This window comes from Chelonia mydas, chromosome 5 (assembly GCF_015237465.2).
Source record: "Chelonia mydas isolate rCheMyd1 chromosome 5, rCheMyd1.pri.v2, whole genome shotgun sequence".
In the NCBI taxonomy this organism is placed as follows: Eukaryota; Metazoa; Chordata; order Testudines; family Cheloniidae; genus Chelonia; species Chelonia mydas.
Window position 1 is genome coordinate 86,188,407 of NC_051245.2, and position 126,405 is coordinate 86,314,811.

Here is a 126,405-nt window from a genome sequence, read left to right on the forward strand (position 1 = left end):
ACGAGGGAGTTGGGGCTACGTAAGACGATCCAGTTGTAAGTTTTGTTTTTCCTTTGGGAAAAGGCAAAGAAGGTAGCCCAGGCCTTGCGTTCTCTGCAGGGGCTCAGAGAGTAGGAAGGGACAGCACCTCAGGGAGGAGGGGTTGTGCCCAGCTTTAGGCTGCGTGGAGCCCAGTTTAAGGATGGGTGGAAGATTTTGTTTTTGTGTTTGCTTTTCTGGAACTCTGTGTTAATAAAAACCAGACCACAAGATGGATTGTTATCGGATTACAAAGACTGTGTGGAGTTTGTGTAAGGAGCCCTGAAGAAGGGGAAAACAGAGGCAGGGCACTGTGGAGACACCTCTGGCCACCAAAGAGTGCTTATTTGGCAGCTATTGTGTTACACTGCAATTCTTTTTTATTTTTTAAGCCATTTTAAGCGACAGATTTATTTCAAAGTACCACAAAGGGCAAGAAGCATGCATGGAAAAATAACTATTTTCAGCTATATTGTGTCTTTGTTTTCAAAATTTTAATTTTAAAACCACAATTTTAAAACATTTTTTTTTGAAAATAGAGATATATTTGAAAGTCTCTCTTTTTAGAAAGAGGGTCACTTAATGATGAGGTAGGAGGCAGAAGATAGCTGCACCTCCCGATCAACAAAGCGTGGCCCTTACTCTCAGCTGTGTGCTGCAGGAATCACACAGGAAGCTTTCTTCACTTTGGGCCCAATTCTAAAAGGTGCTGAGTATCCTCAACCCTCACCAAGCGCACTTCTGACACCCTTGCTTACACTGAGTAGTACCTTACGCTGAAGGTAGGCTCATTAAAACTAGTATTATTCAAGGAATAAGAGCAGCAGAATAAAGCCCCTATATCTGAGTCATCCCACTGCAGTCAAATCATGTATGTAAGTGTTTGTAGGATCAGGCTCATAAATTAGGATGTGGCTATGGCTTTGCCAGCAATTTTAAATGAGCTCATAAACCTGCCAGTTCAACTCTCCCATGATATCACCATAATCTTTTAAGGTAGACATGCCATTACACATAATGGACCAAACTCATCAGGGACTGCAGTTAGACTGGAAGATCTAGTACTGTTTTAATAAAAGATCTGATAGTGAACTGACTCCTTCTACCAGTTGTTATAAGAATTATTGCCTGAAGGGAATTAGAAAATATACAATGTGTATAGTGAGTGTCCCTGCCTAAACCCACAGCAGCAAGGCATGGAGAGCAAACAGAAAATGCTGTTGAAGACAAGGGAAGATAATAAGCAAATGTGCCCTGGAAAATTGCTATTTGAGAGAGTTGTTTTATTGCTTATTGTTCTGATCTTCTGAGTCAGCTGAAAGTACTAAACATGCCTATGCTTTCTATACTACATCTTAAAATGTTAATACCATTACAGCTGAGCTGCACCTGTGTTGAATGCCTACCAAATATGCTTACATTTATTCTCAATGTAGATAGGGCCTTAGGGACTGGAGGCAGAGTCTGTGTTGCATTTCTAGTTCACTCTCTCTGGCAGTCTGTGAGACCCTGAGTATTTTTACTTTTAGGACAGGAAGCCAAGCCCATCTTGGTCAACTATCTGTTTGCCTGGACCACTGCTATGTAGGGGTTTCTTCTATGGTAGACTGGGGTCGCTGCTTGCACGGTCTATTGTGGAAAATTTAATTATATACTTTCCAACCAGTGGAGCAAACGAGTTCTCCAAAAACTGAACAGCAATGTGCAAGACACTAGGCCAACACCTAAAGCATCAATATACAAGTCTCTGGAAAGCACAACTCAAAACCAACCATGCTACATTGCTTCAGATCCCTGCTCAGAACTATCACACTAGCTGACTACCTCAGCATACTAAAATATACAAACTTTAGGCAGGCTTTATCAAATACAAAATCATTAATCATAAACTAGAGTGGAAACAGGGAGACACAAAACAGACTTCAAACCCAGAGAAGTTGCAGTGCAGTGCAACCAGTCTGATAGAGAGGAGACTGAGATGGAGGGACATTCTACTCCAATGTCCAAAATACAATAGAGTGCAAAAAAGATATTTCTTCAAAACACTAAAAATGATTAAAGGTTTTTATGTAAAAGCAATGAGAGAAAACTGTGTCTAAACCTAGGAGAATGGACAGAGACAGCAGAGATGGCATCACGGTACATAGCAGCCTGTCTCTGCATTGAGAATGGACAGAAATGACAAACGGAGACAGGAAAAAATATCACACTTACACTGTGAAGCTTTATCCTGGGCAAAGTATACCTTCCTCTGACAGCTACCTGAGGAATGTCTCTTCCTTATGCTTTGGCAACAATTGTATAGGTTCTCATGCCAATAAAATATTATTAAATGGAATTGAATTGCTTACTCTTAATGTATTGTAATAGGTACATTACAATTAAAAATAAATCTAAAATATCCTATTCCAACAAAGTCCATTTTATGTAGAAACAGATGTTCTTTTCATAATAGCAAGTTCCTTCCCCTATATTGCTGTGTGATAAACTGTGTGCCAGTTGGCTGACACCTTCCGCCCCCAGAGATAGCTGAATCTCAGCAGTATAGTATGTGTAGTCTGTGACGCTATTTGAAATTCTTTGGTATGTAAGGTGCTATATAAACGTAAAACATTATCGAGGGCACTCTAAGAAGAAAGAAGAAAGTGGTTTTGTATGTGAGTGTGGATGTATCAGAGGTTATTATGAATTCTTTCTTTGAATTGTAGTAGCACCCTATTCATTGACCAGGACCCTAGTGTGCTAGGTACCGTAAAAATACAGAATGAGAAAGCAGTCCCTATCCCAAAAAGGTTACATGGGTATGTCAGCAGTATATGAATGTGTAAAATGCAGGGCCAGACCTAGACTAAATGGTGCCCCAGGCGAGAAGTGTCTTCGGCGCCCCCCTCCATTTGAATAATTTACAGCACCTTGAGCCCAGCCTCCCTCAAGCCCAGCACCCACGCGGTTGCCTGGGTTGCCTGGGTTGCCTGCCCCTAAATCCGGCCCTGGTAAAATGTGTGTGTTGCATGCTGGGCATGAATGGGTGTGCATATGGGACAGTATAGACAGACTGAATAGGTGTGGGGGGATATGTGTATGAAGTTATAAAGTGGTGCTGGAACAATCTGTATAGCGGCAGGGGTGCTGAGAGCCATTGAACCCATATATGATGGAAACCACTTCAAGCCAACTCCAGCACCTATAAAGACATGAGAGATATGTGAAGTTATATTTTATATAGGGAAGGGCGTATCTGAGGTGTATGCAGGCACGTATGGGGGTGGGAGGAATGGATGTATGGGTGTACATGGGGATGGTGTAAGCAATGGTGTAAGGAAAGGGTGTATTTAAGTGTGTACTGGGATGTGTATATGTATAAGCGATAGAGTGATCATACGTTCTGTTTTGGCTGGGACAGTCCCTTTTTTAAGCCCTGTCCTGGCCATCCTGACTTTTTTGGCAAATGTGGGCATTTGTCCGGTTTGCTTTTGCCAACTTCATCAGTTGGCAAGAGCAAACGGGACAAATGCCCACTTTTGTCAAAAAGTGGGATGCAGAGGAATGAGCAGAAGGGTGAGCAGAGATGCCAGCCCCGCCTGGGAGCTGGGGGGAGGTAGGACTTGAGCGAACAGCAACGCCAGCCCGAGCCTTTGGGAAATATGGTCACCCCAATAAGGGAGCATAAGATGGTCCATAGTGGTCTGTATGGGAATATACGAAAGTGAAGGAACTTTTTATTATGTGCGTATGGTGCTTGGCACAATGGCTTTGGAGCCTCTGGGCAGCCCAATAACAGAAATAATACAGAACAACACGTAGGGGGGTGTGTGTGTGGTGGGGGAATGTATGTGTAGAAGGTTGAAGCAGCACACAGCAGGGTCTGTCGGTGCAGAAGGCTGGTGCATGGAGCCACATCAAGGGGCGTATGGACGCGGTGGATGCAGGCACGTGGGAAAGTCACACAGCCCTTTACCCCTGGCATATCCATAATGATCATTTACCACTATGACGTCACTTTACCCGACGCGAACTGGTCGCGATGACGTCACATCCCTCCCACCCAATCAGACGTGCAGGGGGGGCGCGAAGCCCCCGCTGCGGGGAGGCGGACGAGAAGCGCCAGCAGCCGCCGTTGCTGGCTCGGGGTCCCCGCCCCCCCCTCAGGCAGCCCGAGCCCCGGCCCGGGCGAGCGGCTCCGCGCGGCGGGGATGAGCCCGGCTGCCTCGCACCCCTCGTAACGGCGCCGCCGCCATGAAGCGGAAGAACTGGTCCGGGGCCCGGCGACACTCGGCCCCGGCGCCGCCGGCCGTGAAGAAAACTCGGGGCGCGGCGGCTGCAGCCGCGGGGGTGGAAGAGGAGCCGCCCCCGTCCGGGCCGGAGAGCTGCATGCAAATCACCGGTGAGCGGGGGCGCCGGGGGCGGGAGGCAGCCAGCGCCCGGGTTGCCTTGCCCGGGCAGGCACCGTTGACGCCGTGTGTGCGGTGGGCAGCGGGAGCGGCAGTCGGGGGGGAAGCAGCAGCTGCAGGGTCTGTGTGGCGGGATTTGCGGAACTTGCTCCTCCTCCTGCCCCACTGGAGGGAAGGCACCAGCCAGCTCTCCCCTCTCACCAGGCTTCCAAATAATGGGTGAGAGCAAAACCCTTCTGCCTGCGTCCACCTGCCTCTCGCAGCAGCCTCCGCCGGGCTTCGCGGTGCACGTTACAAGTTGCTGTCAAACTTTATGGGAGCCGCCACGTCGTGTGACAACTTCCATGGGTTTTGTTTTAAACGCTAGCCCCAGAGCGGGCGGCGGGGCTTGGCTGGTGGTACACGGGTCTCCCCGAAAGCGCAGAGAAAATATGTAGGTCTCCCGCGGTCTGATAATGCCTCTACAGAGTGTCTGCCGTTTAAAAATCATTAGCAGAATGCGTTAAACATGCTTAGGAGTGGCCTACTCATCCTGTCTTGCCGTACTGACTTCAGTTTTGGGCTCAACAGAGAGTCAGGTGTAAAATATTCTGCGTGAAATTCCTGGTTTTGCTTTTCCGAGTCCTAAATGAAAGGAGTGTCTGCAATAAAAGGAAACTTTCTCTTTCATCTCCTGCCTCTTGCTGCTGCTTTTCTTCTTCCCCTCCCTCCTCTCTTTTTTTCTCAGGGCAGCCTGCAGTACAGGGAAACAATGCTTTGTTGTCTTTTGCCCACTTACTTAATAAATGCTTGTCTGACTGGCTGTTGTTGATACAATAATTGTTTTACACAGATTTCAATTTTAGAAGTTTTTACCATAGCAGACAAAAGCATCCCTAATTTCGCATTCTTATTCGCATCACACAAGTCCAGAAAGGCCTACTCTTAAAGGGTGGCACTAGAAAACAGCTGTCTTGCACTGTTTTACAGTACTGATGGAAAAGAAGAATGGAAATATAGTTCAATCTGTCAAACCTCTTAATCTTCTGTGTGAACATATGATGTGGTCTGTGATCTACGGCAGGTCAGACTAGATCAGTGGTTCTCAGACTTTTTGAATTGGCGACTCCTTCAGACAGCAAGCCTCTGAGTGCGACCCTCCCCTTATAAATTAAAAACACTTTATATATATTTAATGCTATTTTAAATGCTAAATTTATAACCAAATTGTTTAAAATAAATCTAACATTTCTCACCACTTTTAAATTAAGACTAAAACACATTTTTATCAAATTATTTTGAGCAGAAAAGTTTTTTTTTTTTAATAGTTACTATTTAATACTGGGAGCCGGCACGAAGAAACTTTGTCAGTATCACTTTTCACAGCAGACTTAGTGCCCCACTACCACCCTTACTTCTGAGCTGCTGCTAGCCTCAGCACTGCCTGTAGAGCTGAGAGGCTGTGAAAAATGATATTAACAAACATACAAATATCACTTTCCACAGCAGACTTACTAGTGCTCTGTGTTCCCTCTAAGGCAGTGGTGGGCAACCTGTGGACCGCACGCTGCCCGTCAGGGTAATCCGGTGGCGGGCCACGAGACTGTGTTTACATTGACGGTCCGCAAGCACGGCCGCCCTGCAGCTCCCAGTGGCTGCGGTTTGCCATTCCCGGCCAATGGAAGCTGTGGGAAGTGGCACGAGCCACAGGGAGTTGCTGGCCGCCGTGTCCCGCAGCTCCCATTGGTCGGGAACAGCGAACCACGGCCACTGCGAGGTGTGGGCAGCCGTGCCTGCGGACAGTCAGTGTAAACACTGTCTCGTGGCCCACCAGCGGATTACCATGATGGGCCGCTTGCAGCCCACAGGTTGCCCACCACTGCTCTAAGGTGTGCACCTGTGTGGCCACACAAGAAAGCATCAAGAGCCACGCACCTAATTAGTGGAGCGGGGCAGGCATGCAGCCACAGGTAGGCCTGGATCCTGGAGAGGATGTGTAAGGGGGGTAGGGGAATAGAGGGAGGGTGGAGACAGTGTGGGGTGGGAAGCTTAGGGCATTCAGTGCTAGGGCAAGGAGAGATGCCTCTCCCCACTGCCGCCTGCTCATTCTTTCTGCAGTAGAACCGCGCCAGTTTGGCTGGGTTATACAGAAGGGTAACAGGATTTGGTGCCTGGACATGTTCAGTATCTCTAGATGAATAGGAAAAGATTCAATATTGTCCTATTCAGTTACTGACAGAGCCTGATCTGATTCCCTAGCAGAAAGTATTATAATATAATCTTGCAAATTAGAAAACAGGCTTTTACAATTCACATGCTAAATGGCAGTTATCTACGTAGTTCTTGTAACAGAAAATGATACAAGGCCCTGTATTACTTTTTAGCAAAAAGTAATAGATTAGTTAGAATGAATACATAGCAAGGTCAACTTGAGATGCAGCTTCAGCAACCCTTTAGTAGAAAGGTACAGAAAGCTGCTTAAGTATGACCAGCAATTTAGGTTTTTTGTTTGTATTGGTGGTGCACATCCGCACATTATCTCGTTATTGGTGCTGGACATAACAAAATTCATTCTGCACATGGATGAAAAAAATTAGAGGGAACATTTCTATTGCCCCATTGCCACCCTTACTTCTGGGCTGCTGCTGGTGCTGCCTTCAGAGCTGAGTAGCCGGAGAGCAGTAGCTGCTGGCCAGACTCCCAGCTCTGAAGGCAGCATCACTGCCAGCAGCAGCACAGAACTGCAGAAGTAAGGGTGGCAATGCCATGTCATGCCACTCCTACTTCTGCCTAAAGTTTGACCTTTGTGTTGAGGGGAGGGGGGAAGGCAAACTTTAGGGTGGCTACAGCCCTCGCAAGCCCCCCCTAGAGCTGCCCCACCTGGGTGTCTAACTGTTAAATTATAATTTTTGTTTTTGCTGATCCCAGTGCTCTGATTGGTTTGCAGTTTAATGCAGCTCTTCAGCTGCTGAACAATCAAGCCCTCTAATGTTGTCTTGGTCCCACTTTTTCATCTCAAGCCAACAAAGCTGCTTGCATGATACTACAATCTCCAGAGTCCAATTTCCTTAAAGTGATGAAAATACAAATATATATTTTGTTTAGGATCAATAATTGCTACATTATGTTTACAATACTTTTTGAAATAAATACACTACATTGCAATGGAAAGGTGTGTATAATTTTCTGTAACGCTAGATTTAAATTATATATTTTATAGTAGTTGCTCTCTGTTTCTTGCAAGTACGCATGACCCCCGTGTAATAATCTTGCCACCCCGTGAGAGGTTGCATTGTAATTGCCAGTTTGAGAACTCCTGGACTACAAGATCTGGTGGTCCCTTCTGGCCTTAAACTCTATAACTCTGTACGTTTTAAAAATTGATATTTGGTCTTTGGAAAAGAATTAAAATCATTTTTTTTTCATAAAACAGTCTAGTTCTTTGTCTGCCCTTAATTTCATGCTCTCTGCCTTACCAAAGAAAATTATGGATAAACCCCAAGCTCCACTCCCCTGGGCAGCTCTGCACAAACTGCTCAACTTGCACAGAGCCTCAGTGACTTCAGCTGTGCTTCGTTTTGGCAAAGGAATCTGCCTCTGTGGAGCAGCATGCGGGGTTTGGGTTGCTCTTTTCTAGTTTAAAGGGATGGTTGAACTCTAGTTAGTTTAAATTTTTTTTACTACAATTGGGTATTGTAGCTGCCCTTGAGTCTCCTTGCCAACTTTTGAGAATGATATGATTTACTTAAAAACAAACACAAAACCCTTTCCTCTTCCTGTATGAAAGACCCATGCAAATAGGAAACTCTGTCTATAGAAGAGAGTGAAACTGAGAATACACAAAGTAAACAAACCGGAAAAAAAAGTTTTTCTGTTACAGTGATCTAGGTGGTACTCATAACAATAGCTGGTTTAAAAAAAATAGACTGAAGTGTTGTTGTTTTTTCAATTAGTTAATGACTTCTTTTAAATTAAAGCAAAACTGGAAATGACATGTCAAGGTTCACACAATTTTATCATGGAAAAACATATAACATTTTGTGAACAGGGTGTGGTGGACTGAGTATACAAACTCGCTGTGCCAGACTCCCATTTTAAAACAAACCAAATAAATGGTGTTGTAAAGGAAAATAATCCAAAATAGTCCAATCTAAAATAAAAATATTGTTAGGTCTTGTCTATGCAAGGAAATTTACTGATACAAATACACCTCTGTAGTTACACTGGTATAACTCCCTGTGTGCACACTTGTATTCCAGAATACTAGTGCCTTTTTCCCCAGGGTTTTTTATATTGCCTCCAAAGTGACATAAATTGAATTGGAAAATGCACTTTAATTCTGGAATAATAATGTCCACACATGGAGTTTTAGCATAATAGTTCTGCTGGTAAATTCCCAATGTAGACAAGTGTTAGCAACTAGACCAGAGGTGGGCAAACTACAGCCTGGGGGACCTGCCCAGGAGCTGCCCGGCCCCTGAGCTCCTGGCCTGGGAGGCTTGACCCCGGCCCCTCCCCCGCTGTCCTCCCCTCCCCCGCAGCCTCACCTTGCCACGCCGCTGGCGCAGTGCTTGGGGTGGCGAGCTCCTGGGGCAGCGCAGCTGCAGAACCTGGCCTGACGCGGTGCTCTGTGCTGCTCTGTGCGTGGCTGGCTCCAGCCGGGCAGCGTGATTGTAGCGCCACCAGCCATCGTTGCTCCAGGCAGCGAGGTAAGGGGGCATGGAGCAGGGGGGTTGAATAGAGGGCAGGGGAGTTCGGGGGTGGGGGTGTGGATAGGGGTCGGGGCGGTCAGAGGGCGGGGAACGGGGGGGGTTGAATGGGGGCAGGGGTCCCGGTGGGGAGCAGTCAGGAAGGAGGGGGGGTTGGATGGGGCAGTCAGGGGCAGGGGTTCTGGGGGCAGTCAGGGAGAAGGGGTGGTTGGATTGGGCAGGGGTCCTGGGGGGGGAGGGAAGTCAGGAAGGAGAGGAGGGGTTGGATGGGACAGTCAGGGGCAGGGGGTCCGGGGGCGGTCAGGGAGGGGTGGATGAGGCAGGCGTCCTGAGGGGGCCATCAGGGGGCGAGAAGCAGGGGGGGTTGGATAGGGGGCAGGGGCAGGGCCACGCCTGGCTGTTTGGGGAGCCTCCCCTAACAGGCCCTCCATACAATTTTGGAAACCCAGTGTGGCCCTCAGGCCAAAAAGTTTGCCAGCCCCTGAACTAGACAACTAGTATTCCTACCATTTCACAGGGCATCTCAATGCACAACCTTAGTTCATCTAACTAAAGACATAGAAGATGTAAAGCCCCAATCCTGCAAATACACACACTGGTAAATGGGACTCTGTCCAGTCTAACAAATATGCTCTAAAGCATCTGTTTGCAAAATCAGTGCCAAAATACTTGTGAACATTGCATGTTGCCTTCTCCTTCTCTCGTAATGCAACAGCTCTAAACAAACCTAAATATTTTTAAATACTTGTAATCTGTGGGTGTAACAAATCATGGTGGTCTGATGTCACATACATGGATTACAAATTCTGTTGTGCATTATATTTGAGTGTTTAACACTACAATCTATAAACATTATAGTACTTCAGTTATTACTAATAGCTCTTTGTCAGAACAAGCTTCAGTAAGTATTCTTTTAAAAATTGTTTCTCATACACAGTTTTGCTTTTTTCCTTAACTCTCTCCATTGCAATCCTAACACTTTTTGAGATGTTTTACTCTGGTGGTGTGAAAAAAGACACTGGCTGGGAAAACACTGTAGATTTTCCCATATTCCTGTGAATGCGTGGTAGGTACATACCACATTCCAGGAATAACATCAAGGATGTAGGAAAATGATTGACTAAAGAATACAATTCCTTGAAGTTTCTGTTGTGCTGTATTACAGTGGATTTAAAATTACATCATTTTTTTCTTCAAGTAATGCATGACACTCAGATAATATGAATTTTATTTGCCAAAACTGAACAAACTCACCTCCACTTATTAGATGTAATCTCCCATGTCTTTCAAAATGATAGCTATATACAATGCAAATAAATTGTAGAGATTTTATTTAAGATGGGTAGGCAGTTTTTTATTTCCTATCTTTGGTATGTATGTTCTGTACATTTCTCTAACTATGCCTGAGAAATAAGATTCTAAAGCATGTTGTGTTGCGTTGTAACTTTCCAACAAAATTATTTAGACAAGTTTGGTTACAATTTGCAGGAGATAATGCTGCCCGCTTCTTGTTTTATAATATCACCTGAAAGTGAGAACAGGCATTCGCATGGCACTATTGTAGCCAGTGTTGCAAGATATTTACACGCCAGATGCGCTAAGGATTCATATGTCCCTTCATGCTTCAACCAACCACCATTCCAGAGGACATGCGTCCATACTGAAGATGGGTTCTGCTCGATAATGATCCAGAGCAGAACGGATTGATGCATATTCATTTTCATCATCTGAGTCAGATGCCACCAGCAGAAGGTTGATTTTCTTTTTTGGTAGTTCGGGTTCTGTAATTTCTGCATCTGAGGTATTGCTCTTTTAAGACTTTTGAAAGCATGCTCCACACCTCTTCCCTCTCAGATTTTGGAAGGCACTTCAGATTCTTAAACCTTGCGTCGAGTGCTTTAGAAATCTCACATTGGTATCTTCTTTGCGTTTTGTCAAATCTGATGTGAATGTGTTTTTAAAAGAACATGTTTTAATCCGACACTGCTATAACATGAAATATATGGCAGAATGTGGGTAAAACAGCACAGGAGACATACAATTCTCCCTCAAGGAGTTCAATCACAAATTTTATTAACACATTATTTTTTAACCAGTGTCATCAGCATGGAAGCATATCCTCTGGAATGGTGACTGAAGCATGAAGGTGCATACAAATGTTTAGCATATCTGGCATGTAAATACCTTGCAACGCCGGCTACAAAAGTGCCATGCGAACGCCTGTTCTCACGTTCAGGTGACATTGTAAATAAGAAGCAGGCAGCAGTATCTCCCGTAAATATAAAAAAACTTGTTTGTCTTAGTGATTGGCTGAACAAGAAGTAGGCCTGAGTGGACTTGTAGGCTCTAAAGTTTTACATAGTTTTGTTTTTGAGTGCAGTTATGTAACAAAAAAAAATCTACATTTGTAAATTACACTTTCATGATAAAAAGATTGCGCTATAGTACTTGTATGAGGTGAATTGAAAAGTACTATTTCTTTTGTTTATCATTTTTACAGTGCCAATGTTTGTAATAAAAATAGTATAAAGTGAACACTGTACACTTTGTATTCTGGGTTGTAATAGAAATTGATATACAGTATCTGAAAATGTAGAAAAACATCCAAAAGTATTTAATAAATTTCAGTTGGTATTCTATTGTTTAGCAGTGTGATTAATCACGATTAATTTTTTTTAATTGCAGTTAATTTTTTTTAGTTAATCACTTGAGTTAACTGCGATTAATCAACAGCCCTACTTTGGAGTCCTTTTATTTAGGATGGGTGTCAATTTTGTTTACATTGAGAAATTTATTTCTACAGAGACGTCGAAAATGGCCCACCTTGATTATCATACGCATTGTGAAGACAGTGGTCACTTTGGATGGGCTATTACCAGCAAGAGAGTGAGTTTGTTTGTGGGAGGGCGGAGGGTGAGAAAACCTGGATTTGTGCTGGAAATGGCCCAACTTGATGATCACTTTAGATAGGCTGTTACCAGCAGGAGAGTGGGGTGGGAGGAGGTATTGTTTCATGGTGTCTGTGTATATAATGTCTTCTGCGATTTCCACAGTATGCATCCGATGAAGTGAGCTGTAGCTCACGAAAGCTCATGCTCAAATAAATTGGTTAGTCTCTAAGGTGCCACAAGTCCTCCTTTTCTTTCTACAGAGAAGTGCTGTAGAGTCTGCAATATACTCATGCTTTAATTCTGACTCTTTTTACTTAGGCTGTCACTTGGAATTTTCATGAAATATTCTGTTGGCTTAATATATGCATTGATAATTTGTATTTAAACAACATAATTCACAATTCTGTCTTAATATTGTTGCATTACGAAGAAAACACAATTTTCTGGAATGATAGGAACATTTTTTTACTGAGACTTGTGTTTTTACTTGTGTTTTTACTGAGACTTGTGTTGTAAACATTTTTCAGTGACAGGTTTCAGAGTAACAGCCGTGTTAGTCTGTATTCGCAAAATGAAAAGGAGTACTTGTGGCACCTTAGAGACTAACCAATTTATTTGAGCATAAGCTTTCGTGAGCTACAGCTCACTTCATCGGATGCATCGACTAACCAATTTATTTGAACATAAGCTTTCGTGAGCTACAGATCACTTCATCGGATGCATCCAATGAAGTGAGCTGTAGCTCACGAAAGCTTATGCTCAAATAAATTGGTTAGTCTCTAAGGTGCCACAAGTACTCCTTTTCATTTTTCAGTGAGTTTTTATTATAAATCTCTCTCATTACAGGAGAAGTATGTAATCATTTATCAGCATGACCTCATTTTCTTTTGACTCTTTCAAAATCTTCCTTGATTTGAGAAAGTGGTTAAGGCTTTTTTGTCTAATCCAGTGCTGAAAGTGTGGGAACTCTGTTCTCTCAGATTTACATGTGTGTTACATGGGAGCAGCAGAGAACAGGGACTATATATTATTTTAGGGAAGGTAGGGCCATGATTGTGGAACAGATCTCATTAGTCTGGGGAAAAATCCCTATTTATTTTCAAACAATGTGTTTAACTTTATATTTAATTTTAACCTGTGTCCTCATACTCTTGTTCAGAAAGTATGCTGATACTTGGTTTCTGTCATGGTCACCAGTTTTATCATCCCTTGGCTTTGATTTCTGCAGTGATTAGTGAGTTCTTTATAATGTAAGATGATTGATTGAAAAACTTCAGTTTTATTTATATTAGTTTGGCATCACAGAGTGCTATACCTGTACATTACCTATTGCATCTTTTTGAGAACTGCTAGGTTTAGAAAGAATTGTTTGGATTCTCAGAACCCTAACTTTTAATAAATATTGGTACATAACTCAGATCTGTAAAACACTTACTATTAGTGCAGCAAATTACTCTCAGACTTCGTTCTTTATTATTTGGCGTATGCCGTCCAGTCAAGCCAACCCACACCATTCTTATCAACAATGTTCAAGGCATGAAGACCTCTAGGATAATACTAATCTTTATAATTCAGCATGAGCAAGACCATTTCAGATTTAAATAATTTAAGATTTGTTAAAGTCTGTAATATCTTTTTATATAAATACAGTCTCTTATGCATTTATATTCCGAGGGACTTGTTAGCTGCCTTACCATCAAGTTCAAGAACTTTCATTTTGTCAAAAGAACAAGTGTATCTTCACTCTTCAGACACCAGAATAATCTCTCTGGTAAGAACAGGCATGTTTACTTGCTGTCCAATATTAAAGTGCTGCTGTGTATTAGCTGCCTGTTGAATTCAAAGTTCTGTCTATAAAGACTTGCAGATCTCTAAAGACATCAGGATTGTTGTGGGTGATGAAAAGGAGAATATTTTTAGGAAGTGCTATTCGTTCCTTTTCCAGAGTCAAGTAAATAAGATCATGAAGAGGAAGCTGCTGGTATCCTGCTGATACCCTGCATAGATATTTTCACAGCTCATTGCCTGCTTGTAGAGACAAGAAATCAACCAGCCCTAGTCTTGCATCCCTCTGACACAGGATTAGCAAGCTCCCCTTAGCTTCTGCCAGTGTAAAATTAAGCTTTGTTTTTCATCACAATAACTTTCTTTTTGTTGAAATAATGCATATGAAAAATAGTTTTCAAATTTGTTGTAAATAAAACAAAATGCCTGGCTTTTAACTTTTTTAAGATGCACGACTTTTTTATTTAAATAAGTGCAAGAAAACATGTCCTTCTCCTGCAATCAGGACCCTTACAGAGCCCCACTGACTTAATTTCAGTTGTAGTAATTTCATAGTGTGCATAATAGTGCTGTTTAAAAATGTAACAGGTTAATACTTGCTTACTGTAAAACAGAGCCAGAAATGCTTTTGAGGAAACCTGAATAAAATAGCTCTGAGTAGTTTCTCATCCTGCTGACACTGTCATTGGGGCCAAAATACTCAACATTGTAGTGAGATAGCAGTCTGAGTAGGCAAAAGTAAATAACCTAATTCTGTTCTGAAATTATTTCATTTTATATTCCTTTCTTAAATTTTCCAGTAGGGAAAATGAACAATATGAAGTTTATTTGCAGTTTTATTGCAGAGCAGTTGTTGTGAGTACTGACAGCTTCTCTGGGTGATGGCATTTAATTCACTCAGGTTTTATTTTGAGGCTGATGTGTAAATTAAGAATATCAAGCTTGTATTTCTTAATGTATTCTGCTGTTCTGAATATAGCAACAATTAAAATGATCCAAAGATAGCACTAAATAATAAAGGGGTAACCGCCATTTAATAGTCCATGCATATTGTTCACCCATAATCTGAATCCCATTTCATATTAAACCATTATTCGGTTTAATATGAAACAATGTTAAATGGGATTCAGGTTTTGGGTGAACAATATACACAGACAAACTGCTGTTTCTACTTTATTTTGCACTACTATTAGATTTTAATTATTTGAAAAAAAAAATCTGTGTTTTAAACAAATCATTGAGTCCTTTTTCTTGAATGGACATAAAGGGGGGAAAAAGCTAAGACAGCCAAATACTCTATTTTTATAGGTTGTCAGAAGCTGCTTACACTGTGTTCAGTAAGAAAAACAGCATTTGTAACGCCAATATTAGAGATTTTCCAGTCAGTCTGTCTTTTAGAATTGTTTGTGGTATGATCACAAAGTTTAGAATTAACATATTATGAGTTAATTTAGGCTTAGCACTCTAAGTGACTGCATTTAAATAAGGTAAAACTTTTTTTCCCCCCTTTAATGTACAATGAAGGCCTAGTCTACGCTTAACTTTTGCTGGCATAGCTTTGTCCGTCAAGGTGTGACTTATTTTTCCCTCATCCCTGACGGACATAGCTATGCGAGCAACTATCCTAGACGCAGTTATACCAGTAAAAAGTTGTATAGCTTATTTAATTCAGGGAACTAGTAGAACAAGTTTATACCTGCAAAAGCACTCTTTTATTGGTATAAATTGTATCTTCCCCAAAATGGACATTTAGCATAACTTAGGGAAGATGTAAGCACTTTAAAAGAATAATGTGATCAACATTTGATAGTGGATTTATTTTCTAGGCTAACGTAAGGGTTTGTTTCATAAGAACATAAGAACGGCCATAATGGGTCAAACCAAAGGTCCATCTAGCCCAGTATCCTGTCTTCTGACAGTGATCAATGCCAGGTTCCCCAGAGGCAATGAACAGAACAGGTAATCATCAAGTGATCCATCCGCTGTTGCCCATTTCCAGCTTCTGGCAAACAGAGGCTAGGGACACCATCCCTGCCCAATGGATATTAGCCATTGATCCTCTGTGAATTTATTTAGTTCTTTTTTTGACCCTTGGTATAGTCTTGGCCTTCACAACATCCTCTGACAAGGAGTTCCACAGGTTGACTGTGCGTTGTGTGGAAAAAATACTTCCTTTTGTTTGTTTTAAACCTGCTGCCTATTAATTTCATTTGGTAGTTTCATTTCATTAGTTCTTGTGTTCCAAAATGAAAGACCCACATTTTCAAACAGATGCCTAAAGTTAGGCTCATTAGTTCATATTTATATACCTAAACAAGTGATTTGATTTTCAGAAATGCCAAATAACGTATTTAGGGTGGGATTTTCAAAGAGGCTTAAGAGAGTTAGGCAACTAATGCTCACTGACTTTCTGCAGGACCTGGACACCTAACTCCCTATAGGCTCCCTTTAAAAACTTATCCTTATTTGCTAAATCCAGACTCCAAGAACCTAATTTAAAACACCTGTTCTTTGGAAAATTTTGGCTGGAAGCTTTTATTTTGCTTGAGGAAATCCTACATTATTTCTTTTTTGCTGGTTGTTAGCGTGGTTGGTTGGTTGGCTGTTTTTTTAGGTTTTATTTTTTTAAATAAATTGTCTTTATGCATCAATAAATTGAACTGATATTCATCTAGAAACAAATCTATGAGAGAACAAATGGACATAAGAGAACGGAGGCTGTTTCAGTCTAATTAATACATTTTTGGCTGCATTGCCAACTAAGCTTTGCAAACTAATTGAGTGAATCATTATGTTGTACTAGTCAAGAATTCTAACAATGTCTGTGGATTATCATCATGAATGAGACAACTAAATCCTTTGGATTTTGTAGTTTTAAAATAAGTTCTAAAGCTGAGTAAAACAGATACTCTGCAAAGTTTTAGTGCAATTCTAAAATATCTTTTTAAGCATTGATTAATACCCGTGATATTAGTATGCAAACATATGGGTCTGAGCACTGCAAAAAATCTTGGCTGAGTGAAACAAGTCCTGAAAAAAATCTGTGATTTTGCTGCAAATCAGTCATGAAGCAAAAGTATTAAACTGCATTACCCACAGGATCGACGCGATAGTCTAGACGCGATAAATCGACCGCCCAGCGTTCTCCCATTGACTCTGGTACTCCACCGGAGTGAGAGGTGCAGGTGGAGTCGACAGGGGAGCATCAGTTCTCGACTCACCGCAGTGAAGAGACTGCGGTGAGTAGATCTGAGTATGTCGACTTCAGCTATGTTATTCATGTAGCTCAAGTTGCGTAATTTAGATTGATCCCTTCCCCCTCCTGTAGCCCAGGCCTAAACATTTGGCCTGCGTATGCAAGAGTGGCAAAACTTGTATTGTGCATCATATCTTCATATTCTTTCTGCTAAAGTGTACGCACTTTTTGGGTGACATTTTCAAAAGAGACATAATCACATCGAGCTTTTGTAAATCCTGTTAGGTGCCTATTGCATCTTTAGGCACCTAACTATATTTTTTAATCTGGCACATGGGCTCCTAAATTATATGGATATCTTTGAACATTTTAACTCTTCTGGCTTGAAGATATCAAAAAAATGACTTGTCATTTATATATGGCTAGTGTTTAAAAATGCATATGCTATTCTGCTGTTCTGGAATAGTGCTTTTCACATTTGTGCATTTCACAGTTTCATTTGAGGATCAAAAATACTGGGGCTAACTTTGTACTCTCTGGTCAAATGTTGGCTTATACATTCCTTTAGTGCAGTTTCACAACACAACTAAAGATTTTAATGAGGCTACAGTAAATGAAGATTTTTAGCTCAAGATGCCCCTTCTCCCAATTCCAACATGGCTCTTCCCTTTCACGTTTCCTTCCACTCTTCTGGGAGTGTAGTTTAGGCCTGCCACTCGCAGAAAAAGTTAGGAACTGGAGCAACTCCTTCTCTCTATCATGGGGAACGGGAAGGTTAGCTATGGTTCTTTTTGTAACCTGTCAATGCTGCTCCTTCAGGTGGCCACTGAAGAGCAACCATGAGGAACAAGGCCCACCCTCAAACCAAGGAATTGGTGGGGGGGAGGGGGGTTCCGTTTCTTTTTGGACTCTTATTGCTGTTTTGAGCGGAGCGAAAATGGCTTATGAATAGTTTAATGTCTTTAACAATAGCCGCACCTTCCTTGTGTTTGCAAGGCCCTGGGCTTAGGGACTTTGAGCGCGCCGCTTGCAGGGGACACCAGAGGGGCCACAACACTCTGAGAGGTGCGCTGCAGGCAGATGCCCAGCTGGCAGCGCGGTGGGTTGATTAAGGGGCTATAGTCACACCGTAAATGTGGGGGGACAGGCCCTCGTTTAAAAATAACACTCAAGGAGCGGGCTGCTGTCCTGCGCTGGGAAGGGGACAGCGCTCCCCGGGGCACAAGCGCAGTCCCTTTAAAATACCAGTAGCCCGTGTGCCGCAGGCGCTTTGCGAGGCGGGGCGGTCTCTCCTCCAGCCACAGCCCGCGGGGTGGGCCTTCCCCTCGTGAGTTGTTTTCTCCCTACGCCGGAGAGGAGAGGAGCGGCGCCCCCGGGGCCCGGCTGCGCCGCCTGCCGGCTAATGCTGCTGCGATGGGAGGACTCGCTGGCGAGCTCTGTGCTCACAGCCTGCGGGGGCAGCGATTGCCGAGGCTTGCGCGCCGCGCTCGGGTTTTCTCCCCGGCTGGGGCTGGGATTTGTCTTGTGGGCGCATCAGGCTCGTTCGGGCCCGAGGACGCTTCTGTTTGAATGTCCGTAAGGCAGCTTCCGGAGCTGGAAAGTCTTTCTCGAGGAAGGGGACAGATGCGGGCCGAGCCCGCCAGCCGCTGGCGACCCACCTCTGGCCGTGGTGCCCGCTGAAGGAGCGCGGGAGGCGGCTGGCCGGCGGGGCCCAGAGCAGACACCCCGGGGCTCACGCTGCATTTGGATGCGCCTTGAGGCGAGGCTGCCCTTTAATCTTTAAAACTCTGCAGGGAGTGGCGCTTTCGTTTCCTTAGCGCTGTCAGACTCCAGTGACAAACGCAGCGGGCTGTTTGCGGGCTCGGTAACATTGTGGGGGCTGGCCCCCTTTTCAGTGTTTGTAAGTGATGAGCGTCAGAAAGGAATCGCGCCCCTCTGTGGAGTTCATCAAAGGTGAGCAACTTAAAATGCCAGTTTAAGTGATTTTTTTCGTCATTGGTTTGTTAAAGAAACAAGTTTTCGAAACTCGTTTTGCAATCGTGCATGTGATCAAGGGGCAGGAACTTGTACTGCACCGCTTTTGTCGCGTTCGCTTCTTTGAAACAAAACGCGTTTTCTTTTGTTGGAACTATGATGAATTAACGTAAAGTGGATTTGGGAGGCAGTAGACAGCAGCTGTCTGTAACTTCCTGGCCTTTTTCAACCTGTTGATATTTTACTTAAGTTAGTTAAAAGTTAATATAAGTAAATCACTGATTGCGTAACAAATGCATGTGCATTGTCAAACAAAGAACTCTCAGGAAGAATCCAAACTTGAGACCTTCTTTTTCTATAGTCGGTTATCAAATTTTACTGTGCTTCACTTTCCTCTTTTGGTAACGTTTACACTCTCCTCCCACCTTCACCCGCACACCCCTAATAGCCTCAAAATATCTTGTTTTATATTTCTATAGTAAGAAGTGTCCAGGTCATTTTTTGTGTGTGTGGCTGGTTGGTTGGTTGGTTGTTTTCTGATTTAAAAGAGCCAGATGTGCTCCTCTCTGAATTATAGTAGTCAACAGACGTGTGTGTATATAGACACACACAAAGTCTCCCAAATCAGCTATGGGAGGGCAGTCTGGTTATCCTCTGAACAACTTGTTTGCCAAAGGAAAACCACAGTGAGCTTTTGACTAAATTACAAGTAAGTTTTAAACTATTTGGTAACCAAAACCTAGCCTTTGAACTTAATCATTGTCTTCCTTGTTGTCTAGTGCCTGAAAAATAATGTCCTCTAATCTGGAAACCCTGAAAGGAAAATTTGGTACTAAATTGTGACCATTTAAAGTTATTACATTTAAGAGCAACATTTCAAGTTTTCTGTGGAAATTTGTAATGTTAAGGGTAGTATTAGTTTAAAATCTCTTGCATTTCAGGTCGCCTTTATTTTGCAATTCTCTGCCAAAAACCAAAGAGTGGTGTTGCAAATACACATTATTTCTGCATAGATGATGAACTTGTATACGAGAAGTAAGTACAGTCCTTATTCTTGTATTCTACAGAACGTTGCCGTAAATTGGTAAGAAAAGCACTAATAAGCAAGTGATGTAATTCTTATTCTGTTTTTATTAGCGGTAGTTAAAACTTCTATACAGATTACAGAAGTTTATGTATGGAGTTTATTCTCAAAACTAGTGTACTAGTCCCAGCTAATTTCACTTGCAATGGGACTTTATACGTGAGAGGGCCTGGTGGCTCCCCACCAATTTCTGTCTTGAAAAATTTCAGAAACTTTTTGTTTCTTACTTATACCTTATTCCTACTGGAAGATATCGGAATACTTTACAACAAGATAAAAACAATTTAGAAGCATTAACTGAAATATTTAGCCAGAAGGAATGTTTCTAGTTGCCGAAATACCAGGGGTAAAATATCTAAACTTCCTAGAATAATAGATGGGTCAAAACCTGGCAGTTGCTGACTCAGCACTTCATGACCTGAGCATAATAGCTATATTAATAGCTACAGTGAACTGCATCGGTCTTTCAGATAAGACCTTGACATTTTTTTATTATTTATTTTTATGATACTCTGCATGGATATTAAAGATCCCTTAGTACTTTTGAAAAAAAATAAGAGTATCTTTAGTTAAAAATTTCTATGCTCACCTCACCCAGGTTGTGATGTTTTGTTCGTTTTCTGTATTTCAGTGGGGCTCTGTATACACAGTGGTAGAATGTTGTGAGGATTAATGAGTAAATATATAAATAATGTGAATCTGATAGCTTTTAAACATAGTGCCAGCAGAAGATTTTGGAATTAATTAATTAACCTTGTTTTTGAATGGTGACAGGTTTCAGAGTGGTAGCCGTGTTAGTCTGTATCAGCAAAAAGAATGAGGAGTACTTGTGGCACCTTAGAGACTAACTTATAAATTTGTTAGTCCCTAAGGTGCCACAAGTACTCCTCGTTCTTCTTCTTTTTGAAGGCATGTTTTTGCACTGTCGTTAAAATCAAGAGTTCCTAATGTGATGCCAAAAAAGTTATCTTACTGTGAGCTTTCAAAAGTTTGCTCACTTCATCATTTCATTGACCTTTTAGGAGGTCTTGTGTGGAGAAGAAAGTAGAATAAATTTAAAAAATAAAGTTTTAAAAGCTGATGAAATACTAAAGAACTATACTTACGGTATGTAGGATGGCAATTTCAAGAAGTTGTACCGAATTTAATGTGTGCGTTAATTATTAGTTTTTATGTGGTGCATATGGATTTCTTTAAAATTATTTCTACAAAACATGTACAAGCAAAATGTTTTCTTTCTTTCCCTCCCCACAAGCTTCTACGCAGATTTTGGACCTCTCAATCTGGCAATGGTTTACAGATATTGTTGCAAGCTAAATAAGAAATTAAAGGTAAAAACTGTTTTGTACCAAATAGACATAAAATATTGGAATTGGCCCATTTGTAAAAATGGTGAGGTGAAAAAATGTTCCTTGTTTGAGAAATATCTTCAAATTGATATGTGGATTGCCATTCAGGCTTGTGTTTTGGATGTGTACACACTAAACTGTATGTAGTATATATTTGTGTTCTCAGATTTGGCCAGATTATATTTTTGGGCGGGTGTGTGGGGTGGAGGGAAAAGACAGAGAGTGAGGGATGTAAGAGGAGGAGAACTATTTGCCTTTAGGACATAGTAGTTGTACAGTAATTATTGTGAAACTGCAACTTCTAAGTATTGGTACTGTTAGAAACAACTAGAAGAACTCTTAGTGGGCAAAGGTCTCTTTCAGTAGAAGGCCCCCTCCTCTGGAATTCAGTCTCCTTGGAAATCTGCCAAGGTCTAGTGAGTTTCAGGGCTCAATGAGAGACATATTTATTTGATTTGACTTCTGTTTGATTTGTTTTAATTTGATTTTTTAAATTTTTTGGTCTTCACAACATTTCTATAGGGAGCCACATTTGCTTTTTAAAAATATATTCAGGGCTCACTCCTGCAAGGTGACTGAGCACCCTTACTCCTGCAGTTGAGGTAGGGTGACCAGATAGCAAGTGTGAAAAATCAGGACAGGAGTAGGGGGTAATAGGTTCATATATAAGACAAAGCCCTGAATATTGGGCCTGTCGCTATAAAATCAGGACATCTGGTCACCCTAAGTTGAGGTAACTTGCTATGTCTGAGGAGGCGCTCTGTACCTTTCAGAATTGGGCTCTTGGTAGATGTTATGTTTTATAGTATCTCTATAAATCGAAATAATGAAGTTTTACATTTTCTACATCAATTCAAGTTATCCAGTGCAAGTTTGTCAACCTCTAACATAGGTTGGAGTACAAAACGTGTTAGGCAAATAAAAATCTTACTAAAATTCATATGCTCTTTGCTTGTTCAAAAGCCCATTAGTCAGATTTTGAAACCTACACTGAACTGTGAAAACTGGAAGTATGCAATACAATATGTCTTTAACGGAAAATCTTGGCATTTTGTGAATGTTCCTTGCTGTCTAGCACTGGTGTCAAGCTGTCTGCTTCAGATTCATTGTGCCAAATACGCTACAATGGGTAGTTTCGCTTAGCCGTGAGAATTTGCCCTGATTTTGCTTGAAAATTATTCCACAGAAGTTTCTGTATTGTGATTTATTTTTAAATGGGTTGGTTTGTGAGAGCAGTATACTTGAATGCTAGATGTTTTAAAGGGATGTTCAGTGCAGAACTCATTCTACACTGATCATAGTGATATCTGAGTGACTTGTTTGACTTTTAAGCATTGTGGTATTTTTGGCTAACAGAATGGGCTGTTAAGAGAAATCGTTCATTTGTAGTGCACATTTAAAATATATTGCCATCACTTCATTAGTAAGGTTGTAATTTTCTATTGAAAATCCAGTTCCGTCTCCCCTCAAACAAGGTATATCATGGAGCTGGATGGTGGTTTATCAAAATTTGAGGTGATTCAAACACAAGTGGTTTCTGATTTAGACTTTAAAAATACGGATGTAATTCATATTTTGAAAATTATTCTAAGGTTTCTGATCAAGCTATATCACAGAAATAGCTTGCAGTAAAAATTTAGACTATTTTGAAAATTTTACCCAAAATCTTGTCAAGGACCCTTGGCTATCTACCTTTTGAAACTGGGACTGGGGTGCTTATGAAAATTTTATCTCTAGTGTATAGGACTATGATTGGTAAGTGAAAAATGTTGGAGTAATTTCATATAGCTATTTTGAAATCTCATACGGGTCCTAGTAGAGGTTTAAAAACATTGCTAAAGTTCTGATACTCTATAGAACCCTCCCTTTCAGTGCATAGCTTCAAAATATGAATTTGTAATGGGAGTTACTGTGTTTATGGCTACTTTTTCTAACTTTATGGGGGAAATCCCAGAATTCCTACCTCACTCGTTGTCATCACTGGTGTTGCCTCTTGCCTGCCCATATCCTCCAGTAACAGCCACCCAGAGCTGCTGTTTCAGTTTTTGTTTCTAGTGGTGTTCATTTTTTCCTTCATTCACTTTCAGGGATGGGTAGAGGCTGCAGTATAATCTTAATCTCCTAAAATTTCTTTCCTATACCCATTCTAGACTTCATGGCATTTATCAGCAGTGCCACCAGTAGAAACTGACAGCATTCTCCATCAGTATGTGAGCCAATACAGTTACCCTTTTCTATGCCCCCAATGTCCATAAACTTTCCTTGGAGTGAAAGTTTTGCTGAAGGGGAGGGAGGAATGTCTCCTCCAGCCAGGCAGTTTAAGAAATACTGGGAACATATTTGTGTAAACGGGAAAAGAGAGAGGAGCAGTGCCTGCCTCTGAGTCATGGGCAATAGCAGCAGTAGGCCGGTCTTAGCAGGTCTGATAGACTTAAATTTTGCCAAAATACTCGGATGCAGGGAAGCTTCAGACTGCTGGTCATAAATCATCTTATAGCCCTTGTTCCATTGAGTTGGAGAATCCAGTCTACATTATTCAACGTCTGTTATACTTACTGATTGTAATAGAGCACATACTTCTAACTTCCTAATAAGATTCACAGTATTGCCAACTCCACAAGCTCTAAAACCATTAGACAGACAAAAATATTCATATGACTAGTTTAAAAAAGCAAGATTTTTTTTTTTAAACTTGCATTGGATTTATGATTTGTTTTCAGATATTTGAAATAGTGGATGGAATTGTCCCTATTTGTGTTTGCATATTTCAGATGGGAATTCCTAATGTGTAATAAATACAAATTGGGAGACCTTCTTTTCTTTTTGGCTAATAGGTGGGGCTAATCCCTTCCCAAAGTATTGTCCTAGGCTCCCTGCAGCTCCCACTGTCCAGTGGGCACTACCCTGCCTCATGCTGTGCATTCTCTGGACTCCCTCCTCCCTTCAGGATATCAGGATTGCTAATTCCAAGTGTTCAAAAATCATGGGTCTGTTCCCCCCCTCCACCCCCCAAATGATGAGCTTTTAATGAGTAAATTTGGGGTAGTTTGTCCTTGTTTCCTGGCTTTGAGCCTTTAGGGTTCACGTGTTCAAGGTTTTCTCCATCACCTAGAAACTTTTTTTTTTTTAAATGAAAAGCTGAGTGTCTAATGTAATTTTTAGACTAAAGGAGCTTTAAGAGAACCCTCTGAAATATCCCAAGACTTGCAATTAAAATAGTGAGAATTAGCAACTCGGAGATACTGCCCCTGCCCAGCTCCCTGTCCTTCCCTCTGTCCCCATGTATTGCCCACACACAATTTCCCTCCATATAGGATTTTGATGGTGGGAGACAGAAAGGAGGAGAGAGTGCAACTGGGCTAGAGTCTACGCCCGACAGGCTGGAGAGAAGGGGATGTGGGGACACATACTCCTTGAATCCTTTCTCCCTCTGCCCATTGCTCACCATTGCTACTCTAACTGTTGGTGGGTAGGAGCTACATGTTGGTCCCGATCCAGCTCCCTTTTTCTTTGCCTGTCCTCATGGACTGCTGCACCTGTGCTCTGCACGGACAGCAAAAGCAGAGAGGAGTAAAGACTCTGAAGAAGGTAGCAGTCTGTTGGGATCCTGGAGATGGGCGGGTGGAGCCCGCCCACTACTAAAGGACCGCCCTCAGCCTAAGGGGAAGATCCACAAGGTCCGGGATCTCAGTTAAATATGGGGGACAACTAAAGATATAACAGGGACAGGAGTGAGGTTACAGGGCTAAATGAAGGGAACCCGATAGGGACACCAAGCAGAGAACCCTGGACAGCACCCGCTATTCTTCGAAGGTGACAAGGGAGCCAGCGGATGCCGCCCAGAGGAACTCTGCCGGGATGTGTGAGACCAGGGAGGAGTGGAAGTCAGCCCCACAGTCACAGAGCACCCCCTCATCTACCATCCTCTTCCTGGTGGTGTAAATGGCTACTTTGGCTAGTGCCAGGAGGTGGTTGATGAAGAGATCTCATGACTTAGTGGGGCCACAGATAGTGTGTGCAAAGATGAACAAGTGTGGGGAGAAGTGTAGCCAGAACCACAGCAGGAGGTTCTGGAGGAGCCGGAATAGGGGCTGCAACTGAAGAAGGCAGCAGTTAGAGCAGCAGCCTCTGCTGGTGGCAGCTGGGACTTCAACCTATTGCCTGCAGCTTAGGCTCTCAGCAGCTGTCTCTGGTGGATGCAGCCAGAATTTCAGCATGAGTTTCAGCTCATGTAGAAATTGTGAGCTGCCAGGAACTTGTGAAAAGGCAATGTTAATGCTGAAAAATGAGACTAATGGGACTAATGAGAATGAACTGGCAGCACGGGATTCAAATACCATATTAGAAGAGAGGAGGAGATTGGGCAAGTGTGCAGGGGCAGGAGTTAAAGTTGGTTGTGGAAACATAAGTTTGAATTTTTGGAGTTTTTGAAAAATATTTACTTGTATGTCTGTTTTAAAATATTACAACTTTCTAATTTTTCAATATAACATTTAATATCAGTGTTGAAATAGTTAAAATAACTGAAGAAAATACCACCAAAAAGAACACAGTAGCTTTTCCCTTCATTATAAAATTACTATTTTTCATAATGAAAATTATTAGGGCTGTCGATTAATTGCAGTTAACTCACGTGATTAACTTAAAAAATTAATCACAATTAAAAAAATTAATAACAGTTTTAATTGCACTGTTAATAGAATACCAATTGAAATTTATTAAATATTTTTAGATGTTTTCTACACTTTCAAATATTTTGATTTCAATTACAACACGGAACACAAAGTGTACAGAGCTCATTTATATTATTTTTATTACAAATATTTGCACTGTGAAAATGATAAACAAAATAAATAGTATTTTTCAGTTCACCTCATACAAGTACCATAATGCAATCTCTTTATCGTGAAAGTGCAATTTACAAATGTAGATTTTTTTTTTTTTATGTAACTGCACTCAAAAACAAAACAATGTAAAGCTTTAGAGCCTACAAGTCCACTCAGTCCTACTTCATGTTCAGCCAATTGCTAAGACAAACAAGTTTATTTACATTTATGGGAGATAATGCTGCCTGCTTCTTATTTACAATGTCACCTGAAAGTGAGAACAGGCATTCACATGGCGCTTTTGTAGCCACAGTTGCAAGGTATTTACGTGCCAGATATGCTAAACATTCATATGCCCCTTCATGCTTCAGTCACCATTCCAGAGGACATGCTTTCATGCTGATGACACTTGTTTAAAAAAAAAATGCATTAATAAAATTTGTGACTGAACTCCTTGAGGGAGAATTGTATGTCTCCTGTTCTGTTTTATCCACATTCTGCCATATATTTCATGTTATAGTAGTCTCATGTAATGACCCAGCACATGCTCATTTTAAGAACACTTTCACTGCAGATTTGACAAAACGCAAAGAAGGTACCAATGTGAGATTTCTGAAGATCGCTCCAGCACTCGATCCAAGGTTTAAGAAGTGCCTTCCAAAATCTGAGAGGGATGAGGTGTGGAGCATGCTTTCAGAAGTCTTAAAAGAGCAATACTCAGATGCAGAAACTACAGAACCCAAACCACCAAAAAAGAAAATCAACCATCTGCTGGTGGCATCTGACTCAGATGATGAAAATTAACATCTGTCAATCCACTCCGCCTTGGATCGTTATCAAGCAAAACCCACCTTCAGCATGGATTCATGTTCTCTGGGGTTGAAGCATGAAGAGACATATGAATCTTTAGCTCATCTGGCACGTAAATATCTTGCAGCACTGGTTACAACGGTGCCATGTGAATGCCTGTTCTCACTTTAAGGTGACATTGTAAACAAGAAGTGGGGAGCATTATCTCCTGCAAATGTAAACAAACTTGTTTGTCTGAGTGACTGGCTGAACAAGAAGTAGGACTGAGTGGACTTGTAGGCTCTAAAGTTCTACCTTGTTTTATTTTTTAATGCAGTTATTTTTTTGTACATAATTCTACATTTGTAAGGTCCGCTTTCATGACCGATTGCGTTACAGTACTTGTATGAGGTAAATTTAAAAATAATATTTCTTTTGTTTTTATAGCACAAATATTTGTAATCAAAAATAAATATAAAGTGAGAATTGTACACTTTGTGTCCTGTGTTGTAATTGAAATTAATATATTTGAAAATGTAGAAAACATCTAAAAATATTTAAATAAATGGTATTCTGTTGTGGTTTAACAATGCGATTAATCGCTTGACAGCCCTAAAAATTATATTTGAAATTTTGTAAAAATGTTCACTCTGCCACTCTCATTTAGAATGGCTTAACATGGTGCAGTGTAACTAGGTTTTCAACAGACTTGATGCTTTGTTATCAATCAGTACACTAAAACCCTGATCCTGCCTGGATGCTGAGCACTTCTCAGGATTGAAAATGGAAAAACACATTTGATCATATCTTAACCAGAAAGGCATTGGAATTAATTTTGGAAACCTTATTTCCAATGAGGCCAATTTCTGTGTGTAGTTGGCTGTTCTGCTGCAGTGATTTCAAACTTATTTTTATCAGGCTATGCAGATTTATGTTCAAAGTGCCAAATTATAACCCTGTTGTTCATTTCTTGATGCAGTCATTTACATTGATAAGGAAGAAAATAATTCATTATACTGGCTTTGATCAGAAAAAACAAGCAAATGCTGCATTCCTCATAGGCTCTTACGCAGTAAGTATTTAACCTTTTACCATAAATTGAATTGCTACGTTTTGTTTTTTATCATTTTCCCATATGCAGTCCTTAAAATACGAAGAATGATACTTCCCCCCCTTATTTTAAAAAGTGGTGCTGGAGAGGGCTAAGAGTTTGACTTCCTGGTGTTGCTCTTGACATTTTTCTTTACTATATAGAGATTACCCAAACTTTTTTTTTCCCAACAAAGTGATCGATGTGACAGGAAAGGCCCCTAAGAGATTTTTATTCCTTTGCTGCACAAAAATCTTCTGGGTGGGTGTTTCTAAAATCCCTTAGCTGATATAGGTGCACAAATCCTATAAATTCTTTTAAAGTTGCTTAGGTTTTTTTGGAAAATGCACCTTCTGTCTTTTATTGCCAATATTTAATTTTTTTTAAAGAAAATTGGCTAATTCTTGATACTTTATCGTATTTCATCCTTTTTGTAAAGCCCAAATACCACCAAATGTTTTATTTCTGAGTTTATATGTTGGGAAATATATCTTCTCCAGCCTATCCCTTTCCTGACACAGGCCAGGGATGGAACTTAGGGGAAGGAAGAAAAAGCCGTATGTGGTGTGCTCAGAACGGATATAATATCCAGGGGTGTAGAGGGGAATGTAGATAGAGTGCCTGAAGATGCACTGAGTCAGGTGCTTGGCGATGTAGGGAAAAACCTAATAACCGATTGTGTTCATATTGCTCAATCTCTCTGAAAGACTAAGTTTGAAGCAGTAACCTCAGAAATGTGTAGTGAAGGTCTAAAATGCAGAATGTTTGAAATGTAAAGATGCAACAGACTGTAGATTGTTAACATTGTGGTATTTGACTTGCGTTGCAGCTTGACTGCACTTGACTTTTTTTCATTTCTCTTTGAGCATTGACTAAAAATAAAGAATGGAGTGAAGGACCTGTGCTCTTCATCTTACTGGTGACTTGAGAGGGGGTTTAGAGTCCATACAGCCCTGAGTCATTGCCCTTTAAGAACTCTGGAGGGCTATAAAGCTCCTGCGTTTCTGAGTGTTTCCCTGCTGCTGGTTTGTGTTATGGAGTAGGTCTGTTTCCAGCTCCCCACGGTCTTCCTGTTGCCTGTTCTGCTGTACTTTTATAATGTCAAAATCTTCATTTATATGTGACAATTTCTTTCAACTGAAACCTCCAAGTGTTTAGAAATGTTACGTTCTCATTGCAGCATTCTGAAACTGAATGGAAATATGCAACATATTTTGCTTCAGCTTAATTGTTTGGAGTCAAGATACTAAAGCAACTGATTGGTCACAGTTTTTAAGCAAGAAAAAAAAACAATACTTAGAAGTAATTTGTAGGCCAAATTACTCCGTAGGCCAAAAAGTAAATGTGGACTGCTTTTATTATAGAATGTTCCTTTTCTTCTTTTATTATTTTTTGTCCTGTGTGTAGTACCATGGCATCAGCATAGCCATGGTCATCCTATGCAGAACCCAAAATGCAGAAATAATAAATAATCAGTGGCAGAGTAATCCATGATTTTAATAACTTGTCGTAAACTACCTTTTTAAAATTAACTTTTAACAGTCCTGCTCCTGATCATCCATTCAGTTTTCCTGCCATAGCACCCTACACTGGAGCACACAGTTGGAGGGGACTGTTTGTATAAACCTGCATAAATACATAGGGCCATATTTTCTCCTCCCACTTGGATACTGGTGGGCAGGACACTGATTACTCCTGATGGAATTCTTCACCAAAAACTTAAAAATTCTGCACACAATATTTTAAAATTCTACATATTTTATTTGTCAGAGTAGCACAATATAATCACACCAGTTCAATTATTTTGGTAATTTATTTCAAAATACCTGCCAACAAGTATGTCTGTAACAATATGGACAACAAAAAAGATTCAGGAAATGTTTTTTGACAAATAGATTACTTAGTAGGCATATTAATATATAACTTTGAGTAATAATTCATTTAAACTACAATACAGACACACATTTCCTGCATCCCTCAGAAACAGTACAAAGGCTTAGGGGAATCAGTGGTAATGGAGGAGCTGAGCAAGAGGGAAGCAATTGCTGGGAAGGAGCCTGGTAGTGAACCTGGAGGGTTATTGGATGTGGGTGGGAGAAGTATGGAACAGTTTTTTTGGGGGGTGGAAGGGATTGTTAGGGAGTTGGGGAGCCTCCCACGTGCAGACCCTGTCTGACCCCTAGTGTCTCCCATTCAGTCCGGCACATCTCCCCGCATCCCCATGTGGCCCTACATCCCCCCCAGCCACCCGCATCCCCACTCCCAGCATCCCCCTGTGCCCCACTCTGTCCCCACCCCCCCACCCCATGCCTTCTCACCTGGCCCCGCAGGCAGGGTGCTGTGAGGAACCCAGCCTCTCCTCCCTATTGGCTGCTGACTGCTGGCTGCCCTCTGTTCTGGTGCCACAGCAGCGCATGGTGGGCGAAAGGCATAATTGCAGTGCCTCTCAGGCAGAATGTATTTTCTGCAGAGAAAAATAATCTGTGGGGGACGTGAATTCTGTTCATGCGCAGTGGCGCAGAATTCCCCTACGAGTAACAGATAAAGAGAATACTGCCTCTGGGGATATCTCCTTACCCACTAACCCCATAGAAGATCTTCCATGGAGAGCTAGATTTGTGGACTGAGAGAGGGTTATGTGAAGATCATCCACACATTGCAGAACTGTACCCCCAAAGGCAGACCTGTCATTAAACTACCCAGACATTCATACGTGGAATCCCCCACAGGTCTTTCCATTGTCTGTAGTGGGAACTGAATCATGCTTTAAGAGAAAAATGGCTTAGAAACTGCTCCAGTATGTATGATACATATATATTCAGAGAGACTTATTTAATTTGTAAAATATTTTGTGCTGCTTTTATTTCATTAGGGAAATATATGTATTTAAACATGTATTTATTTGAATTAAACCTATATGAGTTTAAGAAACTAGGCCCCAGTGCTTAGAATAATGTAAGTTCTTGCCTCTGGTAGTCAATAGTATATTCAGTTATTGGGCAAAATTCTCTAAAGCTCAGTACAGGGAAGTGTAAATGGAATGAATGAAAAATTTAAGTTTGTATGTATATTTAAGCTTTCCAGCCCATTGGCCTATCACTTTCACTGTTATGTTGAAGATCTGGGTTTAGTTTCTTGCTTCCTAGGCTGTCAAGATTGTGAGTCCTTCATGACATTTTGACTTCTGTCAATTGAGTGGTATTAGATGCCTGAAGGGATCTCATTTCTACAACCCGCTTCTGTTCCAGTTCTGGAAACATATTGGCCACACTGCAGATTGGGGAAGGGAGGAGTTTGGGTGGGACGCAGGTGAAATTAGATAGGGGAGGAAGTCATCAGAGGTGCAACAGTGAAATGAATAGCGCTGTGTTTTTACTCTATGGGATGGAGAAGAATACAAACCAAAATGTGTTAAATTGTTACACCAATTTGCTGTTAAATAAGTCTGTTCTAAAATACAGAAATTAAAAAGGGTTTTTTTATTCTTCATGAGAAAGATGAAGGTTCTTATCATTTCACACTTCTTGCCAGTTCAAAAGAATAGAATTGAATTAACTGCAGCTCGAAAGATTCTCTTCTGCCCAACATGAGTTGGTCCACTAAAAAATATTACCTCACCCACCTTATCACTATCAAATAGAATAGTCCCTTGTAACTAGGATTTTAAAACTGTTGTAGCTCTTAATTTGGAGGGTTACGGGGAACATTTTGGGGCCCATTTTAAGACTTACTTTTAGGGGAATGATCACACTTAAATGTGTTAATTTTAAGTAATCTCTTTTTAAGATAAGCCATATCGCTGTATATGTGCTAAATAAAAATTGTTTATCACACCAAGACTTTCCTGTTTTAGGGAACGGTACTGACGTTGAATTTTTGCTCTTTTTTTTTTTTAACACTCAGCTGTGTAAAACGTGAGGTAGCTCCCCAAGTTTATAATGCAATAAATGTAAAATAATTAGTACTCCTCAGAGCCTGTCGTCTAGGAACAATCAATAGTAAGCATTCAAGTGATACATCAGTACTATTAACTTGAAAGCCTCTTGCTTTGAAACCTGTTTGTCCTTAACGTTGCAACGATCAATAATTTGTTGCATCGTGTAATCCTTGTAACGTCCACTTAAGCAAATCAAGGCATACCATAGCAACATTTGTCATTGAAGTGAGGTGAGCTATACCGTTCCTGACTTTCTAAAGTAATTATGAAAGTCCTAGTTAACTATTGTGAGGCTGAGAGACTGAGGTCAATGATTTGGTGTATGAGCAAAGGCTGTTCCAACTCTTTTCTTCACCATTATGTTTTTTTAATATTTTACCCCCCCCATCCCTTTTCATTTAACAACTTTTTTCCCCTCTAGTTTCCGAATGGGCCATCCAGCCTAAACACTTCTTTTTATATCTACTGCTTTCTTCCAGGTGTGCCTCATGTGCCAGCCAGGCCTAACTCAAGCAGCCAGAGCTCTTCAATGTAACATGATCTTCAAGATAAAAAGCAAAGTTTCTTTTTTTAAACAAACTCCTTTAAGATCCCAAATCTATAACAAAATGTAAGTGTATTTCTATCACTGCATTTACTCTGTTGGTGATTTGGAATCTTAATCCCTTTCATTTCTGGTCCTACCCTGCACTTTCTGTAATGTCACAGTCTGTTAAATTGTCATTGAAGTGATCAGAATACACCAGCAGGGATACAAGCTTCTGACCATGTGAGATTGGGATGTATCTCACATGATCAGCAGCACAGAACATGTATCTTACTCAAACACAAAGGCTGGGGGCTAAAAGTATTTGGTTTAATTATTTAAAAACAAAGCCAACTTTGTGTCATCCTTAAGGCAGAACTGTCTTTATCTGGAAGCAATCTACATTATTTAGGCCTTACTGTTCTACCAAACAGAGATTCCTTGAGATGATCTATAATGTCTCTAAAATGGCTTCTTTTGATCCTCACCAGAACTTAAGTGTGGATGGAGAAAGCCGCCTCCTTCCATCTTTATTGTGTCTGTACTCAGATAAACCAAATTTAACCTCCTCCCTAATTCCTATCTCCCTTTGCTGCATTAACTTAGTAACAGTGTTTCTTTTCTCAGGCTTGGCACTAATTATGTACTTGGAGGGCAACCCTCCATGGGTACCGCCCCAAGAACTGCTGTAATTCAGGTCACCTTCTCCAGGACTCATCTCTGTACTTTGTCTATTTTCTCATCTTCTTTCTTCAGGGTAAGCAGTGTTTCCTTCACCAATTCTGATCCATGGTGCTATTCTGTTTTTGCTATCTCAATTTGAAAATGCCACACCTAGGAAAAACAGTATTTTGGAGAGAAGGAGGGAGCTGTCGAAGCAATAGCCCTTCTGTTTGTGATACTCAGTGCTCAGCTCCTCATTTAGTGTTTGCACAGTGATTAATCTTTGACTAAGGCTATATGGGGTGTATGTGGAAAGGAATTGACAGCAGTATATTTTTGGAGGGAGGAAGTATAAGACTTCATTACTTATCCTTCATTTAAGCGAAACCTGCCTTGAGTCTTGTCTTTCTCCTTCAGAATTCGCCCTTTACAACATTTCCCTATTCTGACTTATTTTAAAAGGTTGTAGAAAAACTGTTACCATAACTAGCATTCACAGGTTTCAGAGTAGCAGCCGTGTTAGTCTGTATTCGCAAAAAGAAAAGGAGTACTTGTGGCACCTTAGAGACTAACCAATTTATTTGAGCATAAGCTTTCATGAGCTACAGCTCACTTCATTGGATGCATAAAGTGGAAAATACAGTGAGGAGATTTATATACACACAGACCATGAAAAAATGGGTGTTTATCATACACGTTGTAAGGAGAGTGATCACTTAAGATGAGCTATTACCAGCAGGAGAGTGGGGTGCGGGGAGAGAAAACCTTTTGAAGTGATAATCAAGGTGGGCCATTTCCAGGAGTTAACAAGAACGTCTGAGGAACAGGTTGCGGGGGGAGGAATAAACAAGGGGAAATAGTTTTACTTTGTATAATGACTCAACCACTCCCAGTCTCTATTCAAGCCTAAGTCAATTGTATCCAATTTGCAAATTAATTCCAATTCAGCAGTCTCTCATTGGAGTCTGTTTTTGAAGTTTTTTTTGTTGAAGAATAGTCACTTTTAGGTCAGAAATCGAGTGACCAGAGAGATTGAAGCGTTCTCCGACTGGTTTATGAATGTTATAATTCTTGACATCTGATTTGTGTCCCTTTATTCTTTTACGTAGAGACTGTCCAGTTTGACCAATGTACATGGCAGAGGGGCATTGCTGGCACATGATGGCATATATCACATTGGTAGATGTGCAGGTGAACGAGCCTCTGATAGTGTGGCTGATGTGATTAGGCCCTATGATGGTGTCCCCTGAATAGATATGTGGGCACAGTTGGCAACGGGCTTTGTTGCAAGGATAGGTTCCTGGGTTGAAATTGTGGAAAAGCAGCATCACTTGCCCCATAACCTCAGCAGTGCAGAATACAATGCCATCTACAGCCTCAGAAACAACTCTGACATCATAATCAAAAAGGCTGACAAAGGAGGTGCTGTTGCCATCATGAATAGGTCGGAATATGAACAAGAGGCTGCTCAGCAGCTCTCCAACACCACTTTCTACAAGCCATTACCCTCTGATCCCACTGCGGGTTACCAAAAGAAACTACAGCATTTGCTCAAGAAACTCCCTGAAAAAGCACAAGAACAAATCCGCACAGACACACCCCTGGCACCCTGACCTGGGGTATTCTGTCTGCTACCCAAGATCCATAAACCTGGAAATCCTGGGCACCCCATCATCTCAGGCTTTGGCACCCTGACAGCAGGATTGTCAGGCTATGTAGACTCCCTCCTCAGACCCTACGCTACCAGCACTCCCAGCTGTCTTCGAGACACCACTGACTTCCTGAGGAAACTACAGTTCATCGGTGATCTTCCTGAAAACACCATCCTGGCCACTATGGATATAGAAGCTCTCTACACCAACATTCCACACAAAGATGGACTACAAGCCGTCAGGAACACTATCCCTGATAATGTCACGGCAAACCTGGTGGCTGAACTTTGTGACTTTGTCCTCACCCATAACTATTTCACATTTGGGGACAATGTATACCTTCAAATCAGCGGCACTGCTATGAGTACCCGCATGGCCCCACAGTATGCCAACATTTTTATGGCTGATTTAGAACAACGCTTCCTCAGCTCTCGTCCCCTAATGCCCCTACTCTACTTGCGCTACGTTGATGACATCATCATCATCTGGACCCATGGAAAAGAAGCCCTGGAGGAATTCCACCATGATTTCAACAATTTCCATCCCACCAGCAACCTCAGCCTGGACCAGTCCACACAAGAGATCCACTTCCTGGACACTACAGTGCTAATAAGCGATGGTCACATAAACCCCACCCTATACCGGAAACCTACTGACCACTATTCCTACCTACATGCCTCCAGCTTTCACCCAGACCACACCACACGATCCATTGTCTACAGCCAAGCTCTACGATACAACCGCATTTGCTCCAACCCCTCAGACAGAGACAAACACCTACATGATCTCTATCAAGCATTCTTACAACTACAATACCCACCTGCTGAAGTGAAGAAACAGATTGGCAGAGCCAGAAGAGTACCCAGAAGTCACCTACTACAGGACAGGCCCAACAAAGAAAATAACAGAATGCCACTAGCCATCACCTTCAGCCCCCAACTAAAACCTCTCCAACGCATCATCAAGGATCTACAACCTATCCTGAAGGACGACCCATCACTCTTACAAATCTTGGGAGACAGGCCAGTCCTTGTCTACAGACAGCCCCCCAACCTGAAGCAAATACTCACCAGCAAGTACACACCACACAACAGAACTACTAACCCAGGAACCTATCCTTGCAACAAAGCCCGTTGCCAACTGTGCCCACATATCTATTCAGGGGACACCATCATAGGGCCTAATCACATCAGCCACACTATCAGAGGCTCGTTCACCTGCACATCTACCAATGTGATATATGCCATCATGTGCCAGCAATGCCCCTCTGCCATGTACATTGGTCAAACTGGACAGTCTCTACGTAAAAGAATAAAGGGACACAAATCAGATGTCAAGAATTATAACATTCATAAACCAGTCGGAGAACGCTTCAATCTCTCTGGTCACTCGATTTCTGACCTAAAGGTGACTATTCTTCAACAAAAAAACTTCAAAAACAGACTCCAATGAGAGACTGCTGAATTGGAATTAATTTGCAAATTGGATACAGTTGACTTAGGCTTGAATAGAGACTGGGAGTGGTTGAGTCATTATACAAAGTAAAACTATTTCCCCTTGTTTATTCCTCCCCCCCAAACCCGTTCCTCAGACGTTCTTGTTAACTCCTGGAAATGGCCCACCTTGATTATCACTTCAAAAGGTTTTCTCTCCCCGCACCCCACTCTCCTGCTGGTAATAGCTCATCTTAAGTGATCACTCTCCCTACAATGTGTATGATAAACACCCATTTTTTCATGGTCTGTGTGTATATAAATCTCCTCACTGTATTTTCCACTTTATGCATCCAATGAAGTGAGCTGTAGCTCATGAAAGCTTATGCTCAAATAAATTGGTTAGCATTCACAGTAACAGTTTAATCTCACTTCTCTCTCTACCAGGCTTTTCCAGTAGCCTTGAAGTTTACTCCTTCTTGTACTTACCTGATTTCCCCTTCTTCCTTGGTAGAAGTAAGGTTGCGCGGGATGTGCTTGTACTTAAGACAGTGCTCCCTTCTAGTGTGTCCTCACTAGACTCTGCAGCTAATGGCTTTCTTGGGCTATCTTCCCTCCTCACTTGCAAGGCTTTTTATGGTTCTTCCTTTTTCGTGATTAACTCTGAGTTTTTCAGAGGTGGGAGGTTTCTCTCCTCGTGAGCTGGTTTTGATCTACTTTAATTGTTTATAAAAACAAATAACCATTTGTCTTTCATTGGCCATCTGTGTGTTTCATGACAACACAACAAATTTAACTCTGACCTTTAGGTTAATTTGTTGTATTTTTATCTTGATTCTGCTATTTAAATATTTTCTTGTAAGATATATGATTAGGTGGGAAATATCAGTTAATCTATCAGCTGTTGAGAATCTTTCTTTTTTTGTAAAGTATTTATATATTCTTGAGAAACCGCAATCATCCATGTAATAGAACTGTTCAGTATTAATTTATGGTGAAATGTATGCATCTGTGTGGACTTGCATTTGAGGCTGATCTATGTGCTATATACGTACTGTAGATTCTATGTTTGTTCAGAAGGGGGTTGTGATGTGTTTGTTTGCAGTTTACAGCTGTTAGAATTATTATTTTGGGTAAGTGTTAAAGCAGTTGTGTCATGACATAATAAATCTTATGCTTCCCATAAGCATATTTCATTATTTTCTTGGTTTTAAGTGCTTGAGTTTTGTAAATGATGTGATTAACTTGCTATGTTAAGTAGATTTTAAAATTAAGGATTTTTTGTTGGGGGGGAGAGTGGAGGTGGAGTTTGAATGTTCAGAGTACTTTATGAGCGCTGTCTTATTTCAAATGCTATAGAAGTGTTTTGTATCACTAGAATACGGAGTTGGTTTGTTGCAATTTAACTGTTTTGAGTTAGATTTAAATAGGCTAATCTTCTGTAAAAGGCAAAGTAGCAATGTAAAATTTGTATGGTGACACTACAGAATGAGGTAAAATTCTTCTTTGATAACCCTGTGTAGTACTAAAGTTTGGGATGCCTCCTTCAGATGGAATTTCCTTTCCCTTGCTGTTATTAACTGTTTGTCCCATCTCTCTTAATGTATTTAATAATTGCACCGTGGTTTGAACAATCTCTTGTTAAAATTCTAGGTTATCACCAAGTTCTAGTAAAAGAACAATTCTTTCCTTCATCCCATGGTATATATTGCTACACATAAAGGTCACTTTCTAAATTTTCCTACAGAGCTCATCCTTCTTGACAGGAGAGAGGATATGCAGACTAGGCTATCCCTCCTCTGTTGTGTAATCCAACTGATGTCGATAGGATTATGTTCAAGGGTAGGGATTTGCATGAGCTGTGTTTGTAGGTATCTGTAGAAAAGTACACTTATTTGGAAAAAAATCTTCTCTTCTCAATTCTTAACGAACTTGCACCCCGTATGCCTTAACTAGAAACAGATGCTATAATTGTAAAGGTAATTAGCTAGGGTGATAGTATGTTCCCATTGCTAATTACAAGCATATTATTTATGTACTGTGAGATCAGGATTTTTTTTTATGTATATAAAGCCAACAGGGGAATTTTAGATTATCTAGAACAGTAGTAGTGTTTTATATATGTTGATCCATGGATGAAACTGCAATGGATTATTATGGTTGACTGAAAAATGCCTGTTCTGTGTTAATAACTTAACTGACAGTTACTTACCATATTTTTTAAATAAACCTTTTAAACTGTGCTTTTGTATAACAGTAACCCCCAGTCTTTTGGAGTGAAACTTTTTCTGCATATGCACACTCACATTTAAAATAAATATAAAATATATGTATTGTACAGATATTGTATTAAAGGTGTTAGATAATGGGATTTTCCTTCTTTTAAAAACAAGTTTTTATTGAGCAGCTAGCTGTCATGTGAGTGAAAGACTGTTTCCTGGAAAATGAATAGATTGATAATGAGAACAGTTTTAAGAAAAACTGGACATGTGCAATTTTTGTAGATTGTTTCCCATTTCATTTTTGGTATGATCTTGTATTTTACCAGCGAGATCTATTTGGATAGATCACTTGATATATTTGCTTGATTATTTGCAGCCTGTTCTCTTCTTAATACCATCTTCTATTTGTTGCATTAGTGAAATTAAAAATTTCACAAAAAGGTTGTGTGTGTATGCAAGGTGGGGGGGCTTGCACCTGAAATACTAGAAAATACCCAGGGATTTTACTAGAAAAAGCTTACATTATGTATCCTAATAAACCAATTTCAACTTCAGGGTGTTTATCCCCGAAAGGCAAACCCTCTTCTTTGTTCCTCTCTTCTTTTTTTTTTTTTTTTTGGCCTAAGACCTAGTTCTTTGTCCCCTAAATTTGCAAAACATGTTAGGAACTCTGTCTTCATCCTATACTATTCACGACTCCAACACTTTAATCCTTTTTTTAATCTTGTACTCTGAAATCTCAGATGTACTTCTAATCTTACAATGTGTCTCTTAGGGCAGGTCTACACTCCGGGGTTAAATCGACCTAAGTTATGCAACTCCAGCTACGTGAATAACTTAGCTGGAGTCGACATAGCTTAGATTGACTTATTGCAGTGTCTACTCCACGCTGGGTTGATGGGAGAAACTCTCCTGTCGACTTACCTTATGCTTCTCGTTCCGGTGGAGTACCGGAGTCAAGAGGAGAGCAATCTGTGGTTGATTTAGCGGGTCTTCACTAGACTTGCTAAATGATCCCCGGTGAATCAATCGCTGCAGCATCGATCCATGGGAAGTGTAGAAATGCCCTTAGTTACCTTTTCTGCCCTTACAGTCACACTTCTCTAGCTCCTTCACCTCTTCCTTGAAGCAAGTACTTGTCTTCTGTCTCCTGAAGAAATCTTCTCTCAGCTCCCACTTGCCTCCAACTGTTGCCCATCTCCCTCTTCCCCTTTGCCTTCAAACTCCTGAAGCAAGTGGTCTTTTCCCATTCACTAATTCTCTTTTCCAGTTCTTTCTTCAGTCCCCTGCACTCTGCTTACCACTTCATTCCAATGAACCTGCTCTCATTAAACTCTCAAATGACCTTTTCTTGATCAAGTCTCCTGGTCACTTGCTCAAGTTCTAAAATTTCTCGGCCATCTTTAGATCTGTTGATCAATCTCCTCCACAAGTTCTACACCCTGGTTTCTGCAAATCCCATGTTTCTTTAGATCATATCTTCAAACTCTTCTTCAGTGTTCCCTGGGAACACTGGGATGCAGCTTCACCTCTCTCTCTTCCCCTCCCCCCCCCCCATCTTGTTATCAGTATACTTCAGTGTCCTCCTCTGCTTCCTCTACACTGTGCTTACTCCAATAGATTCAGTCAACCGCTCTGTGCCAGTGATTCACAAACCTATTTTGCTACTCGCACCTTTCATCCTCTAGTCTTACATGTTTGCTTGTGTGGCCAAGATTTTCTCTTGAATGTTCTCTTGCCAACTTGAGTTTATCTTCCGTAAACCCTTCCTCTTCCCCTTCCTTTGTCACTGTTTACGGACCATCCTACCTGTACTCCAAGCTCACAATAAGTTCAGCATCATCTTTGTCTATACTCTCCTTTCTCTCCCAGCTAGTCATCATCAAATCTCATTGCTGCTTGCTCGACAATATTTCTATAATTTGACCATTAGTTAATATCTGCATTGGCAAGGCACCTCTCTTCACTGTGACTACTATAACCTCCTCCACTATGCAACTGCAAGATTTTTTTTTTTTTTTAAACATGTATAGCATCTCTTTGTAGCCTTCCATCTATGGTCCAAATTTCTTGGTCAAGGTATAGTCAATGTCCAGACTCCAGGTAAAATAAGAATAAAAAATGATGATAAGTAAATAAAAATTTTGGGATCCATTCAAAAACGTCTGGCTGTCCAGATTTGGCACATGGTCCACTATTGACTACTTTGGTGTAGAGGCTGAGCCTCTCCATTTCCTCTAAAGCACCCCATAACATCACACCTACTCACCATATCCTGTACCCAAGTTCTATGCAAGCCACTTTTTACTGATGGGTCCATGTATCTCCTTCATCAACACTTGTCTTTGCAACTTCTTATGTGTCATCTCTTACATGTAGAGCAGTGGTCGTCAACCTTTGTACGCACAAGATCACTTTTTGAATTTAAGTGCAACCCAGGATCTACCCTGCCCCTTCCCTGAGGCCCCGCCCCGCTCACTCCATCCCCCATCCCTCCGTTGCTCGCTCTCTCCCATCCTCACTCACTTTCACCGGGCTAGGGCAGAGGCTGGGGTTCGGGAGGGGGTGCAGGCTCAGGGCTGGGGCCGAGGGGTTCGGAGTGTGGGTGAGAGGAGGCTCTGGGCTGAGCCTGGGGCAGGGGTTGGGATGAAGGAGGGGGTGTAGGCTCTGGGAGGGAGTTTGGGTGCAGGAGTATTGGGGTGCAGGAGGGGGTTCGGATTTCTGGCTCCGGGAGGGGGTTCAGAGCTGGGGTTGGGGTGTTGGAGGGGATTTGGGGTGCAGGATGGGGGTAGGGGGTGCTGGCTCTGGAAGGGGGCTTAAGGCTGGGCAGGGGGTTGGGGTGCAGGAGGGGATATGGGGTGTGTGCTCACGCTGGGCACCACTTACCTCGGGCGGTTTCCAGTCACCAGCACAGCAGGACTAAGGCAGGCTCCCTGCCTGCCCTGGCCCAACGCCGCTCCCAGAAGCAGCTAGCATGCCCCTGCATCCTCTGGGGGGTGCACTTGGCTCTGCATGCTGCTCCTGCCTGTAAGTACCACCCTGACAGCTCCCATTGGCCACAGTTCCCCGTTCCCGGCCAATTGGAGCTGCGGGGTCGGTGCTTGCAAGCAGGAGCATCGTGCGTGGAGACCTGTGTCCTCGTCCCCCCAGCGCTGCAGGGATGTGCTGGCTGCTTCCGGGACTGGCGTGGGACCAGGGCAGTCAGGGAGCCTGCCTTAGCCCTGCTGCGCTGCCGGACTTTTAGCGGCTGGAGATCACGATCAACTGGTAGAGGCTCCAGGATCCACCAGTCGATCGCAGTCTACGGGTTGGTGACCAGTGATCTAGAACATTCTCCCTCCTGAAGTTCATCAAGATCATTCCCTGTCTGCACAAGTTCTGAAAAACTCAGCTATTCTGTGAAGCTTCCTTCTACAGTTACTTTTGCTCCACACAGATTTGCTCTTTAGGTCTTGTCTACCCTGGAAAATGACATCCTGTTACTGTGTACATGTGTGCAAATATTTATTAGGCATGTCAGCCGTAAGTGTAGTTAGGACTGCTGTGCTGAAAGTCATATTTACTGACATAATTTTAAAAACAACTATCCTTGTCTGTATGCTGAGCATTAAGATTGTGTGTTAACAATTTGTGTGTTTAAAATCGTGTTATAACCATTTTACTGCTCAGATCAGGTCTCCATTTAAAACTTTTGCCAGTATAACAATGTTGTTTAAGGGTGTGAGTTTTGTTGTTTTAAATAACACTTCTATACTGGCAAAAAAGTGCTTTTGGTAGTATAGTTTATTTCATTTGGGCAAATGTACTCTTTTGCCAGTATAAACTGCATCCACGCAAGGAGGATAGATGGTATAAGCTGTATTTCTACTTTTTTAGTGTAGATTATGCACTAGTACAGGCCCTTACTGTTTGCTTGCACCTCTAGTTGCTATTCCTGTTCTGTGGGGAAGGGAATCTTGTTTTCCTAGTACAGCTGATGGATTGTGGAGTGCTTTGTGCAGCTTTTGGCACTATGTTAAAGGTTGAGAATAACTAGTGCTGCTGGATGTGTCGTGTCCGTTTTATCAAAACAGGCTTGATTATTCTTGGAATACAGCCTATACATCCAAACCGTGTAATAGATAATTGTGGTGTTAAACTACACCGTCCTGGGAATGCTAATTGGATGGACATCTGAGGAATAGTCCTTGAACAATATTTTGTACTTAATTTTAGTCTCTTTGTCCCTGGATGTTTGTTTGAGTAAAAGAAGGCAATTTTTTGAAGGGATTCAGAGTATTTAAATGACCAAAAGTAAGCTAAAATTCAAACCTGTTTAAAAAATAGTTTTATTTTTGTTTCATCCTGCTACTAGCAATGTTAAATATTTTCCTGTTTGTTCTCCTTGCAAGAGGAAAACCAGTAAAAGTCAACACTTTATTTTATGTTGTTTTATGTTATGTCATTTTATGTTGGTTTTGAAAATGTTTCCAGCTTTATTACCAACATGGTTCCCCTCAACCATGATTTTGTTAAACTTCAGATCTGGCTTTACAGCTGTATAACTGTAATTACAAGGCAATGCCAGCTTTTTTTTTTTTTTTTTTTTTTTTTAAAGAAAATATGCCTAGAAAAAGTCTTAAATGGTGAGGGAAAATTTTAAGTAGATACTTTTTTACTTTATTTCTGTCTAAAAACAAACAAAAAATATACTTTTGGGCAGATATTTTGGGAAAAGTGGCTGTTAGCACAAGAAATGTGAATTGTTTGTCTAATTTGAATGATCTTAAAGTACTTAGTTTAATGTTTGTTTTTTAATTTGCACTATTGACAAAGAGATTTAGGAAGTAATTTAAAATGTTAAAACATCTCTTAACAATTTAAACATTTTAAGATTTATACTTCAGTAAAGTACAGTGTTCTTATATAAAGATTTTCTTTATATTTAATAACATCATCCATATGAAACAATAGTTCTAATAAGAGATGGCAAATGTCCCTCACAAGGACTACTGTAAACTCTCTGGCCCCATCTTATAGTTGGAAACTGACCCACTCCTGTCAACAATCAGTGCCCTTTAACCAGTGTTGAAAATGGTGTAACAGCTAGTATATAGACAGGGCAAAATTGTTTTCAGCACAGTCGCAGAAAGGATGACTGATTGAAAAAACAATTTATAGTACTGGTTCAAGAGAAACCATTGATGAGAGTGGCTGGCAGCTATGGATCAATCTCCTGGTGCAGACAGCTTTTTAGACATAATCTGTAATGAACTGGGGTCTTGTGAAGTTGGCATCCTTTCCTGATTTCTTTTAACAGTAAAATGTTTTCAGTACTTAGTACTAGATATATTTTGCCCTCATTATGTTTTTGGGGTTTCTTATCTTCTATTAAATTGTAGGCTGCTTTTTTTTTTTTTTTTTTTTTTTTGGTGACATCTGTATTTAATTAGTGGACACTGCTTAACCTAGTGTTTGTTCAGGTTGTGCATTGAAGGCGATGCAAGATTTGGAATACTGTGATCTCCTACAGCTCCAACATTAGAAGGATCAACATTCTCCTTTATTACTGTATAGCAGCTTTGCAGATGGGCAGCTTTATTGCTTTGCTGGTGCCGTAGAGGTTTTGTGTTCTCTTACATTTCTTTTAAATTTTAATCACTTTAAAGTTTGTACAAAATTGTCCATGAAGAATATGTTAGAGAATTACAGCAAAAATATTGTATATTTCGTACAATAGTGTCACAAAAGCACTTTCGCTGGGATCTGAAACTCTACACAAATCCTGATGTCTATACATTGGATGCTATGATTCATAATCTAACATTAATATTGGCCAGTATGTTATATAGTATATGCTTTGCTTCTGTCTACCACATAATTGTTTGCTTATATTCTTTTGTTCTTGATGCCATGCTTATAGGAAAAAGACATTATCAAGCATATGGTATTTTTTATGGTATTTAGTTTAATATTTTACAATAAACATTGAACATTATTAATGGGTAGCTTAAAGTTACCATTAAAAATTATTTTCTTTCCTTCTTCCAAAAATAGATAGTATACTTAAGAGAATCACCCGAAGATGTGTACAGGCTCTTATTGGCTGGAAACGTATCTTATCTTCCTTTCAGGTAATTATAAAAATGTTAGAATTCTGTGTGTCATGATCTCTGAATGGTGTTCAGAGGCACTGAGTTGGGGACCTTTGCCGATGACTGTTGCACATCTCAACACATTTGGCAGTCTCTGGTGAAAACGAGGTCAGATAGTGGAGTGATATTGCAGGTCAGTACTGAGGTGTGCTGGCAAACCTACAGTATATGAGGAAGCTTACATAACTATTTACTTTCATTAGCTTTTTTCCCCTTTGAATTCACACTAAAAAGGGAGATAGGAACAGTTAATGATAATGAATTCTAAATTAATACCATTAATCGCCCAGTCTGAATTCTCTTAACCTCATACTAAAATATCTATTTATATAAATATTTTGTGGTGACCGCAATAATTTTGACCTATCTTTTCTGTCACTTGCTGAACACACTCCCCAAAAATAGATGCTTGATTATTTAGTACTTCTTTGTGTAAAATGAAATTTTTACCAATGAGGAAACATCTAAAAATAAAAAGGTTGCTTCCTAATTGCTTCACCTCTGAGGGGATATAATTTTAGGTATCCCAGACTACGGACTTCTTATTGCCATTCTGTTTTTATCCAGTAGATAAACAAGTTTGATAGTTCCTGATCATGAACAATTTTGTAAAGTTCTCCCAAGAACTAAAACAATAAGGCTTTCAAAAGTTAGATAAAACTATCTAACAATCAAACAGGCTTTCATAAAATGCAGGAAGTTAAAGGGAGAACCAAAAAACTCCAGTTTACTATCTTGATGTTTAGATTTATAGTGTGATCCGTTCACTCCTGACTCTAAAAGCAAGTGAGCATTTCTTATCAGAGCAACTGTCTCATGTTTTTCTCCCTTTTTTGGGAGCAGCAAGGTTTTCTGTAATGTCTTGGTTTTCTGGTATGCTCCCTTTCCCTTATCAACAGTAGTAGAGCTTTGGGAGCTGTTTTTGCCTGTTTTCAGAGTTCCTTTAAATGGCAGTAATAGGACTCTTCTTGAGGAGTAGCTCTCTACCAAGCTTTTATCTCTCTCCTCCCCACTCTTTTTAACTGTGATTTTTACCCTCCCAGCAGATCATGCATCCATTTCTGGGAGTAACTTTTTAGAGTGCATAGAGTAAATTCAGTGTGTTTATGAAAGTTGTTAGATAGACTTGGTGACATTGCATAGTGACATTATTTATCCATAAAATATGGAACAATGCAAGGTTCTCCAAGCTATGTCAATGTGCTCTGGGATTGAGAGGCGTTCAGCCTTCATATCTATTGAATCCTCCATGCCTCAGAGGCTGTCAAGAAGAGTGGTGATGTCAGTTGTGATTAGTATTGCAGAGAAACTTGTAGAAGAGGCCACCTAATCCCCTATCTTTTTTTTTTTTTGGTCTCGTCCTCTAGTCACCTAAGATAGGTTTTACTATAGTTACTTAGTGCTACAGATACATATGGTGACTTAAAGCCCTCTAGAAAGACCAGGCCCTTTGTCTGAGGTGCTTGCAATCTAAATTGGATGACAGTGGAACAATAACAGACTGTGCTGGGGATGAGCGCATAGAAAAGAAGCTATTGCAGTAGACAAATGGTAATGTATTATTTTTCAAGGGAAGGTGATCATGTTTGTTTTTAGAATTTATTTTAATACGTTTTTTTTAATCTCTCTATTTTAATACCTTATTTAGAACATCTAAAAAGTGTTTAGTGATGGGAAAACGAGTTAATTCACACCACTGACTTTTATTGTTTGTTTATATTGCAGTAGTACCTAGAGGCCTTAATTGTGGTCCCATGGTGCTACGTACACACATGTGTATGCCCCAAAGAGCTTATAACCTAAGATGCAAAGGGATTTGGAGGAGTGTGAGGTTGTTTATTGTGCAAGAGGGGACTTTCCACAAGGGTAAAGGTGGTATGACGATAAGCATAACATAAGGGGGAATGAGAGGAGCTGAGTTCTGGCAGCAGCATAGCTGTGTATAGCCTTTGGAATGAAGAGTGAAATCCAGGCCCCATTAAAGTAAATGACAAAACTCCCACTGAGCTCTGTGGGACCAGGATTTTGCCCATGGTGTTCAAGCCTGATGCAACTAGAAGGAGGAGGCCACTGAAGAGAATTGTGAGATGAGATGGTGCTTTAGGGTCCTGTTCTTTTTAGATTGTCCATACTGACTATTCATTAGCCAGTGAGAGAGGAATTACCTGTTACAATCGGATAATAGTTACTTGTGGTCTTTCCTAATAGAGGAATTTATATTAAAGTCTTAGAGAAATTCTCTGTATCCTATTGTCAGTTTCCTGAATGAGTTCCTTTTCTTTCTATTACTTCCCTTTCCCCTTCTTCCCCCCTTCACACTAACTCATTAGAGGAGCGGGGAGTGCAGAGAGAGTAAATGCAGCCAGATCTCTGAAATTCTCACTTTTGTCATTTTTAGTCAGAACATTATAACAAAGTGTCTCTTTTACACATTTAAAAAAACCCTAAACCAGACACTACTTCACTCTAATGCCTCAAACAGCACAGCTGCTGGTGAGAGTAGTAGGTAATAAATCTGTAGCAACAATGAGGGATAGACATGACCATAGAGAGTGGTAAGGTGAAGACAGACTTTAAATCAGTGACACTCCAAATATGAAATCCCATAGTGCAACATGAAGTGGACAATTTAAAGTGCTTCTTTCCATGTGCTGGCAGAAATGGAGGAGAGAGGGGAGGAAGTGTTGCTTGCCACTATAAATTGCCATTGACAATACCATTACTGGCTTTCTCAAATATTTGAAACCCAACAGTTATTCCACTAAAATACATAATCCTGAAATTCAGAGACTTTTTTAAAAAATATAATAGGAAATAGGGTTTTCCTACTTTAGATCAGTTCTAAGTTCATGGTTTCATCAGTTTCATTGAGTCATTTCTTTGTCAATAACTGACATAGTACCAAGAACATTCTATTCCTACCTCAAGATGATTTAAGAAGAATGGCAGGGAAAAGAGCTATAATGAAAATCAGACTGTTATTTTTAAGCATAGTCCAGCTAAATATTTTGAAGCTGTAAGTTTAGGAAAATTCACTTTAAATATTACTATAGCTATTTCTTTAATCTTTGTTTAGAAAAATTAAACTGCCATATATATTTAATACTTAAATAGGGAATGTTGGTGTTAGAAGTAATTTGAGTCTTATCCATCCACATATGCAGTGTTTTTATCAGATTCCAAAAATCTCACAGTACACAAGGAATCGCAGTATACAAACTATTTTCTAAAAAATATTTATTTTGAAACAAGATAAACATCTTTCAGGAAGTGGTGTTGTCCAAATTCACTAAACTGCCAAAGTCTTTTATTCCCAACAAAAACTGAAAGTGGCAGTTCTGTTGAAAAAAGGTGGCTGAAATAAACTTAATGTTGGATCGTCTAAGTGTTTTAACATAAGATACCAGTAAGGCAATCAAAAATAAATTAAAACTTAAATTAATAAACTTCAAGATTGGAAAACAGTAGAGTATTTTAAAATAACTAATAATCAAATCTTTTTACTGCTGGCTCTTGAGAAATAACATTTTAATTCATTTAGTTTTGGATCTGCATGAGGGAACTCAGGCAGTTTTGCTTATGAAACTAGAAATGCTGTCAGCTGTCAAAACTGATTTCACATGTTTGTGTGTTACAGGGATGCTTCATTTGGTACTTGCAATTTTCATCTAACATTGCTTGACTGCTTTCATGCAATAAATAAGGTAAGTAAAATTATAATTTTTAGTGATACGTTTGTCAGCTAATTATAATACAACCAAGATTAGCTCATGAAACTAAGGGCCTAATTATTCGACCTTCACCACAGCAATGTGTCTGATTCTGCCTAGTCTATACAACTTGTATAGTAATTGAGATCCTGTGACTGCTATCTGGGGAATCCAATGAACATGTATAGGTGCGGTCTGGCACCCTAATATAGAGCAAGTTCTTCCCTTGATGGGAGTTATCTAGAGAAAATCTTAGCAGGAGCCATGGAGTCAGATGGGCAAAACTGTTCAGGCCAGTCAGTTTACCTCTAACATCCTGATATTAATGTGGAAATTGGTAAGTTGTTGGACCAAACAGCCCTCCATTACTGGTCTTCCAAACAGTCAGCATGGTAAATATTATAAAGGGGTTGTGTGTAACTTAATGATGACTGTAGGAGGGAGCCTGCATAACTCCGTGGCCTTATTGTTTCAACATTTGTTTCTGAACTTGAAAGACAAAATACCTGAATCAGACAACTGATTGCCAGGCCCCTTCATTCCTTCTGCACCACTGATTTAGTCATCCAAGGGTTTATTGCCACTCTGAGTTTATCTACACTTGGGGGAGAGGGGCAGGCAGAAGTAGTAGTTGTGGCAGCGATCCTCAGAAACCTGGTCAGCTGACTCAGGCGTGCTATAGGGTTAAAAATAGCGGTATAGATATTCCCTCTCGGTTTCTGAAACCTGTCACAGGGATTTGATTTAGAGCCCAAGATGCAGCCCCAGCAGGAATGTCTGCACTGCTATTTTTAGTTCATAGAGCAAGCCTGGTAAACCTGAATTAGTTGACTGGGGTTCTGAGACTTGTTGCCATGAATGATTCTGTGGCCTGGTTCTCATTTTATTTTTAAGTGAAATCAGAAAAGAGTGGGCTTGCTTATTTATCGTTAATTGTATTGAAGTATATGTAACATGGACACAGGAATGGAGGGGTTTGCTTTGGACCAAGACTGAATGCTAAATATTTTCCACAACTCCAGCATTTTCACAAATGTTAAAATGTTTATGAATTCTGTTGAGTTCAGTCCAATTAGTGGAGTTAATATAATGAGGAAATGTTACTTGGGCACAGTGGTGAAAAACAGATCATCGAATCATAGGACTGGAAGGGACTGCGAGAATCCACTGTAAGGGGTATGCAGAAATTTAAAATGGTGATGCATTTTGTGTTTTGATGAAGGTTCTTTTTGTTAAAAGTTATATTGTGGATTTTAGGCTTTGCGATATGGCTTCCTGGATTTCAGTGCTTTTGATGTAGATGAATATGAGCATTATGAGGTAAGTGTGTGGCCTGGGGATAAACACTGAACTGTGACCTAGAAAACCTGGGGTCTGTTCCTGTCCTGCTGGTTTACCTGGGGCAAGTTATTTCCCCTCTCTGTGCCTCAGTTTCCCCATCTTTAAAATAGGAATAATGATATTGACGTTCTTTGAGATGCTAAAGTGTGTTGAGATCTACTGATGACATATAAGCACTAGATGGTGGTAATGTTACTCTTACTATAAATACGAAGATGGTTTTTTTGTGATATGCACTATTGGTTTTGTCACTGTCAGTTCCGTTTCTGCTTTTAAAACCGCTATTACCATACATTTTATTTAAGGATCTAAGAGAGCAAGATAGGTCATTTAAGTTTAAACACGGTGGAGTTAGAAGTCTGCATTTGTGACTGTAAGCTCAAGAGATGAAAGAGCATAGGAAGTAAAGTGGAGTTGAGGTATCTGGAAAGATGTAGTTAGTTAAAGATACTTATTTTTCCACATCTGATTTTTATCCATTGTAGGATGATGATAAACTTCAGTTCCAATGGCACTTCTCAGAGGCAGGATCTGCTCTTGGAAAAGTTAATGAGCAACTTGACAAATTCTAGCTAATCAGTAGGACCAGTTGGCATTCATTTAAAAGAAACTTAAGTGGGAAGTAATAGATGACAAAAGTGCAGACTTGAAAAAAAAAGTAATAATTGATCTTGGGAATTTCAAACCCATGAAATTCACCTGAATTTATGGGAAATTCCTTGTGTGTAACTGTACAGCTAAACAGTCTACAACACTTGGATAAATATACTCTCTTAAAGGCAAAGAAGCATGGCATTGTTAGGGGCTTATTCCTTCACCCGCTCACTTCCCTGGTCCTTCGGGTATTGTTGTTCTCTGTTCATGCAAGAAATCCAAAGGTGCAAACAGTTCAATGTTTATTGGGGTGAACTTCCAGCAAGCAATGATTCCAGTTTCCTTCCTTAGTGTCCCCCTTCCCAGCTCTGACACCACAGAACCTTACCTGTGTCCCTGTTCCCATTCCCCTCCCTTAGCAAAACATGATTCCTATTTTCCCAGCCCCATTCCCCCCTCTTTCTTCCTGATTGACTGCTGACTATATAGTAAAACTTGACTTCTGCTATACCTTAACCAATCACTTTACTGAAATTTAACTAACCAATCCTAACATATTGTAACATGATTATTTAACCAATTATATCCCACCACCTTAATTAGTTTACACCCAGCAAAATTAATTTACAGCAGACAGAAACAATCACAGAACCAGACAGATTATACAAACAATAGGGAAATGGGGACTACAGTGATAGACCAACAAAGAAATGAGGATTTCACATCCTAGCTATTGATAAGTGAGTTCTTGCCAGACAGGATGCTATTAAACTTTGGCCTGGGCTACACTGGGGGGGGCGTTGAACTAATATATGCAACTTAGTAGTAGAAGTCTCTTAGTTCAACTTACCTGGCCGTCTTCACGGTGGCAAGTCGAGCGCGGCGGCTCCCCCGTCGACTCCGCTTACTCCTCCTGCCAAGGTGGAGTACAGGCGTTGATTCGGGGATCGATTTTATCGCGTCTAGACGAGACGCAATGAATCGATCCCCGATAGATCGATCACTACCCGCCGATCAGGCAGATAGTGAAGACATACCCTAAGTTTCCTTTTCCGTCTTCTAGGCACTTCCCTTTCTCTGGAGGTGATAGGCATTATCAGGACAGGATTGTATTCCTAACAGCCCAATAGCACCTTATTTCAATGTGACTAGTTTGGAATGTGAGGATGTGACCGTTTGCTTCCCAGCTTATGGCTGCCTCTGCTGCTTAGCCAAAGGCCTTAGTCTAAGAACAGGGCCTCAGACTGTCACAGTAAGAGCAGGCCCTTACACCAGCAGACAGTGATTTTGATTCTTTTATACCTCTATAACTAGCTAAGTGATAAGAATACACCTAAATTCTTAGAGTATAGGCCTTTACAGACAGGCCTGAATATCTATATTCTAACAGGTATCTATACAGAAAACTCAGGACTTCTTGGAGTTGCATGAAGTAGTTACTAATAAAGTAGATAAAGGTGAAATGGGACAATTTACAAAAGCTTTAAAAAAAAAAATCCAAGTATGGCTCTATTTGTGGGGAGACTTAATTGCATCACTTGAAGTTTGTTTTAGAAAGAAAAATACTGGAGGAGTTGAGAGCATTTGGCATTTTATTGGTGACGCAAAGGGCAGACTGGAAATGTGCTTACACTGACAGGGCTTGTGTTTTGGCTTTGTACTTTTGAAGCAAATATAGAAGGGGTGGACAAACTTTTTGGCCCGAGGGCCACATCTGGGTATGGAAAATGTATGGCGGGCCATGAATGCTCACAAAATTGGGGTTGGGGTGCAGGAGGGAGTGAGGGCTCTGGGGTGGGGCCAGAAATGAAGGGTTCAGAGTGTGGGAGGGCGCTCAGGGCAGGGGTGTGTGTGTGTGTGGGAGGTGAGGGCTCCAGCTGGGAGCGCAGGCTCTGGGGTGTGGCTGGGGCTGGGGTGCAGGAGGGTGCTCTGGGCTGGGATCTAGGGATTTGGAGGGTGGGAAATGGATTAGGGCTCGGGGTTGGGGCATGGAGGGGCTCAGGATCGGGGCTGCGCTTACCTCATGCAGCTGCCGGAAGCAGTGGCATGTCCGCCCTCCGGGTCCTACGTGGGGGCGCGGCCAGGCGGCTCTGCGCACTGCCCCGTCAACAGGTGCTGCCCCTGCAGCTCCCATTGCAGGGGCAGCGCTTGGGGCGGGGGCACTGCGCGGAGGCCCCTGTCTGCCCCTAAACATAGGAGCTGGAGAGGGGGTATGCTGCTGCTTCCATGACCACAGCAGGCATGTGTGGAGCAGCCACCAACCCTGCTCCCCGGCTGGAACGCGGGAGCGGGGCAAGCTCCAGACCCCATTCCCCAGTGGGAACTCGAGGGCTGGATTAAATCAGCTGGCCAGCTGGATGTGGCCTGCACGCCGTAGTTTGCCCTGAAATATAGGGATAATGGTAAATCATGCAGTTTGCCCTGAAATTATCCCTGAAATATAGAGATAATGGTAAATCATGCATTTTCTCTTGACAGAAAGCAGAAAATGGGGATTTTAACTGGATAATACCAAACAAATTCGTTGCCTTCAGTGGACCTCATTCAAGAAGTAAAACTGAAAACGGTATGCTTTGGGGACACAAACCCCTATGCTACTACTGTGTATTTGATCGATTGTTATGAGTAACAGCAACTTTATCATTTTTAAAAAGTTGTTCCTCCGATGGTATGTTTTTCTTAGTTTTTTGGGGGGTAGGGTGGGGGAACGCTTGGCGATGATAAAGCCCAAGACTTTCGTTAGCTGTATTTGAATTAGACTGTTTCAAAATTAACTGACTGAAAATGGAATTTTTCTATTGGACATAACTTTAAAATAAGGTATTTTACATGTTTGTTTGTTTTTTTCATTTGGATGTGCAATTTTCATGACTAGTTCCTTTGTTTCTGCCTGCAGGTTATCCCCACCATGCTCCTGAGGCCTATTTCCCCTATTTCAGAAGACACAAGGTTACTACCATAATACGTCTTAACAAAAAAATGTATGATGCCAAACGATTTTCAGATGCTGGTTTTGAGCATTATGACCTCTTCTTTGCTGATGGAAGCATACCTAGTGATACTATAGTCAAAACATTCCTAAATATTTGTGAAAATGCTGAAGGTGTTATAGCAGTTCATTGCAAAGGTATGTTACATGCACAGTTCATATTACAAGGTGGAGATGAGAGTAGATAGCAAAGCCTATAATTAGTTAAGTTTACCTGACACTTTGCATCATAAGCCCTTATTTCCAATTGATTATAAGTTAGCCAAACTGTAACCATTTTGGCTGATATTTTCCATGCTTGTTCTCTGCTTCAGGTGATTTTTTTTGTTTATTTGTTTTGGCAAATCTTTTCAGCTGCTTATGAGATTTGCAAGCCTATTTTTCCCTAGTGTCAATGTTAACACTTCTTTTTCCAATCATCTCCGTGCTTTTCAGCAGAAACTATAAATTTGGTACAGTGTTAGTCCTAAGTGCCATGGAGATAGCTGCTTTTATTTTCTTTAGTAACTAGCCAAATCTGGCTAAATTATAAGCCTTTTAAAATAATTATTTGAACAGATTTAATAAAGCTTTTTAGAGGTTTGCTGACAAAATACCTGAACATTCTCTAGCTCTACAGAGCTCCTACATAACTGCACTGAGCATGTCCCCAAGCCCTATTCAGCCTTCCACAAGGTAGACATAGATGCCCAGATGAGACACAAGCACAGCAGAAATCCCTCCTGCCTTCTTTGTCCACGGAAAGGTGTGCTGGTCTGGGAGCCAGGAGGAGACCTTCTGTTGACTGGAGGTGATAATTTTGTGTATGTCACACAGTGTTCATTATTGAGCAAGGCTTACATCCAACCTTACATTAGGAGCACATTCAAAGCACACATATCTAGGCTTGGAAGACTGAAATTTGTGTTGATAAATGTTGGTTAACATTGATTTTGCTATACTCACTCAAACCATTGAAAAAATATTTCCATCAATGATGATAGAAATTTACAGATGGGCAAAGGAAGAAAAATGCTGCTTGAGAGCTTTAGAATTTGATTTAAGGATATTGACGATGTTTTGACATGATATTAACAATTGATGTTCTGGCAGTTATAAAGCTTTAACTTTTTGAATCTCAATATCTACTGTCATTGAATAATTGTCTGACCTCCTCCCCTATGACTTTGCACAACTGTAAACATTTAAATTGATAAAAATTGAAAAAAATGATTAAGCATTGATTTCATCCATCAAAATTACGAAAAATAAAAATCTAATTCCTTCAAGCCTGTTTATATCAGTGCTGCATGATTTGCCTTGTCTGTCTATTCGCTTTTAGGTAGAGTTGAAGATATTGCTGTTGATCAGTAAATTCCTAAATAGTTTGAGACTTGATCACCAAACAGTCTCTCACCCCAGGCAGCAGTTGTGATCAGTCCAGGCACTTAAGCTGGAGCCAGTTTCTCTTCCTTCACACACTTCTCTCTCCTCTTCCCTGGCAAGTTAAATTGGGAGAGGACTGTTGACAGGGACTTGGATTTGTTTATCCTTAGGGCATACTGCAAAGCCTGTCTTTTTTCCCCCCATAGATCTTGATAAGGGGATGCGTTGGTAGTTATCTTACTTTAAGGCAATTTTTGAGTTCATATTCTTAGTTGAGCATTTAATATTATGTTCATATGCAAATTTTATTTGTATATTAAAGTATTTTATGATGCATAGTGCTATAGACAACTGTCTTTATAATTTGTTCCTGTACATAAAAAGCAGCTGACTTTGAAAGGCTTGATTTCAAAAGCATATTTGTGATTTACTGGAAAGTCACTTTCTAAACCTAAAATTGTAATACTTTTATTCAAACAATAAGTTACATTACAAATATTGGGCATAATTTTTGAAAACACTGCTCCCTATGTAAGTTTGGCCAGCGATAGATTTAGTAAGATGGGCAATTAAATATTTGTCAATCATAGAAGCAGCAATACAAGTGATTTAGTTTTAGTTCTTAAGATTTTAGTTAAAACTAAACTCTATGTAAAAATATGTGTATAAAAAGAATCTTGTATCTTACACAGCTGGTCTTGGCCGAACTGGTACACTTATAGCCTGTTATATTATGAAGCATTACAGGATGACAGCTGCTGAAACCATTGCCTGGATTAGAATAAATAGACCCGGCTCAGTAATTGGACCACAGCAGCACTTCCTTGTAGAGTAAGTAGACTGTTACTGTGTTAGAATCAATAATTTGGAAAACTAATTAAAAACTGTATTTTAATAGAAAAATTAGAAATTAGTTCCTTTAAAAACAAAGCAAGCAACACTGCTAATTTCTGGAAAGTTATAACATGGTTATCTTTTCCACTCCATAATAGGAAACAGACAGAACTTTGGACAGAAGGAGATATTTTCCGTGCAAAGTTAAAAGGAAATCGCAAAATTGCTGTTACAAAAATCCTCACAGGAGTAGATGATATTTCAATTAATGATGCAAAAAACCGGAGAGCCAACAGAAAAGACACTGAACTGGTAAACGTCCTAATGTTCTGCTGTTGTAAATGTTTTAACTGCTGTTGAGGACCGCTTAGGACATGGACAAAGCTATGAGTACAATAAAGCTCAAGATGTCAGATTCTTTTTGTATGTTTTGCTATGTTCCTTTTCATACTAAAAGATTTGAGGACAAAAAGGTATGGACAGCAAGTGTGAAAGGTGGAAGTGCATGCTGCAGTTGAAATAAGAGCATATTGTTATATTTTAGACTTTTTCATTCACTAGGTAAATATTAGAACAGACATAAATCAAGGTTTTGACGTTCGCAAGCAGAAGTATCCTTGTTCTATTTCAAATATGCCTTTTTTTTTTTTTTTTTTTAGTGTTGAAATGCCTTTTCCTACCATGACAACTGACTTCTAGAACACTGTCTGATACCTTTGTTTAGCCACTGGCATCCAGTGTAAAAGGAGATGTGGTGGTCTTTAAAAGCCAAGTATAGGAAAAGAGAGAGATGTGAATTCCAAGAAAGAATAGAAACCAAGATAATGCTATATCTAAACAGCACACTTGAAAATACTTCCAATATTTCAAAGTCAGGTGGTATATTGATTGAATAGCTCATGAGTTAATGCTTTGCACGTTTAAATGCAGTAACTATGAGTTAGGGAAGATATAATTGTATTTATACAAGTAAATGTGCTTTAATTTACATCTGCAGATTTTGTTCTTGAAGAAGTTTGTGTGCATTATAATTTTTAAAATAAAACTGCGATATTAATGGGTAAAACTTAAAATCCTTGTCTTATAATTTGTTTACTTATCCAGTACAGTGATGAAGATGATGCAAACTGTGTAACACAAGGTGATAAGCTTCGTGCCCTGAAAAGTAAAAGGCAGGCAAAGGCTGCAACCACAGTTCCACTAACGTAAGTCAACTTTTTGTGTGTATAAATACCAAAAGAGAGAGGGGGAAGTGTGTTCCATTTTGCCCATTCTGAAGGTTCATTGGAAAGGCTATGCTCACATTGATTAAAGGAAGTATGAATTCACTAATTCACTGTAGGTTTAGTGACTGGTTGGTTGTTTTTTGTTTTGTTTTGATTTTTTGGCTAAACAATGGTATTCAACTTTTCTCGTTCTCTTATCCGTTTCCTCTGTCACCAGAATGACCCACTGCCAGTATATGCTACATGTGTCTACTAGCCTTGTTGTGTATCTGCATGTTCTTGACAGCACAGTCTGTTAGAACACAAACACTTCCTTGAACTCAGTATCATGGTATTTAAAAAAATTAGAGGTCATTCTCTATAAGGTGTAGTGTTCAACTGACTCAATTTGTGTAGTTAATTTATTAAAATAAGTATAAAATAAATATTAGAAGATTAAACTATTTCTCTTTTAAATGTTTTTTACTTTTAACTTCTATTGATTTCATCTTTCTGGGGGAAGATTCTTCCCTAGATGCTGCTAGTTTTATAAGAACTGCTGGTATTTTCCTGTGGGCAGTTCTGCCTAGCCAAGGAGTAGTCAAACTTCAAGAGAACTCTCACTGGATAAATTCAAAAGGGAATGTGTGTACCTATGATGATCCCAAGACACTGATTACAGGAAGAGGGCATTGCCCACAGGCTACTTATTAGTTGTCTCTGGTAGACAATGCAACATCAGCTGCAAAGGAAGTGACATATCTACCTTTGACCTTAGCATCTGTTGCTGACAGTTGCAGGATAGATAGTTCTCCTGGTGCCTTCACATCTAGTAAGAGAGAAATACAAGAGCCTCTGCAGCAGCAGGGGAACTCTCTGCTCCTTTATCAAAACTAGAGAGACAATGGCCAGGACTGTTACTATCTACTTCATCATTACTGGTACATTTCACAGCCACCATGCCTCCTGAGCCCAAAAGTAAAGGAAACTTAGTCTCTACCCTGGTTGTCTTTGCACCTATGAGCTACATTCTGAGACCCATAGCCAGCTGCTTTTTTTTTTTTTTTTGACTTAGCCGTCCTCTCTTCTGTTTCATATCACCGTGCTGTGGCTGGACTGACAGAAAAATGGTATGAGTTCTACAGAAGACAAACAACATTGTGATCCTTTCTGAATCAGGAAAGCAGGGAGCCAAATAGCAGTAAAAAATATACGCTAATCTAACAGTAAAGGAATACATCTTTAAAACACCCAAACTTGTCTGTCTTATCCATATCCTAAGTGTATTTTCCATTACATTACCATAGGCAGCTAATTCTGTATATCAAATATTGCTTCGCTGCCTAGATACAATGGTGTTAAGTACCTTTTATAAATGCATAAAAATATAAATATTTTAACTTAAGTGTAAATAAAGGATTTTATACAACAAAAATACATCTTTAGCTAACCATAGAATATGTTGTGAATAAAGAAGAAAATACAAACTACAAAATCTTGCAAAATTAGGTCTAGAGCCAGAGTCACCTGACATAGTTAACTTAAACACAGCCTGTGCCTACCTCCGTCACACTCCAGTTGCAAGAAGACCACTTTTCTAAAGTCAAATAACATAATAAATAAGCATTATCCCTCTCTCACATAACAAACTGCATCTGCAGAATCACTATTGGAATGAGTATGCATTGTATGATACCGAACATAACCATCATATTGATTCATTAAATGTTTTTTTTCTTTGCTGGTTTATAGGCTTTCTATCAAAATAAGCTTGTATAAAGAAATTTTTCATAACATACTAGGTTGCCTTTCCATAAGCTTAACGTAAATGAGCTAAAGCTAATAGTATCCTTATGTACTGTACTTTGTGGTTAGAAAGAAAAAAATTATCTTAAATCCTTTATTCTGGGGAGTTTGACTTCCCCCTTCCCAATACCCTACATCACGTGTGGTGGCAGTACATAGTGAAATAATTTGCATCAAGAAGCTAAGTGATAATATGTAATCAATTTTGTTACTCCCAAAATAACAATACTACAAAAATATTATCTTGATGTCCTAATCAAGTAGGGTGTCCTTCCCAGGTTGAATAGCTATTAGACTTTTTTTAAGTTCAGATTCTCCTACACCTAATTAAGCCTCCTCATTTGAACAGCAAGGTTATTAATAGGAAGAAAGCAGAATGAGATTTGTATTTCCTTAGTGTAAGACTATCTCAGAGAACAAAACACTTTGTTTACAAAAAGGTAGAATGCGGGGGAGGGGTTAAAAGCTAGGGCTATTATTTTCTTATTAAGGCACAAGGGATTTGTGTGTAATGCTCATTAGAGTTTATCAGTGTTACTTGCATAAATCCTCTGTGCCTTGATGAATGGATCCTGTGTATGTGTGGTATAGTTAGAAATATGTTGTACCTGAGGTAATGACCTACTGAATAGTAGTTGTAATTTTGAATGTAGAAAAGCAATTGACCCTCACCTTCTGGATATTTTGTATAATTCTGTTTGTTTGCTCTTTTAGTAGATGGTTATGGCTTTGATATTACAACAACATACAGCTGTGAAGCAGAAGTAGTGAATCCAGTGGCTCACCGAGACTGTTTAGTTTGACCAGCCTGCATTGCTAATATGGTTGAAGAGAGGGCAACAAGTGTTTATTGCTGTATTAAGCTATTTCAGAATTTGTTTCTCTTTAAGATAGTGTAGTAGACTTTCCTTGGAATTGAAAGCCGATGTGGGGTTATTTCCGGTTCTCAGAAAACCTAGTTTAAGTTGGTCCCAAGTAACACATGGATAAAACTTTCTACATGAAATGGTTGCATGACTGTTGTAACAGTAGAAAAGGAGAAAATGCTTGGCCCAGTTTAAAGGATCATTTGCTTTTTTAAAAACTTGTAACTGGCTAAAATGCACCAATAGCATTCCCGTTTGAATTTTTGTTCATCTTTTCCTCCCCCTCCCAACCCTTTCTAGATGGCTCCTTGCTATGCTGGTCTCTACACTGTGTAGCATTGTCATCTGGTGGATTGTTTGTGGCTCCCTTCTTCCCAGCCTGCTATTCAGTCTAGATGGTTTAAGAACATAGTAACCTCAGGACCCCCTGAGAAAGAGCCACTGTGTAAGTGTCCCATTCCATTTCTCTACAATAGTTCACTTTTTCTGTCCAATATATTTCATAACTGCATGCTTTCTTATTGGCTTTGTTGCAAGGGAAAATTTCATTGTTCTATCTTTTTCTAAGAAAAGATTCCTTGAGTGATTTAAAATAAAGTAATTGTGTGGCTGGCTTGCAATATCTCTTTGAAAGATGCAGAGCAATTACAAGCAGGACAGTTCATAGTTCTGAAGTTTTCTTCTCTGCATGCTACTCCAAATATTCTGAAATATAATTTTAAAAACAAATTACATTGTTTAAAGTGTGCTTTTTGTCCTTTGCCTATCGCATATGCATCTGGAGAGGTTTAGCTTCCATTTTAGTTTGGATTTCTGGAACTGGCTATGAAATTGCTTAGTTTCCCCACAGATGAGTTTGCCCGTGTTAACTGCTTTAATACCTGGAGTTGGGATTTTCAATTTCTGGCAATAGATCTAGTTTTGCTAATGGACTACTTTGTGCGTACAACAGGAAACATAGTAAAACAGGACAAAAATCTTTTCTAAAATCTGTCTGCCGTGGGTGTAGGCCTGCAGTATTTACTCCAGTCATGCATAATTACAAATTTAGCCCTCTTGTATGATTGAAAAATTCATATTTTATTGAATAGAATTTTGTGAAGATAGTCTGTCCTCTCTGTCACTCGGATTGCAGTAGCCTTTTAGGTTTCTGCATGTTCATGCCTTGATGTTCCTTTGACTACCTTTTCTGTTAAAATGATCATACTGATGAATAGCTCTTGCCAAAGAAACCTAGTTTTCTTCTTCGAGTGATTGCTCATGTGTATTCCACAGTAGGTGTGCATGCTCGCCACATGCACCAGTGCCGGAAGTTTTTCCCCAGCAGTACCCGTAGGGGAGCACCCCTAGCGACCCCTGGAGTGGCGCCTCCATGGCACAGTATAAAGGGTGCTGCGTGCTCCCCCCACCCTCAGTTCCTTCTTGACGCCAGTGAAGGTGCATCAGAACTGCTCTGCTCCAGGTTGTCTGCAGCTTTCCTCTAGAACTTTTGTTCGTTCATTGTAGTAGTACCTGTAGTTGAAGTAGTTAGATTAGTTTAGTTTAGTTTAGTTTGTGCCCCGGGCTTTAAGCTGTGCAGCACTTGTAGGCAGCCGATGCTAGTGAGTGATGTGCACGCGGACTGTTTATGCTGTCTGGGGGAAACCCATCTCAACGATCATTGGAAGATTTGCAGGTCTTTCAAGCCTCGGACCAAGAAAGAAAGGGACATTTGGCTCTGGGCTATTCTGATGGAGTCGGCGTTGACTCCAACTCCAGTGCACTGCTCCGAGTCAGCACCGGGTACCGCGGTGTCGGTGTGCGGCGATCCCTCGGTGCCATCTACCAGTCGGCACCAATCCCTGTCTGCAGGGCACGCCAAGAAGGCTAAGAAGAGGCTTCTCCGCCGCGGCACTGGAGCAAGACCCGGGTAGAGGCTAGACACATGTTGGGCAATCCTCGGTCTCCATCAGCCTCCAGGCCTCCAACTCAGGTCGAGCGGAGTAGCCTGGCCCATTCGGAGCAGGCTTCCCCAGATGTCCGGATGCCCTCCATGCCGGAGGCCCTGCAAGCAGCCCAGGATGTTATGTCCCTGCCGGTACCAGGGGCACTGCCACCGTTGGCTCCCCGGTCCAGAGGCAAGCCACTGCTTGGATCTCTGCAGTCGCCCCCGGCTCAGTACTGTTCGCGGTCAAGGGAATGTTCCCAATGCCATTCGCTGATCAACGACGCTCCTGCGCGTAGTCCACGCTGGTCACCGTCAACCCCTACCAGGTTGTTTGGCTGTGTTCCGACTGACAGGGGCTCCAGGCACCACTCCGCCTCGAGGAGCGGGCCCATCGAGACCAAGACAGACAGCACCGAAGGCCCTCGTCTCTGAGCGGCTACCATAGCCAGTTGCAACATGGGCGCCTACGTTTTTCCGTTCGTCATCTCGCTCCAGGACCCCGCCATGGCACCGCTCCTGCAGTCCTGGGCATCGATCGTCAGCGCCTCACCGTCGCGGATCCACCTCTCAGAGCCGATCACAGAGCAACTGCTACCGACAGTACCGTTCCTCCTCTTCGGAATCACAGTCTGAAGGTCGGCACCGTTCCCGACACCACCGCTCCTCCTGGTCCAGGAATAGCGGTAGGTCATACACCAGCCCGGCCTCCCTTCGTAATCGTTGATCGATAGGACAGGCCAGTAAGGCTGAACAGCCTGCTGTGGAACCAGGCTCCGTGGCCGGCACTGTGGTACCAATGGGCACCGTGGCCCGCGACGCAGCCCCCATTGGGGGCTTGCTTCGTGACCGGAGCCTCGGAACATCCATTTGCCTCCCTTTCCCGGCCTCCCTGGAAGGAGTTGGTGGGACATGCATCTTTGGTGCTGTGCCCGGAGGGCGACCAGGTGGTGGGTCCTCTGGTACCGGTGGGCATGCAAAGTGTCGCGCCTGCCTCCTCACCCTTCCCTGATGAGGCGATTATGGGTCCTTCTCCCTCTGTCCCGCAGGGAGACTCTAAAGCCCACCAGGAACTATTGAAAGGGTGGCATCAAACCTCAACCTTCAGGCCAAGGAGGTGGAGGAACCTTCGGACTCCCTCTTCAACATCCTATCAGCCTCGGTTCCAGGCAGGGTGGCCCTCACACTCCATGAAGGGGTGGCAAAGATTTTGAACGCCTTGTGGCAAACGCCGGCCTCCCTGCCCCCATCTCTAATAGGGCTGAGTGGAAGTACTTTGTGCCCGCCAAGGGACATGAATACCTGTACACCCACCCTGCTCCCAACTCCCTGGTGGTAGAGTTGATCAGCCACAGGGAGAGGCAGGGTCAACCAGCACCCGCTCTGAAAAATAAAGACTCAAGGAGGCTGGACTTGTTTGGGAGAAAGGTTTATTGGTCCTCGAGTTTCCAGTTAAGGGTGGCGAACCACTAGGCTCTCCTGGGTCGGTATGAATTCAATTTGTGGGGCGCTCTACCCAAATTCAAGGACTTCCTCCAGGAGCATGACAGGAAGGAGTTCAAAGCTCAGGTGGAGGAGGGTACAGCGGCCGCCAGGGCAACCCTGCAGGCAGCATCGGATGCTGTGGATACAGCTGTGAGGTCCACGGCCTTCACGGTGTCCATGAGGAGGGCGTCATGGCTCCTGCTGTCTGGGCTGTCCAGTGAGGTGCAGAACTCCTTGCAGGATCTCCCGTTTAATGGCAAGGCCCTGTTTGCGGAACAGACGGACGTGAAACTGCACAACCTGAAAGATTCCCGCGCTATGCTTAAAGACACTTGGCCTATATGTTCCGGCTTTGGCTAGGCCTAAGTTTAAGCCCCAGCAGGCTCCCAGCCAGGCCACTCACTCTAAATACAAGCCTCCTTATAAAAAATCACAGGACTATAAGAAATGCCCACAGAAGCAGTCCCAATCTGCCCCCCAGCCTGGGTCCTCCAAGGGCAAATAGGCGGGAAAACGGCAGTTTTGACTGGACGCCCGGGGGCGACCTGCCCGTTCATGCCAGGGATCCACCAGCAGTAAAGCTTCCCTTCTCCAACCGGTTGTATGCTTTTCTCCTGGAGTGGTAGCGGCTGACTTCGGACCGTTGGGTCCTCAACAGTCTCCCCGGGCTACACCCTTCAGTTTACCTCTACCCCGCCCAACCACCCTCCGCCCCTGTTCCTTCTGCGGGACCCTTTTCACAAGGCCCTGCTAGAGCAGGAGGTGGGGCAGCTCCTTGGCTTAGGAGCGGTGGAAGGGGTGCCAGCGGAGTTCAAACACAAGGGGTACTACTCCTGGTATTTCCTTATCCCAAAGGCCAAAGAGGGGCTCAGGCCCATCCTGTACCTGTGAGGCTTGAACCAGTACATGGTAAAGCTCAAATTTCTCATGGTCTCTCTAGCCTCCATCATCCCCTCCCTGGATCCCAGGGACTGGTATGCCGCCCTCCAGGACGCATACTTCCATATTCATATATTCAAGGGGCACAGGCGCTTCCTCCATTTCATGGCTGGGCAGGAGCACTACCAATTTACAGTCCTCCCATTTGGCCTGTCCACTGCTCCCAGGATATTCACAAAGTGCATGTCTGTTGCGACGGCCTACCTCGGACGTCGTGGGGTTCAGATCTTCCCCTATCTAGATGACTGGCTGGTCAAGGGCAGCTCCCAGTCACAGGTGTGAGATCACGTGTTGCTCCTACTGTCCACATGTGCCACCCCGAGCTAGTACAGCTCATAGAGTTTATTGGGGCAGTCCTGGACGCAACATTAGCCAGGGCCTCCCTTCCACTGGACAGATTTGAGTCTCTGAAAGGGCTCATCGACACAGTCACCAGGTTGCCCGTGACGACAACCAGAGCGTGTCTCCAGCTCCTAGGTCACGTTGGCGTGCACATATGTGGTTCACCACTCCAGACTCAGGATGAGGCCCCTCCAGCTCTGGTTGGCCTTGGTGTTCTCCCAGGCCAAAGACAGAATGGACAAGGGCCTCACGGTGCCCGAGCCGGTGCTCACCTCCGTACAATGGTGGCCCTCCCGGGGGACATGCTCCATGTGGTCCTGTTCAGGGGCAGGCCCCTGTCGGTGGAGATGTGTCCAATGCATTGGACCTGGGGTGGGGAGCCCATGTGGGGGATGTTCAGACCCAAGGTCTGTGGTCCGCGCAGGACCTTGCCCTGCATATAAACGTCAAGGAGCTCAGGGTGGTCCAGCTGCCATGCGTAGCCTTCCGCTCGTACCTGGAGGGCAGAGTAGTCAGGGTTCTCATGGACAACACGGCCTTGATGTTTTACATCAACAGGCAAGGTGAGGCCCACTCTTCTGCCCGGAATCCCTCAGGCTGTGGGACTTCTGTATAGCTCACGACATTTGCCTACCACCTACCTGGCACCCAGAACTTGCGGGCGGATTGCCTGAGCCAAGACTTCTCTCCGCATGAGTGGTCTCTACACCCAGAGGTGGTGCATGGACTTTTCCAAGAGTGGGGAACTCCCCAGGTGGACCTGTTCGTGACTCGGCAGATCCACAGGGGCCCCGGTTCTACTCCTGGGCGGGGCTGGGAGTGGGCGCTGTCTCCGATGCCTTCCTCCTATCCTGGTCAGGCCAGCTTCTCTATGCCTTCCCCCCGATCCTACTGATCGGCAAGGTCCTGGAAAAGGTAAAGATGGACAGGGCCCAGGTCTTCCTGATTGCCCCAGCGTGGCCCAGGCAACATTGGTACGGAACCCCCATGAGCCTGGCGGTTGCCCCGCTGTGGCCGTTGCTGTCCCGCCCCGACCTGCTCTCCCAGGACCAGGGCCGCCTTCTCCACCCCAACCTAGCGGCACTCCACCTCACGGCGTCGCTGCTCAATGGTTAGGCTGGGAGCAAAGGATGTGCTCGGAAGGGGTTTACCATGTCGTCTTGGAAAGCAGGTGACCCTCCAGGCATTGAGCCTACTTGGCAAAGTGGTCTCGGTTTTCCCGATGGGTGGCTGAGCAGGGCGTTTCCCCTGTGGCTGCCCCGATCCAGCTCATTTTGGACTACCTTCTTCACCTTAGAGCCCAGGGCCTGGCACCCTCATCCGTCAGGGTGCACTTGGCGGCCATATCGGTCTTCCACCCACTAGTGCAGGGGCACGTGGTATTCTCCCATGCTATGACTGGCCGATTCCTTAAGGGATTGGATCATCTCTTCCCGTATGTTAGGTCCCCAGTCCCGCAGTGGGACCTGAACTTGGTGCTGGCCCGGTTGATGGGTCCCCCCTTTGAGCCGTTAGCTACATGCTCCTGGTCGCACCTCTTGTGGAAGGTAGCCTTCCTGGTGGCAATCACGTCTGCTAGACGGGTCTCGGAATTCATGGCCCTGATCTCGGAGCCCCTTTATACGATGTTCCATAAAGATAAGGTCCAGCTCTGTCCACATCTTTCATTCCTCCCAAAGGTGGTCTCTGCCTACCACGTGGGTCAGGACATTTTTCCTGCCAGTCCTCTGCCCCAAGCCTCATGCATCCAGAGAGGAGCGCTGACCCAACACGCTGGATGTGGAATGGGCTCTGGCCTTTTACCTGGAATGGACTAAGCCGTTCAGGAAGTCTTTGCAGCTGTTCATAGCCCAGCCAAAAACATGAGGGGTTGGCCGATCTCCACTCAATGGCTCTCCAACTGGAGCACCTCATGCATCCGTACCTGTTATGACCTGGCAGGAATCCCTCCGCCGTTGATTGTGAGGGCACACTCGACTAGGGCACAAGCCTCGTCGGCTGCCTTTTTAGTCCATATCCCCCATTCAGGACATTTGCAGGGCTGACACGTGGTCTTCAGTTCACACGTTCACCTCACATTATGCAGTCGTCTACCAGACCACTGAAGATGTCGGGTTTGGCGGGGCTGTGCTCTGTCCCGACAATTTGTGAACTCCTACCCACCTCCAACAGATATAGCTTGGAATCACCTATTGTGGAATACACATGAGCAATCACTTGAAGAAGAAAAGACAGTTACTGTTTCCGTAACTGGTGTTCTTCGAGATGTGTTGTTCATGTCTATTCCACATCCTGCCCTCCTTCCCCTCTGTCGGAGTTGTCTGGCAAGAAGGAACTGAGGGTGGGGGGAGCGCCATGGAGGCACCACTCTAGGGGTCGCTCGGGGCACTCCCCTACGGGTACTGCTAGGTGAAAAACTTCATGCACCGGTACACGTGGCGAGCACGCACACCTGTTGTGGAATAGATGTAACACATCTCGAAGAACACCAGTTATGGAAAAGGTAACTGTCTTTTCACTTTGAATTTATGATCTTTTTTGGTGTTTTTTTCCCTACCCCTAAAAAGACCCCCAACACCTCAACTTTTTGGATAAAGTAAGAGAAATTTGCCTGATAAATACACTGCACATTCCTCTCCCTTTGTGTAAGTCTTGTCACTGTGGAGTTTGCTTGTGTAGAGAACTCTGACCCAGCAAGAATAATTACTCTGGTAGCACACTAAAAACTTTAGTTGCTGATGGAAAAAGTGGGTCCAAAATGTAATATCCTAGAGTGGTAAGCATAGTTTAAAACAATCTTCTATGCTTTCATGTTTAAACATGAAAGCTAAGCCTTTCAGGCTGCTGCTACTTTGGCCTCACCACAGCACCCAAAAAAGTAAGAATCTGCTCTAAAGTTAAGGAAGAAAAATACCCAAGCAATAATCAGAGTCCTTGGAGTGCTGTCAATTCTTGATCAGGTGGCACACCCCTATAGCTGGAAACCCTACCATCAAAAAAGAAAGACTTATCTTTTATTAAGGAAGAAAATTCAGACTAAAAATGTCCATCCACTAAATGAAGAAAATGGTGCCATCCTACTGTTAAAAATGCAATTGTCGTATTAATCTTAACTAGCTAAGATCTTTAGTAGTCTACAAAGAAGACTTAGGCAGAGAATAGGCACCCATTTAGTCACCTAAATAAATACCTGATTTTCAAAGGTTCTGAATTGAGATTAGTAGGAGCTGCTTGGGTCTCTCAGTACTTCTGAAAACCAAGTCTTTTACTTAGGCATCTAAGTATAGATTTAAAAATTGGACTGTAGGCACCCATTCTTTTAAAACCTTGGTCTTCATTTTCCTATAGCATATAAGAAATCTCTACAAACTCTAGACAGTCCAGAGGAGAGATGCTCCAGTATGTCTCTTCCCAGTGAAGCTTGAAATTAAAATGTTTTCTTACCTTTGCTGATTTCCTGTCTTCATTTCATGTACATAAGAACAGCCATACTGGGTCAGACCAAAAGTCCCTCTAGCCCAGTATCCTGTCTTCCAACAGTGGCCAGTGCTAGATGCTTCAGAGGGAATGAACAGAACAGGTAAATCAAGTGATCTATCCCCTGTTGCCTATTCCCACATTAGCTTACTAGCATTTTAGGGGATTTTTGGAGTATTGACATACTAGTTGATTTAAAAAAAAGTGTGAAGTTTGGACCTACCAGCCTTGCTGTTGTCCCATTTATGTCCAGTTTAACAATTCTTGGCTTGTTAAGATGCTGTGTTCTCGCCGGAACATAAGTAGTGTCTTTTGAATAATGAAGGTACTTCTGTTTAATATAGGGTGCCTTTTGAAAACCTGAGGTTTTGAGCAATGGAACAACAAAGTGAAGGTTCCATTACAGATTAATTATAAATGGAGACTCCTTGCACTACAGTACAACTGCTGCTCAAATACAGTGTCCACAGGTCTAGAAGGATGTTGATAAATTGGTGATGGTTCAGAGAAGAGTCTTGAGAATGATTAAAGGTTTGGAACACATGTCTTGTAGTGATAAGCTTAAGGAGCTCAATCTATTTAGCTTATCAAGAGAAGGTTAAGGGATGGTTTGTTCACACTATTTAAGTACCTTTTTGGGGAACAGAAATTTGATAATAGGGGCACTCTTCAATATAGCAGACAAAAGTGTAACAAGAACCAGTGGTTGGAAGAGTTAAAGCTAGACAAATTCAGACTAGAAATAAGATGCAAACTTTTAAGTGAGAATAATTAACCATTGGACCAACTTACCCAGGGTTGTGGTGGATTCTCCAACACTGGCAATTTTCAGATCAAGATTGGATGTTTTTCTAAAAGATACGCTCTAGTTCAACCAGAGCTATTGGACTTGAAGCAGGAGCTGATACTGAGATGTCCTGTGTTATATAGGAGGTCAGACTAGATGTTCAGAAAGGTCCCTTCTGGCCTTAAAAATCTATGAATTTGTGAAATAATGGATGTATATGTAACTGAAAGAATTGTACATTTTCCTATAGTTAAGCCTTAGACCTAGAAGCAGGATTAAGTTTCTTATGGAGAGTCATCCTAACTTCATAGTGTCATTGAAGAGCATATGTCCTTCAGATAAAATTCATAACCAACAAATGACCAAAATTGCTAACATATTTGCTTTAATGCTTTTTCATATTTGCAGATCTGTATTAACTGCACAAAACATAAAGTAGGTGTTAAGGTTACACAGTTAAATATAAAAGCTAGGGAAAGCAAAAATTAAGATTCCTATAGTAATGTTAATTTGGCCACATTATGCATATTTAGTAATATGTTACATTTAGGTTCCTATCAAATTCACAGCCATGAAAAATGCTTTACGGATTGTGAAATCTGGTCTTCCATGTGCTTTTACCCTATAATACACAAATTTCATGGGGGAGACTAGCGTTTCTCAAATTGAGGATCCTGGGAGTTGGCGGGGAGCGGGGTGTCGCAAGGTTATTTTAGGGGGTTGTGGTATTACCACCCTTACTTCTGCACTGCCTTCAGAGCTGGGTGGCCGGGGAGCGGCGGCTGTTGACTGAGGGCCCAGCTCTCCAGGCAGCAGCACAGACATTAGGGTGACAGTACCATACCATGCCATCCTTACTTCTGCGCTGTTGCTGGAGGCAGGTCTGCCTTCAGAGCTGGGCTCCCGGCCAGCAGCCACCGCTCTTCATCTTCCCAGCACTGCTGCCCGCAGTAGCAGTGCAGAAGTAAGGGCAGCAATACCACAACCTCCCCTACAATAACCTTGCAACCTCCCTGCAACTCTTTTTTTGGGTCAAGATCCCTACAATTACAGCATGGTGAAATTTCAGATTTAAATAGCTGAAATCATGAAATTTACAATTTTAAAAATCCTATGATTATGAAACTAGCCAAAATGGACAATGAATTTGGTAGGGCCCTAGTTATATTCCTGCTTTCCTAGCTAAATGTGTACCTGAATTTCTGTATGTTTTACATTGTCCAGACCATAAAATATAAAGAACGTTCAATGTGGCAGAGTTAACATTCAATGTGGGAACATTTACTTAGCTTCCTTAACTTAACCTTGGTGTTGCATTAGCCAACTAGTTTTTCTACTTATAGACTGACAATGCTGGAGATGTTCCAATTTTATTTATACATGGGATGGGGAGATTGCTTTTATGCTGCTTTAATGTTAATATTTAAGCCCTGCTAAGAGTAAAACAAGTTTCTCTCACTATTTCCTTTGTCGACACAAGCAAGAATAAATCCTGTTGTAACATGACTTGGCCACAGAAACATTTAAGAATGATTATTTTTGTGGGGTAGGCAGGGTCTATTGTTCCAGTTAAGCTTTGAAGTGATTAGTTTGGTGGAGAGGGAATGCCAGCATTCTTTGCTGTTAGTATTGTTTGCTTGGAGACAACTTTCTTGCCGAACTGAATTACTTTGTGTATGGTTATGAGTTGTCATTGTGAATGTTTGCTTTGATATTAATAGAGTAGTCAGTGTTAATTTCATTCCTCTCCTTTGTATGGTTCTGTGGGTAAAGTGGCTGCATTCAACTTGGTGTGGTCTCCAGGCACCTGTCTTATTTCTAAATAAAAGTTCGGAGATAAAATATCTGCCCTGGAAATTTTTTTTAAAAAACTGTATGTCAGTGCTAAGATGTTGCTAACTGACCAGCATTTCTGGTGCCAGCACAAGGGTCAGTCCCTGAGGCAGTGTATAGATTGTGTGGCTTTTGCTTTCCATTGCACCCAAAGATCCAGAAAAGAGAGGCTGCTGAAGCATCCATCATCTGCTATCAATGGAGAAGGCTATGAGGCAAATATTCCTGCATCTGCAGAGGAACCATTCTGAGCATGGAACCTCAGCGAGATCTGGCGGTGGCTCCAAAGTAGGGGCAGACTAGATCTTTGACCTAACAACCCCCAAGAACGCAATGAAGGGTAACTGGAGCTGGATGCTTCTCCGTTTTTGACACTTAAGAGTTTTTCGTTTTCACTATGACATTTCCTTTCGGTCCTATTTACAGAAGTCTTGCAGAGAGGGTTCTGGGGGCAAGTGTACAAAGATTAAGGGAGAAAGCCTGATGCTAATGGACATAGGATGGACGGTATTTCAATTGATGTTTCATGAAGAGGAAGTTACCTCGAGTACATGAGCTTGAAATGAAAGAAAACCAATATCCTATTTTAGAGGAGAAAGTAGTGCTGGTTCCTTGATTAATACCTTTTTTCTGGACTGAGGCAAGATATTTCTGTATGTACTTCCTCCATTATTTTTTTAATATCCAGGGTGCTCATGAACACTAAATGCTCAAAGATTGAGCAACAGTAGTACCCATGATTTGTACTCATCAGTTCTGCTACTCAGGTCAGTAAGACATCCAGTTCTTCTTCTTATTTCTGAATGAGGAACTGAAATAGGATCAGATTCTGTATCTGGATCATTACACAAAACCTCGATAGTCCATAGAGATTCAAGGCTGGCCATGCTGTCCTCAGGGCACCTTACCTCTTTCTGTAGTTCCTTGTTAGTATGGCTACTGTAGAACTGAGCTGATAAGACTGCTTCTTGTAGCAACTGCCTCTGAACATGGAGTTGCTTTGCTCAGTTCAGAGTTGATGCATCTCCAACAACACTGTGGGATAGTTCTCTTCCTTTGTCCCTTCCCAGGCACGAATCCCCAAAATGTGATACATGTTTTCATAGTTACAAATTCACGATGCGCAGGGAGTCAGCCTGATAGGCAGCTGGCCTAGTGGTCCAGCAATGGTTCCATCATTCTTTCTGGCCTGATCATTCTAGAGGGGGCCCTGGCTGAGTCATCTGTAGAGGGCCTCAATCCCTCTTGAGGGCATCTTCCACTCCCCTTAAGGTTCTGTCACAGCACAGGTACAGGGGAGTGCGGTGGAAGGACCCAAGGCCTTAGAGGGGCATTACAATATCTGGACCACTCGCTGGTTTATCCCAAGTTATACTCCCACTGACTTGCTTCCTACTAAGCTGTGGCTCCTCTGGGGCATGGTCACAAGCTCAGGGGTATCTGTTTGTCCCACTGACAGAGTAATGTTCCATTCTTCACAGACTGTTGTGGGTTTCTAGCTCCCAAAGCGGGAGGAGAGAGAATCAGGATCCCTGTTCCCAGATTAGCTTTAGGAATGCTGCAACTGCTGCTCTCACAGCTCTAGGCATCAGTCTGACTTTTGGTGCAACCTGGTGGACTTTCACCTTGCCCCTGGGCCACCAGGGTCCTTCTAAACTATCCCTCCAACTGGAGCACGCCCTGTAGCTGCTGAGGGGTGAGGCCTACCTCGCCCAGTACTGCTCTGTGCCTTGCACTGGTTTTAATGTGGGGTTTGTTAAACACCATCACATCATAATAGAACAAATAGAAGGCATAATATACATAGGGGAAGCTCATTAATAATGTTTCAGTGAACAAACAGCAGTGGACTCGTTTTACCTCTTATTTACCTCTTCAGTATAGGAATTTTGCCAGAGTAGTTATGCATACAAAAAATACATATTTGATCCTTCAGTTGCAGAATGTGGTGTTTCCCTTCAAATTAGTTAAGCAGAAAACTGACTGCTTTGGGCTTATCCACACTAAAATTAATGTATTTGTTATAATCCTCAACCCCTTGTGTGCCCATTGTGGTAGGGAATGTCTTTCAAACTGTTTGTGAAACAGCCAGCACAGTGGGTCCAAAATCCCAAAATGGGCCTCAGGGCGCAATCATAGCTTATTAATATATCTGTCATGGGAGGGACCCTGCTTCAGTACAGTTTTCCTCTGGTATGGTGAAAGCATGATTCTTTCTTGCATGTTAGACTTCACATGAATGAGAAAAAGTAGAATGATTAATTATCACTTGTATAATGGCTGTAAAACGTGTATCTGTTTTATGGGTTCTTATGGTTTGTTTAGTTACTGTTTAGGGTTTGATAGTATAGTTCAGGAAAGTGTAGAGAAGAAGAGAACTGCTTACCTAAATCACAGCAGGGGAAAGTGAGGAATGAGGGTTTAATTGTGTGCCTACCACTAGCAAAGTAGTGAGCAATTCATAATTTTTGAAAATCTGTAACTAGAAATTCTTTGAGTGATGGTCCCTATGTATATTCCACTTGAGGTGCACAAGCATTCCATGCTCTGGAGATTGGAAGACTTTTTTGATAGCAGTGATTTTTTTTTATTGCAGTGATAGCAGGGCCTGCATCTACGCCCCCATCCCCTGGTGCTCTGAACCAAGGGCATAAGGGGTGAGGTGGGCCAACTGCCCTCCATTTTCTTTCTACCGCCCATGGTCTGAGATTGAACCCCTACAGCAGGGGTGAGCAAACTTTTTGACCCAAGGGCCACATCGGGGTTGCAAAACTGTATTGAGTGCCAGGTAGAGAAGGCCTCCCCAAACAGCCTGGCCCCCGCCCCCTATCTGGCCCCTCCCACTTCCTGCCCCCTGACTGCCCCCCTTAGAACCGCCAACACATCCAGCCCCCCCTGCTCCTTGTCCCCTGACGCCCCCTCCCAGGACCCCTGCTCCTAAACTGCCCCCTGGGACTCCACCCCCTATCCAAACACCCCCACTCCCTGTCCCCTGTCTGTCCCGACCCCTATCCACACCCCAGCCCCCTGGGACTCCACCCCCTATCCAACTGACTTCTGCTCCTCATCCCCTGACTTCCCTCTCCCGGGACCCCCCCCACCACTAACTGCCCCCGGGATCCCAACCCCCCCTGCTCCCTGTCCCCTGATTGCCCCCCCCCGCAACTGCTGTCCACACCCCTGCCCCCTGACAGGCCCCCCGGGGCTCCCACCCCCCTATCCAACCCTCGCTGTTCCCTGATGTCCCCAACTCCTATCCACACCCCTGCCTCCTGACAGGCCCCCCGGTACTCCCATTCCCAACCCTCCCTGTTCCCTGTCCCCTGACTGCCCCCCCAGAACCTCCACCCCATCCAACTGCCCTCTGCTCCCTGACTGTCCCCCAGGACTCCTTGCCCCCTTACCATGCTCCTGAGAGCAGCAGGAGCACGCCACCCGGCCAGAGTCAATGCGCTCCCTGCACTGCCCGGTAGGAGCAGCGGGCCAGAGTGCTGCCCACACGGGGCTGGGGGCGAGCCTCCCCGGCCGGGAGCTCAGGGGCCGGGCAGGACGGTCCCGCGGGCCGGATGTGGCCCGTAAGCCATAGTTTGCCCACCTCTGCCCTACAGTGTTCGCAGCTTTGCTAGCATTCCTGCTTTAAATTAAAGTTTTTCTGTAGATATACCTTTTTCTTGATAGCTAGTTTTAGTGATAGGGTTAGTAGGCATTTGGGGGCTCCCCCCGTCCCCTGGCCCCGTTTGAGGTACTTAGTATGCCCGAGATCCCTGTTTTCAAGTGCTGCATTGCCTGCCCTCAGTCCTTCCTGGTTAGTGACTTCCACAATGCTTGTTTGTATTGCTTTGGGGAGTCCCACATCCCTTCCAAATGCAATATTTGTCATTCCTTTCCCCTCCAAATCTGGCAATCTCAAGAGCTCTCACACAGAAGATTTGTGACTGAATGCTTGATAACATCCCAGTCCTATCCTAGGGCATTGGTCCTGGAATCTCAGGACTCGTAGTCCTCCAGCAAGCTTCAGACCAAGACAGAGACTCCACCGATGGTACTGAGATGCAAGATTAGCTCCATGAGAGGCTCCAGAAATCCTTTTGGTGGGATCCTTGAGAGCTGTAAACCAGTTCTCCTGTCACTCGGCACCCAGGCTCCATTTGGTGGCTACTTAACCTGTTTCTTTCAGGTGTGGCATCAGATCATGTCGGACAGATAGTTCTAGAGACTAACACCGGCAAATGCTATACAATAAAATTTCTGTCAATCACTATCTCAAAACCCCCTTTTCCATCCTTCTTCCTGGATCCCTCTCACAAGAGGACTCTTAGCTGGAGCTGGGAGTCTACCTCTTGACTATGTGCTATAGAACTGGTCCATCCACAGCATGGGGGAAGGGCTGCTATTCAAGATACTTCCTCATACCCAAGAAGCAGGGAGGCTGGAGACCCATTCTGGATCGAAAACAACTGAATATCTTCATCTGCTGATCAAGATTCAGAATGGTCACCCTGGCCTCTATAATCCTCTCTCTAAACAAAGACAACTGATTTGCAACTCTAGATTTGAAGAATGCCTATTTCTACATAGATGTTCACCCAGCACACAGGAGGTTGCTTCGCTTTATGGTGAGCCTAGATCACTACCAGTACAGAAAGCTTTCCTTCCCTCTCTTGATCGCCCAAGGGTTTTCATGAAGGCACTGTCTGCGATGACACCATATCTGCATCACCAGGGCACCCCAGTATTTCCCTGCCTCAACAACTGGCTGCTCATAAATCAGTTATACGGGGAAAGAGGTACAGTTGGTGGCTCTATCCCTACTTCTCTTCCTTCAATCCTCATAGCTTTAAGGGAAACGTAGAAATGTCCACTTTAGTTTCTCTGCAAACTATAGACTTTTACTGGAGCAATTTTTGGATTTGCTAACAGCCCAACCATACTTACCCCAGGACGGATTGCAAGCAAGCTCTGAGAGACCGCATCGCGCAGCTATGGCTGAGCCCTCAGACAACAGCGCAGTCCTGCCTGGTCCTTCTAGGCCATATGGTGTCCTTTGTGATATCCTTCACAAGATTCCATCTGTGGAATCATCAGGTGTGGTTGCAAACAGTTTATGCTCTGAGTAGAGACAAGCTGGGCAAGCGAGCTTCAGTTCCTCACAGTGTTTTCAAGATCTTTGTCCTGGTGGGAAAAGAGAAGCTGTGTGTGTAATGGTTACCTTTGTTCACCTCCACCCATGAAGAAATTAATTGCAGATGCCTCCCTATTGGGCTATGGAGCACATCTGGATGAACAGGTGGCTCAAGGTTCTTGGACTTGGCAAGATTCAAGCTTCACATGTCTCCTCCAACTGCAAGCAGTACTCAAAGCCTACAGAAGGCTTCTGCCTTTCATCCGTGCCCTACATATTCAGTATGTTGGGCAATATGACTACAGTATAGTACATGAACAGACATGAAGGAGAGCAGTCCACCGCTCTTTGCATGAAGGTGATCAAGCTCTTGAATTAGTATATCTGACACCAGATCACTCTCTTGGCAGAGCACCTTCCAGGAGTAATGAACGCTTTGGCAGACAGCCTCAGCAGGCAGTTCCAGAGACCAGGAGTGAAAATTTCACAGCTCAGTGATACAGAACATTTTCTGACAGTGGGGATTCCTGTCATGGGTCGTCTTTTTGTACCAAGAAAAGTAGAAATGCCCAGTCTAGTGTTTCCAGGCAGCTCAGGGTTACAATTCCTGAGAGGAGGCATTCCTAGTAAAATGATCAAAGCCACTAATGTATGCTTTGCCACCCATTCCCCTCTTACCTCAAGCTGGAGGAAAATCAAGCAGGAAAAAAACATTGGCTAATCCTTGTGGCACCCTGGTGGCTGAGGCAGTTTTGCTTCACCAGCATCCTTCAGATGGCTTCCTGTCCAGCTGTTTCTGAACCAGCTGATTTAGAAGAAAGGCAAGACCACCCATCCAAATCCAGCATCCCTCAGTCTAAGCCTGGTATTTGGATGGATGATGAGCTTAGAGAGGTCAAGTTCAGAGGCAGAACAATCCATTCTCAATAATAGCAGGGAAGTCTCTATGATGAAATGGAAGAAACTTTCTATCTGATGTCTGCATCCTCAGATACCTCCAAAGGGCTCAGAGATCCCTACCATTCTGGACTACTTCCTTTTTACATTAAAAATGTCTGATTTATTGCTCAGCTCACTGAAAGTGCATTTGGCAATGATTAAAGCCTTCCATTCTGTAGTGGAAAACTGTTTTGGTCTTTATCCACTGTGAGGTTTTCAAAAGGCCTTGATAGAACCTTTCCTCCTAGTACTGAAACCTATACTGATTTGAGTCTTCAGTCTCTCATTGTCAGCACTCATTAATCCTCCTTTTGAACCTGTAGTTTCCTGCTCCCTTCATCTGTCTTTTGAAGGTGTCCTTTCTGACCACAGAAGAGTAGGTGACTTTGGATTCCTTATGGCAGACTCTCCCTACACAGTCTTCCAGAAGTATAACGTTTATTTGATGTTACACCCTAAGTTCATTCCAAAAGTTTCCTTCAAATTCCACTTTAAATTAGGTCATATACCTACCTGTTTTCTACCCAAAACCTCACACCACCAGAAAAGACAGGAAGCTCCATTCTTTAGATGTCTGTTGAGCCTTGGCTTTCTACCTGCAAGACACAATCCTTCAGGAAATCTCTGAGACTGTTTCCTTCACTGAATAGATGAAAGGGGAAGTAATTTCCTCACAGACACTTTACAAATGGATTTCAGGTGCATCCTGCTTTGCTATGAGTTAATGGTGACCCCTTCCCCCACAAAGTAAGAGAGCCCACTTGACCAGAATCCAGGCTATCTTAGTAGCTTTTTCTTAAGGATGTTTCCTTTCGGTAGAACAGCAACATGTGGTTGTGTGTGTATCTTTTTGCGAGATATTATGCCCTGGTAAAAGCTTTTTCAGCAGATGCGTCCTGCAATCTGTAGTACATCAGGGTCCTCACACCCTCCTCCTCAATGAGTAGTGCTTTTGAGTCCTCTCAATTGACCTATTCATAGGGACCATCACTCGAAGAAGAAATTCATATTACTTACCTTACAGTAACTGGAGTTATTTAAGATGTGTGGTTCCTATATGTATTCCACTACCTGTCGTCCTTCCCCTCTGTTTCGGATCCTTTCCTAAAGTGATTTGTGGTGGTGTAGGAGCTGGAGAGGTGGCCTATCCATGCTGACCCCTTAAGCCTTGTGTTCAGAGTGCGCAGACACAGACCAATGGACACTACTAATGAAAAATCTTCTGGTCTCAGCCATATCCAATGCATTTGCACCTCAAGTGGACTACATATAGGGACCACACAAAGAACTCAAGTTATTGTAAGGTAAAGTGACGAGAATGTGTCTCACGCATAACAATGAACTATTTCACTTCATGGACAAATTTGACTTTTATTATAGTTTCAGAATCTAGTTGGTTCTGTGAAGGCAGAGTTCAAATTGAGTTGGAAATGCCTTGCTAAAATGATTTAATTGATGTAATGAGAGGATAGTCCTTCCTACCCTTCTGTTATATAATAATTATTATATATTAACTGAGCATCCAAAAGTGTGCTAGGTGCCATGTGGAGTAATTTTTTTTAAGTCTCTCCCATAGTCTAAGCAGAAACATGGTGGGATGTGGCAAGGCAAAACAAAAGAGATAGGGAGAATGGGGGATTGCAAAGGGTACAAGTGACTTGATTTTTAAAGAGTGTTTTGTGCCTGATGCTGCGAATGACTCTATTGGGAGATGCTGGGTGGTCAGCATTTTTGAAAATCATGCCACAAGTGTGGTGTGGTCACTCCGTGTTTTCTAACAGCAAAATACGAGCATTGTCAACTAAAAACTGTCCCTGGTCAATGGTAACCAAGCTTTTTACAGACTGTGTTCCAAATGAATATATTACGGGTTGGAGATTTGGACTCTGATCTTCAGGAGCTGTTGAGAGTTGTGATTCCTTTTGCATCAGTCGAGATGTTATTTGTGGGAAAATAATGTTTGTTTCTCTATCAGGCTCTTCATGTTGCTCTTTTTTTCAGTACAAAACACTTAAAATACCAGCTTTTTGTTCACTTCATTTCTGCCTTCTCCTTTCCTCCCAAAAAGGTAATAATGCTAAAAGAAAAGCACTTTACTTATTTTATATTCAATAAGATTGTCAGAGTAAACATAAACTAGTAATACTGCAAGAATTAACTTAATTAGTAACAAAGCATTACCAAGGGGAAGTTGTATACCTGAGTCTGCAAAGAACCCTTATTCAAGAATTATTTGTGGGATATATATACTGATATATCTGTACTTTGTGCTACAATATTTTATCCTCATCAGTTTTTTCTGGAAAACTTTCAGGTTATATAATTGTCTTTTTCCTACTCTTTTCAGAGTAATTCTACAGTCCAGTGTTCAGAAAAGTAAAACGTCTGAACCTAGCATTTCTGGCAGTGCAGACATTAATAAAAGAACTACCAGGTCTGCTGCAAGAAAAAGCAGTTTAAAAAGGTGAGAGTTACTCTTTTGAGCTGGCATGTCCATTACTGGTGATGGACTTTGTCTGAGAGAATATTAGCCTCCTAGTGACAAGGAATTAATTAGAATATTTTAAAATGTATCATGTAATGAGACTCTCTGAAGCTTTGAATCTCTTGTGTCATACGTTTCTGAGTGAATTCTGGAAACTGGGAGACTTGTATTGTGGTTATTATGTATGATTTAAGGATTACTGAATTTAGGAGTTTGCTGACTTAATAGTTCCCATCACAATATCTACAGGTATTATGAAGAAACCTCTCCAGAAACAAAGGATTCAGAATTTAAAGTAGATGGTCTGCTCTACAGACTCATGGGGAATTAAAAACGTGGATGGTTTAGAACAAGAGTGTGAGTGCCTTCTTGTGTGTAAGCACATGGGTACAAAGTGTATTTACTTCTGGTAGCTATCACATGAGTTCTTGTGTCCATCCATGTCTAAAGCCAGTATGCAGACCTAGACCCTCCCAAGTTGTGCGGAAATGAGCATGAGGTTCTAGCTCAGATCTGTAGGTTACACAACCATTAATTAGCGGAATTTAAAGCCATCAGTATGTTTTTTTTCCTAGTGCTGTCCTCTTTCACATTCACAGATATCAGTACACTGTGGAAGAGAGATACCAAATGTATATTTATCTTTTTTGGGAGTGAAACTGCCAAGAGGGCTTGCAACTTTCAGTTTGAAAACAAAAGATCTAAGCAAATTAAATCCAAATCACATATAATCTGTGGTTTATATGTCATACAGCAGTTTCAAATAGTTTTTGATTCTTGAAAGTGACAATTTTTTGTCTTGTGCTTGTGAATATCTTTTAATTCGTCTATCAATAAATGTTGAAGAGAAGAGCCTTGTTTTGTTGAGAGGAGTGAATCATTAGACTTGCATTTAGGATTTATGAGTTGGTGTTTATATGCCATAAATACAAACTTTGTATGTGGTATTGTTCCATAGAATTTCCTTTTCTCTTCTCTCCCTTCTGCCCTCATCCTTAAAGGGATATGCAAACTATTTTTAAAATAACAAACCAAATTGATGGTTGGTAAAAGATGGAAACACTGTATCAAATAACCTGCAGGACGCTTCTAATGTAACATTGAGAGAATTTTCAGGGTATTATATACCATTTGATTCATATTAACAAATAGTTAAAAGCTAAAAACAACTTTTTTTTAACCTTACCTTAAATGCTAGTTTTATGAAACACTATATTTAGTTTTTGTATAATTGTTTGGTTTGATTAGATCTCCTTGACTGCATTGTTTTTATCAGTACTGAATTCTGTCTATGCTGACCTCTTTGGTTCTGGCTACTTCTTATATTCTTCATGCCTCTTCTGTTTTTGAGCCTCTTAGCTCTGTAGCTATTTGTCCGTTCAGTGACATATCTCTTCAGTTCCTGGAAAGCATCCTTATGAGTAGATCCTCCCTCCTAGAGAACAGCAGGCATTCCCCACTTCTTTCTTTTCATTTGTCACAATGAAAAAGGCCTTCTGATAAATTATTATATGAAGAAGTGCTGCCACTTTGGAGATATCTTTTACAAACCTGGCATGTTGCCTTCTGACTCTGAGGAAAGACTCAGAGTGCTCTTACAGATGAGGGTTTCCTCAGTTAATAAGAGCACTAGCTTTGTAGAGTATTTGTAATTTGGCTTTCTGACACTGCTTCTGAAACTTCTGCCCCAGATTTTTCACTTTAAACTGTATCAGATCATGTTTCTGATACTTAACGTTGAGACCATACTGCTTCAATCAATTAATGACCAGATCCTGCCATTGAAAATATCTCAAAGCAAAATAGTGCCGTCCGGTAGTGTCGCAATTCTGGCGCTCTTAGACATTTTTCCATCAAAAAAGGTTTCTTGGTTGTAGTTCATATATGCATCATGTGATTAAATGTATGCCCTCTCATGGGCATTATAAAGAATATCCTCCCTGCGATATAGATGTGTTTTTATTGACCTGTAGCCTCTGGAGAAATCTTATATGGCGCTTGTCTATCACAGAATGAGATGGCTTTTGCAGCTCTCCATTTGGTAAAGGATATGCACATCAATGGGTGACATCATGGAGCTTCCATTAGTGTATTCAAAACAAAACAAAAACTGGCTTTCCCATCCTTTTTGCCTGAAGTTTATTCAACTTTGTCTTTAAAAAAAAAAAAAAGTGGGAGTGCATTATTCCAATTAAAGCCTAATAAATGGAGAGTAGAGGAGAACAATTCTGACTTCTGTTAATACTGTAGTATTGCTGTTAATCTAACTTAGCATGTCTTTTGTGACACACTATTATTTAATCCTACGTAAACTTTATCATCCAATATAAACCCTTTGATTCTTTGGACATCACTGCCTAGCCAGTATTCTTTTATTTGGTGTCTGTATATTTTAATAGCTTTCCTATATGGCCACTGTTTCAATTTTTTTCACTGAATCTCATTTTATTTATAGGTATTGCACTGATTTCTTCAGCTTTCACAGTTTCGCTGTAGCTGAATCACAGTCTATGATCAAAAATTCATTCTTAGCATTATATCCTCAGATTTGAGTCCTTCCTCATCCATCAGATTATGAAGAAAGTGTTAAGTAGTTGGTCCAGAATGACTCATCTCCCAGTAAAACATTTTATAATTACAATATTTATTTCAAGTTTTCTGATGAGATTTATGAAGGTATCTCATGATTGTTCAATCAAACCAATATGTACAATATTCGTGCCTTTTCCTTCAGGTGACACTATATGTCTACTAGTGTCAATGCCTGGTTGTCCAGAAGGAGAGGGGGTATTAGTACATTAACATGGCACTTTGTTTGTAGTGTGGATGGGAGAATGTAATGGGACCGCATGGGATTCATGTAACAGCCTAGGATCATGATCTGCTCTGTGACCTTAGGTTAACTGACTTGGTCAGTTGGCACCTCACTTTCCCCATCACTGTTGTAGATTGGTCCATAAGTGATAGATCAGAGTTCACATTTTACAGTGTGCGTTTATCAGATCATTTTATGGTGAAATTTTATCCTCTTCTCTCTCTCTCTCCCTTCCAAAATGCAGACACTCCTTAAATTCTTATTGTTAATCTGTTTAATTGGATGGACTATTTACAGTAGAGGCAACATTTAATAATTATCCCATCTTGAAACAAAAAAACTGAAATAATCCTAATATTGAGCACTTAAACTTCTTTTCCTCTTTTGAACTCAAAGTGCTTTACAGAGGTGGATACAGCATGTGTTAGTATCACCACTTTACAGAAGGCACACAGCAAGGCAGTGACTGAACCGGGAAAAGGACCCCCGTCTCCCAACCTCCGCCTCCCCCACCTTGTGACCTATCCAGTAGATGCTTGAAAAATTCCAACACCAACTGCATGAAGTAAAGAAACTAACAGAACCCTCTTCCCTTCAAAATGGATAGAAATTAAGCTATTGTCCCACTCATTACACTGTTAGCGTTCCATGTATTTAACAAGTTCTTGAGCTCCTTTGTTGTTAGCAATTTAGAGGAGAGGAAATAGTGTGTGTATTGTGAGGATTTGGGGGGTTCAATGGAATTGGACTATAGGAATCATTATGCCAAGGAATAATTGTGGCCCTGTTAGCAGGAAAGGGGAAACATATGCAACAATTAATTTATAGGTCTCTTAGCTTTTTTTCTCACCGGAGAAGCATTTCATAAAAACTAACAGAGGGGTACCCTTAACCCAATATGCTTTCACCATTGAAGGGAGCCATTAAGCAACATTCTCCTCCCGTGTTGAGATGGAAATGGCATGCAGCACACCAGAGCTTTCAGTTTGTGATCTAATTCTAGCTTTAAAAAAATTAATATTTCTTTTCCATTCTTTTCTACTTTTCCCACAGTCTGATACCTCAGAAGGAGAAAAGGAAAAGGAATGCTTTACAGCAAATTCGCTTAATGAAATTATGGTACTTTGAATCCTCTGCTTTTTCTTTACAAAGGCTTTTTTCCTACTCTTTGTAATCAGAACAGTAGTCTGTGCTTTCTTTACAATTGATAAAGTATTCTCTATAAAAGTATCAAGTCTTTAAAATTTTTCTTTGTAGTATTATGCTTAACTTAGCTTACACTGGCAGAAATGTTTGAAAGATTTTGCGCTTGCTTTGTTTTTTGAATTTCAAATCGGATGGTTTTTATTCCTCATAAATCTGTGTTTTATCATTTTAGTGGTCACTCCATACCAAGGACCAGGACAGTGCTGCGTTAAGTAAAAAGAAGTGACTGAAGAGGATGCTGAAGGGGGAAAAAAGGAATATTGCTATGGAACTTAATTTCTTTGAAAGGAAAGACATTTTCACTGCAAAATGCAGCTAAGATTTAGCAGAAAAACTCCTCCTAATTCGTAGAAGAAAACGACCTGTTCAAGAAGCTTGACACAGTTCAGCTTTCTAATTCTAAAAATGTTCTCAAATGTTAAAAAAACCTTGTAAATTTAGACTCAGGTGTAAATATCTAAACTCTCTATTATAAAGAGGGTTTACTAGTGGGTATGATGCATGTGTGTAATTGTGATGGCAATCACTTAGCTGCTGGCCACCATAAGAAGTGAAGATGTGGTGGGAGCTTTTAAATATTTAGTTCACTGTTGTCTGTCCAAGCTGGTCTCAGTCTCCAATACAGAGCAAAGCTTGGGAAGGCAAGATTTTATTCTCATAACATTGTACTTTCCTGTTGATTTGGATAGCCTTCCTTATTTTATATGGATTTTTTTATGAAGCTGTAAGTTTAAATACCCAAACTAATTACTGTACACCAAAGAGTGCTTTATTTCAAAGGGTTTTTTTAAACAATTTAACTAAAAGCTGTTAATTGTTTTATTAGTAATAGCTTTTAGTTGCTCAAAAACATTGATTTTCCTACCAGAGTTAATAATTTTAAAGCAGCACCATCAACTTAGTTTTCAGCTAGCAGTGTAATCTTTTTACCTACTTGTGCTAGAGGTAATACCTAAGGTTCTCAATCCTAAAGTTTATGCATCAGACCATGCTTTATGGTCATTGTCATGGTTTCCCTTGTTTAATCATTTTCTTCCATACTGGGGGGCAGTAGTGGCGAAGAGGGACACTTCAAAAAAATAAGGAGTTGTGATTGTAAAACCACTGAAATTGGCAGTGGGGAACAAGTGTAGTCAGTCATTCTTTTTAAAATGGTTATTTCAAGGTTTCAGTGTTCCTTTAAACATCCAGGTACTTTTGTTTAAAAAAAAAAAAAAGCCCTGGATACCTAATTATCTGTTAAATGTGATTGTAATTTTTTAAAGGTGACCCAGGATTTGAAATTTTATTTATGTCCTTTTCAATATCCTCTTCTAAATCAGAAAAGTTTTTCCTCCAGATTTATCCTATTATATTTGAAGTTTATTTTCCCCCTAGTATCTTTGTTTGCCAGCATCACATTTGACATGTGCACACGCCTCAGAATAGATCTGCTACTGCATAGCCAACAGTAAAAAGAGGTTTGTTTTCGTGAGTTCTGTATAAATACAGTCTGGGGAGGAAGGTTGAAATGTTACTCAACAGACTTTTTTGTCCTGAAGGAAGAAGACCTATTGTCTTGCAGTGGGAGGGAATGTTCCTACTAAATTTAAACAGTGATAGGCAAGGTTCAACACCTAGGTCTAATTTACATCCCCTGTTAAAGCATTAAAAAATCATAATGGTAATTGAAGGGTGTTGCCTAGATAGTGTAAGTAACAATATGTTGACTTGACTAGCTTTTGATCCTAAAGGCAGAAGAGTAATAGTCCAGGATATGGTTACTTATTAAGTTAATGGAAGCACCTCCCAAGTTGTTCTGAAACTTTTAATTATACAAACTTGAATGTAAAGAATATAGAAGAAAAGGTTCTTCCAGTATAGAATCAAAACCTTGAACAGGTATTTAATATCTTTTCTTTTTTTTGTAAGAAGAAACCCCTTTGAGTCCTCTGACTTTGCTCCTTTGCTTTGTACAGCTTAGAGACTCTTGTCTCCAGGGAAATAGTAATCTTTGTGTTTATATAGCCTTTCAAAACAATTGGGAGTGAGGGGCTGAGCCACATCATTCTGGGGACAAGAGCCTTGCTAACTTTGTGAGGGGAGGAGGGACAAAATGAGTCAATGGGTTGTTTTTTTTTTTTTTAAAACAATTCGCTCTCTGCTAATACAGCCCCTTTGGTTTTTTTAATTGGGGTAGAGGAGCACTCTTTACTCTGATCAAGAATTAGAGTCCCTGTGGTGCTAGACTGGTGCGTCCAACTTCCACCAGTGACCTTGAAGAGAGAATGTGCAGTTAACGATGAATTGAAAATGTGCTCCCTGAACCATCCGTATGGATTTTTTTTAAAAAAACCAAAGTGTGTGTGTGTGTCATCCCAGGCCCTGTGGTGGCTGCCTCCCCCATACCTCTCACTTTTGCAGCTGCAGTTCTTGGGTGAGCCTGGAATGCCCTGAGCACCTGCCTGCTGTGTTGCAGAGGAGAGCGTAGCTCTGGCTGCTCAACAGCCTTACTTCCCTGCTGAGTTGTTGGAGCCAAGGAGAGTAGGATAGGAAGTTAACTGACTCTGCCTCAATGCAGGGGAGCACCTAGTAAAGGGTGACTCCCCTCTGCCCCATCCTTTCCAGCAGCTGCCCAGGGCAGCCCAAGAGAGCGGGGAGATAAAGACAGAGAGACAACACTCAATTAAAACTCACAATTCTCTACCCCAATCCTGGTCAGAGCCAGCCTGGCAGTTGCTCTTAACTTGTGCCAGCTAACCATCCCAATGGGACCGTCTGCATGTTGAGGATAGCCCAAGCATAACACACTCCACTCTCTCACCCTTCCCTGCTCCCCCTCCTGGGCACCTCTGCTCTGCTAAACTGGCTCCATGCACTCCAGGTGGGTAGAATCCCCAGCAGGGACATTGTGAGGGATTCCACTCCTTTTATTACCTGAGTGATTTCCCCCCCTCCATTTGGAACAAATTTATTAGGCTCATCTTCATTATTAATATACAAATAGGAATGGTATTGATCCAGTGTGTGCATGGTCAAGAGACTGATGGCTTGTGAAAATGGTTAGAGGAATTTACTTGTGCATCCAACAACCAAGACTTACAATGCAAGGCAAGAGATTTTGCCTCCAGTGTAACAACTGGTGCTCCTTGACCTTTTTCAAAAATAAAATGTTTGCCTCTAAAGCTGAAAGGATTGGACATCACAGTGCTAGGTGCTGTACAGGTAACTATTTTTTTTTTTAAATGTCCTGACCCTGGGGAGGTTACAGTTACGTTTTTTACAAGCCTAAACAGCTGAATGAGGGGAAGGTAGGGTGGTTGGGAGGATTAGTTTAAAAAAACACAAGAAGGCTTTTGGACAGTAAGTAGTAGTTTTAACTTCCCAGCTGCCTACCCAGTTCTTTGCTTTTTAGGTATTTTCATCTTGTGTGTATGTTTGTGTTTTTACCTCAGCGCTAGAGTGAAACTGAGGAGATGTCTGTTGTTGGCAAATATTGAACTGATTTGTTCAGTTAAAGTCTGCCTCAAAATAATTTAATGGGTATAAGTTGCTTATACATATGCACAGGTTGAGTTGTTTGTACTGTCCGTTGAACCTGAAAAGAATCAGACTAGGGTTTGTTTGTTTGTTTTTTAAGAATCACCGCAACATATGAAGTTTTAACAAACTTTGAAATTACATTTTTAAAAACCAGATGAACTCTTAGACTTTCAATTTTGTATAATTGTTTTAAACATCAAGTACTGATTTTAATTGAAAAACAAAGCCCGTCACAAATGTCTATTACATATAGTGAAAGTCTCTAAACAAAGTTTCACAGTTTTGTTAGGTATGAAGATTCTGGGCTACCATTTTTCACCTCTGTACATCTTACAGTTGCGGAGAAACACACAAATGTTACTGCCATTCTTCATTTGAATATTCAAATCAGCATTGCTGTTTAGTGACCAGCATTACCTCCTCATATCCTATGTAAGTTTAACATTTAGCTCGTACTTTCAATCTGACATTTTGCCTTGTGTTTGCACCATATGTACCAAAGTGGTCTACACGCAATTCTGAAAGCAAGGGGAGAAAGCACTTCTTTTCAAAAGACTTGTGAAAGTGTGCCAAATGGAATGTACATGTAAAACACCGCTAGAGACCTTCAACTTGTGTGTACTGAGAAGCTAGTTATCCCTGCTGTGATGCATTTATAATTCTGGGTGGGTGGCCTATCATTTTTTCCCCATCCGCCCTTTTATACTGAGATATATAGTGAAAATCCTAATTAAAATACATAGTAACTATCTTGGGTCAAGTTGCTGCTTTTCAGCAAAGTGTCAGTAATTTATATTAAAGTTACTCCCAGATCTTGACCTGTTGTTCCGACTGTAAATAGGAAAGTGCTGCAGATCTGCTGCTGTTTTTAAAGACTGGACAAAAACTATTAAGCTAGGATTTGTATCAAATGTGACGCACATTCTAAGTGGAAGAAAAGTCAACAATTATGTTCATCAGATTATTCTGCAGGTTTATATTCCTGGTTTGCAGGCTTTCATTTGCCTTGGGTACAGAGTCTGGAAAGCTCTTTAAACCTTACTGAATACTCAGTACTGCTCACCCTGATTTTTTTTAACTTGTATATTTCTAATCCTATTTTTTTAAATCCGATTGAATGACAGAATGGGAGTTTTATTTTGCTGAAGGTATTTTTAAGATAAAGCCTCATAATGTCTTGTAAACTTAGTTTGATATGCATTTGTCATTTGGAAATCTTGCATATTGTAACTTGTTTTATACAAAATATTGAATAGTAATAATTGTAAATATGAATTGTGTACCAATAAAACTATTAACCTGGTGTTTGTTATGCCCAACAACCTCGACAATCAGATTGGTCAGAGTCTGCATTGGTGTGGGTGGCTTCCAGCAGTAGATCAAAAAATGGTAACATTTTTGTGACTATTCCCTGAAATGCATAATATATTAATCATGCCTACCTGACCAACATAATCAAAGGGCAAAATTGTAAGGGATAACTGTTCATTTACTAAAATAACTCCTAATTCTCATGAATGATTCTTGCCTTGTTAAATATGTTCACTCTGTGAAGACACTTACCTCTAGCAAGATTAGAGGAGTGAAATTCAGGAAGCCAGGGTTTTTTGTTTTTTGTTTTTGTTTTTGACTCAACTACTGACTTTGCTTTGAGCAAATCATTTAACCTTCTTGTGCATCTTTCCCCACCCCCACCTGTAAAGCGGGGATAGTACCTACCTTTGTATAGTGCTGCAAGATGGAAGAATAAAAGATAAAAATATCAAGTGAAAAGTGTATAGTATCAAGTTTTATTGAAATGTTCATAATATAATACACAACGTTGCAAAAAAGGGTCCATTGCAAACTCTTAAACTGAAAACTTCAAAATTCTGTATAAACTCAACAATGGCCAAGCTGGGCTAGCCTAAAGTCAACCTCTGCCACTGGTGGTTGCCTCTGTCAAACAACAAAAACACACTAGACTCAGCTAATCTGCACACTTTTAAAACTAACACACAGCCTCATCCTTCTTCCCAAAAGCATAAATAAACCTTCCTCCCATCCTCCCGATATGTTTCCCATGCATATATCATCATCCTGTTGGTCTTGGACAGCAAAATGCTAATCTTCACTTCTCATCCTTTTCTGCTTTGAAATTGGTTAAAGATAATTATACTTTTACAAATAAAAAAGGTTTTTCATGACCTGAATAAGCTGCATGCTGGAGAATGAATGAGTCTCACGGTCACTGTTCCCTCTAAGCGGTGCACGTGCGTGCGCGCACACAGATCTTAAGCCCCACGCACACGGCGAAACACTGCGTGCACAAAAATCTGCACAGAAGAAAATTTTTGCGCACATGGCCTGTCAAAAATTTGCACAGAAGCCATTTTTTGCGCACCCAGCCTGTCAAAAATTAGAGGGAACATTGCTCACAGTAATAGATATATCACTGTGTGTAATTGTTCTGAGCCTGCGTGTCAATCAGTGACCGTATCATGGCAAAGACCAACAGTCAGAGCAGAAACGCTTTTTAAAAAAAAATTATACATAGTCCAGATCTCCAGGGAGGAAATGAAAATGACTGGCATCCCAAGGGAGAATATGATGTCCTGTCAAAACAATTTACTCTCTGTTAAGAGTTTGGCACTATGCTGTGTTGTTTTAAAAAAGCAGGGGGGTTATCTCAGGCCCAATGGGATAAAATGTTAATGAAACCGGTGCTCACTTTAGAACACTAAGTATGGGTTTGGGGTTTTGTCAAGTTGTTGCTGGCTTACTTCCACTGTAACCATGACCATTGATCTTTTAAACCTTTTACTGAAGATGCAGGAAAAAGGAAACAGTTAATGCATTTGAAACAAAATATTAAGTAAGGCTTTCATGTTAACATTACCCTTTATTCCCTTCAGCTGTGAAGAGTTTTTAATAAGAAAAATCCCTGTTTGACCGTCTTAAAGCTGGTATTAATTGTACTTTTTGGGGGGAAAGTAATGAGATGAAATGGCCTAGAGCTACTGTTGAGGTCCGGTTTTCTTTCCTTGAAGACAAACCAAGAAACACAAAAGAGAACAGAAAAGATTAGAAAAAATGCAGCTCCTGCCTTTAGCACTGACTGCACCTTGCAACCTTGCTGCTGGAGAGAGGTGGACACAGCCCACTCTTAACCACTGCAATCAGTCAAATTTATATCGGCACTGAGCTGTTTACGGCATAGGTTTTAGCTGCCTCACTGGTCAAACTAACAGCAGTGTCACTCAATGAGGTGTGAGAGAGAGAGGAAAGAAGAAACTAAGTGGGGAAGGAAAAGGGTACACAAGGGAGGTCGTGGCAGCATATCTCCCATTCCAGATGTTCAGGAGTCAGCCAAGGAAGATGATGACAGCACTGATTCCCTCTCTTTGATAGAGTAAGGCCAGCATGCGTTTCAGGATCAGGATGATAAGGGTCCAATAGTGGTGGTGTGTCCCCATAAGGTGGCAGACGAGATGGGGAAACTTGCTCCTTTCAGTCCAGCTGTTCCCACTGTGACCCCCCCCATAAACAATGTCCAAGAAGGGGTGACAACATCATCACATTAACCCATCAATCGTAAACGTTTCCTCCCATTTCTACAATCTTTTAGCTCTTTATAGCACCCCAGCAGCACTCCAGTCAGCTGGTGACTTCACCAACAGCCTTGAATATTCTTTATCACCAGTTTTTGAACCTAAACAATCCAGTTTGTACCAGTATATTTGCCTCTGACATTTTCTAACTTTTAAGAACAGCTGTGTACCAGGCTGAGTTGGATTTCTGTTACTTTGGTCACATGAGAGTAGAGGCCTCTGCACCACCTCTGGAATTAAAGATTTTGTTTTGCCTATAGTTTCTATTTGTCAATATTGCAAAGTCTCCACACTTGACAGTCTGTGGAGGAAATGGAACAGAATTTTTAAAATAGCAAAGGTGGTGTGTCTTATCTTTCAGAGGCTTTAGGAAACCTGTGGTCTTGATAGAAAAGTGTTTTCCTGATTCCACATGGTGAGTAGTATATCCTGAAGCACGAGGCTGGAGAAGACTTATTTTTTCTCTAGTAGATGCAGGTGGAATCATATCCCATACTGGTACATTCCACAAATTAACTGCACACGCTAGAAAAAGTTTTTCTGTTTTTAAATGACCAATTTGCCCCTTGGTTTGGTTTTGTTCTTTCCTGAGTCACCTAGCAGTGGATGCTGTACTACCTGAACTATTCAATATAGTAGTGCGTATGCAGATTGTGAAAAGAGGACAGTGGTTGCTTAAGAAAACATGTCAAAACCAGAAGCCTTGTGTTAATGCCCTTCACCTGGCATAGAGGTGAGGCTACAGTCACTGGAATTTAAATGAAAGGAAAACAGTAAAAGGAATTAACTACCATGTATGTTTGTAGGGTAGTGGGGAAGTTGGGTGCTTTTTCTCCACCCTCATGGCAACACTTACCGTTCTACTTTGTGACTGGATTCTGGTGACTATTGAAAAGCTTCAGCCACTGCAAGAAGTTTTCCTTTAGGGTGAATTATTCATATAATGGAGCATTTAGGATTGTTGCTAGGATGGTCTTCCTGCTCAATGGAAACTTGTCCTTGAAAATAAACTTCTACTCCCTCCTACTGGTAGACATTCAAAGGGAAAAGGAACAGAAGATGTGTGGGACCAGCTGTTATGTTTTTCATGGCTATGGCTGCCATATTCAAAAGCATTGGTCATGTCAGGGAAAACCACCACCTTGGCCATACAGCTCCCTCCAACCTAATGCTTTCTGAAGAGCTAGTAAATGAGATTCTTGTAAATTGTCACTCCAGTTCCTACTCAGAAGCACCGACCAGACATGCAAAGCATGAGGCGTACACACTGAAACACAGGCAAGAGGTCTCATTTTAATTAACTGGTACTGTCTGTTGTGGGGCACAGCTGCCCAACACCGCCTGCTCATTCCATGCCACAGTTTCCACCTTGCCAGGGTTTTGTCATGCCTGGCGTTCACATTGTTCAGGCCTCAAGCTGAGTCCCACTGAGTTTAATCTCCTTTTGGGGTTAAGACATTCACACAAAAGTCCCAAGGAGACAAAAGGTTGTGCTGAGTCTTTCATTTTAAAGACAGGTTTCAGAGTAACAGCCGTGTTAGTCTGTATTCGTAAAAAGAAAAGGAGTACTTGTGGCACCTTAGAGACTAACCAGTTTATTTGAGCATTTATTTATTTATTTGAGCAAATAAACTGGTTAGTCTCTAAGGTGCCACAAGTACTCCTTTTCTTTTTTCATTTTAAAATGCATCAGAAGCGAGTTCCATGCTATCTCTACAAGTTGTACTTAAAACTCCAGGTTCCAGTTGCATGTGTGTGTGTCACAGAACACATTCACTAAAGCAAAATGCCTGTTTCTATTTCTAAAGCTAACCATACCGTGCTTGTCCAGCTCCTGTTCAGATGAAAGGAACCAATTCTTTTGAGGAAAAATGGTTTTCAGCATCACACAACCATGCTATTTGTAAAATAGGTTCTTCCTGTCTGTGAATATAAATTCTGACTCTTTTTCTCCATCCCTTTACCCTCAATGTATCTGTGACACTCTGCTAAGTTTAGATAATGTTCTGGGGGGAGGGAAATGGCAGGTGATTAGAAAGCTGTGGAACAAGCTTTCCTGCTACAACATGCATCAGAACACTCAAGGTTTGTCTTAAAATAGAAGTCTAAATACAATGCTCTACACAGAACTCGATGTAAATAAGGCAGTCAGATCAGACCAAACTGGAGTAAGGCTGAAGCACCATCTCTGTGGATTTTACACACAAGCTTCTATGGTCCACAACAATTGCAATCAACTGTTCTCTAATCACTAGCAGTTTTGGAAAAGGCAAATTACATTGCCATTTAACAGCTAATCTCCCTTTCTGCTGCTCAGGCTGAAAGTGCGGATGCTGGGTTCCTTATCCTGTCTTGCTCACAGAGACAGGATCCGTCCTGCTTCTTTAGCCTGCAGTACTTCCCTAACCAAGGGGAAGTCTTGGTTTGTGAAAGCCTGGCCTTGGAAAGCTCAGAAGGGTGGGAGTGTCTGTCTTGACCAGACCACAGAAAGCTATATGAACCACCTATTTATTACAGCAGCAGCTATGGGGAAAACTGGAGGAAGAGAGATGCTCTAGACTAAGTGAGCAAATCCTGGGTGGTGGTTTCTCTTCTATTCCATACAGACTCAAACCACCCTTCCCACCATGCACTACTTACTGAAAAGTACTCAGATAGTATTAAGTGCTGAGACTAACATATACCTGTCAGCTGCAGTTCATTCTCTCATCCTCTCCTCAGCAGCAGAATTGTGCATGCTTTGGAGTACTTTGGTAGGGTTTATGTACATATACTGTCAGCTGTAAATTTATATTTGAGAAGGCAAGGTCAAAGAATGGAGCATCGCTGTAGTCATGAAATGAGCCAAAAAATTAAATGATGGCTAAGTCAAGAGGGTTGGATTTTGTAGTTTCTGGACCCTTTGCCACTGTTCATAAACAGGAAAAAATATATATATAGTAATTTTGAAAAACTAAATCAATGCTGGCAGCAGGAAGGACTCTAGAAACAAATAACTGTTCTCCAGTATCAGAACTGGAGAAGTGGGAGTTAAATGAATTAATCATTAATTTTTCAGGGCTATGATTCCATTGCACCTTTAGAAAAATAATTTTAGACCTAATGCAATTGTTCAAAGATAGTGAAAAAAATAATTCCAAATTACAGTCATAGCCCTTTGGGTTTTGGTTACATGAGCTTGCATGTGCTAAGCAGATTCCAACATAATTAGAAGTTTGATGGTAGACCTCAAAGAAAAACTCAGCTGCTATAAGGAAAGTGAGGTTGATATAGTAGGTTGAATCTGCCATGCACCCATACTGAACCCATTCCCAACATGGACCAGTGCTGCTGTCAGAAGAGATGAAAATTCAAGGTCTCAGCTGGGAGTCCTTATTAGCATGCCCACTGTAATTTCTATAACAGTTTTTATTCTGTGTCTCATGATCAGGTTCCTATTAGGTATATATTCTGCCTGCTTAAAATCTTCCTTCTAGGTGCTTACAATGTGTCATTTTCTGGCCCAAACCTCCGCTTAAAATTACTGTAGGATGTTAAACAGCTTTCACTGTTGCCATTGGAACACACCAGTGAAGCAGAAAGCGATCCCAGGTCTCTCAGTGGGCTTCCTCCACAGACTGGATTTTCAGCCCTGCTGCAAGTCCTCCAGCAGAGAACACCTCAGTCTATGAAGCAATCTGTTTGTGGGGAAGGGAGTGACAGTCAGCCTTTCACACCCGTTGCATGTGATGAGGAAAGTCTCCTTCCTAGGCATGTGGAGCAGCGAGTGTTCCCCTTCCCCTGGAGAAGGAGTGGGAGCTGGCTCAGGAGTCAGTGCTGATCAGCTCTGCAGCTCTATTTGTAGTAGTCTCAACTCTTCTCCAAACTTGTGTGTTCCAGTGGTTTACAACCTGCATATGAAAGTCTGGTCTCAGGCAAAGTTCTGCTGATGTTTCAGAGCTCAGAAGAAAAGATTTTCAACTTTTGAACTCAACATAAATGGGCCCGAGTATCAGGACTTTGCTTTGCCAGTGGAAAGCGTTGCTGAAACAAGAACCCTGGGTTTAGCAGGCCAATGCTCAAACCACTGAGCTATCCCTCCCCGGCTCTTACTCTGCCACAAGTACACACGAATAATGGTTTTGAGAATTCTCACCCTGCTACCTGCTCTCTTCAAATGCTGATAGATTTTACTTCATGCCTTGCCTTGCTCTGTTGCAGTTAGACGTGCAAGGAATGGGGAGCACGAAGGAAGAAAATTGCATGAGTGTGCAGTAAGAGTGGGTCGGAAAGGAACCCAGCCTCTGCAGGAATTCAAAGGCTTTTTCTCTGTGCCTCAGAAGCAGCAACCAGAGGTGGCTGGTGGTAGCTGCTCCTGTTGGCCACTAATGAGCCCCTCTTCCCATTTCCTTCCCTTGCCTTGCAATCAGTGTCCAAACACCAACTCTGCTCCAATGCAGCTTTAACAATTTATGTTCCTCTTGCAGCTCATATTTAAGCCTTTGCAATAGTTGTGTGGAAAAAAAAGGAAGGGATCACTTAGTACCCAACTTGGGCAGCCACACTCAGATCTCTTATCCTTGGCATTAAAGCAAAGCCCAATCTCCTCCTCTACCCACATGAGTCAGTAAACTTATACTTAAAGTCTCAGAATTTACTTTAATGGGAGCAACTGCCAAAAGCTGGAGTTGCTTCTTAAAGCAGAGTTTTCTACAGCAAGGGATGGAACCAGAAAACATTTCAATTCACATTCAGCTCTTCCACATACAAGAAGTTGTGGTTAGGACCTGGCTATTCTACAGTACACAAGTAGGATTTCCATTTCTCACTCTCTACTAAAGGAGGACATTTAAAAAAAATTGAAAGTGTAAATGTGCCACAGAGAAGTTTTAAATTTAAATCTCTCCTACATTGTCGAGATCGTTTTTGTACTGAAAACAGCAAACGGTTTGGGGGGGTGGGGGGGGAGGGGCAAGCAAGGTAGAGCTGTAAGAGAAATGCAAATTGATATTCAGACTACAGTGAAGTAGAAGCAGTCACACTTTGCTACTCCAATACCAAGGAACAATGAAGTGAGTGATAAGCACCTCACACCCAAACCAATTAGCAGTTTTCTTTATTTGTCAACTTATGAAAATTGCGGTATAACTGCTTAAAATATGCAAAGGTACATTTCACTCAATGGAGTAGGGAAAGCAGCTTTCAAGTGTCTACAAGGGTTTGCTACAGATTTCCAATAGCAGACCATGTTGTACAGCTTACATTTCACTGTGCTTTCATGGAAAATTCTAAATAATCTCTATATACACATTTTTAACACTGTACTGTTGAACTTTATTGAAATCCCTTGAGTATAATACCATAAGCCTTCACACAGTTATCCCAATAGGAGGTGCTGGAATCTGTTGCAAGATCCCAGTTCACTGATATCTCCAGAGCCCCCTTCCCTCAATACCACAGAAGTGCAATCATTTCACACAAGAAAAAAAAAAATCCGTTTTTCCTTCAGACTCAGATGATCCTTTTCCACAGCAACATAAAACTGGTCTCTTCACAGCTACTTTGAGATGCTGTCATTCAGAACAGTTCTTTCAGGCTAAAGCAGGAAAATCCTCAGGGTCATCAGGATTTGGAGCAATGATTTGTGTCTGCAAAAGGGGGAAGTCAGTTTAGAAAAATACACATATCAGGGACACATCTGGAGTCTCCAATCTAACTCAGAACTAGTTCCATTTTATTTATTTGCTAAATTACATTAAGAGGCACTTAATGCTTATTTCTAAACTGTTTTGCATCCATCACTATTTCTACGCAGGTACTAGACTTGTACCTATCACTGTGGTATGGGTATAGTGACGGAAGGAGAAGTGACATTTTCCTGATACTTCAGGTTCTTGCTACTGGAAATCTATAGACAGACACAGGAAGCAGTTCACCATTCAAAGTGAATGAGAAGTTATTTTAAACATTGAAAAACTGAAGAGTTAATTTTTAGTTGTGTGCAAAAAGCTACAGTGATGCACACTTGATTTACTAGAGGTTTTCAAAATGTAGCTTTACCGAACAAAAGCACCAGAGGGATTAATTCCATGTCCCTTTTAAAGTTCCAAACTTTAGATGTGGCTAAGTATTTTATCCTTGCTGAACTGAAAGAACTATGGGGATTTTACTAAAAACAAACAAACAAACAAACAAACAAAAAAAACCCCACCCACAACAACAATCCTCCATATTTGTTCACCTTCAAGCAGTATAGGGTTGCTACCAGCCCAGGTATCCCCAGGACTGTCCCTTTTTTGAGGTAGATCCCACAGGAAATCTGTATGGCTGCTCAGCACACACTGCCAGCTGCCCAGTTTTATGGCCTCAGGATCATCCCACATATTCTGGTTTTCATACCTCAACAGTAGCAACCCTTGGCAGATAGAACGGCTTCTTTCACAGTTGGTATGAGAATGGTTTTGAGTATGTTAAATCAGGGGATTCAATGGAAAGTGGCAGGTACTATGATACTATGATCATTAATAGTTATGTTTGTTTTGAAACAATTTACCATATCTGACTTGTCATTTATTTAATAGAGGGTTGTACCTCCTGTGTGTTAACCTGCAGGGTCAAACATGCAACATTTATTAACTTCACTCTTGGTAGCTAGAGGAAGTATTAGAATCTTATTACACAGTAATTTTGCTTGAAGGCTACAGCCTTTAGTAATTTTAAGTGCAGAGTTATTTCCCTGATTTTATCAGAATTCTTTTCAGAAACTGAAAGTTACTTCTCCTATACTACTCCTTCCAGCTGTCATAAGAGTGACCTGAACTTCGACCTTTGAACATAAACTCTTCACAAATAAAAAACGGTATTTGCAATCTGAATTGAAATCTCATCACATATAGCAACATACTATGGACTGAAAGCCTGGTAAAGTATTGTAAGCAAAACACTAACAAGTCCTCAGCAAAAAAAAAAATTAAAAAAAAATCTCAAATTCTCATGTCATTTAGAAATGTATAGCCACAAAACCAAATTACCACCACTTCTGGTCTAGGCCCAGTATCTTCAACTCTTTTGACACGTCCACGACCTCCTCGTGTTCCTCTGGCTCCACGCCCGGGACGAGGAAGATTCCCAAAGTTAATGTCCAGCTGAGAAGTTATATCATTAGCTGCTTTTCGGAAGATGTGGGAGTCATCCTCAAAATCCTCCTTTAACATCTAAAAGTGAATTTATCTGGAATTAGCATGCTGCTCAGAGCTTCAAAAAAAAGTTACTATATTACAAACCAAATAGCACACCAGTAAAGTCAGACTTCCTGGATAGCCAGGAGCCCCTAAGTTGTGTGTGGCAGTGGGGGTAAGAAGGGAGACTATGACAGCTCCTCCATTTTCAGGCTAGCTCTACACTAGCTTGGGAGCAATTAAGCATAAGCACACAGGAAACTGCTATGCTAGCTCTATACCACCAAAGAACTCCCACACTCAGAAAATTCTCTGTGGCAAGATCTCAACAGTTCCAGAGGGACCACACAATCTGGCCCAAGGCATTTACTCATGAGATGCCCTCTAGGGGAGGGCTGGAAAGGAATAAGAATCGAACACTAAAATTTACTTAACAATTGCTACCACTGATCCATTCCAGTATTGTCATTGCTACAGTTATAGCTCTAGTGTTACTGTAGCGGGCAACAATTTTTAGCATTAAATATAGCTAGCATACTAAAATAATATTTTCCAAAATAGCCTTTACAATTTCCCCATGTTTATTCCCCCCCTCACCCACCACTATTCCTCAGACATTCTTGTCAACTGCTGGAAATGGCCCACCTTGATTATCACTACAAAAGGTTTTTTCCCCCCTGCTATCCTGCTGGTAATAACTCACCTTAAGTGATCACTCTCGTTACAGTGTGTATGGTAACACCCATTGTTTCATGTTCTCTATGTATGTAAATCTCCCCACTGTATTTTCCACTGAATGCATCCGATGAAGTGAGCTGTAGCTCATGAAAGCTTATGCTCAAATAAATTTGTTAGTCTCCAAGGTGCCACAAGTACTCCTTTGCTTTTTGCGAATACACTGGTAGTGCATGGCAGTGCTACAAAGGTACAGCAAATCATATTCCCCATGTACCCATTCTGATGTCTAATAGATTGCCCATGTTAAGCAATACTTGTACCAGACAAGTCACTACTCCTCTAGGGCCCGTTTCTTGCCATAGTAGGGCCCCTTTACACTGCTGGCCATTAAGTCTACTCAGGAGTAAAATAAAATGTAAGGCACATTCTTCAGATCCTGTGAAAGATGGGTCCTAAACTCAGCAGGCTTGTAACTGGGGGAAGTCTAAAGCCACACTAAAGGAACACAAATGTAGGATTGTAAACAGCCTACTAAGTACAATCTGCCCAATAAATTATCACAGTCCAACAGTGACCAACATATGCTGAACCAATTTTTTAATTCAGATTCTCAGTGTGTAAGGGTCCCAGTCAACGATCAAGCCCCCACCATCATGCCAGATACTGAACAGACACAGCGACTTCCCTTACCTGAGAAGCTTACAGTCTAAGTAGGCAAGAATCTATGGTAGAAATCTGGTTCCATGGACAACAGTGGGGCCCAAGATTTCACCCTATACCTTTAGTTATAACAGCATAGTGGCTCTGAGCAGAACAAGAGTTATGGAAAATAAAACAAGCTCTCCTGGATCACTTTAAGAAGCAGAACCACAGTCCTCATAAAAATCGTTCAGATGTTCTCAAGTGGTTCAGCGATAATTGTGTTGTGATAGTGACCAGATTCAGGACAACTTGGTATGCTGAAAGTGATGCTGGGAAACTGAATTTCCAGTATACACAGATAAAAATTCATTAGTAAAGCGATAAGTAAGCTAAACACTGGGTGTATCAAAATGTGATTCAAAGTTAAAATATAAAACATTTAGTAAATGGAGTTCATTAGTGCATACAATTCAGTTAACAAAATTGTACATGAGGTGGCATAGGCAAGGAGACAGACTTCAATCTCCTAAAACTAAGCCATAAAGTAAGCAGAACTGAAACTTAACTTGGTCTAAATACAACTTGATAGGTCAAGCGTTCCATGCTCATAATACAAAAGGGATGCCTGGAGACTGGACAAAATGAATCTGATGGGTTTTTTTGCACACTATTACAGCAGCTTGAAATATGAATATTTATTTCCAGTTTGTTCAGAATCTGTTTTAATATAGGAGACAGTGTCCTAACCCTGGATCTCCAGGTAGAAAGCAGAATTTAGAGAATTCTAAAGCAATGCTTACATCATCTCTATACTTTGACTTGTGAATCACCACTGCTTTGGAAGGAACAGTGGATTCTGGCTTCCGGATGTTGAATTCAGGCTTTGGTCGACTCTGTTGCTGCAGATTTTTCCACTCATCTAACGTCATTTCTTGAGCTGCTACTTCTTCCACTGGCTCCCCTTCAGCAACTCTAAAGGTTTATAGTTGTAAAGTAAAAACCATTAGCTTTGACATCCAGGAAGAACAAAAAAACCTGAAGTAAGACTACTTTGCTAAGTACGGTATTTTGAATGCTTCAGCTTCTCTGCCATCTCTGAATTGTATTTGAAGAGCTTCAATATTAAAGAAAATACACCTGAAGCATAGACCCGGTTTGGCCAATGTATCTAGAATGTCCGGGAAGATAGAAGTGTTCTCCTACTGGCTTTTGTATGTTACTATTCCTGATGTCCAATTTGTGTCCATTTATTCTTTTACGTAGGGACTGTCCGGTTTGGCCAATGTACCTGGCAGAGGGGCATAGCTGGCACATGATGGCATATATAACATTAGTAGACGTGCAGGTGAATGCGCCTCTGATGGTGTGGCTGATGTGGTTGGGTCCTCTGATGGTGTAGCTAGAGTAGATACGGGGACAGAGTAGGCAACGAGGTTTGCTACAGGGATTGGTTCCTGGGTTCGTGTTTCTGTGGTGTGGTGTGGAGTTGCTGGTGAGTATTTGCTTCAGGTTGGGGGGCTGTCTGTAAGCAAGGACTGGCCTGCCTCCCAAGGTCTGGGAGAGGGAGGGATCTACAACCTATCCTGGAAAACTATCACCAGCAACTACACACCATACCACAGAAACACTAACCCAGGAACCAATCCCTGTAGCAAACCCTGTTGCCTACTCTGTCCCCATATCTACTCTAGCGACACCATCAGGGGCCATTCACCTGCACGTCTACTAGTGTTATATATGCCATAATGTGCCAGCAATTCCCCTCTGCCAGGTACATTGGCCAAACCGGACAGTCCCTATGTAAAAGAATAAATGGAAACAAATTGGACATCAGGAATGGTAACATACAAAAGCCAGTAGGAGAACACTTCTACCTTCCTGGACATTCTAGAACAGATTTAAAAGTAGCTGTACTTGAACAAAAAAACTTCAGAAACAGACTTCAAAAAGAAACAGCAGAACTAATATTCATTTGCAAATTTAAAACCATTAATCTGGGCTTGAATAGGGACTGGGAGTGGCTGGCTCATTACAAAAGCAGCTTTGCCTCTCCTGGAACTGACACCTCCTCATCATCTATTATTGGGAGTGGACTACAGCCACCCTGATCGAATTGGCCCTGTCAACACTGGTTCTCCACCTGTGAGGTAACTCCCTTCTCTTCATGTGTCAGTATATTTATGCCTGCATCTGTAATTTTCACTCCATGCATCTGAAGAAGTGGGGTTTTTACCCATGAAAGCTTATGCTCAAATAAATCTTAGTCTTTAAGGTGCTACCAGACTCCTTTTTGTTTTTGTGGATATAGACTAACACGGCTACCCCCATATACATTGTGCACACTGGAGGTGTACTTGAAAGGATGTTGTTCATACTGTTACTTTATCCTCCTGCTCTCTACTCCTACCCATTTATTTTATCCAGCTGTTGAATGTTTTCATTAACTGAAGTTATAAGCTCCTGAGTGCAGGGATTGACCATTTACAACATGTTTGCACAATACCTTGCAGAGTCCCGGAGTGGGGCCTCACGGCAGGACTGTAATAAAATAAGTTTGTAATTCCATTAGTTTGGTATCCTTGTATACATTTAAGAGACTTTTAGTAATGCTGCACATTGCTTCCCAATTCTGCTTCAATTTCTCTTTTCTTTTTTTTGGATATAGCCCTTTACTAAGCATTAGTTTAAAGTGTCTTTTCCTCTTGGTTGCAGAGAGATTGCTTTGTTTGAATGAACAGTAGTATACCGAAGGGGGTGCGGCCGGAATCACAAACATATCTGCCTTCAAAGAACATTACCAGTTATAAAAGTAGCCAGAGACAAACCTTAAGAGATGGTAAACACTAAAAACATGGGTTAGTTTGGTGACAGCAAAAAAGTTTTATTTACTTTACCTTCAACTGAAAAGGTTCAACCTATATTGTGTAACTAGCTGATGGGGGGGGGGGGGGGGCGGGGTGTCAGAAAACCACCACCACAATATATTTTAGTGCCAAAATTAAGGTTAAAATTAAGACAATTAGCCAAAGGGTTAAGAAAAAAGGTTAATCAAGCTAATAAGTGGTTCCAGAAGACCAACAACTCCAATAGGCGAGACATTCAACACTATCAGCTTAGCAAACAAAACTGAGAAATATATTGAATGAAATGCTAATGAGGATTTGGCTAAACCTATAGATTAGCTTTATAGAGCTATTAAAATGGTAGCCAGATAAACAGATCAGCAAACTAGATGATGGGAATTGAAGGTTTCCTGAAGAAAGAATGATCAGAAGGAAATGTAGAACCACTAGTGGTAAACAACTGTGAATTTATTAGGTGCCAGAGAACTGAAAAAGGACAGATTTAATACCAAGAGTAAGTAGCAGATCAAGGAAATAAGTCTAATCTCAATAAGAGGTAAAATAAGAAAATAGAGAAATATATCTGTAATTACTACTATCTACTACTCAAAAAATGCTTTAACAAGTTCCTAAACCAAGTGTGCAGACAAGCCCCATAGAAGTCTTCCAGGTAATTGTAAAAATGAGACTATAAAGACAATTGGAACTAGTACTATCTTTATAGTTTAATATATTAATGACATCCTGGAACATGTTCATACTACAGCATGCATATAGCTTAATAGCGTGCACACTATGTTAGGAGAGGCTGCAAACAAAAAAGCTAGAAAAGAACCTAGACAATTCAAAAATACGGGCAAATAGAACTAAGATAAGGTCACACTTCGATAAATAGAAGATAAACTATGCTGCCTGGCACCAGCATAAAAATGAAAGCTGAAGAACAGTAACATGGACAAGGATCTAGTGATAATGGCAGAAAAGTTATATACAGGCTTGCAGTGCAATACTGTTAAAAGCCTCCCAGGTTATTAAATGCAAGACCAGGAAAGTAACAATAGTTCTTCAGCATCACAAATGCTATACCCAATTTCTGGGGTCTTTTTCCTAAAAGGATCAGTTCTAATAAACTGAGAAGGGAAGGAATGACTAAATAGTTAGAGCTTTCAGATGACACTTGAAACCGAGTGCCTGACTGCAAGTGGTCATTAAAAGGCAGCTGGAATCACTGAACTCAAGAAGCCAAAATTACCTATTTATGTCTGGGAAGGTTAAAGCTATTTTGGGGCCCCTGTTGAGTTGAGTTACCTGTCCAGGAGGCCTCTGTTGCTACTGCACTACCTCCAAGAGAAAGGGGGGCATTAGGCACACAGGAGTCCCAAAACAACTCAAGTCATTTTAAACAGACTAAAACTAGGTTTCAGAGTAGCAGCCGTGTTAGTCTGTATCCGCAAAAAGAAAAGGAGGACTTGTGGCACCTTAGAGACTAACAAATTTATTTGAGCATAAGCTTTCGTGAGCTACAGCTCATTTCATCGGACTCAGACGTTCTTGTCAACTGCTGGAAATGACCCACCTTGATTATCACTACAAAAGGTCTCTCCCCCCCCGCCGGTAATAGCTCACCTTACCTGATCACTCTCGTTACAGTGTGTATGGTAACACCCATTGTTTCATGTTCTCTGTATATTAACCTCCCCACTGTATTTTCCACTGAATGCATCCGATGAAGTGAGCTGTAGCTCACGAAAGCTGATGCTCAAATAAATATGTTAGTCTCTAAGGTGCTACAAATCCTCCTTCTCTTTATTCTATTCAACTAACTCCTGCTTCTGAACAGCAAAGGTCATAAATAAAGACACTGTCCCAGTCTGACTTTGTGCAAGAGTGTAGGTGTTAGCAGATGTTCTGAATAAATTCAATCCCTAATTACATATTCTGCCTCTATTAGATATGGCATTACTTGCTCTTCTAAAGTGTGGGCTCATTGTGCTGTTATCTTCCACCGGAGGTAGCCACAATGAGGCCCATATATTTAATACGTATTTAGTTTGAACACAGCTTTGAGAATTCTCAGGATGAGAGTCATTTACATTGAAGTAAGATACCATACGAAAGTGTGCCTTTCACAGAACCTTTGCATATACTGCTATCTTCCAGATTGCTGTGGACTTCTCCTACATCTAAACTCATTGAGGAGGAAAGTTTCTAGCCTTCCTGTCTGCAAGGAAAGCCTTAGCAGGGTAAGTAAATACAGATTGACTCTGCAGAGAATAGTCTGAAATAGCAACAGAGTTATAAGCTCGCACATTTAATAGTTTCATAATTAAAAGCCAACTGGATTTGCCCACTACAGTTGGGTGTACTTTTCATGTCTCTATGTTCAATAGAGAACTGAAGTTAGAACACATGTACTTACAAAGAAAGAGCTAGGACAGCTGGATTTGATTTTGATTTCAACTACCATGAAGAGGAAAATTATGTGAGACTCTGAAATATGACCCAGGACACTCAAGTAAAAAGGCTTAACTGCTATTTTTAATATTTAGCTCTGTTAAAGTGGTACAGTGCATACATAAGAATTAAGTTCTATGCAGACTACCTTCACTGCCCACACGATTTAAGTCTGCTGAAAACTAAGTTTCTGGAAACTTAACATTCTTAATTCAAGTTTGTTCAAGAGACTCTCCTCGCCACCAGTTACTTTAAACCACTGAGTAACCCAAATATGTTAATTGCATAGTTAAAAATTAGGTCAACTTAGAATCTTTTAAAATATCTCCAACTTTAACATGAATGTACATAAAATCATAGTGAAGTGGCTGGCAATAGCTAGATGCCTTCAACTTTTGTCTAATGGCTTACCCAAACACAATCAGTTAGATTCTTCCCAACTTCAAACGTAAAGGAATGTTGGCTGAAATGTTACTCCTTACTTTGATGTCACCACCCCTTCACTACAAGTTATTTGTGTTGGTAGTGTTCAAGTTGGAGATATCTAAAAACAGTTGAGTTGATCTAATTTTAACTTGATAATTAAGATCTTTTGAAGCAAAATTAATTTTCACATTTGGACACTGATCAGAACCAATGACTGAATATCAGGATGCAAACATCCATCTCAATTTACCTTAGTTTTAAGGAACAATGCAACACTCTTTCCAAGCAGTCATTTTTTTAAAATTGGGTTTGGAGGAGGAAGACCCACTCTTGGCCCCATATGAATCTCAAGGGAGAAGTTCCTGTTGTATAGGAGACACCTTTGATTGACTAAGGGAATTTTCTGTTACTGTATTTCAATCATATCATCACTATGTGGTTCCACAAGAGGGGTTGCTTTACAAGATGTCTGTTGTAATATTTCTAAAAATAAACTGGGAACTAGAACACGTTATATCAGTTATATTCCTAGCAGGGTTTAAGAGTAACTCAGAGAGCACTCTCTCTCTTACTTAAATACAAGTTTATATGTTACAGAAATTTATCATCTAAGTTACTGAGCTAGAGGGTTTTGTTTGTTTTTTAAACAGGTCAATAGTGCCACTACTTAGAATTAGTATGTATGTATTATAGCATCTGAAGGCCTCAACTGGGATTGGAGCCCCATTTTGCTAGGAAACAATTTTTCTGTAGGTATATATTTCCATTTTAAAACATTTATATGGTGCCAAATGTCTGCTAAGTGCTTTACAGACACATTGAAAGGCATGATCTTGGAATGTCTCCCTATACGAAATCAAGAACATTGGCACTGGCCAGTTATTTCGTTTGCATTTTAGAATTAAGATATTCAAGGCAGACTGTACTTGGTCAGAGGTTCTCCTTCAGGTGCCCCTTGGTGATCCTCTGTTTCTGCAGTATCTTCCACTGGAGCAGTCTGTTCCATCTCACTGCAAAATAGAAAAGCCACCACATATCTAGGTCATACTGAAAGCTTACAGATCAATAGACCCCATTCTTTGTAAATGTGCATATTTCACAACCAACTGAAGATAGTATCCTTTCTGGAATTGTCTAGATCAGAACTTTTCTGTGATCATAAGAATTCCCATTCTACTGATCACCCAAAAACCACAACAAAACCATTAAATGAGACTAGTTTAGTGTGCTAGTAATACAAGATTATACAGTGGGAAGCACTGGAAATCCTTCACTGGAGGAAGTGGTATCTACAAATATGTGAAAGCCAGAAGTGTGCATGTTCTCGAAACGAGAAAATCAGACCTAATGCGTTTACATGAATTTTCTAGAATCATATATATCTGCCTCACCATCTTGCGGCCCCGATTTCCACAAGTTAGTTGTGTGCTGTGTAATATGTAGTATGCCCTAATAAGCTTTAAATTTGATTTTTAAGTTTCAATAGGTGTTCCCTTGTTTTATGAGAAAAGGTAATCTCGAAATACCCAACTGACCTTTTCTATACCATTTCATATACCTAGTTTCATTTTTAATTCATTTTTATTGACTTTCAACAGCACTTGGAATGCCCAGATGACCTACATACTTTTGAGACACACAAGGTAAGTGAGGTAATATCTTTTATTGGACCAATTTCTATTGATGGAAGGTCCAAACTTTTGAAAGTTTTACCTTAAGACTTTAAGATTACCCAACTGATTTATTGTAAATTACAACTAACTCTACTCTATCTCCCATTTTTAACCCTTGAAAAACTTAAGTTCAAATTATAAAAATATGCATTTGTGAGCTATTAAGGTGTTTATATATGAAGACGTAGCACTTTATTTAGACAACACAATGAGTAAGAATATAATTTAATGGCCATTACAGAGACTGCTATAAATTAGAAGTTTTGCCTCCCTTCTCCCCACGGTAAGCCAGTTCAGGAGGACCCAGACAAGCAACTTAGTCCTGCTATGCCCCCTTGGAGGAAAGCTGTCTTATGTAGTTACCAGAATAATATTTAGTTGAAATAGCAGCACACTAACTGTGTCAAGGGGTAGAAAAGGCGGCTTCTGGTCCTGTTTCCAGTTCAAGGCAATTTCAAACAGAACCAGATAAAGAGTACAGAACAATTTTTAAGACCTAGATACTTGTTAGCATTGTAGAATTCTCTTTAAAATTTACACAGGCCAGTCACAGTGCCCAAGCCCACCATTTACTAAAATAGGAAAGCGAAGTATATTTCACTCTAGTCAAAAGATGACTTGACCTTAGGCAAATAGATACTTGGAAGCCTGCAATAAATGAAGAATCTCCTTCAGGCTAGGATCTACTCAGTAAGCATGAGCAAAGGGGCCATAACAGTTAAAGACATGGTGAATGGATAAAGCTTGAAATAAAGGCAACTGTGACCAAGCCTATTACTTTACAGAAATTATTATAAACTAGAATGGGCACAAATTTGCATATACCTCAGATCATCTTTAACTGTTCCCCAGTTCCGAGCTCCACTTCCACCCCTTTTGTCTTCTGTTCTGATTCCTCTAGAGACAGAAACAGTATTCTTCAAATTAAGAAATTCCTCCCTCATTGATGTACCAAACCAAAAGCAGTATTAAATTGTTGAATATATTCCTTTCCCACTCCAACCCTTCAAAAAGATATTGAAACGTTTGAGGTGTGTGTTTCTTACCAATATATTAGATGAGAGCAGTATATACACAAAGCACTTACGTTTTATCACTCCCACTCTGTCTTTCAAATTCCCGTTTCCCTCTTTGGTCATAGCCATTAAGACTTCTGTTCATCCCACCACCTCTTCCTCGGCTTCGCATTCCACCTCTTCCTCCCCCACGACCTCTCATTGGTCTTTCCCGGTCAAATCTGTCAACTGGCCTGAAAGACAAGGAAGATTTCTAGTCAGACAACTTCTACATAAAAGTTAATAGGGGAAAATCTGGTGTCATAGGGATGCTTTAGTGTAGTTGTGATAATCAAAAATCAATCAATCATTATACTCACTATTTCTAGAAGTTTTTAGATCACATCTTACACTACACTGATCTTATGCCCAGACTGGTGCTCTTTGTCAGGATTAAAAACAGACAGAAGCTAAATGTGAGCAGAGTTTAAGGTCCGCATTCTTTTATCCTTATGTCAGTAATAGTGACTGTATTGTTTGCTTTTTTCTAATTATTAGGCACTATTACTGCCCTCATATGTTAGATTTGCATGTAGCAGGGTGTATACCAGGACTACAAGAGGAGTTCTAGTACAAACCACCACACACAAACACAGCCATTGCTGACAACAAGCACTGACGAGTTGTACATCTATTATTTTTAGCTACGAGCTAGTTGTATGCATTTGGGCAGAGGTATTTCATGGAGATACAATAAGTGAGCGTTGCCACAGAATTTAAGGGTTAACGGAATTTGGTCTCATTTTGCTTCAGAGTCTATGGGACCTAGATGTACAATTACTTAAAATCTGGTTGGTGATGTTAATACTCACATGCTGAAGTCATGAAATATTAAGTACTATATGGCAGACACTGAAACCAGACTTTTAAACCAATTGTTTAATGACCAAAAAAGCTTGTATTATTCCATTAGAAATGTAACAGACATGAAGACACCAGACCCGTACAACATTCTGACTACTGTATAAATACAGGATAATTTACTGGAGAACTGATAGATTCTTTGTCATATCAGTCTTTATACAGCCAAAACTGGGCTACCACACTACTACTAGGTGCTAACTAAATAGTACTCCATAAAAGCCTCTCAGGACACCAAACCCTTCATTGAGGGCCACCTTGCATCTTCTTAGAAATACATACTTTTCTACTGTGAACTCCACTTGTCTCTCCTTTTCATAGGGACGGTATTCCCTAAAAGATGGTCTCCATTCAGCTTTGTCTTGTTTTACCTCCGTTCCCCTGTTATCATTCCATCCTTGTTGTTCTCCCCTTTTAGGAGCTCGCTTCTGACCTGCACACAAAAAAATTGTGAAGAGTCTAAGCATAAGCAGCATTAATAGATTTAGTTGCAATTACCGGTCTACGGGCTCAAAAGAGAGGACTATGCCACCATACAGTCCTCTAATTTTGCACTCCTACCAAGTTACTATAGGCCAAGCTGGTAGTTGTTGGCCAAGCTGTGGTTAAGGTTGCCTAACACTCCTTACGATAAAAGACCATATTTTCTGTTGCTTGTAACTCCACACTTTAGCCATTCAGGTTGAAATTACCATTCCAGGCATCTGCCCCAGGCTGAAATTCTGGAGTGTTTTGGCTAACATAGTGCAGCCATTTCAGAAAACAAGATTAGGGAAAATACCTCATTTTGCTTATGTTAAAAAAAATATTACAGGAACTATATCTCCTTTTGTGGGCACCCAGACAGCAAAATGGCAGAACAGCGTGACTGGAACACAGAGGGATGAGGAATGGGCAGAGGGGGAGCAAGGCTGCTGCAGGAGCCAGAGGATGGGGAACAGGAGTCAGGGAGCTTGATGTAAATAGGAACAGAGGGGGACAAAAAACAGGCAGATTTATACCCCTTAGAACATATTCTGCCACAACCTGCAATTGAACCCAGGAGTCCTCAGTGTCTACATTCCTCTACAATCAGTAAACAGATGTGAAAACCACTGACAAAGTGTCATCCCTTTCTAGTGGTGATCCATAGAGAGTGACAATTACTACTGCTGTATGCAGTGTTGTTGTTGACATGTTCGTCCCAGGATATTAGAGAGACAAGATGGGTGAGGTATCTTTTATTGGACCAACAGCTACTGGTGTGAAAGACAAGCTTTCAAGCTTACACAGAGCTGAAGCGGAAACTATGTGAAAGCTTCTCTCTCATGCCAACAGCAGTTGACCTGAGATAATAAAAGATATTACCTCACCCATCTTTACTCTAATTATACTGCTATCAGTTACTCCGTTAGTTTAAATGGAAGAAGTCTGTGCAATGGACCTAACCTGCTGATGAAACATGTGGGTGTGATTATGATGCCATACGATTAAAAAAAACTGATTTTTTTTTCTAAATTAGGAAATTACATGACAGTATGTAAAGGTTGCAAAGCCAAGCACTCAGGAAATGGCAGAACTGAGGTTGCCCAAGCAATCATAATTTGCTCTCCTTTTACGTATGCACCATGATACAGTCTTTAAATTACATGATCCCATACTGTTTTTCTCATAGGACCCCTACCTTACTCAGTGCAGAATGCATGACGCTCTAGAAATGAATAAAGCTGTTGTATATAGGATCGCTGCCTTAATTGTGGCAGAAGTTTGAAGGTGTGTAGTGAATGAGGCAGGCGATCACAGAAAGCGAAAGGATGGCCTTGTAGTTAATGCCACCTTGGAGAAATGATTTCTATCCCTGCCTCTGCCACTGAATTCCAATGAGTTAACGGGCAAGTCACTTCAACCAAACTTTTTTTTTACAGTTAGCCACTAGTGGTGTCTTTTTTGAGTGCCCAAAACGTGACCAAAGGCCCAGATACACAGATGTGTTGAACACACAAATGCAACTGAAGTCAATGGAAGATGAATTCTGGATATATGAAGAGCTATAAAAACCCTAAGTAATATTAAAACAAATCAGAGCATAGGTGTTTCAAATTGAGCCTCCAAAATTAGTGGTCACTTGGCAATTTTGGCCTCTTTGTTTCAGTATCCGCATTTTATAGATGAGGGAACTAATACAACCACTGAATCTAACCTGGATGTTGTGAGGATGAATTCATTAATCTTTATGAAGTATTCAGATACCATGGGGAGAGCTGTGACACATGGCCAGAAAGGGTTAAGCGGCTCACAGGCTAATTGACCCAGGTTCAACCTTTAGAGACATGTTAGAAGAGTATGTAAATGGTAATTAGGGCCATTCCATGTTAAATCTGCTAGAACTTTGAAATTCAAACCTGTACTGTTTGAGAATTAGAGGTGATACTAATGTATGTGTTTACTTATATCTTGTTAGATGTTAGCCATGTAAACAGACAGTTCCTGTCTATAACTATAGCTATTGACTCAGAAATCAAAAGGGAATATTAATGTTTAGATGAATCTTGGGTGAAAATGTCAGTCTAAGTGTCTGTCTGAAGTTTGTGGTAAACTGTATATGAACTGCTTAATGAATAATTACCTTATGTTAACCATGTTATTCATTACCAGTGATGTTTAGGAAACAGAAGGTTACTGCAAAAGCCTATTGTTCAAGAGGCTGCTAGAAAACTATATAAAAGACACTTGGGACCTGATCCTTTGATCTCAGATCTTGATGCTTTATGCAGGGGAAGCTTGAGTCCATAAGACTGAGATCTTCAGTCCCACCTGGATAGCAGTGAATATGAACACTGAACTATAACCTATGAACTAATTCTGAAAACTCTTTGCAACTACAAAGCTCACCATCTCTACCATGAAACCGACATCAGAACTGTACTCATGTCTGTATGTATATTGATCTTTTAAGCAATACTCACTCACTCTTCTTTTTAAATAAATTTTAGTTTAGTTAATAAGAATTGGCTGTAAGCATGTATTTGGGTAAGATCTGGAGTATTCGTTAACTTGGAAAGTAATGTGTCCAATCCTTTAGGATTGGTAGAACTTTCATATTTGACTTGGCTGCCTGGGAGGGAGCCCAAAGGCTGGACTGTTTTAAGGGAACTGTGTTTTTATTTCTGGGTAATTAGTAAGGTATTATAGAAGCTGGTGTTTTGTGCTAGATTTATCAAGCCAAGTATTGGAATATCCACCAGCTTTGAGGATTGTCTGCCCCATTCTTTGCAGTTTGCCCTAATTGAGTAACCTCAGTGTGGCCACCCCCAGGACCCTGGTCACAAGGGCGCTATAGAAACACACAGAGAAAATAATGGGTTAAGTGTAGGGTTTGCATGACAAGTGTTAAATAACAACTGGGGATGAATCAATGAATGAGGCAGAGGACCTGTGGAAAAGGTCATATATGATCATGTAATTCAGGACTTTCACAACACATGCACAGGAGGGGCCTGAATTCAAGTTCCACAGGCAACATCTTCATCAATTGTGGCTTATTTAAGCTATTCACATATCCCTCACCAACTTCCACTCTCTCACTTTTGGACAGCTAATGTATGCCACAGAAATTTATGGGATTTTGAGAGTTCACTCAACCTTCCATAAAGGAAATATAATGCAGGTCACTACACTGAAAATTACTATCCCAGCTTAAATTGAAAACTCCAAACAGGTTAGCCTTAGAGCAAACATTTTATGTAGTATCGTTCCTACAGAATTGGAAACTAAAGCAATTTAAAAACTGTATATAAATCATTCTGCCCATTACTGAAGTGCAGCCAACAAATTATATACAACATTTAAAACAGTAAGTGAAGAACACTACTGATTTGAAACCAAAGAGGAAAACGTAGATATGCAGAATATATTTAATAATGTTTAAATGTGACCAGAAGCTGAGGTTAACATCCATAATCTAGTCCAAACTGGTTGCCAACATTACATAAGACAAGTGATCAGAGCCACACTATTACATCCCATCTAACAGAGCAATTCCATCATCAAAATTAACACAGGGCCCTATATACATGATTATGACCATATAAATTGTCCTGCCCATATAGCTCAATTTGCCACAAAAATGAAAACAGATTCTTAAACAGTTAAAAACTTAGCACAACTAAGAAAAAGTCTCTAGCTTTGTGTTATGAAGGTTAGCTGTCAAAATGTTAACGGATATTGTGATATTTGCATGAGTATGCAGGCAGATCAAAACAACTAGCCATGAACGGGGTCAGCTGACCCATTCATCCCACTGGGCTACTGATATTGAAGCCTAATGATAAGACTGTCAACACTTAGCTTTTTTCACTGCTGACTATTTTTGAAGAAATGTCAAGCTAACATACTTCACTGCTGTTGCATGTAGTAACAGATACTGAGAATGAGTAGTGGGGCAGCTAGTTGCTGTAAAAAAAGGAATTAAAAACACACTGACTAAAGCCTTAAATGCCTTGTGGTTATCAAAACACAAAACCAACATCCACACTTAATAGGTGTCCCAACCCCTTCCCATCCAAATATTCCCTACACAGTTGCCAAAACATCCAGCTATCATACCTCTCCCTCCTTACCCCCCAAGTCTTGAGTGCTATTTATTTTCAATATAAAAATTTGTGGCACACAAAATTGAAAGTTTTGGGAGACCTCAAAATACAATGAATTTAAACATCAAAACAAGGTTACTGTCCTAATTGACTAGAATTGGGAATGGGAGATGGTGCTCTATAATTCAAAAGGTCATGGACATAAGATATGGCACCATACAAGAAATTGATTCATTAATGACTCAGGGAGAAGTACGGTTGTAACCAACAGAATTTGCTTTTCATTTTTCCCTTCAAAAGACTAGGAAAGTGCATAAAAGAACACCATTTTTTATATCTATTTCATACAATATAAACACAATGAACTAAATGGAGATAGACTTCCACCTTGTGATCTTGTGCTTTCAATATGCCAGCATTTTGTAACAGAATCACCTACAGCAGGTTCCCCCTGTACAGCCTCATGCCCATATATCTGGAATAATTATACTGAAGTTAGTCATTAAAAGAAGAGAGACACTGTGGTTTTCACAGCTATCATCATGATATAGGATTCTTCAAAACATTCAATGTCTTACTATCCACTAAAATGGTGGATGATAATACAATTAATCTTTTAGCAATCAGGGATGATGTCTAAACTACACCATCTCCAAAATGTACATGCTAAAGATGGGAAACAAATCACCTAAAATGTTCATAATAGGCTTAGAGACAAACTGAACAAAGCTTTTTATTACTGCAGGATCAGCAACTTTTATTTGCCTGGACTGGTAGAAAATGCAAGCTCTGCATTTCACTGGGCCCTTTCAATAAAGAGCTGGCAAATGCAATTTGATGACTGTTTTAAGAATGGGTGAGTTGAACTAACATCAAGAGACAATTACAAAAGCTATAATACCTACATTCCATACCCCTCCCCTCACCCTACCACACACAAAAGCAGCTCAAAGACCAAAGAACAAGGCATTTGCAAACAGTAAACATCCACTACTATTCTGAAAGAGCAAGGAAGCACCAGAACCTTGGTAGTCTGAAGAATAGAGATCTATTTTAAAAAAAGGTAAGGTCAATTAAATACGACAATGGTACTGCTCTTATTATTAATGTCTCATCTAGTTAACAACAAAGCCTAGGGAGAGAGTATTCTGAATTCAAAAAGATTTAATATTGAGCTGTGCAAGGCCAACACCTAACAGACAACTGGACTTATGACTTCCATTTGCTTGACAAACTGCTCACTTTCAGATGAGCTCCATGATTAAGTGGGAACTCGCTTAGGAATAAAAGTTGAGAACCAGTCAAGACAAAGAAAAAAAGGCAGATGATTAACAGTAATATGCAAATACAACAAAACCTCCATTCAAACCACACAAAAACATTATATTGAATAATATTACATAGAACTATTGAGCAGAGCCTGACAGAGGGACAGTATTACTAGTTGAAGATCTGAAGTCACAGAATGTCTAGACGAGTGAAATTCAAATCTTTCTGAAAAATGCTGAATGTTTACATTCAGGTTTTACATGTTGCAAGGAACAGCTCTTAACTAGCAATTTTTTTCTAGTCAAAGTAACCCATATAACGAAATAACTTAGATCAAGCTACTATAATGAAAATTGCACAATTGTACTTTAACTCTAATACCAGAATCAGTCTTGGATGTTCAAGTACTTAAGCTTTTAATGTCCAAAGAGTCTAGTAACAAGTCCCTTGAAGTCTATTACAAGACAATTCAAGAAAGCACCTCACTTATCTTTAAAATAAAGCTGTACCCTTCAACACATGTGGGGATCATTAGAGAACTCTACAGTTTTGACAAATTCAGCCTGCAAGGAGTTTAACAAGCTCTTGTGTATTTTTTTCTGCCAGATTGGCGATGCTCTGGATCCTGTACTGGGTCCAGCAGGATGCTTTCAGTCAAACCGCATCCAGGAAAGGCTCCTAAGAATTCTAATTGCTTTTTAGGGACAATTTTAGACTTTTTGTAGTTTATCATGAACCCTAAGGTTAGGAACACCCCGATGTTGATATAGATCAGTCATCGAAAACTCTTCAGAGTAGTGTCCTTAATCAGTCAATTGTTCAATTAAGATACCATATGCCCTTCCTGCCTATGCAGATATGCTTGATGATAGTTGTGGCCTTTCATGAAAGCATATGAAGCCAACACCCTCCCAGAAGACAAGTCACAAAACTGGTAGCAATGTTCCTCAAGTGCAAATCAGATTATGGCTGTATATATGCGCATAGAAATACTTCCTGAGCACTGAAATTAAGTCCAGAGCACTTGGACTTAATTGTCAGCTGCCTTGCTCTTGCATAGAAGAGGCATGGCCACTCTCAGAGTGACCATCTTCAACTTCTCTTTGACAACATACTGATTTAGTTCCCTGAAATCTAGGGTGGGCCAGAGATCTTTTGTCATTTTGATTAGCAGGAAATATCTGGAACAACTAATCACACACCCCCTGCTGCCTTTTTCCTCTTTTGTCTGGTGGCAGGGCTTGATGGCTGTCTGCCAGAAAAAGATTAGCTTTCTGGCAACAGGTCTTCTGGATGTTGAGGCAGCAGAGAGCATTCAGGGGCAAAGTAGGGAGAAAAGATACTTTGACAGGCTTCTGAAAACCTGATCACGTCCCACTGATTGTTGATCAGGACCCATGCATCTAAGGTGACTGGAGTACAGCAGGAGATAAAAAGCTCATCTGCCTCAAACAGGATGGTCCTGGCACTGAGTCCTCTCAATCATGGAGGTTATAAGATTCTCCTCCCCTGCCCTCCAAAAATAAAGGAAAGTAGGAAGTGTATGATCATCCTCTGTGGAAGTCCTCAATAGTGGATATATCTGGAATCACTGCTGTGGCCTCAGACACTGGTGCACCTCCTGTGGCATGTAACAGTCTAGTCTCCTGTGGGCTGTAGTATCTTGATCTAATTTCAGTTGTTGGTTCTAGTGTGCAGGTGCTGATGGTCTGTGGAAGTCAGATTAGATTATCTGCTGGTCCCTTCTGGTCTATGGCTCTGGCTCATCTGAGCTCAAATAGCAGCCCTCTGCACTTCAACCCTCAGTCTCACCCAAAAATCTGTAAAGAGTTTAAGTAATAAAGCCTTGGAGCACTAATAATGCCTTGCAAAGCACAGTCTGCACCATAACCTCTGGTGCAAGAGGCTGATGTCTAACATGGAGCTTCCTGTACCACGAGCACCAAATCCCAGGGTGCAATGTTAGGCTGCAGGGTGTGAGAAAAACTGTACTATTAGTAGGGCCCTACCAAATTCACAGCTGTGAAAATCACAAACTGGGAAATCAAATCTACCCCGTGAAATCTAGCCAGTGGAGAGCCGGGGGCACCCCATCAAGGGCTCCTACTGTTTGCTGGGTTCCAGCTGGTAGTCTGCAGGCTGGGGAGGCATGGGACTTCCTCTTCCCCCGCATAGTCACGCTCAGTGGGGAGATCATACCCAACTCCAGGTACCTCCCCTGGCTGCAAGAAGCTCAGCGGCTGTGCTGCCTTCAGACCTGGACTCCGAAGGCAACAGCCGCGGAGCTGCCTGCTGCCAAGAGAGGCACCCAAAGTTGGATATGATCTCCCTCCCTGCCCCAAGATTGGCCATGCAGGGGAAGAGGAAACCCTGTCCCTCCCCAGCCTGGCCGAGACTAGCAACTAGGAGCCCACAGCTGGGGCTTTCCCAGCAACTTGGGGGAAGATCAGACCCACCTCTGAGAACCTCCTTCAGCTGCAGGAAGCACAGTGGAAAGAGGAAGTCGCATCTCTCTCTAGCCCAGCCAGGATTAGTAGCTGGACCTCTGCATGGTAGGCACCCCCAGCTGCATGGGGGAGATCAGACCCACCTCCACGAGCCTCTTCCGGCTGCAGGATGCTCCATGGCTGCTGATTTCAGAGTGCAGCTCTGAAGACAGTGCAGAAGCGATGGTGGCAATCCTGCATGGCCCCTACAACAGCTTTGTAACCCCCCACCCCACTACTTACTTTTGGGTCAGGACCCCCTGGTTACATCATCATGAAATTTCAGATGAAAACAATGTTAAATTGACTATTTTTAAAACCCTTGGGCTGTGAAACGGACCAAAATTGACTCTGATTTTGGTAGGGCCCTAACTATTAGCTTCATAGCAACCTTGCACAGGACTAGTCGTGAACAGGCATCCCCTTCTGTTACTTGTACACTTGTACATGAATGACTGTGGGAGAGAGTCTAGAGGCTACGAGGCAGATATCGAGCAGTGGGGTGTTGCTAGCCACTCCTCAGTAACTCCTCCCTCTTTGGAAGAGACGGTCTCATCCTGTGACCTGAAGAGCAGTATCAATGACCACAAATGCCTGGTAGAGCCTTCAGCTTTGAAGATGACATTACCAGCTACTTTGATAGAAACGCTGCCCTGCCAGATTTAATAGAGAAAAGTTGGCCTGCACTGTTTAAGCAGCTCTCGTACCAAATCTTAGCACTCAGCAGTCTTGACCAACTCAAAGTTTTAGCTTCAAGGGATTATCCTTCAAAGCAGTCAAAGCCATCTTGGTGCCATTCTCACTAATCTCTCTGAGGTTCTACTGATGCTTCATCGGTGCTCAGGGGGACATTGGCCCCCAGAGCATTTTGGTCAATTTCAAGGCAGACAGTGCAACAAACATGGTCATGAGTCTTCAATGCTGTTCCACCACAGACAGGGTTTGAAGTTGCAGAATGGCTTTCCTTCCTCATTTGATGTCACACTTGAAAAGAAAACAACTGAAAAGAGGGATTTTGTTGTTTATCCTTGACTCGAATTATGCTCCAGCACCAATGCAGGCATGAAATAAACAGATCTGATTTCACAAAGCAGGTGCTGCTGTGCTCTTGAAAAGTCTGAGTCAGCTCTCTAGCACCTCAGGTGTTGATGCTCCAAAACGACAATCTTGGGAGCTTCAAAGAACTGTGGGGAAACTGCAAAATACTAAACACTGGCCAAAACACATGCTGAAACACTGAGAAGACAAGCACCACACAGAACCACCCCACAGTGTTCAGTTTACCAACCCCTCAATCAACTACTACTACAGTGCTCCAAAATACAAAGAATCCATTGCAATATCTAGAACCAGACATACAATATTTACATTTGAACAGCTCACTTTGTACTGGAAACAAACCACAGCCATGGTAAGCCTGTATCTAAAGTTGTTCCATACGTAAAGTGCTCAGGTACTAAAGTACTGAAAGCAGTATAAGAACCTATATATAAAAGAATAGTGAACTTTCAGATGCACACTGTTCTGGCAGGAATTCTGGAACACTGGACTTAAAAACAGAAGTGACATCCTGGCTCCATTAAGCTGTTCACATTCAACTGATGTTATATATCTGCAGTCTGATTATAGGATCCACAAATGCTTGTGGTCAACTTTGTTGTTTAGTAACACTAGCCCTAGTCTTCTAAATCACTTTACAGACATCAGTAGTTTCTCTTTATTAAATTAGATCCTTAAATCACTAAGCTGTGTTTCAACATCATCCAGGCTCACCTCCAAAATGCTAAAAAGGTAAAGACAATCAAAATAAATGCTCAATCTCAATGTCACTACTCTCCTAAATTATTTTGGCTCATAAACTTGAAACAGTTTTACCTCTACTTATTTTAGTTTCAGTGCTATTAGAGTAGTTTCATTGAATTTCTACCAGATTTCAGAGTAGCAGCCGTGTTAGTCTGTATTCACAAAAAGAAAAGGAGTACTTGTGGCACCTTAGAGACTAAGCACTCTAGCCTTCAACAGAGTGGACTTACTTATAAAATATAAAGGGTTAAAGTCATACCACCACAGTTTAGTCTGTGCATCTGATTACCTGCTGTCTACACAATTTTCGTGTTCAGAACATGAAAATAAAAACATTAAAAGTATAAACGCAATTGTACACAGATTTTAGCCCTAGCTGGTTCACCTACTGTTGAACAATGGTATAACTTCATTTCCAACCTCATTGTTTTAATGCTGAAACAATATAATCATTTGATCATGTATTTGGACTTAAATGTAACCTCTTTAAAGTCAGAACCAGCTGATCCCCAAGTTCTTTAGATCTCATTCATCAAGAGGTGATTGGAGAAGAAAAGCCTGGGGAAGATAAGAGACAGCGAAGGAGGGAGAAGCCAGTCCTGTGGTTCGGGTCAGGCAGGGCTAGAAGTCAGGCAGTGTGTTGTAGGCAGCTCGCCAGACTCACTAGGCGACATGGGCCCAGTCGCTTAGCCCGCGTGCGGAACGGGAGGACGCGGACTCCTGCCTACCTGCAGTCGCTGAACCCGGCAACGCGTTGAACCATTCTCGGAAAGTCAATGGCCAAGCGCTTCCCACCCTCTCCCGGCCAGGGCAGCAGCCCAGGCTCACAGCTACTCTCGGGGAGACTCCCCGCGTTCAGCTAGACGCTGCCCAGCACAGGGCCAGGCGGTAGCCGCTGCCAGCCCCAGCCCTGAGCAGCAGGAACCCGCCGCTCCGCCCGCCCACGCACCTCGCGCGTCCTGGCCGGCCGCCCAGCCGGCCCCAGTACTCTCCGCCCCCCCAGGGAAGAGCTCAACTGCCTCCCGCCGGCCGCGGTGTGCGCGGGCCGCTCCGCTCCCCGTACCCGGCTGCGGCGGGGCTCCGGGCGCCGCGGGGCTCTCGGGCTGCAGGACCTTGCGCTCTTTCTGGGACTCCCTCTTGCCGGCGGCGGGGCCGGGTCTCTGGCCGGGGCCGGGTTTCCTGCCGCCAGCGGCGGCCGCCGCCTCATCGCGCTTCCTACGCTGCTGCTGGCGGCGCTCGGCCTCGCGCAGGACGTCGAAGGGGTCGGACTCATCGTCCAGCAGCTGGTGGAAGCGGTTGGCGACGGCGCAGCCGAAGCTCTCCTGCATGGCGGCGGCCACCGGGCTGCCCAGCGCCCCCTTCATCATCGCCGCGGCCGCCCCGCCACCTCCGGGCGGCGACAGCTGCGGGCGCTACCAGCGCGCAGGGCGAACCCAACCCGCGCGGCAGGGGGAACGGGGGACGAGCGCAGAGCCGGGCCCGGCTCAGCAGGGCCCAGACAACCACGCCATCGCTGCTCGACCCTTCCCTACACCCCGAGAGAGCGCCGAGGCCCCACCAAAGCACTAGCACCCCTCGCGGCCCGCGCTCACAACCAATCAACGCCTTCAGCCGCGCCCCCTCCGAGCTCAGGCAACCAATACCAGCCACGGCAAGCTCTAGCAACCAATCAACACATTTGGTCCAACCTGCTGCGTGCCGTGGAAGCCAATCAAATCCGTAGGATGCTCGCCAGTCAATCACACGCCACCGACCAATGAAGTCTAGCGACTATGTCGTCGCTGCAGGTAGTTTCTCCTCAGCGGCTCCATTTAACCATTTTACCCCCGCCCCCGTGGAAAATCGTCTTATTAATTATTTATGACGTTTTTAATTATTCATGAGCAATTGTGGCCCGGAAGGGGCTGGGGCTGGACAGGCAGGGACTGGTCTGAGCACAGCCAGAGTGTGGTTGGGGGGGTGCATGGCATGGAGTGGCTTTCAGTGGCCCCATCTCTTAAGGCATGGTGTACACCTAAAACCGAGGGGCGGGGGGGAACAAACTTTTTGGCCCGAGGGCCACATTGGGGTTGCAAAACTGTATGGAGGGCTGGGTAGGGAAGGCTGTGCCTCTCCAAACAACCTGGCCCTGACCCCTATCCGACCCCTCCCACTTCCCACCCCCTGACTGCCCCTCTCTGAACCCCCGAGCCATCCAACCCCCCCACTCCTTGTCCCCTGACCGTCCCCTCCTGGGACCCCCTGCCCCTAACCGCCCCCCAGGACTCCCCCCATCCAACCCCCCGATCCCTGTCCCCTGACTGCCCCTACCCCTATCCACACCTCCACCCCCGATAGGCCCCCCAGGACTCCTACCCCCATCCAACTCTGCCTGTTTCCCGTCCCCTGACCCCCCCAGAACCTCTGCCCCATCCAACCGCTCCCCGGGACTCCCACTCCTATCCAATGGTCCCTGTCCCCTGACTGCCCCTGGGAGCCCCAGGCCCCCAGCCCCCTTACCATGCCACTCAGAGCAGCATGTCTGGCAGCCGCACCGCTCAGCCAGAATCAGACATGCTGCTGTGCTGCCCTGCAACAGCGCGCAGCCCCACCGCCCAGAGCGCTGCCCACACTGCGGCATGGCTGTGGGGGAGGGGAGACAGCAGGGAAGAGGCTGGGGGCTAGCCTCCCCGCCGGGGAGCTCAAGGGCCGGGCAGCACAGTCCCACGGGCCGCCATAGTTTGCCCACCTCTGATCTAGGTCAATCTAGCCGCGTCTCTCAGGGCTGTAAAAAACTAAGGCACCATAGTTAGGTCAACCTAGCCCCCATGTAAATGGAGCTAGGTGCAATGAAGAATTCTTGCCTCCACCTACTACCACCTCTGGAGGGGGTGGTTATACTACTGCAACAGAAAATCCATTCATCTCTGAAGTAAGGGTCTGTATTAGAGCGGAGCACCACAGCTGGGCCACTAACGCTGTTATTGTATTCAGGGCCGGATTTCCAATTAGTCACAGCACGCACGTGCCTAGGGGCACCTAGAAGTTAAAAATGGGTTAAAAGTTTCAATTATTATGGAAAACACAAAGGTCAGCTGTAGGCAAAGGGGGTGCTGAAGATGCCGTGCCTAAGCGGGCATAAGGTGTAAACCTGGCCCTGCTTGTACTGCAAACGTACCCTCAGTAATAATAATTAGTCTGGTACTAAACTGGTAGAAGGTTGATGCTGCTCATCGTGTAGTATGTTATACCCAGTTGCATAGAAACTCTTTCCTTAACCTTTGTATTAGATAATTTTAATATTAGCTTTAATTTAAAAAATTATTCCTGTAAGATGCCATAGGTAAAGGGGGGGTGTTACCTCTGCAAAGGTCAAAACAGAAGACTCCAGGGCACCCTTTCACATTAACTAATGAAATAGTACACATTAATTGAAGTCAATGGAGTTCTGTCCAATCAGGCTATGGCTGAATTTGGCTGTAAAACATTTACTATTCCTTTTCACTTATACGTATTAAAGATTATGGTGCCAGCAAATGTAGCAGAGTGTAAAGCACAGGCATTTGTAATACATTACTTGATTAGTTTTTCTTTACACAACAATCCCAGCAAGCTGGCAAATGTGCAGACGCAATAAATGAGAAAATAATGCTATTATTACTCAAGAAATCAGTTGTTTTGGTTAGAGGATGGTTGGGGGAAGCAAAGAAAAAAAAAAGAATGCCTAAAAGTTGTTTCTAGAAAGTCTAAAGGCTTCTGGTTGAAGTCTTCTGGATATCTTTACACAGTCAAGTTAAATTGACCATAAAACTGAAGGGCTGAAATTAGAGGTTAAAAGGAAGAAATAGGGATTCCTGATGAATATCCTCGGAGGTTGACCAAAATAGTGTTTTCTCCATCTGTCTTGTGAGGAACACAGAGGGCTTGACTTGGGCTAGGTAATGCCAGATTGGCGACCTAGTTTTTAGACTGACATCTCAGAATTGCTTTCTTTAAGGGATTGTCTACATGGAGAAATTAACCAGACTAGCTACTGGATGTGAATTAAGATAAACCCGGGAAAAAAAAAACTTTTTCTGGAATAAGAGTGTCTACAGGGGAGCTATTCTGGAATACCTATTGCACTTTTAGTTCCCCTACCTTATTCCAGAGTAACCTCCCCATATAGATAAACCATAAATCTCCTGCCCTTATGTTTTCAAAGAAAACGATGAAAAAACGTAATCTGAGGACAAATCAGTGCAGTGTTCACTGTCTGCCTGCATCTGCTGATAGCATGAAAGAATAGCTCTAATGGGGTATTGACTCAAATGCCCAATAATGAAAATTTAAATGTCAATGTTGTTAACTATTTCACTGCAAATCAAAGCATATATGAAAAAAGAGGAATAATCATATTATTAAAGTTTGCACAATTCACTATAAATGTAATTTTATTTTCTTAAAACTTGGGCAAGTACTAGTACATTCTGTCCTGTGGTGCTAATAAAACAGATTAGAGAAGAAAGCATCTAAACCTCACCATGAGGAAGCCAATGCAGCAGAGCACCACTGGGCATCCAAGCTTTCTCAGACCAGCATACTGGCTGCCCTCACCTGCATTTACAAGGATTGAGTGCACAAATCATATAAGTAGTCATGAAAATGTTTTAGTACACATGTTGCATGTTTTATTCTCCTAATAAAATCACCAACAAGGAATACAATTAGAGATGGGCCCAGTGGATCTGAAAATTTCTCTAAAATTTGGCTTTGTTTGGATCTGACTTTCTGAGTCATTCTGTTTTAGAAAAGTGACCTCCCACAAATCTCAGATCTGATGCTGAGCTTCACCACCTCTTAGGGTTCTTTGAATGTGGGGTTTTTGGTTCAGAGTCCCTTTTAAATAAAAAATACTAGAAATAATCTTAGTAGTAATTATCAAATATTATAAAATTAATAGAGATGGCATAGCACCACATCAGCAATGAAAACTTGTATCCCATGAAGTTGATGGCAAAGCTCTCATGTAGAAATTCAGTGTAGTTATATTCAAAATCAGAGAGAAAGCTAGTTACTGTACTGTTAGTACTTCTGTGGTGCATTTTAGATCCCTGCATGGGACTATTCTTTAATCTCACTCCTGCTGTTATTGCAGCGGGTTGTGTGGGACCCATAGGATCCCAGTCCCACGCAGGGCTCTAGTACATCTAGCCTGCTGCCTATAGCCTGTCTGAAAACCTTGTTCTCCCCCTTGCACTCATCATCCTTACATTCCTAAACATGGCTCACATTCTGCATGTTTAAGAGATTTTTTTTTTTTTTACTGCTCACAGTAATTTCCACTTGGGTGCTGTCTCGTTGGCAAGTGATACATAAGTCCTCTTTGCGCTGCAAAAGCAATTTGAGACTCACTGTACTAGTTGAAGGAAGAGTGCAAATGGGCCAGCAGTGAGGGATGTTGGCAGAGCTTAAGGAAAATGGCACTAGTACTATAACTTTTTTGTTGGGTAACTGTGACAGATATGGAGTACTTGTGGCACCTTAGAGACTAACCAATTTATTTGAGCATAAGCTTTCGTGAGCTACAGCTCACTTCATCAAATGCATCCGATGAAGTGAGCTGTAGCTCACGAAAGCTTATGCTCAAATAAATTGGTTAGTCTCTAAGGTGCCACAAGTACTCCTTTTCTTTTTGCATATACAGACTAACACGGCTGCTACTCTGAAACCTGTGACAGATATGGCAATATCCTGAACAAACCTTCTTAAATTAAGTTAAACATTATTGAATTAAGTATTTTTAGAACTCCAGTGTATTAAAAATGCAATTATGTATTAGTGTGACATTGTATGAAACTTCTTTAAGAGGAAGACAGAATTAATACAATATCTGGGAAGTACTGTGGGCAGCAGAAAGTGAAAAGAGACCAGAACAAGAAGGCAAGACTGAGCAGAAGGAAGGAAGGAGGAGATGGGGTGCAGCAGAATTCTGGACTCCCCTTAACAGACACTGACTAGGGGACTCGTGGAGTGAGGAGGACACTGTGGCAAGAATTTGTGTACAGGTTTTGTTGTTTTCCCACACAGCTGTGTATCTCTTGCTCTTGCTGCATAAAGTATGACTGGTTTAGAATGTCTTTTTCAGTCTGTATATTTTTGCTTTAGCTATCACATGTTCCTGAAGATTTAAACTGTATCAGTTTGCCCACAAAGTGGAGCTCTGCCTCTGGGAAAGGGAGTGCTTAAGCTACTGGAATGTATTGGGTCAGCACTGGTCGTAGGGCCCTAAGTCAGCTGGGCTGTGAGCTCCCACATCCAGCAGGGGTACTAAATAGAGAGAGTGTGCCAGAAAGACTAATGGAAGAGATGACTGAAGCCTGCCCAGACAAAGGGAGCTTAAAAGCATATGGGTCCAGTGTGTAGGAAGTGAACCAAACACAGCAGCCTGGTGAGTGTCCAAAAGGGGGAGTTTGACCAGACCTATGACAATTAGTAAAAAAAGAATGCAATTATCCTTTTAGGTGCATACTGGATAAATTCAAATATACGGGTGCATCTATTTCCAAATCTTTTCATTTGTTAAAACATTTTCTAATATTAATGCTGATTTTTTATAAGCTGGATAGGTAGTATTTATTCTATATTAAAGATGAACAAGCTTCACAGGTTATGTCTTCATGCTTCTCAGTTTTGAACCCTTTTAAAAAAAACAAAACACTTCAAATGGATAAAGTAAAAGCTGATACAGGCCCTGGATCTGTAATGCAATCTGCTAGTGTGGATTGCTGGATCCATGTGGAGTAGTATTAACTTCAATGAGAATCTTTTGGGATGTAGGTGTCCATGCTAGCAGATGCTCAGATATGTTGGTAATGGTTAGATCGGTTCAACCATTTTTTACAAATGGCATAATGCTAAATTATCCAAAAGCAATTTCACTATGTTCAGACAATTTATTGCTACCATTTACATATTAGATGAAACTTGGGAATCTTTTTGGTTATACAGAATCATGTGTTCTCTTATAAAGATGGAAATTTTATTACTAATTTATGTTTTGGAATACAAGGTGTGTGTTATATATGTGAAAGACAAAGATCCCAAGTACTTCAATCAATGCTGGAGAACTTGTATTCAAAACAACATATTTTGGACACATCTACTGATTATTCCATATTGCGAAGATGGAATAAGTAACTGAATCAATAACAAATTGGATTAGAACCCTTCAATATGCTGTTACTGGGAAGACATATCAATGGACAAATATCAAGAAACTAACGCTACAGCTATTACTCTGCAAAATAACAATGCAAGAAATTGGCTACATGCCTAGAACTTTTAAGCATCACAGAATGGAACAAATTTGTCTGTACATTGATTAGGGTAGAAAGGTTAACTCACTCAGCAAATAATTTTCTTGATACAGATTACAAACGATGTTCACTTTAGCGCACATGAAACTGTTAATGTGTAAAAAGAAAAGGAGTACTTGTGGCACCTTGGAGACTAACAAATTTATTTGAGCATAAGCTTTCGTGAGCTACAGCTCACTTCATCGGAATCCAGCTTATGCTCAAATAAATTTGTTAGTCTGAGGTGCCACAAGTACTCCTTTTCTTTTTGCGGATACAGACTAACACCGCTGCTACTCTGAAACCTGTTAATGTGTAAGGAAATCAAATACTAATAAAATTCCATTGCAGCTATAGGTTACTTCTGATTCAGTACCAAATAAGAGTTCTGAATCATTTAGGATGCTCTAACTACAGTTGTACATCCCGGGGGCAAACTGTCCCCCAAGTATCACAGGGGCTTGTTTCTTGTTTCTGAAACTGACTTGCAGAACTTTAAAAAACGCATGTTAATTGAAACTGATGAAGACAGGGCATCTGACATGCCAGATATGTAGTATGTAGGAAATTATCCTGATTGGAGCCTTTAGATGCTATTGCAATATGAACAACAGGAGTAACTTTAAAATGCAATCTCTGTCTGTTGTGAGATATTTGACTTTTCAAGCTGAGAGCACAGGGTCTTCAAAGCACAGGCAGATTTTTTTTTTCCCTTTTGATAATGCTGCTTTCATAGGACTATGGTTCTGCCACTTCAAAAGCACACACCCACTTCTTCCTGGAAGCATCTACAACGACTGAGCAGTTACCAGCAACCAGTATATCGATGGTAACTATTTACTCATCTAGTTAAAGTGTTTGATTTTGTTTAAAACGAAGCCCTAACAGCGTTGTAAAATCCGCCCTCCAGGTCTCGGGGCAAACACAACATAACAAACATCCCCTTGGGAAACTTAGTCTTCCAATCTAGGCAGAGCGGAGAAGGACAGCAGTCCCGGCCTGGCCATCACAGCCTGCCAGGGCCTCCTCTTCAAGCCACGGCCCCCAGCGCCGAGAGACCGGCAGATGAAGAGCGCGCCCGCTGTCCTTGTTACGTCTCCTCCCGGGGAGCGCTGCTCACTCTGCCTGGGGCACTAGGTGCCCGAAATCAGCAGACGCGGCCACTCCGCAGCACAGGGGCTCTATGCAGGCGGTGGCAAGGCTGCCCGCCGACCGCTGCGCCGGGTACGTCCCGGCGCCTGCAGCGGCACACGGGCCAGGCGGTGCGTAGCCCAGCGCGGGAAAGCCGGGCTGCGCCCACAGCAGCAAGCGGCACCTGGCACTGAGCGAGGCGGGGGTGGAGCCTGG

General features: G+C 41.7%; 2 protein-coding genes across 19 annotated transcripts; one reads left to right on the forward strand and one right to left on the reverse strand.

Annotated features, from left to right (window-relative positions):
* Nucleotides 1–4,068: 4,068 nt before the first annotated feature.
* CDC14B (cell division cycle 14B) lies at nt 4,069–87,537 on the forward strand. Of its 17 annotated transcripts, XM_043547517.1 has the most exons (17): nt 4,069–4,402; nt 19,885–19,978; nt 21,283–21,358; nt 27,971–28,063; nt 32,498–32,628; nt 33,172–33,301; nt 44,551–44,627; nt 48,286–48,352; nt 49,616–49,678; nt 52,772–52,859; nt 53,190–53,420; nt 55,340–55,478; nt 55,640–55,793; nt 56,586–56,686; nt 78,554–78,670; nt 82,560–82,625; nt 82,885–87,537. In XM_043547517.1, exons 1-17 carry the CDS (start codon nt 4,255–4,257, stop codon nt 82,922–82,924), a joined length of 1,815 nt encoding a protein of 604 aa, XP_043403452.1. In that variant the 5' UTR covers nt 4,069–4,254; the 3' UTR covers nt 82,925–87,537. The 17 variants fall into 17 exon arrangements, 16 of the variants coding, with proteins under 16 accessions (XP_043403452.1, XP_037757628.1, XP_037757631.1 ...); XM_037901700.2 differs by lacking the exons at nt 32,498–32,628; nt 33,172–33,301; XM_043547511.1 differs by lacking the exons at nt 4,069–4,402; nt 32,498–32,628; nt 33,172–33,301 and adding an exon at nt 13,630–13,759.
* A 7,365-nt stretch (nt 87,538–94,902) lies between these two features.
* On the reverse strand, nt 94,903–119,358 carry HABP4 (hyaluronan binding protein 4). Of its 2 annotated transcripts, XM_037901710.2 has the most exons (8): nt 118,806–119,358; nt 107,896–108,046; nt 106,785–106,946; nt 106,523–106,594; nt 104,951–105,034; nt 99,102–99,273; nt 96,835–97,017; nt 94,903–95,451 (listed from the first exon to the last, which is right to left on the reverse strand). In XM_037901710.2, exons 1-8 carry the CDS (start codon nt 119,107–119,109, stop codon nt 95,395–95,397), a joined length of 1,185 nt encoding a protein of 394 aa, XP_037757638.1. In that variant the 5' UTR covers nt 119,110–119,358; the 3' UTR covers nt 94,903–95,394. The 2 variants fall into 2 exon arrangements, with proteins under 2 accessions (XP_037757638.1, XP_037757639.1); XM_037901711.2 differs by lacking the exon at nt 106,523–106,594 and having other exon boundaries at nt 118,806–119,352.
* Nucleotides 119,359–126,405: the final 7,047 nt, after the last annotated feature.

Bases quoted from the DNA above. Each gene is read 5' to 3' on its own strand.
- CDC14B (XM_043547517.1), top strand. From the start codon at position 4,255: ATGAAGCGGAAGAACTGGTCCGGGGCCCGGCGACACTCGGCCCCGGCG. The intron at 52,860-53,189 runs GTATGCTTTGGG...TTCTGCCTGCAG, and splicing joins AAGAAGTAAAACTGAAAACG to GTTATCCCCACCATGCTCCT. The intron at 55,794-56,585 runs GTAAACGTCCTA...TTACTTATCCAG, and splicing joins ACAGAAAAGACACTGAACTG to TACAGTGATGAAGATGATGC.
- HABP4 (XM_037901710.2), bottom strand. From the start codon at position 119,109: ATGATGAAGGGGGCGCTGGGCAGCCCGGTGGCCGCCGCCATGCAGGAG. The intron at 99,274-104,950 runs GTACAGTCTGCC...ATAAACCTTTAG, and splicing joins GAAGGAGAACCTCTGACCAA to AGTTGCTGAAGGGGAGCCAG. The intron at 95,452-96,834 runs GTAATTTGGTTT...CCCCTTTTGCAG, and splicing joins GGCCTAGACCAGAAGTGGTG to ACACAAATCATTGCTCCAAA.